Source organism: Anser cygnoides, chromosome 3 (genome assembly GCF_040182565.1).
Source record: "Anser cygnoides isolate HZ-2024a breed goose chromosome 3, Taihu_goose_T2T_genome, whole genome shotgun sequence".
Taxonomy (NCBI): domain Eukaryota; kingdom Metazoa; phylum Chordata; class Aves; order Anseriformes; family Anatidae; genus Anser; species Anser cygnoides.
This window is the reverse complement of record NC_089875.1, coordinates 34,573,606-34,714,124: the sequence shown is the minus strand read 5'-3', so window position 1 is coordinate 34,714,124 and position 140,519 is coordinate 34,573,606. Positions and strand designations below refer to the sequence as shown.

The 140,519-nt window shown below is 45.2% G+C and overlaps 5 protein-coding genes and 2 long non-coding RNA genes across 25 annotated transcripts in view; 3 read left to right on the top strand and 4 right to left on the bottom strand.

Annotated features, from left to right (window-relative positions):
- RASGRP3 (RAS guanyl releasing protein 3) overlaps nucleotides 1-46,769 on the top strand; it is a 48,548-nt gene extending 1,779 nt beyond the window's left edge. The window contains exons 2-16 of one of the 3 annotated variants that reach the window (XM_013170948.3): nucleotides 15,922-16,115; nucleotides 17,620-17,722; nucleotides 18,297-18,359; nucleotides 19,213-19,344; nucleotides 20,653-20,800; nucleotides 23,093-23,266; nucleotides 23,678-23,794; nucleotides 24,099-24,374; nucleotides 30,418-30,495; nucleotides 33,950-34,066; nucleotides 36,908-37,023; nucleotides 39,078-39,225; nucleotides 42,675-42,711; nucleotides 44,286-44,411; nucleotides 45,186-45,559. In XM_013170948.3, the coding sequence (XP_013026402.2) occupies nucleotides 16,046-16,115; nucleotides 17,620-17,722; nucleotides 18,297-18,359; nucleotides 19,213-19,344; nucleotides 20,653-20,800; nucleotides 23,093-23,266; nucleotides 23,678-23,794; nucleotides 24,099-24,374; nucleotides 30,418-30,495; nucleotides 33,950-34,066; nucleotides 36,908-37,023; nucleotides 39,078-39,225; nucleotides 42,675-42,711; nucleotides 44,286-44,411; nucleotides 45,186-45,559 (2,079 nt within the window). In that variant the 5' untranslated portion in view covers nucleotides 15,922-16,045. Of the gene's footprint in view, nucleotides 1-15,921; nucleotides 16,116-17,619; nucleotides 17,723-17,847; nucleotides 18,360-19,212; nucleotides 19,345-20,652; nucleotides 20,801-23,092; nucleotides 23,267-23,677; nucleotides 23,795-24,098; nucleotides 24,375-30,417; nucleotides 30,496-33,949; nucleotides 34,067-36,907; nucleotides 37,024-39,077; nucleotides 39,226-42,674; nucleotides 42,712-44,285; nucleotides 44,412-45,185; nucleotides 45,560-46,024 lie in introns of those variants that run through there. The other 2 variants (XM_013170958.3, XM_013170953.3) reach the window with 2 other exon arrangements.
- Nucleotides 46,770-54,961: 8,192 nt separating this feature from the next.
- Nucleotides 54,962-71,203, bottom strand: FAM98A (family with sequence similarity 98 member A). 2 transcript variants are annotated; one of them, XM_066993880.1, is made up of 9 exons: nucleotides 70,919-71,203; nucleotides 70,673-70,752; nucleotides 68,244-68,392; nucleotides 66,561-66,695; nucleotides 63,965-64,149; nucleotides 62,548-62,628; nucleotides 61,069-61,185; nucleotides 58,305-58,472; nucleotides 54,962-56,836 (listed from the first exon to the last, which is right to left on the bottom strand). In XM_066993880.1, the coding sequence occupies exons 1-9, from the start codon at nucleotides 70,964-70,966 to the stop codon at nucleotides 56,087-56,089; spliced, it is 1,713 nt and encodes a 570-aa protein (XP_066849981.1). In that variant the 5' UTR covers nucleotides 70,967-71,203; the 3' UTR covers nucleotides 54,962-56,086. The 2 variants fall into 2 exon arrangements, with proteins under 2 accessions (XP_066849981.1, XP_066849982.1); XM_066993881.1 differs by lacking the exon at nucleotides 68,244-68,392 and having other exon boundaries at nucleotides 70,919-70,958.
- Nucleotides 71,204-71,658: 455 nt separating this feature from the next.
- LOC136790377 (uncharacterized) lies at nucleotides 71,659-76,566 on the top strand. Its single transcript, XR_010830225.1, has 3 exons — nucleotides 71,659-72,131; nucleotides 72,709-72,903; nucleotides 75,082-76,566. It is a non-coding gene; the product is annotated as an uncharacterized lncRNA (long non-coding RNA).
- A 2,465-nt stretch (nucleotides 76,567-79,031) lies between these two features.
- ZNF318 (zinc finger protein 318) lies at nucleotides 79,032-105,130 on the bottom strand. Of its 3 annotated transcripts, none has more exons than XR_010830211.1 (11): nucleotides 104,648-105,130; nucleotides 99,598-99,743; nucleotides 94,201-94,831; nucleotides 91,649-93,073; nucleotides 90,037-90,136; nucleotides 88,992-89,278; nucleotides 85,751-85,954; nucleotides 85,176-85,275; nucleotides 83,936-84,054; nucleotides 79,395-83,497; nucleotides 79,032-79,278 (listed from the first exon to the last, which is right to left on the bottom strand). XR_010830211.1 is itself a non-coding variant. In XM_066993858.1 (10 exons), exons 1-10 carry the CDS (start codon nucleotides 105,038-105,040, stop codon nucleotides 80,069-80,071), a joined length of 6,834 nt encoding a protein of 2,277 aa, XP_066849959.1. In that variant the 5' UTR covers nucleotides 105,041-105,130; the 3' UTR covers nucleotides 79,032-80,068. The 3 variants fall into 3 exon arrangements, 1 of the variants encoding a protein (XP_066849959.1); XR_010830212.1 differs by having other exon boundaries at nucleotides 79,032-79,275; XM_066993858.1 differs by having other exon boundaries at nucleotides 79,032-83,497.
- On the top strand, nucleotides 104,897-132,788 carry ABCC10 (ATP binding cassette subfamily C member 10). 13 transcript variants are annotated; one of them, XM_066993859.1, is made up of 22 exons: nucleotides 104,897-105,034; nucleotides 111,837-112,013; nucleotides 112,979-114,347; nucleotides 115,305-115,532; nucleotides 115,810-115,966; nucleotides 116,440-116,579; nucleotides 117,029-117,108; nucleotides 117,256-117,427; nucleotides 118,444-118,542; nucleotides 118,759-118,948; nucleotides 119,311-119,388; nucleotides 119,774-119,965; nucleotides 120,405-120,540; nucleotides 120,906-121,101; nucleotides 121,251-121,594; nucleotides 121,766-121,935; nucleotides 122,226-122,386; nucleotides 122,793-123,046; nucleotides 123,366-123,511; nucleotides 123,884-123,981; nucleotides 124,176-124,288; nucleotides 125,893-126,391. In XM_066993859.1, exons 2-22 carry the CDS (start codon nucleotides 111,853-111,855, stop codon nucleotides 126,026-126,028), a joined length of 4,620 nt encoding a protein of 1,539 aa, XP_066849960.1. In that variant the 5' UTR covers nucleotides 104,897-105,034; nucleotides 111,837-111,852; the 3' UTR covers nucleotides 126,029-126,391. The 13 variants fall into 13 exon arrangements, 9 of the variants coding, with proteins under 9 accessions (XP_066849960.1, XP_047936058.2, XP_047936059.2 ...); XM_048080101.2 differs by lacking the exon at nucleotides 104,897-105,034 and adding an exon at nucleotides 105,493-105,706; XM_048080102.2 differs by lacking the exon at nucleotides 104,897-105,034 and adding an exon at nucleotides 110,089-110,314.
- LOC106029730 (uncharacterized) lies at nucleotides 107,952-111,070 on the bottom strand. The gene is made up of 3 exons (XR_007169493.2): nucleotides 110,856-111,070; nucleotides 108,263-108,320; nucleotides 107,952-108,086 (listed from the first exon to the last, which is right to left on the bottom strand). It is a non-coding gene; the product is annotated as an uncharacterized lncRNA (long non-coding RNA).
- Nucleotides 127,289-137,472, bottom strand: DLK2 (delta like non-canonical Notch ligand 2). Of its 2 annotated transcripts, none has more exons than XM_066993870.1 (6): nucleotides 137,260-137,472; nucleotides 132,748-132,849; nucleotides 131,895-131,958; nucleotides 130,636-130,766; nucleotides 129,847-129,991; nucleotides 127,289-129,513 (listed from the first exon to the last, which is right to left on the bottom strand). In XM_066993870.1, exons 1-6 carry the CDS (start codon nucleotides 137,330-137,332, stop codon nucleotides 128,733-128,735), a joined length of 1,296 nt encoding a protein of 431 aa, XP_066849971.1. In that variant the 5' UTR covers nucleotides 137,333-137,472; the 3' UTR covers nucleotides 127,289-128,732. The 2 variants fall into 2 exon arrangements, with proteins under 2 accessions (XP_066849971.1, XP_013026453.2); XM_013170999.3 differs by lacking the exon at nucleotides 137,260-137,472 and adding an exon at nucleotides 132,934-132,961.
- Between the last annotated feature and the right edge of the window lie 3,047 nt (nucleotides 137,473-140,519).

Sequence of the window (140,519 nt, the reverse complement as noted above, 5' to 3'; positions counted from 1 at the left end):
AGATGTTGTATTTTATGTCTGTGATGGACATTCTCTGTTGAGCAAGCTACCTAGTCAGATTAAAAGGTCTGTTGAAGGACCATGCTTTGAACCTAAATTAAACCCCAAATCTACCAGAAAATGGCTAACAGCTCATACTGATCCTGCTTTCCTTCTTTCCTAGCTCTGGCACAACCACTGTGCCAGGGCTGGTACCAAAGCCTGATGTAAAGCCGTATGGTCCTGCATCAGCTGGATTACTAACCTGTTGTGTATGTACCTCGTGCAACTGATTTTGTTCTCAGGCATCCCTGGGAGGTGACAGTAGTATAAAGGGGAACTAGAGATGATCGGATAGTAAAAATTACATAACTGTAGTGCCGAACTCGCCTTCAGGTAATATATGTATTGAAACATGCTGTCAAAGCTGTCACTGACTTGTCTCATAGAAATGTGGTGAGGAAATCTCAGTTTTGTGCCTCTATACTGTTGGGTTTTAAGGTCAGTCACAATAAAGGAGAAAAACTCATTGCTTGGATCTGCAAACTTTAAGATAAACAACGCAGTTGTATTTACAGCCTCCAGCTGTCATTACTGTATCTTATTTTGAATAAAATTCAAGGCTACTGACTAGACTTTTAAATCCTCTGTACACAAAGAAAACATGAGTGACATTACAAGATTCTCAAGGCCGGGGTTGTTTAAATCCTTATCATCAGCCCACTTTGTTAGGGATAGTTGCTGTTAAACACAGACAGGGTACTTTGAGAAATGAGAATATCGTAGTCTTCAAGCTTTCCTCCCTTTATGGCTTTTCTGATGATTCCAACTGCAACCTCCATTGTTGGAGTACCAGTCTTAGGATGCCATTGGGGCACACATTGATTTTACACTTGAGCAGAAGACACAACCTCTGTACCATCACTCTTTTGTAATTTAATATCCTGATCTCATGAAAACACATGTGCTCAGCTTTTTGAATATAACACCTTCCTGCCCCTCTGATTACGTTTGTGTAAGTCAAGGCAGTTCTGCATAGGCATAATGAAATACATTATATGAATTTCTGGATGCTTTGCTCTGGGACATGCTTGGCCTTTGCACCTCTCATTGATATAGATATATATCCAGAAAGTCCAATACCTGACAGAAATCATTCATCCTGGAATTTCTTACATACACAGAGATTCAGTAACATTGCTGTCCCTCTGCAGATGTTCATATCACTGAGAACCTCGTAAGGTTCCTGTTAAATTCTTTTCCTGTACTCCAAGGAAATAATTAGGGCAGTCTTACAGTTCTCTGAATGGGCATATTTCTGCTCTACAAGAAAACATCTATCTGAAGAGTAACCACAGTTTTGCCAGCTCCTTTCTGTAGTTGAAAATGCCATTATACACAGGAGCCACTCCCAGGATGTTCTGAATAAAGAGAGGAAACTACTTATAAAAATACTGAAGGGGTACTTGTGTGGTTTTCTTTTTTGCTCAGCTGTCTGGGCTTGGCTACATAACATTTGTATAGGTACTCTAAACATCTTCCACAGAATGTTTTCTGTTAACATATTTGTGTTATAATCACTTTTCATCGCTAAGTTTGATAGACATGTTTTCATGTTGGCTCCCTGTTTTAATCCAAGAATGACAATGTCTAATACCCAAGTGTTTGAATAAAAAAGCTGATGCAAATTCTCAGGTCTTCGGATTTTTGCTAATCAGTGCTCTTCTCTGTGGGTTTTCCATTCAGTGTGAATAGTCAGTGTAGTAGTGCTTCTTCATTGTTACATTTGCTTGTTGGTGTAACGTGTCTAAAAGCCACCTGGTTATCAGATTAGAGGCACTGGGGCAGGGGATAATGTTTCTCTTATATTGAAGGTAAAAGAATGTCAGCTACAAGCAATGACAATATCAACAGACTGACTTGGCGAGTCCAGTTCAGCTACAAAGACCAGTCCCCAAAAACACAGGTATTTGCAGAGCTGAACTCATGACGGTTCCCATCAGAAAGTTCAGCCTACACTTAAATGTGTGGGGGTCAGGATCAAAGAGTGGGTGTGTGGAAATACCCACACGACTGATGTTTACAGCTCAGCAGAAAATACAATCTCCCCTGAGAATTACTCTGGTTGTTTTGGTGGCCATCTGCCGTCTCACTTCTCTGAGTAGCCGCTCCCCTTGATGCTGTATCCTCTGACCACATTCAAATGGGTGAAATGGTTTGACTCTCTCTACACTGTACTCTCGCACCTGTGATTTATGCATATTCTCTTTACTAACGATCTGGAATTTCTCAGACTAGGGGAGAAGGCTTCAACACCTGAAGAGTAACACCAGACACAATAAACTTTGCAAAATTAGTGGCACTTGAGCTATTCTTGTTCAGATACTTGGTATATTTAGTTCCTGTAAACAGAAAATAACCATATCATCTTAAATTAACAGATTTAATATGAGTGATTCAGTAGTATGTCTGCTTTAGTCTACCACGTAAGTCATACCAAGCTTAGTATACCGGTAGCTGATACATACTGATATGACCTGTTATGTAAAATATCTCTGAATTCCCATATGCAACTCCTTCTGCTACTCTTAAAACTGCTTCTTCTTTCAACCCTTACTATGGAAACAGACGTTTCACGCAGAATAGTGGTGGGCTTGTGCAAGAGGATCTGGAGTGTGGGAAATGTGTGCAGTAAAAGGATCTGCTCGGTGAATAAGAATTTTCCATATACTTTTGAAGTACATTTTTCTCACCATGCCTAAAGAAGGCTGATGGTTTTTAATGTAGAAATCAGTCTTAGAGGCAATTATTTAAGTAAATGACAGATGATATGGTCGATCAGATTGAATGTAATTTATAGTGGGGGTTTTGCATGCTTACTAAACATATTGGTGAAGCTGTCTTTAATAAATGGCCCCAGGTTGCATATTTCCTTTGTCATGATGCTATATTATTCTTTATATTTTTTAAAAAGACATAACATTTCTACAGCATAAAGTCTGGTCTCACCAAGTCAAATGTCCTTAATCTGACATCCGTCATCTTTTCCAACCTTGATGATTCTATGAAATATTGTTATCATAGATGGGCTTCTGTTCATAACCCACCATTCGCTTAGGTCCACCCAATCCATAATCTTGTTGCTGGTTCATAAAACATGCATCAGGGAGTTCTGTTTGCTTTGCAGCAACCCAGTGTTTGAACCCAGAGCTCACTTGGAAATTTCTGGTTTTGCTAGTGGGAAGGAGAAAAAAAAGTGTATGCGTATAAAGTTATGATGTAATTGTATGCCAGTGGGGTAAATTACATCAGAAAATCTTTGCTGGACTAGGGCTTGAGTCAATTTACCATCTGGCTATATACTGATTTTTGTTGTCCAAATCAGAATAGCCATGACATTCCAACTTTATCATACTGTTCATGAAATAGCTTCCTAAAAAGACTAATAATAATCTCCTCTGTTAAAGACGTCTTGCCTACTGTAGCTTGCTTACTCATGCTCTGCTTTACCAAACTCATGAACACATACTTCCTAGAACAGCTGCCACCCTTCCTAAAACTCTTGGTTTCCAGGCCCTGCCCTAATGACTGTCTGTATATTTTTATCTTAAGTAGGCATTGGGGCAGGAAGTAGAATTTACTTTTTTTTTTTTCTCTTCTAAAGTGAGTACTCTTCTCCTTAAATTATACAGTCATGCTCTTACTTGCTTTTACTCTGCAGCCCAAAGAAACTTCATTATTTCATTTAATATGGAATTTTGTTGATTTTCTGGGGCTGGGAAACATACTCTGTAATCTCAGCCAAGACAGTGGTGGATCTTCAGTTCTTTTAACTAAATGAAATTATTGATCCTGTATTTCTCACAGCTTTAAGGAGTGTTCAGAAGCCTTGGATAAAGAGCCTGGGCTTCACTGCTGCACCTTTTAGTAAGGGAGTGACAAGCTAGGTATGACCAAAGGGTGCTTAATACAGGCAAGGCAGAGGAGTGTTTGGTGTACAGATTCCAAAAGGATTTAGGACTGACCTAAGTGGGGAGCTGCTTGGTGTTGATGACTCTGATATGCTTCTGGAAGCCCATTGTTGAGCATTTGGGATCTTTAACAATGAAAATTCAGAAATAGGCTAGAAGCTTGATGTGCTTCTCACATCAGGCAGTCACCTTCTGGGGTGAGGAGGTGTGAAGGGAGAGACCAGGCTAAGAATTGCAGCCCTGGAGTCAGGCCCTGGAAGTGAGAGGGAGACAGGATTTGGGCACTTAATCCTTTTTTTTAGATATAGTTCTCAGCTCAGGGTTTTGAACCAAAATAAGAGAGAAGGTTTTCAGATTAACATCTAGTAAGGAAAGGCTCTTTTGCAGTTTGCTTGATGTCTATGTTTCAAAATCTGCTCCTTTTGGAATGTCTTCTCTGAAGTCTGTTGTAGTAGGCTGTGTAGTGGGAATAGTTGTGTAACTGCAAGCCTGTGTTAAATATTTCTTTGTACAATAAATAGTTAACTACCAAGATATTCTTAGAAAACTAAAGATCAAGGTTACTTATTTAATGTATTACTTATTAAAACAGGATCTGTAAGACGCTTTTCCTCTTTTTTTTTTGAAACAGACTCAGGGAGTTCTTTTACACTGCTCCTTCCCCTTTTACTAATTTTCTTGCTGTTCTGTGTACTTTTATACATAGCTCCTTCTTCAGATGAGCTTTTATTTGTGTTTCAGATCTTTTGATGAGAAATTTCTGTGTTGCCACTATTTTATTTTTTTTAAAGAAGTCATTTAACTTGTTGGCTGCAAACTGTCTTATTGTTAGGAAGGTACGTGGTTATTAATAAAACTCCCTCTGTTCCAAAAGCTTGGATATAGCCATTAACCGTGGTGACGCTGTTCTCATATCCTGTGCCCCGTAGACTTCTTGTGTTATCATAAACGGTTTGAGAAGTTTGCTCCTTGTCTTCATAGGATCTAGGATCGTGCTAAGCAATGTGTGTTTCTTAGTCAACAGCTTAGTAAGGAGACAAGGTTTAGTCAGCCAACTGACGGTCGCTTTGTTACCTCTGAAAATAAGTTCAAAGTCTGATCAGACACACTAGAAAATGCAAATAGTCTCTCCTCTGCTTTTCTCTTTGGGAGGCTTACTATTTTGAAAACCTGTGAACTGATTTAAGAAACACTGTATGTCTGTGTTTAAAATATTCTCTCTGCATCACTAAGAAGTCAGAAGCCTGCCATTGTTTACACTTCTTCTCAGGGGAAACTCATTGAAAATACCGAGATGTAAGGAACTGCTCGAGTATTTCTGCTCATGGAACTTGGCAAAGAAAGATGCTGGATTTCTCCTGACCTCCAGGCTGTGTTTTTATTCTACCAGCTTTTTGCATGCCTGCTTGCCTGTGAGCTCTGAGTCATCGGCAACTTCTGCAGATGCAAAACCACAGCACTGTGCAAGGCAAGCATCCCTGATTCATGTGAGTGTGCAGTAGTTGGCAATTTTCACGAGTTCCTAGGATGGAGCAGCAACTCCTTCTGCTGTCATGTGTGTCTGTTGCTGTCTTCTAGTGTACCGTTTTAATTTGCATTCTCTCTTTAAAAAGCAATTGCTCTCAATTGAATGGGGTGCTGCCACCAGGGAGTAAGAAGGGTTACTGATCATTAGCAACTGGTCCAGTCTTCTCGCCTTGTCTGGGACCTATTAGCACATCTGTGGAGAGATAGCAGTTACATGTGAACTGTTTTCTACATTCATCAAAGGGAAAACAAAAGATCATTCCAGTAGAAATACACCATAACAGCCAAATGAGGGAAAGTGGCCAAAGTCCTCTCCTGCCCCTCTGTCCTTTTAACTCTGTCTTGCTCCATCCCAGACATCCAGCTTCCCATTACCTAAGTCTCTGAAAGCCTCTTCCTGCCTTTATTGTTTTGCCTGTTTGCCAGTTGCCTTCTATTTACTACACTGATAAGTACTTCCCAGGCCATAAACATGTGGTCGAGATATTTCTGAAGTTACCCCATGTTTTGATTGATCTCACACTGGCATGGGTACAGATTGTGAATTCATGGGGAGAGATGTAAGGTATGGGATAATGGGGCTGAAGAGGAAAACAAACATGCGCTTAACCATCCCTCTTCACAAGGCATTGCCCTTGCTTTTTGTAAAGTAACCGGTTGTTCTTCAGCTGGGGAAATGCCAGAAACCAGAAAGCGTGAGAAATTAGATACAGTCCTTCATGCTGGAAATGATGGCAGATAGGTGGTAGGTGGTGAAGTCTCTCTTTGTTGGTATCTGTGACTATGGGTATCTTTTCCTGATACAACATAGCTGCAGAGGTGGAGGAGGGAAGGGGCGATATGTTTTAACATCTCGCTTTCTGGGACACTTAGCAATAATGTCCACGTTTTGCATGACCAGCACAATTCTGAGGAGTTTTAAGTGCTTGAGAAACTCCATACATGGCTGTAATTCTTGTGGCATCATAATAATGCATGGGCATTATATGTATATATACAGTCTGCAATGCAGCTGTCAGTGTGGGCCTAGGATGTAGTATGGCTAGGATGTATAGTCTGCAACAGGAAATAACGGGAAGTTACAGAATTATATGAAGGGATAAAGCTTCTTCCAAGGGAAAATCGATTTGGAAGCCATGGGTTTATCAAACAAAAGCTTTGATAAGAAAATTACTGGCATATATTAGAAGTTAGAGGCTCTTATAATTCCCTTTGCCTTAAAATTGATTGAAAACTAGTGTGAAACTGGGAGTAGTGTTTACTCTTAAAACTATCGTAAGTCTTGAGGGATTTAACAGCTTCACAAAAGACACTGCTCCAGGACTATACTACTATACAAGAATTTTGGCTTAGTTAAAAATAAGAGAAAAATTAGCTTGTGAAGGAAAAAGGATATCTCCACACTGAGCATATCAGAAGACCTAGGCAAACAGGGCCTAGGATTTCTTAGTAATCCAACTAATAAATGTCTGATTTTTCTAGCTTGGCTTTAAGAGAATAAAGCTAGCAATAGTAAATGATAATAAAATATTAAAATACTTCGCTACAGATATACAGAAATGAATATACTGACTCTGTGTCTTTCAGAACAGAAGAGTTGATTATTTCCCCATGTGTGCTTTAAAATAGCTTTAAAAAATGTTTTCTCTTGGGAAAAGCGAAACCAGTCTCATTAAAAGCATAAAGCAGTATAACCAGTCAAGAGTATATCCTGATAAGGTGTTGTGTTTTTTTTTCCCCCGGCTTGACTAGGTTAACAAACCAGATTCATTGTGTGAAAGACTGTAAAGAGCTATAAGGAAGTTTGTGAATAATAAAGGTAATTGCCAAGAGTTTCTCTTAAGGCTTACAAGCAGTAGCATAACTCACAAGAACTATTGATAGTGTATTGATTCATTTTCTGAAAAAAATGAATTAGGATAAAGGAGTATATGAACTTTTATTGCTGTTAGCTGTTCTCTCTTGATGGGTTGTCCTGTGGTGGTGAAGAACTCTAACATGTCTGAAGGGCAAATATTCTCAGAAGGACTGCTTCCTCTGATGTCATATATGTTGATCTAATGTATAATATTTGTAATTTTATTTTTGCTTTACTGGGAACAACAAAACACTTTTTTATGACAAATCTACTGAGAAGTGTGACTAGAAGTTTCCCTCTTTGTGAAGATGAACTAAAGTCCTCCTTTGGATCTTTCTTTGAACTTGATGCATTCCTGGGTAATTGTATTACCTTGACCTATGTAAAGTGGAAGTAAATACTATAATAATACATTAGATAATTCAGGGATGTAAGTTCAGATTTTACTGCCATTATTAGCTGGATTTACAGTTACACAGACAGATGCCAACACAATAAATTGAGGAAGCAAGTATAGAAATGGATGGGAAAAAAGCTGAAGTATGGTAGGTAACTAGAATTGATTATACTAGATATCATTGCATAACACTAAAGTTACAATTGAGAATTAAAGCTTTGTTTTTCAGAAATCCATTTATCAAGTTATCTATTATTTTGTGTCTTATATATGAGGAAACCTGTTTTTGTTTGTTTGTTTTTTAATTGCCTCAGAAATCTTGGTTATATTTCACAGTAAGAGGTAGGAATGCTGAACAAAACACTGTTTAAGCAGCTCAAGCCTTAATCAAATGACTTTCTGATTACTTAAAGTATTTGGTCGTGTGACTGTCCATTAGCATTCCTCATGATTTCTGTAAGCTTCTCTTTTGTGTTAGGTCAGCATATATAGTACCCCATAATCTAATTTATGAACTTCCACAAGGCATTACGTGAACTAATAGTTTGATAGTGCATATGAGCAGAGCTATATATCCCCTTGGTCTCTTAGCTACGGTCCTGTTCATTTAACTCTTGTTCCTATAGAAGAGTGGATGTCTAGGCATCTAAATTGTTTACAACACCCATCTGTGTTAATTGGGTGATATGTAATGACTTGAATTAATTAGCCCAGTGGACTCTTCTCTCAAAGTTGAACACAGTGAAATACATTTGGCAGTTTGTAACTTTGGTACTTTCCTATTAGGGCCACAAACACTCATCCCTTAGAGACTGTACTGGATGTCAATGGCAAGGCTTGACAGCAGAGGGGCTGCAGGTGAGGCCTCTGTGGGAGGAGGCCAGGGGATGCCCTGTGCCAGACACAGGTGCTCCAGCTGACTTTGCGAGGAACCCACCACAGGCCACCACTGAGCCCATCAGCCAAGCTGGCAGTGCCTCTGTGAAAATGTCTGAGCAAGGGCTGAAAACGTTGAGGGGGAAATAACATGGAGAGTATGAGGGATGAAGGGTGCAGGAAAAACAGAGGGAAGAGCAGAGGGAATAACAGGGTCAGAGGACTAGGAGCTGCTCTGTAGCAGAGCAGGTACTTCCCAAAAGGACTGTGGCCCATGGCTAAGCCAGTGATGGAACAGGTACTCCTCTGAAGGGACTGCAGCCCATAGAGGACCCATGCTGGAGCACAGGACAGTAATGAGAAGGAAGGAGCAGCAGAAAGAAACTGCTCTGTTTCCTCCTGACCCTGACCTCCCACAATGCTCATTGCCTCACTAAAAGGACTGTGTGTAATCTGCAGCAATAAAAAGGGAAACGGAGAGGTATCTGGAATGAAGCTGAGTCTGAGAGAGTAGGAGGAAGGGATTTTTAATGTGTGTCTTCTGTTTCCTAATACCCACGTCAGTAATTAAATATTTGTGCTAATTGGGAATAAATTAAGTTAAATTCTCCAAATTGAGTCTGTTTGCCTGTGACAGTAACTGGTGAGTGATTTCCCTTTCTTTATTTCAATCCATGAGTTTTCTCACTCCTTTTCCTCCTATTTCACCCCATAACGCATAGCAGGGGATGAGGGGTGGGTGAATGGCTGTGTGGGTGCTTGGCTGCTAGCGAGGGACAACCCACCTTGGAGGTTATACTGGTCTGGGGTAGATGAATGAAACTGAGTAGGTGATACTTTATCCCATTGAGCGTCTAGAGGTGTTGGGCCACTATCCCCTGTGCAGTGTCTGTTGTTAATACGAGGTTGGCTTTAACCACTCATCAGAAGCATATACTTAGCCATCCCCCTGTCCACTCCCCAACGGAGGCATGGACATCCCACTCTATTTAGTGCCTTTTGAAGTTCCACTTTGATCCAGATGAAGGGTGAATTAAAGTAAAAGGGTGTAGACAGTTAACAAGGATCTGCCAGTTTACTGGATAACTGCTGCCTGAAGGTATGTAGCAAAGGTGAGTGAATACTGGTGAGTCACTCTGGAAGTGCCCAAGACTCATATTTAAATTGTATTCCTCCCCTGCCCCCAGCCAAGCCTCATATCCTGCATGCATGGAGCAGTGCAACAATCTTCCCCTTGTTCTGTGTTCCCATGCCAAATGACAGAGCATCATTGGTAGGCCAGATGTGCCATCCTGCTGCCAGCTGCATATGATGCTTGAGGTCATGAACTGAGACAGAAGCAGTGGCATTAGGCTGCCTGACAGTCCACTGTCACTGCTCTTTCCTGCCTAGCACATCTTCAGCATGTGTCAGCTGGAGAAACTTGACCAAGTAAATTACTTGCTCAGAGTTTTCTAGCGATGGAGTTGTGTGTACTATAATAAATAAACCGGTACAGATAACCTACAAGAAAATATTAACTGCTTGTGGGGTGGGTAAACTTCAGGAACCATGCATTAGGCAACCTAGGACCCTTATTGAGCCCAAACAGATGTCTGGATTGCACCTGTGTACACAAAGCTGCAGCCATCAAGTGTCCCATCTGGGATTCTTATTATGGTAATTACACTAATATGTGTGGAGACTAAGTGCAAGAAAGCACCTCATGGTGAGATCCTCTTCTGCATCTGTGGGATAGCAGATGAAGTCTGTCCTGAAGAGCTTGTTATGGACATGAACAATACAGGATAAAGCAGAAAAGTATAATAAGGGAGCTCGCCCGTAAACGTTCTCATGAGACTCAATTTTTTTTCTCAGCTTCTTTTTCTGTGTACTGCTACTGATTCAATTTCCCTGTTCAGCTGCTCACATTTAGCAGTTCTTGTCCAGCAGCCACATGGTAGAAACCATTTAATGCAAGCATTCACTGATGGGTTGTGTAGGCTTGGAGAAGGGGGAGAAGAGGAGAATTCTGGTGTACTTACACCCTCAAGAATGTCCTAATCTTGTAAAGAGTATGAGTCTCCTGCATGCAGGTCTCTGGGAAGTTTATGGATGAACTGAGACCCATAGAGGTGCCTTGGTGTCAAAGTTGAACTGTTCACATGTGGCTGTATTTATTGTCCCTAAGTAGAAGAAAAATAACCCGCTTTTAATTAACGGGGGAAAATGCTACATCTACATTTACTTTGTCTTGGCTAAAAAGCTATTTTAATTCCACTTAGCTAAATAAATATTACCTTGTATGTCAAACATAAGCCTATTTAAACCCAACTTACTGGTTTTGCTCACACCTGCAACCAATACAACTTATGTGAAACCCATGTGAAAGTGCCCACACAGGGATTTGTGCTGGCTTGACGTTTTAATATGAAGTTAAACCCCTGTAGCTTCTAGGTGTGGACCTCCCCTTAGTAGCCTCTGGCAGTAAAAGTGATGTCTTCTGGTTATACAATAACAGTAGCCACCAGTTAAAACTTGACTGCATGTTGCCCACTGTGTTCTCACCATTTGATGCTTTTACATGAGACCACATGTTTGCTGGCAGTGTACCCTATTTCTTTTAAAAGATAATGCATTACATCTGACTGCGTCTGTCTCAAGAGCTCACAACCTGCACACTCATTTTAAATACATCTCTCAGGAGACAGCCCACAAGGCCATCTTAAGACTTCCAAAATGTTGAACACAAAATGCAATTACACTGCATGAGAGTGCTAAGGAAAGATATCTGTTCAAAATAACTATCTGTGTGTATGTTAAACATTTTTAATTCTTTCTATGTGTGGTGATTTCAGCCCGATGGGCAGTGAAACTCCACCACAATTTCTCTCTTACTCCCCCTCCTCAAAAGAACAGGAGAAAACATGATGAAAAAAGGCTCATGGGTTGAGATAAAGACAGGGCGATCACTCAGCAGTTACTGTCACGGGTAAAACAGACTCAGCATAGGGAAGACTAATGTAATTTATTGTCTGCTAATAACAGACTAGAGCAGTGAGAACTAAAAGCAAACTAAAACCACCTCTTCCCTTTCCACTGACCCTTTTCTACATCCTCCTCCTGAGCAGCACAGGAGAACAGGGGATGGGGCTGTGGTCAGTCCCTGAAGCTTCATCTCCACCTCTCCTTCACGGTCACTCTCTGCCCCTGCTCCACGTGAGGTCCCTCCCACGGGATGCCGTCCTGCCCGAACTGAGCCTGCGGGGGCTGCCCACAGGCAGCAGCTCTTCAAGCACTGCTCCCACACGGCTCCGTACCACGGGCTCCATCCATCCCCCAGGAGCAAACTGCTCCAGCACGGGTCCCCCACGGGCGGCAGCTCCCCCCAGACCCCTGCTCCTGCGTGGGCTCCTCTCCACGGGCTGCAGCTCCGGCCCGGGGCCTGCTCCTGCGGGGGCTCTCCATGGGCCGCAGCCTCCTCCAGGCCACAGCCACCTGCTCCACCGGGGGCTCCTCCACGGGCTGCAGCGTGGAGATCTGCTCCGTGTGGGACCCATGGGCTGCAGGGGGACAGCCTGCTCCACCAGGGGCCTCTCCACAGGCCGCAGGGGAACTGCTGCTGCCTGCCTGGAGCACCTCCTGCCCTCCTGCTGCACTGACCTGGGGGCTGCAGGGCTGGTTCTCTTATATTTATTACTCCTCTCTGCCAGCTGCTCTTGCACAACACTTTTCCCTTTCTTCAACCTGCTCTCTCAGAGGTCCAACCAGCATCGCTCCCTGCCTCAGCTCTGGCCAGCGGCAGGTCCATCTGGAGCTGGCTCTGATCCGACATGAGGCAGCTGCTGTGCTCTGATCACAGAGGCCACCCCCACAGCCCTGACACTACAAGACCTTTTGGTGTAAACCAAATACAACACGTAGAAAAGCTCTGCTATGATTTTCTTGTCTGTTTTTGTTGTTGTTGTTTTGTTTTGTTTCCCCACTTCTCTTGCATTGAACTATCGACTATCAGAATATAATTTATTTAATTTAAGTAGGTGAAACTTATAGTTGTGTTTTACTCATCCATCTCTAGATCTGGTGGGGTGGCTGGATACTGTTATGGCACGATACAGACGAGACTTTTCTCGTTCCAATAGAACAACAGTGCTTAATCACACAAATAATGATGTAGTTAGTGGTTGTAGTTGTTGGAGGCTACAATCAAGAGATGTGATATAACATTTTGGCTCAGCTGTGGATATGTGGCTTAGCCCCAGTCAGCCAGTTCTTCCTCCAGTGGAAATGTTACATCCTTCTTTTAGAAGCATAAAACCCATTAGTGGTCAGATAGGCTGTTTGCGAGGGGTGGTACTGTAGCATTAGGATCTAGGTATCTACTGGTTAAGTAGCTGTCATAATTAAATAAAAAACAACACTGCAATTTTACATGGAGCATTACTTGTTGATTACTATTTGGCTGCTTTAACACTGTTTCCAACAGAAGATAGGAATGATACTATCCTATGCTACATATTATCAGAGATGGTAATACTAACAAAAATGAAAAAAACAAACAAACAAAAAAACAGATCAAATCTCTTCCCTTCCTACATTTCATGCTCATAAGTTTTCAAGGGATAGGCAGAAATTGCAATAGCTTTTCTCAATCCTTTTTCTAAAGAGCTGACTAATAATGTATTTTGAAATAGCAAATATTAAAATTTGTTTTATTTTTTCTTCTCTTGGAAAAAGCTGTCAGATGCTGTTGGGAAAGAGACAGGCAGCTGGCTTGGTGAAAAATCAAGCCATTAACTTAAGCACTTAGAGAAGGATGCTGGTATGGTCAAAAAGGACAGACATGCCCAAAGTGGGATTCTAGCAAGATTTAGGTGCCGAAGTACTAAGTTATGATTTTGAAAAGTACTACTTACCTGCTGGCCAACCCTCAAAGCATGTGAAAGAAGCAAATGTTCTACTTTCTTTTTTTTTCACCGTTAGTACCTGAACAGTCCTGGGAACAAAAACTGAACCTAGGTAACTATGTGTGGCCTGACCAGCAGATTAGAGAGACACTTAACAACCTGTCTTCTCTCCCTGGCCCACATCAGACAACTCTGTTTCTTCTGTGATAGCACAGCTCTAGCAGGAAGGGTTGAGGCTGCTTGGCTTAGCCCCCATGCTAGCTGTTAGGACAACTGCTACAATGACAAGCCTCAAAGCCAAGGATCACTCTGAGCTCACATTCCCATTTTTCTTAGGTGACTGCACTGACCTCTGTACGGCTGTGTGAAAGGAGTAGTTTTCCTCCAGTTAGATGCAAATAGGAGTTCTGCTTGACTCCTGGAAAAACAGAGGTGTGTTTCTTCACACCTGTGTGGGAGTTTGCCACCACTGAACTTCAACAGAAGAAAGTGCTTTCTTTCAGCTTGGAGGTAGATTTTGAAGGTAGATTTTGAAGGTCTTCTCAGCAAAATCCCACTTCATGCTTAGAGCAGCCTGAGCTCTGCAGGCCTCTGAAGCTGTGTCTGTGGAGGATTAACCAATGTGGGACACTTGTCCCCATTGTGCTGGGATGCTATAACCTGTGCTGCTAGAGGGTCCCTGACCAGCCAGTGGTCTCCTAAGTAGATCTTAGGTCCAGGTGGGAGTTAGTATAGGCCAGCAATGAGCAGTCTGCTTGTGCCAACTCTCTGGGAGGCTGAGAGACTTCACTGGAGTAGATATGGGACAACCTCTGCTAGTTGGCCTTGGCACCTGGGAGCTGGTCTGGTCATGATCAGTTCAGAAGTACGGACCTAGCCTGAGGAGGAAAAAAAAAAAAAAAGGCATTTTCCTTTCTTTCTGAGAAATTGAATCTTTGGAAGGCTTTGTTGTCCCTGCCTTTGGCACCATAAGTGCAAGTTGACCAGCTGAGATGGCACCAGTAGGGCTAGCAAAGCTGCCACTGCCCAGTGGCATCTGGGAGAGGGGCAGGGTGGGTTGGTAAAGAGGTTGAAGGATGCCAGTTGTAACAGGAATGTGTTTGCAGTTACGAGGTCAGTGGTATGGCATGTTTGCAAAACTTGGTATTTATGGGAGAATTAAAGTGGATATATATGGTGCTTCAGTATTTTGCCTGACCAACATTAAAAAGTTATGTTATTTGCAACAAATTCCCACACAAAAGAAACTTCTGGAAATCCTGTATTGTCTTGCTTCAAGAACTGATTCAGTTCTACTCTTGGATTTTTTTTATTTTTTTTATGGAAAAGTTGCTGCATGTACTTTATTACTGTTGGTATTTTTCAAACACTTGTTAGGGGTCAGGAGGCAGTTGGGCTTAGCGACAAGTAGACATCAACTACTGTTTTCTTCAGTTCATAGAACCATAGAATGGTTCTGGTTGGAAGGGACCTTAAAGGTACCTAACTCCAAACCCCCCTGCCGTAGGCAGGGATGCCACCCACTAGATCAGGTTGGCCAAGGCCCCATCCAGCCTGGCCTTGAAAACCTCCAGGGATGGGGCACCCACAACTTCTCTGGGCAACCTGTTCCAGTGCTTCACTACCCTTACAGTGAAGAATTTCCTCCTAATGTCTAGCCTAAATCTATCCTCTTTTAGTTTAAGACCATTCCCCCTTGTCCTATCAGTTCTTTAAATACAACTTGAAAATTCTGAATTCTAACCTGGAAATTTATGAAATCTAGTAAGAGAGTACTTTGTGCATCATTCAGGTAAATGGATATCTGCTAATTAAATACCTAGTAGATGTATGGTACAGTTTAGGAGTTTCTGTATGCATTCAGCCTTTTCTGTGTGTTCAGCTACTGTAGAAAGATTTATTCTTAAAAGCTGTAGTAATCAATCTTCAGGTCCTTTGAAAAATTGCCTCTGAGTTTAGTGCTTGCTATGAACTTCATTAAATGTTTCATGTGGTCTGTGCCAATTAAGAACATTAGCATAAAAAGATATCTACCATGAACCAGTAACCTTAGGAAAAACAAATTGTTATGCTTTGAACATGAAAGCAGGGTTATTAACAAGAAGTGACTTATCAAGTGTACATAAAATGACCTGAACAAAGTGTGCGTCATCGTACGTGCATGCCCTCGTTTACCATCTGGTTTCTGTTTTATGACCCCTGCCATGGATTTATTTTGTGCTAGTGGACAAACAATTGAACAATTGGAAAACACTTAAAAACACAGGCTGGAACGTAAGGAAAGCTTACCGCAGTCTTTCATGTGGTCTGTGTTGTGTGCAGAAAAAAACACTTTACAGAGAAGATGAGCTGAACTGTAAACATTGCATCCTGATAATTCTTTCATATAGTCATATAGTTTTGATTTCTTTTACTTTCTTTCTCCAGATTTTCCTCGAAGAAAGAAAGCTAAGAATGCAACCAACAATAAAGTGAAAAAGCTGTGCAGCTGAAGAAGCATTCTTCCCCTTGGTGAAAATGTCTTTTATTTTTTGACAACGATTAAAGAACAATGGGGTCAAACACACTTGGGAAGGCTGCAACATTGGATGAACTTTTGAACGCTTGTATTGAAATGTTTGGTAGGAGTTTTCAATGTTTTGCTTTGTTGTTGTTCTTGAAATTCATCTAATAGCATAACCCCTGCAGTTCTCTGATTTAGCCAGTCTTTCCCTTGGCAAACAACATTTCTGTTCTGTAAAATTTTCCATGTTTCATTTTGTCCCGGAATCATACAGACCAGAATATGCATATGCGTATTTAAGCATATGCATACTGTGTTGCATTTTCTTAATACAGATAAAGAACAGCATTGGGTATAGTGGTTTTAAAAGCGCTGACCTTGATCAGCACAAGCATTTAGTTGAATTGTTCAAGGAGTTATTTCTGGCATTGTCTTGAGTGGTTACACAGCTGCTTTTCTGACCAGTTGTTATTCTGAAAGGTTTTCCAAATCATCATGCAATAACTGGAAATAATATGACTTAAGTCTCATGTAATCTTTCTACTCTTATTAAAATGTGATATACCAGGTCTGAGGGAAAGAAGTGATGAAATGGACTTTGATCCACAGCACCATTAATCATGACATATGTCACCCTGCAGCCAGATGAGTTCATGGATGTGCTTAAATGATTTGAAATGGGGCCTTAATTCACAAAGCTACATTTCAAGTCTCTTGAAACACAGGACAGCTTTTGATTTGAATGAGGTATTTTTTTTCCTTTATGGAGAGAAACAAGCATATGAAGGTGAGAAAGATTAAATAATTAAGGGCCAGATCTTGCTACTGAATGTAGTGCATCCCTGTATACCCACTTTTGTAGACCACCATCATGCCTATTGCCCTAGATAACTAACGAGAAGTAGCAGAGCCCATATACTTCATGTCTGTTGGAAGTCAAGCCTCTCTCCCTTGTATACACACTCTCTTGACAACTGTAAATCCGTGTGTGGTTCCCATCTCATACACACATATTGACTATTGGCTATCGAAAGAAACAGAAAATAGTTTAAGATTGTGGGTGATGGTCAGCCAGCCTGCCAGGAAGTAACTTCCTGTAGTCTCAGTGGCTGTGTTGCAGAGATGCAAGGGTCTGGTATGGCAGCTGGAGGTAGGATCCTGCACCTCCAGACCTGAGGTGTTGCTTTGAAATTGAATTCCTTGAGGCAGATCCCCTTTTTAAACAGTCCAATATTTAATTGGACTGTTTAAAGCTGCAATAAAACAAATACTGTAAGTTGTTTTGGATAAGCCATCTCCCTGCCCTTTCAGACTAGCTTTGGATTTGTTCTTTGGATTACTGTCAGTCTTCTTGTATGACATTTCATTTAGTGCTGTCCATGCTCCATTTTTCTAGCTATGGTCTGTTATCGTCTCAGATTTTCTTTTCCTTTTAAATACCCAGCACTACAACTTAGCAATATTTATGCCTAAAGGAGCATTTGTATGTTTTGCTTTTGTTTCCTACCTATTTGGTAGATAATCACCTAACATTTTCACTTTTTATACCTTCTGTCTCCACTTGAAGAATACCAGCTCCTCTCTGTTCATGAGTAGTTAATTCACTTGTTGCTCTTTTGCAGATGACAAAGGAAATCAGTGCTCCAGCCATTTGCCAAGAACCTTTCTTCTAATGCACCGCTGGTACCTGCCTTCCACAGAGCTCGCTGGCAAGCTTCTGTCCACATATCCTTTCAGGAAGTCTTGCAAGTCAGCATTACAATGTTGAAAGCAGATTGCTTCTGTGAACGCATATAAAAAATGTCAGTTAATTACTGACAGAGCTGGTTTTTGTTTGTTGTTTTTTTTTTTTTCACACTAGGATGTGGAAATCTGGGAGCTTTCTTCTGCTATTGGTTGTAGACTTTTTCCATAAGTACAAGTTTGCTGAGGCATGCTTTTTTTGAATAAATGGAAAAATGTTGCCAAGATAACTTTTCAAATATATGCTGGCAGGCTGGCAGTGGACTAGTATGAACTACAGTGGTCGCTAAGTGCCCACATGTCTTCAAAACTGTTCAGCAGAGTACTCAGAATAGTGTAATAGAGGCATTTTTGCTAGGGCAAAAACCAAAATAGCAGCCAATAAATGTTCTCTGTCCTAAGATGTTGTGAAAATGAATGAAATATCAGGGTATGCTGTAGTTACCTCTAGAAGTTTAATACCGTTCTTATTCAGCTAGTGTAGAGTCACAGACTGCTATAGATAAAAACAACACTACTGAATCAAGGCACACAAAGGTTTCTTTAACTAGTCTACATATAGAGATGCCAGTGGGGAGAACTGCAATGAATTCAGATTAAAAATCTGCTATTTCATGAGGTAGGCATGCCTCTGTTTTTATGCTGCTGCAGATACTGTTATTGTAATTTGTTTTTCTAAAGTTTAAAACTAAACCATGGAAATATGCTTTTTCTTTCTTTTTCTTTTCTCTTTCTCTTTTCTTTTTCTTTTTGAAGAAAAAAGAATGTTCTTTCTTCCTTCCTCTGGACTAAATTATATCACTGCCAAGGAAGGGGAGAAGAGTACTGAAAGCAGGACTGATGAAGCCTTTTTCCCTGCTCTCTTAAACAGCAGAGGAGTGATCTTGTTTGCATGGTTATCATGGTAGAGCTGCCCCTTAAATTCACATTTTAATTTCCCTGGAAAATCTTTTTCTGAGCACAGTGTCTCCCTCTAGATAAGGGATAATTGCAAGTGTCATCTGGGTGCCCTGGCAGTGTGAATCGGGGCACATGTGGGTGCCTTTTGTGTGTGTCACCCCATGCATCACTTTAATCTGGCATTTCAACAGAATGCTGCTGTGTTGTGCTCTGGTGAGTTAGCTGAAGGAAATTAGATGATAAAGTGCCTTTTGCGTGATGCCACCGATCCTTTCATTGGTTGAATATTTTGGAGTTATTTGAGCCTATTGATTCAGCTACTGAGAGAGCTGGAGGTGAAAACTTTTTTACCAGTTTTGTGACTTTTTATTTTTAAAGTCTGGAATCTTTGTCTTCAGTGTCAGAGAGAAATACAGCATCAACAGACTGGGGTAGTCAACCCTCTCTGCCCTAAAGCCAGTGGGTCTCAAATATTCTTAAGTTCTATTGATTAAAATGTGAGTATACCAGCACAGCCACTGAATATTACACCTAAATCCCTCAGTGTCTAAACCACTTTCTGTTGATTTCAGATACTGGATTTTGGAATTTCCTGCAGAATTTAACTTGGATCTTGGACTGATTCGCTTGACTGAAGAGTTTCGAGAGTTAGCCAGCCAACTCGGCTATGAGGATCACATCCATCTCATTGATATCTCCAGCATGTAAGGATGTCATGAGCTTCACCACTTTTCTCTCTAGTCTTTGTAACAGCAGAATTCCTGTTTTGTGCAAAACACAAAAATATTAAGGGCCATCCAGCTCTTGAGAGAGTAAATAATCATTTACAAAACCCCTCTCATCTTCTAAATTTGAAGCAATTAAAAATTGAAATTCTAGTTGTAGTGTCACAGTAAAGAGAAGACTTATTTATACATAAGTATTTAATATAAATGATAAAGAAATCATTTTCCTGACTGTTGAAAAAGCTAATGCTAATTAAATTACTTTTTTTCTTGTAACTTTTCATATAGAATTACAAGCAATGCAGAGACTGGCACATCACGTAAATTTTGTATTTTCCTATGGAAGCATTTTTATTCTTGCATCTGAAACCTTTTTAATTTCGCCAATGCCTTTCTGTGTTCTTTTTTCTATGATTTAACTGGATAAACTTTAGCATCAACGTGTGATTTTTTTGCATCAAAGTGATTACACTACTATTTCCATGACTTCCCAAAAGTTACCTTTTAAACATAGCCAGGCAGGTTTCCATATCTCATGTGATATTGTAGATTTTCTTCTAAATCGTGACATATTCAGAATGTTGTGTGTTTTTTTTTCTTTATTAAAAAAAATGTCATAGTAATCTGGAAGGACAACTAATTTCAGTGAGGGTTGCAAGATTTTCTGCAAGAACAATGCCAGTGAAATCACATAAATGCAGGCTCCTAAATCTTGATTTTAAAATTTTAAGTTAGCAACCACTTTCCACTCTGTGAAGTGCCTTTACTGTATTTGGGTAGGAATTATTCCATTGCTCACAGGTAAATTATTAACCTTTTGATGCACAAACTCCATACTGTTTTGGTAGCTGTTTGACTGACGGTGTTTCTGCTGTTCTATTGTTTCATGGACTTGTGGTCTTACACAGTAAAAATTAATCTTTGATGTTATTCGAGTCTTCTTTTTCTTAATCAGAGTTTTGTGTTACTTATTTTTATTCTGGTCCCAAGGCACTTTTGAATTACAGCTTCCTTTATCATAGAGACTAATACGTTGTCCTTTTGTTTCTATAGAAGCCTTCTATCATTTATCATTTGCAGTAGCACCTCTGAGTGCTACTGAGTGCCCTGAGTTCCTTACCCCCTAATTGCACACCTGAACGTATCTTACTCTGAGTGTTTGTTATGTGCTGGATGTCACAGCTCAGAAAAGTCATGATCTGTCTCTTGAAAATTTTATGCAAACTGTAGGCTACACTCACTTGTACCCAAAAAGCAATGAGAATTGTGCCTATTTTTCCGTTGCAGTCCTTCCTATGACTGGATGAGAAGAGTTACACAGAGGAAGAAGATTTCCAAGAAAGGCAAAGCCTGCCTGCTGTTTGATCATCTGGAGCCCATTGAGCTGGCTGAACATCTCACTTTTCTGGAGCATAAATCTTTTCGGAGAATTTCTGTAAGAAGCCCACAACTTTGTCACTTGCAATTAGGAGCATGTCCTTAAAGAGAGTGTTCATATGGTTTAACACAACTTTTTTACATTTCAGTGTCGTTAATCTTTATAATCCTTCATATGATGTACATAGCCATGGCTGCAGCAGCACTTCCTTAATCTTTTTCATGACTGATGATTTTAGTGACAGAATTCAATTTTGTGGAGAAATTCTGGGTGAAAATTGCTGCTAAAAGCTACTGCAGCCATGTGTCACAGTAGTTGATTAAGCTAATGTTATTGCTCAGAATATTCAGGTGTGCTTTTGTTTTTTTCCTCTGCAGAAAACAGTTAATTCCTTTTCAGGAAACAGCAGAATCTTTGCACTTCATAATTTTTGAAGCGACTGAAATATGTATATAACACTTCTCTAGACTCCCTTCACTCCCAGCTGCTTCAGAAACTGTCCTTTCATTTTTCAGCTTAGCATCAGAGGATAATTCAAGTTGGAAAGATCTCAGGAGGACTCTAACGCAATCCCATACCCAAAGCAGGGTCAGCTCTGAGTTCGGTCCACGTTCCTCAGGGCCTTACTGTGTTGGGTCTTGAAAGACTGCACAAATTCCCTTTCCTCCTGCTCTTAGGGCTCGGGTGATACCCTGTCTTCCCACACTATTTCCTCATCAATGTATTTCCACGCCTGCTGTTGCATCAGCCTGATGCTCCTGACATTCAAAGACTGCCTGATCACACACCTGATGAGGTGTGTTTGTTACAGAATAGAGCCTGGAATTACTAAATGTGTGTATTACCTCAATATAAATAATGTAGGCATCGTTCAGATACATTTAAGATATCTGTGCATGCCTCTACCTTGGGCTCTTTTCTGTGGTCTTTCATTTTCTAGATGATCTCTGTCTTGCATGGCTTGATAAAAATGGTTGTTTGCAACTAGAACAAATCTAGAAGACCTCTATGGTTCCAGTTTTGGAGAAGATAGATATTGGTACTGAGGAAAATTCGGATACAATTGCTGCTTTTCCAGACAGGATTGTACATAAGCAAGAGGCAAAAATGGATAAAGATGAAAGTAGTGTCTAAGGCAAAACAAATGAGTAACCTAAATGCCAACAGAAATGCTGATTTCTGCTTGAAAATGTCTATCTGAAAAGGGCACATGATGCTACTGTAACTGGTGGCAAATGGAAGCTGTAAGCTCTCAAGATAAGTTGTCTTCTGCAAAAATATGAGATTTTTTTAAAGTGTTTTCATGAAAGAAATCAAGATTCAAAACTAAGAAAAATATGTTTTTTGTTTATTTGTTAGTTTCAATAGAGGAAGGAAAAAGAGATCAGGGAGGAGTTAAGACCAGTCTAAATAGAATGTCTCTTTTGACATCCTTTAATAATGTTCAAAGGTTTATTACTCGAGGCTTCAAATCATAGGAAAACATCCTATAGTGATCTGTGAAAAGCTAACCTCAAAGGTAAAGGGACAAGAACAAAAGGATTGGATTTCTAAATACATTTAAGATATATTTTAATTCCAGTGGGAATTCCAGAAAGATGACTCAGACCTGCAATACATTTTGTTTTTTTTCTTGTTGATTTTTTTTTAATTGCGAGTTAATTTTTCTGCTTGAATTTTGCTAGCTCAGATATTTCTCTGCAACCAGTTAGAGTCAACTAATCTTATACTACCCTGTAATGTGAAGAATTAGTTTGAAGTTGTGTTGCCTATTTGCTTGAGACAGGTAACAAAAATGTTGTAAAAATGGTGCATTTCCAGGAAATAAAGTAAGGGCAGACATCAGAATACAGAGTTTGAAAAACAAGCCCAGGATCTTTGACCCAGTTTGCAGAGCAACTGAGAGCTGCTGCAGAGAAACAACTAGCATTTATGTGGAGGTGTCAATGAGTCCAGGTGATCTGGAATCTGCTTAGAAATGTAACAGTGCCACTTATTTTTGCAGGGTAGACTAAAGTGTTTTCCAAAAGTTATGTAATTGTAGACGATGATTAGTTTGAATCTTCTCTTCGGGCTTACCTATTAAAAAAATTAACAAATGGACAGGGGTGGGAAGAGAGAAAAGAGAGTGGTAACTATAATAGAATAGGTAGAGCAGAAGTTATACATTAAGTAATAAAAATAAGACCAAAAAATACTTTTAAGAAAGTGTAGCAGGGTCTACTGATCCTGAGTCTCAGTTTCTTTCTAAATAAGTGGAGCTTTAAAGGGAAAAAAAATAAATATTAGAGTTTGATTTTGATTCTTAAGTTGTCCATCATTTTACTGAAAATGCCTTTCTTCTGTTAGTTCACAGACTACCAAAGCTATGTGATCCACGGCTGCTTGGAGAACAATCCTACTTTGGAGAGGTCTATCGCTTTATTTAATGGTATATCCAAATGGGTCCAGCTCATGGTTCTCAGCAAGCCAACACCACAGCAAAGGGCAGAAGTAATCACAAAGTTTATCAATGTTGCACAGGTGAGTCTTGTATATTAGTCTTCTTTCTCCAATATAAAGCAATAATAAAAATAGAGATTGCAGAAAGCTGAACTATGCTCTTTGTGCTGTTTCCCCAGTGAATCGCCTGTTCAACATAATTGCTAGGTTTTTATTCAGGCGTGGTATGACTGCATATTTAAATTAGCAGACTAAACTATAAAATGTATTTTTTCTTTGTTGTTTTCTAGTTGTCAGCTGTCACTATTGTGAGTTTCTTGTGGAGCCAATCCAATTAAATAAACGCTGAACCATTCCCTTACATCCCTTTCTTTAGTCATTTCTGATTTATCCATGGTAGGATGTCTCCTTTAGCTTGTCTTGTGTGATACGGGATAGCTGCCACATGTATTTCTATTATTTTTAATTTTTCATGATCAATCTCTCCTGCAGAAGCTCCTTCATCTCCAGAACTTCAACACACTGATGGCAGTTGTGGGAGGTCTCAGCCACAGCTCTATTTCTCGCCTGAAGGAGACTCATTCTCATCTGTCTTCAGAAGTCACAAAGGTATGGTGGACTCCAGAATACAAAACATATTGAGCAGAACATCCCCTCTTGGAGGTCTGATGGGTTCTGCAATCCAGGTCTCACCAGCACAATATTTGGATCATGGCAGGGCATCCTAAAAGGCACTTTGGTTGGGTTTCTCTTGGTGGAGAAGGATCAGCTCACAGAGATCTCTGCTTGATTGCCTGTGCTGGGGAAGAAATTAACACTGTCGACACCCTGCCATGAGTTATGCTCATTTAAAACAGATTAAGGAAATGCTATGAATGCTTTCACAGGGACTTGCTTCTCTGGCTGTTTGTAGGACTGGAACGAAATGACAGAGCTGGTCTCTTCCAATGGAAACTACTGCAACTACCGCAAGGCTTTTGCTGACTGTGTTGGCTTCAAAATTCCTATTTTAGGAGTTCATTTGAAAGACTTGATTGCTGTCCATGTCATTTTTCCTGACTGGATAGATGAAAATAAAGTAAACATTGTGAAAATGCAGCAGCTTTCCATCACCTTGAGCGAACTGGTTTCCCTGCAAACTGCCTCTCATCACTTAGAGCCTAATATGGATTTAATTAACCTGCTAACAGTAAGTATTGTGCAAGTTCCAATTCACTTCCATTACACAAGTTCCAATTGACTTCTGTTATTCAAATGTTGAATGTCAGTACAAGGAAGGTACATGTTGTTATCTCATTTTTGTTTTAAAAAAGGACAACACAAAATGGAAAGTAATTCACATGAGATGTGAATAAAGTTGGAGAGAGTTTCATTGATGCAGTATGTGATGGCTGTGTGTAGAAACAGAAGAGGATTGCATCAATTTTTTTTTTAAGAATGACAGAAAGAGAGGTGTATGTGTATGAGAGGTAAAACCTAAGTTCTGGCTACTTAGAAATTAGGTTTATATTTCCTATGCAAAGATCAGGTGATGTGTTTGCATGCTCACATAAGGAAAATTCTAACTTGGAAGTAATTCTGTTCTGTCTCACCTGTGCTTTGTATGTGGTACAGTGGTCTTCCTATCCAATAAATAAACATGTTCTTGCATGATGTTGAACTGCTCCTGCAAAACAAAACAAACAAAAAAAATAAAACCCACAAAAGCAGCAACAAAAACGCACAAGTGATAAGGCTAAAACAGATTGATTTTAAGTCCCCTTTTTGATATGTAGATGAGTGACATTTGATAATAAATGCTATACTTCATTTCAAAATATACTGAAGCATGCAGCCTGAACATACAGACCAAATCCTGCTTCTGTTGAAACTTACTCCACTTAGCACTAATCTTAACTGTAGAAGCATTTGACCCAGCACCGTGGTTTGTTCAGTTTAGGGGCAAAAAAAAATAGCATTTTGGAATTAAAGACAGAACTGGAGAAACTTGAAGACAATAAATGTTTGTTATAAAACAGTTCGTGTTGCACACAGATAAAAGCAAGCCACCTACTTGTCTGAGAGCAGTCTGAAACATGTCGCGTTAGGTAAAGGACTCTCTTGATATGTGATCATTTTATGCTGCTTCTGTTCTTGTTATTTCAATTTGTCTTTCAGATCCCAAATCCAGACTGAAAGAGAAGCTGTTTGCTGTCATTAAGTCAGTAGAATCCTTTTCTAAGTAAACTTAAGAAGCAAGCAACTAGGACAGGTGTATGAACTGGGGCAGATTTGTGAACTTTTCCAGTGATTCTATTTACTTTGTTGGCTAGCATGAATTTCTTAAGACCGCGTTTATCGCCAGATTTCTTTTGTATGGAAGCTGAACATGCTCTGCTTACATTTTCATTAGCTGCTCTTCTTTCTTTTGGGTGATGGCTTGCATTCCAAAAAGAGCAGAAAGCATCAGATTTTTCTAATACTTTGTAGGTTCATATCCATCATTGCGTCAGCCTGAGTTCTTGTATTTTACCTGTTTTCCCATTTTTAAATATTTTTCTTGTTTTGTTTTCAGCAAAATGATAGAGATTTTATTTATACTCACATAATATTTTATTCAGTAGATTTCATTTACCAGGAGAAGTAATTGAGTACAAGATGAGTACTTCTTCACTTATGATGCTCTTATATATTTGTTCTTCATATAGCTCTGCTGGCTTTGGTAACAATTGAGCCAATCTGACTGTAAATAATCAAAGCCGAATGCCACAGTATTAATTCCAGACCTAATCAAGGGTTAAAATTAACTTGTGACACTTTATATCTTTTATGATTCCATGGTGGTATCTGTTCAGCAGCGATGGAGACAGGAATAGGTCCTAAAACCTTTCCAGGGAAATTCTGTCTACTTGTTTAATCATGTGGGAGTTTTGACTTAAGACAGCAACTCCTGGAAGGATAAAAACGAATTTCTACAAGAGACCTCTTGGCCCTGAACTTTGGTAGATCTCATAATATTATAAATATTCTCACTTTTTTTCCAGCATCTAAGTTTTGTCCTCATTTATACCATACAAATACATTTCAGTGCATTTTTTTTATAGTGGTCTCTTGCACGTTAATAATGAACTTTTACAGAAGAAGAAATGTTTCTGTCAATATTTTTGTTAATAACAAAGTTTTAAATTATAGGCTGGGGTCAGAAGAAGAGGAGAAGAAATGCTAGGGTCGCAGCCCAAAGCTGACAAGAACTGCAGGCTAAAAATACTTGACCTTGCTATGTGCAAATGGTCTTTTAGCAGATTTAGCCTCCCTTGCTGCCAAAGTCATCCCCAGTTTTCAGAGCATGAAGAAAAAAATATTAAATTTATTGCTATATCATCCCACTCTAATATAAACCCTGTAAAAATTGTCTCATCTTTATGTTACTTAGAGGCTCTCCCTTCCAAAACTAGTAAATGTGTATAAATGTGTGCAGTGCTCTGCGTCATTTGTGCGTCAATCAGCTGGCTCAACTATTTGTTCACTTCTTCTGTTTTCCCATTAAGCCGCTTCTATCCCTGCAAGCTTTTAGTAGGTGTTTTGTTCTGATAAGCAATGTGTAAATCTCTCGTGGAGCCTGCCTTGCTGTGCTGCATTTTACGCTGCACTTGGCAAGCGCCAACAGCCTGGCCTGTGATGGCTTGACAAGTACATTGCTGGGTGCTGGTTTCCTAGTCCAATAACTTGCACAATAAGATAAAATGGGCATTTCATGGACTAAGTGGGCAGGTGGGAATTTGCTCTGATCTTTCTTTTCCACAGTGAGGGAGCCTTGTCTGTTCCAGGCGAGCTGATCCCTTTGAAGTGTTTTGGAAATGGTGTTCGAGGATGCTGTGTTAAGAGATATGAGGCTATGCTGGCTTAAAAGCTGGGGCATAGGGCTGGGTAGTAAAGCTCAAGCCACTTGGTCAAGGGTTTTACAGGCATTTCCCAGGTGCTATTGTGCACGTTGACCAAAAGGGTGAATGGGGGAAAAGAGGACTTAAATCTCTCTGACTTCAGGAGTAGCTGCTGCAAGGTCAGCATTTTGGAAGGTTGGAGCTCTCTCTTATTTTAGATGTCTACATGCAAACTTAGAAGTCTGCTCCCTCCTTTTCCCCCTCTCTTCTTAAAGTCAGCATAAAACATCAGCTTCTAGATCAAAGGATTTTAACTTTGATCACACACCTGAAGGAAGCCAATATTTTGCATGGAAGGTAAGATGCCACAAATAAGGCAAAATTTTGTTGTATGGAGGGCAGTGAGACAAACGCCCACTTTACTGGCACAGGAGGCTGCAGAGACTGAGAAAGAGCTTTAGTGATGTGAGTCCTCACTTGGTCGTGTAAACGAGACCAAGTTACATGGGCAAGAGGCCTGAATATGGCATGGCTCAGCTGCCAGGGAGCCAGAGCATGTTACATGAAGACAGACTAGCGCCTTTGTGCATGCCTGCTCTTAGCCCATGCTCTTCTTCCTCTTGTCCTGAGTTATCACCCACACTTATTCCATCCCCACTGACTGCACCTGGCCCTGGCCCATATCCTGGTATCTGAAATCTGGGGCCAAGAAACAGAAGTGATAAAAGCAGAAATAAGCACAGGCTCAGCAGTGTACCCAAGAGAAATAATGGCTCTAGTGACGTTTTCACAATTAGAAAACTTACGTTTGGACACAAAGCTTAGGGGATTTTCTTACCTGCTGTGTGGTATTTCCACTTTTTAAAATTTCACAATGTGAATAAAAGCCTGTGGGTAAATATTTCATCACTTTCCGTGGATTGGGAGTGGATCTCAATCTCTTAACTAGTCTACAGTGCATTTATACTGAGTTACAACTTATTTGGTGCCACCATTTTTTTCCCTGCTATTTTTAGGTCTCCACAGATATTTAACTAACCTGTTCTGAGACTGTATGCAAATGGCTGGAAAGTCCCATTTGTTTGTACAGTCTAGTGAAGAGAATGAGAAATATCTAAACAATCAAATTGAAAGTCACCCTGCCTAATTTTTCTTCAGTAAGTTCCACTTACAAAAATAAGCCATGCCTTTCTGATCCCCCTGCACCCTCCTCACCCCACACCCCAAATTGCTGAGGAAAAGAGGGCAGCAATGAAAGTCGGATTAGAATGGAAACCACCACCTGCTGCAAAGATTGTCCTAGGAAAACTCTTAGTACACTTCATCTGTCAGCACAAAACTGTAGCTGAAAGATAAAAGGACAACTTATTTAACTACCCCGTAGGCACTATGCCTGAATATTTTGTGCTAGTATTTGACACTTTGCTAGTATTTTGAAACTACGCAATACTTGATGCTTACGTGTTGTGCTTAATTAAGTGACAACTGCTGCTTATTACAAGGTGAGATAATTCAGGCAAGGGACATTAAAACTCGTTCAGTAGATGTAAATGTATTTCTATCCCCAGACGCTCCCAGCCTGATGATAAAACTGTGCTCTTTGGTAGCAGGGTGCAAGGCCTTCTATCAACTTGTTCTGCTGTCAGTCCCCATCTGATCTGACAGTGTCATTTGCTCCAAGTGAGTTGTGATTACTTACACTGCTAAGTAGCCTAAGAACACAGCCACTGAACAAATAATACCTGTACAGTGTTTGTTGCTTGATCTGCATTATGTTTAGGACAGGTCCCCATGTTCCCCTGTGACAACAGTGTGCGGAGTGGCTGGATGGATCTGCTGAGGGCCGGCTTTCACTGCTGTCCATGACCAAATTACAAAGCACAAAATTTGGTATAGTGTTATTGCTAGAAAGAATGAGTAATGCAAAATCCAGACATCCCTAAACTGATGTGTTCACTCCTGAATGCAAACCTATCTTGGGAAAAAGACACAGCCCTGTCTTGCTCATTGCACAAAATTTTGCCCAAGAGAAGGCGGTTCCTGGGACTGGTCCTGTTCCTCACTAACTCAATAATTCAGGTTTCCTAAAAATAACCTTCTGTTATAGTCATTTAGTCAGTAGTAATTCTATCTGTCTTCTGTAAAATATCCTTTTAACTCAATCTAAGCTTAACTGGAGATTTGCAAGGTGGTTGGTAACTTCAGATCATGCCAATTACTCCAAAGCCAGTTAATGCAGGGAGATGATCACAGGAAACATGTGATGCTCGCTTCCTCTCACTGCATAACGGTGATTACATTTTTTACACCACAGACTACCTTTTTTTACACCACAGTGGTGATTACCTTTCTCCTTCATCACTTCAGCAGGGGGGAATTCACTGCAGACCTGCATCTGCACAAGACCACAGCTGCCGAAGCAAAAGCAAACACAATCATTTTACTTCCACTGTATGCCCCTTCTCTTCTCTCAGCAAATCCTCCAGGGAAAAAAGATGAGTACATGGAAGAAAGATCTTTAGTTTATCTAAAAAAAAAAAAAAAAAGAAACTGAAAATGGCTGGCTGCTGCTCAGGGCTCCCCAGGGAGGCTCCTGCTGCATGGGTTGCTCTCTGTAAAGGGTCGCGGTAGTCCCGTATGTCTTCATGAGTCAGATTTCAGCACAACATCATCTGTAGTACCTCCAGCCTTGCCCTTTTACAACCTGTTCCCTGCAGTTTTTATATTCACCAAAGTACTTCTCTGTGATCTATCGCGCCCATTGAACTGCTCAAAGAAAGCTCCTTGTGTGAGCATGATCCTTGGTGCCAGTTCTCTTTTGGGAAGGCCAACGCGCAGGCCCTCTCACCCGGCATCTTGTGCTGCAGGCCATGACAGCCCTGGAGTACGTGGAGAGAGCCAGTCTCATTTCAGCAGTGCCCAGTGCCAGGACGAGGGGCAGTGGGCACAAACTGGAGCACAGGAGGATCTCTGTGAGCACCAGGCAGCCCTTCTGTGCTGTGTGGGTGACAGAGCCCTGGCACCGGCTGCCCAGAGAGGCTGTGGGGTCCCCATCCCTGGAGACCTTCAAAAGCCACCTGGTAATGGTCCTGGGCAGCCTGCTCTGGGTGTCCCTGCTTGAGCAGAGCTTGGACCAGGTACCTCCAGAGGGCCCTGCCGACCTCCACCATCCAGTGATTCTGTGCTCAGCAGCACGGCTGTGCCAGCTCTGTGAAGCTGCAAGCAGCTCCTCCGTGTATCCTAAGTTCCAAACAGCAAAACTTTTGTTCAGCATCGGTGGGAGGTATCTGTCTGCTAACAGCCCTATTGTATCCAAACCAGTCTAATAAATATTGCTTTTTTTCCCCTCCCTTTTTTTTTTTTTATACATAGCTGTCCTTGGACCTCTATCACACAGAGGATGACATCTACAAGCTCTCATTGGTGCTGGAACCAAGGAACTCCAAATCTGTAGGTCATCTTATACTATGTTTTGTTGTATTACTTATTTTGTCTGCATGCAATTGCCTGTATTTTTGAATGTCCATTAGTACATTTCATTATTCACCTTCATTTAAAGCCTTTTATTGTGTACGCTTGTACAGTAAAAACAGTCACTACAGGTTTTAATACACATTAAAAGTGAATAGTGAAACATGCCAGACTTCATTACTAATTATTTTGCCATAAAGTCTCTGGAAAACATAGTTCTGCTTTATGTGAAAACATCCTTTGTAAGCTTATATCAATTATTTATTGTGTGACCATTACTTCATTTTCTGGATGCTGGTGCAGTTACATAAAACAACACTGAGTCCAAAGATGTGTCTTAGGTAAGCCATAGCACTAGCTGCAATGTTTTAAAAACTGTTTGCTTATGCGGAATTGACAGTATCTTGGGCTCTCAAGCAATGCCTGAACACCTTAGGATAGGTACCTTCTTATCTTTTAGTATGTGCGACTAAAGATAATGCTTCATTGATAATATTTTATATTATGCTTTGCAAGTCTGAGGTAAATCTCTTAATTAGTAGTTGAATTTGTCATTTAAAGTATTACTGTCTCGCCTGTTGTCAATCTTCGGGTCTTACGCTGCCCTGTGAGCATTTATTTTGGTGCACTAACACCCTTATTACATTCAGCACATGATCCTCTCAGGTCGAGCCCTCCCAGTCTGACACCAGCAGAAACTGACAGTGACTGGAAATGCTTAGGAGCATGTGAGAGCAGCATCCAGCAATGGGAGGTCTTTCTCTTCAGTGTTTTTTACTTTTTTGAAGTTTTTGCAGAAGCAAGCAAGGAAGCAAAACCCCTTAGATTTCAAGTATAAGGCTTCTGTGGCTTTAAGGGTGGTTCATCACTCTTGAGCAGCTTGAGGACTATCTGTGTGCTCTCAGCAGAGGATGAAGAGCAACACTGAACAGTTCCATAGTCAGCATTAATTCAATCCGAACACCTGGAATTTCATTACTGAGTCTCCAGTCCTTGTTGGATACAATTTGGCCACAACTGTTCCCATTTATCACAGCCATTCTGGCTCCCTCACTGCTTTCCATCACTGCCAGCAAGGTTGCACAGTTACAGCTCCATGCTGTGGAAGGACTAATGAGCCACTACCTTCAGTGAAGAAAATTACCATGTTGCTGCCTTGGTCTTAAGCCTCAGCTTAAAGAAGGACAAAAGCAATAGGAACAGTGCTGTGGATTTTAACAGTTCCCAGCAGTTGGTGGAGACTTATGTGATCAATGAATAACCAGGGACATTCGGCTGCTACAGCACCATAATGGGTAAAAAGCTATGGCTGAATCTACAGAAGCCGGACTATTTGAAGCGTATGTCTCTGTACTTCAGGTCCCAATGCACACAAAATATTTTGAAGGGGAAAGAAGCTGTAGACCTTTTGTGTGTGGCAAAATTTGTCAAAGGAATCAGGACACTGTAGTTGTATCATTAAAAGCACTCCACAATTTATTGCTGTGTGGGTACAGTCCCCACGCTGGTTGCTGCAGTCATTTTCCAGGCGGACTGTATGCTATCCATTAGCATGAGCAAGACTTTTGTTGTGCTAAAACTGGAAAGAGACACTTCAGTCAGTGTGGCGGCCTAAAGAAATTAATTACTGGGGACTGACTGCCGGCTGTAGTGTGGCATCTCCCTCTGTCACACAGCCCTGCTGTTTCCTGTGTTATTTTCTTGTTGGGGTTTTTAACTACTACAGCTGTTTGCTAGCAGGCAGCTCTGCCCAGCAAAGTTATGCCACTGAGGACGCACTAACATAGGTTTTTTGCTTCTGAATGAGATTTATTTCATTGCTGAAATATTGGCATTGGCACCGTAAATAAATAAATAATGAGAAATACTGAATGAAAGCCCAAATTAAATAGCTCAGAAGAAAGAGGAAGGCAGGAACGCTCCAGTGGATTTGATCTCTTTCTGCCACTGTACACACGGAGCAGCAGTACTTAATGGCTCTCCGTGAGGATGTGGTGGTCTAGCACCACTCTCACACTTTGCTGCTGATGCTTTTAGTCCCATTAGTCTAGGCATTTTTTAAGAGAAGGAACACATCAAATTTCTTCTCTGACCATATTGGCAAGAATGTCACAATATTGGCATGTTAAGTATTACCATGTAACACGCTGTCTTTAAAAAACTGCTGCGTTTCCATGCATTTTTAGAGCAAAAACACTTACCAGCAAGTTGATCCATCACTGTGTGGTGTCATTCATTTTAGGATTAAAAAGTTCTGTAAGTGCTACTGGGATATAGAGCTGGATGTTCAGGTTCACCATTTTGTTGTTGTTGCTGGAATTGAACTCTGTGGATATAGGGATTTTCTTCTTCCTAAGCTTACCTGAGCAGATGTGTATAGTGAGTCAAGAGACATTGAAGAGCTAATAAAAGCTGTTGTGACCACTGAAAAGGGAAAAGCCAAATGAGTAAAGCAAACCACTAACACATCCTTCTTTTTTTTCCTACCAAACACAGTAGAGTATGACCTTGTGACCATTTTTCATCTCAGTGTGAAAGTCTACAATATCCTTATTATACCCAATAATAGCTATAACATTTTTAGATAGCTTAATTACCTCTGTCTCAAATCACACCAATTAACAGAGGACATGTGGGACCCAGATTTATGGCTCGTCAGCTAACACAGGCAGACTGCAGGCCACCTCCTGCTCTGATCCAGACCAAGCTGACATTTTCCTGCCTGATGCTGCTTCCTTGGCCAGATACCCAGCAGCAGATGTAGGACAATGCCAGGCTGCCCTGCAGCATTTTTTGTGCTGCCTGGCGATTTTTGAAGCCTTACCTGAAACTGAGTTCAGGTTTGTCCTCTGTCTTCATCTTGCTGCGTGCCAGAGCTGTTCCCAAAGCACCGTGGCCGCGTGGAGTGAGTCAGACTGCGTGCTCTGTGTATCAGCTGAGCTGGCAGCTACCCTCTCATCAGGACAAAGATGTTTTTGAAGTAAAATAGCCTGGCTGGTCTTATCATGGCCAGGTGAATCAAGCCATGCCTCCTGGCCTGTTGTAAATTCACTCAAGTCCCCGCGTGGAAACATTTAGCTCTTGTTCCACTGCAGTGCAGTGCCTTGGCTGTAAATCAGTGGTGTTTCTGTGCACCAAGCACTCAGAGATCAGCATTGACATGCAGTCCTTCACACAACTCCTGTGCACCCTCCCTTTGTCCAGGTCACCTCATGCTGGCGAGCTCCTTGGGGGCTCTGTCAGGATGGAGAAAAGCAGATTTCTGTGCTATTTCTGATTCCCATTGTGTCCAGAGACCCTCCTTCCTGCCTGCTTCCTCTGAGTCTTGTTGCTGTTGAAGCTGGTTCCAGCACTGCATATGGTGCTGCTTGTAACAGGAAACTGGATTTCGTAATTCAGATTCAAACATCTTTATGTTTGGCTTGTCTCCCAGCAGCCTACCTCCCCGACGACCCCAAGCAAGCCAGTGGTGCCTCTGGACTGGGCATCTGGAGTGGTACCCAAGCCCGACCCGACAGTCATTAACAAGCACATAAGAAAGTTAGTGGACGTAAGTATCTGGAAGAATTTATTGGCCAAAGGGAACAACAGCTTTGATACTGTCATCATTGCAATTAATTTCATTTGAGGTTTTCAAGTAATTGTTGCAGTTGAGATGAATTTCAGATATCTGATAACAGATTTGAACTTTTGCTGATATCTTTAGAAATATTTCTATTTTAGTCCTGGAATCAGAGGCGGCATAAGTAAGCAGGTTTCCAGATGCAAACAAGCAAGCTTTCAGGAACATCCAAACCTGGCTGCTGTGCAATGGGTTCAATTAGCAAACATAAATTGAAAGGGCAAAGCTGAGTTGTTGCAGCTCTAGCCATTCAGTTAACGTCTGATGACAGACAGCTGGAAGTAAAAACACTCAGAAACAAGGACTCACACATTGCTAGGTCCAGAGAAGGTCTCCAGAAACCCTGCCCTATACCAAGCATTGCACTGTGCTGATCTGCTGGCAAAAGACAAGTTTTTTGGTGTCTGTATGTTAGTGCCTGGTGGCCAAGCTGTCCAAAGGGCACAGATCAAATCTACTGCTCAGACCAGTATACCAGAAAGAGACTTTATATTTATTTATTTATAACAGAAACCGATTATCCAACATGCCAAGGTTAAAATGACGTCCTTGTTCTCTAAGGAGCCACCTGGGAGACAGCAAATGCTGACTGGCAAATTCACTGTTGGCCGGTGCTTTCCCAAGGGTGAAGACTCCTTGGAAGCCCTCCTCTGGTGGAGGTGCTGTGTCTGCTCTGTGGGTAGCTCCTGGCTGGGAAAACACCTGCCTGTTTTGCTGCCTTGTTTGGAGCCTCCTCATGAGGCTCACAGTGTGCTCAATGACTTCAGTGAGTGCTTAGGGAGTACGTTATTACACCTCACTGACTCCCACTGGATTTTGGAGATCAAATTTTTAAGTGGAGCTGAATTGGAATGACCTGGATTTTTTTCCCTTTATTTACTTCTACACCAGTGCAGTCTCTCTGCCTTTTTCTGGTTTTCAACTTGCTGTCATTTGTCCAGAGCATATTATGCATGGTAAAGATAGTACTGTCTTGTTATCACTTTGAAAATCTGGGCATGAGGTCATGGAGAATTACAGCTGGGATCTTGCAGCTTCAGTTTAGAAGCTGACATGTTAGGTGATGCAAACAAAACCAGGCACCATGAGGGCCCTTTGGAGTGACTGAGCCCTGTTGTGTGGCTGTCTGAGGGACTTTTAGTGAGGAACCAGGAAAATGTTATAGATAATGAAACAAGATATCCTTTTGCTTTTTACAAATTAATAACTAACTCCGGGAGGAAGTATTAAATTCTGATCTTGTCTGCATTACAGGTCATTAATTGGGGTTGTGTAGTTAAGGTAACGAAGTCTTCAGTCTCTCACTCAGACTACAGATACATTTTGCAATTTCGTCTTTGTATGTGTTTTTTGTTGTTTGTTTTTTTTTTTTTTTTGCTTGCTTGCTTTTCCTCCTAATGTGGGATGCCAGAAGTGCATGTGCTATTTCAGTATTGCTTTTGTCAGTGCCATATGTTGATAAATTCACCCCACATCCCAAACTGTCTTTGATATAGCTTGTTTAAATCACAAGTCTGTTGGAACTCCTTAATCTTTCCAGAATGTGGTGGGCAAAGGAAATGCATGCCTCCATTCCACAATTTTGGCCTGGTTCAGGACACGTGAGCTTGAGCCTCACAGAATTAAAACATAGTTTGGGGCTGTTAGAGATACGGCTCACCAAAAGGCCCACCACACCATCTGTACAACTCTTTGTTTTGCCAGTCTTTGTCATTTACCAGCTGCTTTGAGTTGGGCCTTAATGCATTGTTTTTAATACTAAAAGTGCTGGATACTGCTTGGTTGTGCAAGTTGATTCCTTCTCAACATATTTTTGAGGTCTGCCAGTCATCAGTTACAGGTCATTCCATGGTTGCTTTGAAATTGGCTTCTTCAAATTCTCATTAAAATAAGGACTCTAGAAGCACCTTTCAGAGGTCTCAGTATACCAAGTTCTTGTCTTTGTCAACCAAATATTAACCTAATGATAGAGTTTGTGTTTCAAAATATCTTTTACATGCTCATGTTGATTTTGACACATCTTTCCCAACAGATTGATAAAACATGTAGCTTTAATGCCCCTTATGGATCTCCACAATTAGCATAAAATGGAATATACTAACTCCTTAGTAGCTAAGGAGAGCTTTCATCACTTTGTGCAACCTTTTAAATTTGATCCCATGTCTCTTTTTACTTAGCGGTACACTGGGTTGGGTTGATGGGAGGGAGTGTTTGTTATATACAAAGTGCTTGTGATCTGGTTGCCAAAGTATCAGTAAGCAAATTGGATTGAAACAGCACTGTGGCAGAACAGCGGTGACCAGTTAAAAGCTAAGTGAAGCCAAAAATATCCAAACCACTCATGGGAAAGCTGCTGTTGGGCTGGTTTTATTTAATTTCTTCTTTTTTTTTTTCTTTTTTTTTTATTAAAAAATATACTTAGTGAGACAAAGGGAATATGTCACACAGGGCAAAATTTTAGTGACATTTCAAAAAAAAAAGAAATAAAGCCAAGAATAACTATGTCTGAAGAGGTGTGGAGGAGCTTGAGAAGCTTCACTAGCTAAATACTGAGGTCAAGTTTTCTTAAGAAATTAGCCATTTTCCCCTACAATCAAATAAATATGGATATTGAAGTGCCAAGTAGTATTTATAGGAATAAAACAATGGAGTAGAGCATGTGATTAGTAATCTTGAAAGTTCATTTAAATGCAATTAAAAGACTGAAGAGCTGGTACAGATTCAGGACAGACTGGATGTTATGACAAATATTTCCTTTTGTTTTTCCAGTCTGTCTTTAGGAATTATGATCATGATCACGATGGCTATATTTCTCAGGAAGACTTTGAAAGTATAGCTGCCAACTTCCCCTTTTTGGACTCTTTCTGTGTGCTGGACAAAGACCAGTAAGTTTGGGGGTTTCTTGTTATTTTTGTTTGTTTAGTTGGTTGGTTGTTTTATTTAGTTTTGTTTTGTTTCCTTAATTGAAAAACTCATTAAAACAAAATGTTGAAGACACAATGTCTCCCAGTTCTCCAAGCCTCTTGTGTTTGGCTTCTCACTCAAGGAACTGAAGATCATTGATGGCTGAATTCTATTTTCATTTAACTTCTTACACTGCATTGCCACCCAGGTAGCAGTCTGGCTTTTCCTGTTACCTTAAAAATCATCTGTTTAATAGCTTAAAGAACTTTGTTCCTTCCAGAACTGAGCTGAAACCCTTAGAGTACTGTCAAACTACTCTGGAGATCCTTACCCAGACCAGCTATCAGACTGATAAAAAAGTTTTGTGTGGGACAAGAGAAATGAGCATAAGTAGCTGAAAGATGCTAATAAATATTCTGGGAGGTACTGGTGGTCAGCTAGGGGCATAAGCATTGGGACTGTGTGAGTAGAAAGTGGAGGTATAAATTCTGTAGTGGTGGTTTATTGTGATAAGAGGTTTACATGGTCAGTTAGGCCCTCTGTACGCATGCAGTCTTCCTGTGGATTCAGATGTTGGTGAATCCAGCAAACCATTTGAGCACGAGAATTGTGCTCCTGCTGGTTAAGAATTGAGTGGTCTCAAATTCCATTTCAATGAAGCCATCTCCATCTCTACCAGGGAAAAATACACAAATAGTATTTTGCAATGATTTGACTTCCCAGTTGCACCATGTAGGTTTTCAGATGAAAATACACAAAAAATGCAGTTCAGCTGAGCACAGCACTAACTGTATGGTTGTCTTGGCTTGTAGCTGGCGTTTGTTTTGTAGATGGCTCTTCTCTGTCTTTCAAGATGAAGTGGTAGATTTCACACCCCGCAAAAATTATCACCAAATGTTACTGTTCAGTAACTGCAGAATGTTCCCAATCCCTACTCCTGGTTTGCCTTCGGCTTTCTGAGACTTGGTGAAAACACTGTGCTTTAAAGATCTGTCTGGTTTAGAGCTGTTTGCAGCAAGTGCTTTGCTGTTCATCAGTTCAAACAGACACAGCCCCCATCTGCCAAGGGAAAGACGGGGTATAGTCACTTGGGATGTAAGGATATGCTCTAAAGGACATCAAGCAGCAGGAGTCCATTCATTTCTAATTCCCCAGACTGTCCAGCTCGTAGCTCCCTTGCAGCGAACCCCAGGGGTATGTCTGGCATCAAAGCCTCCAGCTGAGGCTTTCAGCTTACCTGAATTAGCAATCCTCACAGCTTGGGAAACTGTTAAAAGCTCTGTTTAAGTAATTTGTGAAGTTTTTTGTTTTGCTTAGCTGGGTGCAGTAAAACCTTGGACTACTTGGGGACGTGCTTCTCTTTGTCTTTCCCTGTGTCTTTGATGACCTAGTCAGACCCAATGTTTACCATGTAGGTCCTTTCTAGGTACATCCCCGATTCTCATCCCGGCCATGCACTGTTTGGTAGGGCTGGTGGCTAACACCAGCCTTAAGCTCTCCTCCAGACCTCGATGTGTAGGAGATCGCAGCCAGCAGAGCATGGCTGTTTCTCTAACATCCCTTTCGAGAGCTTTTCAAACCCAAGTCCAGGAGAGAAGGTGTTTGACCAGGCCTTTAGCTTGCTGTACCATTCTTCACTGGGACATGGTGCATGGTTCATGGGGAGTGGTGGTGGGTGCCGAGAGCAGGCCCTGGCTCCTTTCCAAGCCACCTGTCTCCATGGCTGGCTGGGCCAGCAGTGGCCATGGGCCTAAGGAGTCTCCTTCACAGGATGGCCTGGTCTGGGCCACCAAATGCTCTGATACCATGAACAGGTGAGAAACCAAGGCCCGTGCTATGAGTTCAGTGTCTGCTGTTTAATGAAGAGTAAGAACCACAAAGACGCTAAGGAAAGGCTTGTTTCTTCTGCCAAGACGATCGTAGCTCTTTCAAAGAACGCACTTTGTGTGCTGCATGCTTTTTGCAGTGAGAAAATCCTGACGTGTTTGGTGCCATGAGCAGTGACAGATCTACTCTATTGTTTTTTTCCTAACAGAGATGGTCTTATAAGCAAAGAAGAAATGATGGCTTACTTTCTGAGAGCTAAATCGCAGTTCCAGTGTAAAATGGGACCAGGGTTTATTCACAACTTCCAGGAGATGACCTATCTTAAACCAACTTTCTGCGAGCACTGTGCAGGATTTGTAAGTATGTTTTTAGTAACAGCATACCTCACACGAAATTTCGTGTTCTTTAACATAGATGGGGTCAAACTGGTTCCATGTGCTGTTAAAGTTTCTTCAGCTTGGCCAAATTTCCTCATTGCACTTCGAAGCACAAAGCATTTCCTCATGTAGCTGTGGTACCCAGTTTTGTTTTGGTGGTTCCTGAATACAGGCATTTGTAAGAATTACTGTTACAGGGAAAAAAAAGTAAAATTATGTTAGCTAAAGGACATTACAGACTGTATGAATGGCCTTACTTGGTTTATCTTAAGTTCTTTAATTTGGCTTGATTTCCCATGTAAACAAGCTCAAGGGAAAATGGGTGTCTGGAACAGAGGATGTAGATGAAGCAAAAGCCGTTCTTTCTCAGGAAATTGCACATGGCAACATAGCTCTGCTCATAATTCTCTGAACAGCCATAACAGCCTTATTCCTTTCTCTATTGAATTAATAGATCTTCTAAATCAGTCAAGAAATCAGAAGTGCTTCCAACAGTTCTGTAACATGAGAAAGTTTGGCATTTAATTATTTTTTAAGTTTCTTTTTCTCTCAGTCATAACTTACAAGAAGACGTTTATTAGAGTGCTCTACACAAAGCTGGCAAACAATTGTGTTTGTGAACCTTTGTGTTGCTTGCAAACCTCTTCCATCTTTTCCCACTTCAAACCAAGTAAGGAAAATTAATTATTATGATTTAGATGTCACTTTAACGTACACACCTTGCTGAAGTCAAATGCCCACACGTGGCCAGCCACAGGAGTATGCAGGGCTAGGAGTTTCCATCAGGGCAGAGGATCCTGCTCTCTGCCTGCACGTGGCCCATGCTCAAGGTGTAAAGCCAGAGCGTTGTCCCTGCTGTCCCATGCTGACCTGCTGCCGGTATCAACGGCAAAATCTTCAGCTTCTACTCTGTGACCTTTCCCACCAAGTAATATTTCTTCATGACTGAAGGCAACAACTACAGCACCACCGAGCACAAAGACGTGCCCGCTCTCAGGCTGGGGCTGCCGTTCCTGCTCCTGTCCCTTTTCCCACTGATCGAGGCCAGGGGAAGAAGGAATTCCACCTATTTCCGCTGGAACTGCAGAAACCCGAGAGGTGACAGAGTTAATGCTGATTCAGGAGCCTGGTGGCGGGCTCTCCAGCCGAGAGATCCAGCAGACCATCGGGGCGCTGGAGGTGACCAGTCTTAGCCTATTGTTTCGGGCTGCCTGCAGCCTCAGGAAGATGTCATTGCGTTCGTGACACTTGGTTCATGCTTGGAAAGCTTCCATGGCCAAGTGGGGCTCAGGAATGTCCTGCAATGTGTTCTCCACCAGATATTTTTCTCCTGTATCAGTTTACTGGCTGGTCATTGTTGTATTTTTCACGTCTCCCCGAATACATCCAGTTCAGGAATAAAAATGAGTAAGGGGTTGTACGGGAAATGGAAATAAGGTCATTTTTCCTGTCAGCTCACTGAATTCATTGGCATTGTCCTGTGGATGAGTTGGGCGGATAGGACAGGAACCAATGACAAAATCTGCTGCGTGCTTGCTGTGCATTTCAGCGCCATCCATCCGCAGGTGGAAACTTACTTTTGCACTGATGCAGTGATTCACCGTCAAAAAAATGTGCACTGACTGTGCAGTAGGATGAATGGGCATGACAGTGCAATGTCCGCTGTACCCAGTAAAATATCTATTATTAAAACTATATGACCTTTAAAGGTCAAGCTAAAATCTAATGCCGTTCACAGTGTGAAATTGATACCACCGCTGCCGGTCTCAGTTCCGACCCACAGCTTGAGTTGCGCCATGTGTCGGGGTGGCTGACCACCCATCCCTTCCAGCTTTGTCATCCGAATTTGCAGAGATCCTCTTACCCTGGGGCTGGCTCGAGCCAGCTTTGCTGCAAAGCCATATCAGATGGATGCAAAGCTTTAGGTCAGGATCACGACATGGCGCTGCAAGGAAGCTGTGCCAACTGTGTGTGGCCATGAGAGCAGTGCCAAAACCAAGTAAGATGAAGGCTCGGAGCGAGGGAGGTGAAAAGGCTCTCCAGTAGGAACAGAACAGAGCTCTAATAAAAGAAATAAGTCGTCCCCCTTCAGGTGATTCTGGTGTCTCTGTGCTGCTCTCCCAGGAGGGACAAGGGGGCTCCACCACCACCAGGAGACCACAGCACCCACAATCGCTGTGCACATCCACAGCATTTGCAGGAGGAGGGCAAGCAGCAGGCTTTCTAGGGGCTTTGTTTCCACTGCTGTCCCTTCTGTTATTTTATTCACCTTTCTTCCTCCTTGCCTAATCTGGTCTTCTCTCTTTCCAAGCCCCTGTTTTTCCTCACAAATTCTTTCTTGCAGCATATGATTGTTATGTTTGCAGCATATATAGGATTTTTTTTCCCCCCATCATCTTCCTAGTTTGTCTTATTTTACTCTTTCCTTTGTCCTCCGAATGTTCTGCAGCTCTTCCTTTTGGATATCTCTTTACTCAGCACATTTACCCCCTGCACACTGTGCATCCCCTCTTAAAAGCACAGCGAGGCAGCACGTGCAGTTTTGACTGCCTTGATATGCTCACCCTCCCTGCTAATGTTTTGAATGAGTTCAGGAGAAATAAACACTGCAGTCCTTGACCTTTTTTCCTTTAACACTGGGCTAGACTCCTCTCTCTGCCTCTTGGAGTGAAAAATGTTTGTTTTCATAATGCCATGGTTGTAGTTATCTCTCTTTTTTAAGTGTAGAGATAACAATTTACTAGGGATTTTTTTTCTACTTCCAAGCAATCCTGCTCACATCACGGGCAAAGCTTCCCAAAAGTGGGACCGTACATGCTGCCTCCTGGAGGGCCAGCATTTGCTTGTTTTGTACTTTAACGAGGACAGCCTCTGGGAGGAGGCAAAGAGGGAATTTATCGGCTTCTCTGCCTGTTTCAGGCTTCAACCATCTCGCAATGGAAAAAGTCAGGTGAATGAATCACCTTGCTATGGCTGGGTGTGCTGGGGACCAGTTCAGGAGCCAAGAACCTCGTGTTTGGCCCCAGTGGTGTTTTCACCTGCTATTCCTGAATGGCACAGGCCATTTGTGTGTCTGAAGAATGGACGTACAATGGAAGTTACCCCCGAGATGGCACAAAGTGAGCTAGAAGCAGAACACACTCTGCCGGTTTCAATAAGCTTGACAGCAATTCCCAACACGTTCCTGGAAGCACACCTCAGCTGTGTCTCCCCTTCTCTGGTAATCCCACTGTAGGCAGTAGAAATAAGGGGGGAGCCACACAAGCCTTATCACAACTAGAGGGGGAGGTCTGCCTGACAGGAAGGGTGTTAAGAGCAGTTGTATCCTGTTTGTGCTTTTGTAGCCATTGGTACTTCCTCATTGTGACCTTGTTTTCCTTCCGGCTTTCTTTTCTGATTCCTTGACGTTCTTTTGTCTTTCTTTGCAGCTCTGGGGTATAATCAAACAAGGCTACAAATGCAAAGGTAAATAAATATTTTGCATGGATTTTTCATGGCATGGGTGCTGGGTTTTAACAGAAGTCAACCATATTTTTTACTAGAACGGCAGCTGTTCATCCCAATTTTGCTTAAGGACTTGGTGCCAGCTATGACTGGTGGCTGCTGCTACCCCACAAAGCCTCACTGCAGCAGGGGACGTGGCTGTTCTGGGAGCTGAAGGTCCAAAGCAGCCACTGGCTCCACGAGGTGTCACTTTGTACCAGCAAAAAAATTGCATCTCAGAAGACCAAGTGTCCTCCTGCCAGCAGGGAGACATCCTGAAATATAACTCCTGAGACCTGGGGTCAGGAGAAGGTCTGCTGGCATTAGTGTCTGTATCGTGTACATCTGTGTGCCAGTACTGAAGGCTAGCTGGCCTTGCAATGCAGCAGTGGCTGAGCTAGAAATAGACAAGTATTTAATTCCTGAACTGCCCAGCAGATCTCATTGCAAGGACTTCTGCAGCAGTTCAGCATAAAAAAATCCTAGAGCTCTTACAGCACTCTCAGTTGCTTTCACTAATGTTTAATTGCTTACGCAGTACTTGCACCATGTCGAGCAGGTCAGACCAAGAATGACATTGTGCTGGTCCCCATCGGCTCTAAAGTCCTGGACCAATTTATTTCACAAGCAGAAGAAGCTGAAGGGCTTTTCACAGCTGTAGTTGCACCTCAGTTATTTACAGAGGAATGTTCACATTGGAGCTTCACAGTCATATTTATATGCAATCTCTTTTTCCCTCGGTCTTACCCTGGCACCCAGCAGACTGCTGAAGAATTGGCAGGATTGTTTTTTAGGATACCCCCTATTTTTTAGGATACCCTTATTCCCATCTTCCTCTCCCACCCACGAACATCTCTTCCTCTGAGGGGGTGAGGAAAATGCCCATGACTAAGCCACTGCACGCAGCTCAGCTGTTCCTGACCACCGTCATCTGAGCAGCTACAGCAGGGCCAGTTGTGGTCTGCACTTTTCCTGGTAGGCTGAGGGAAGGAAGGTAGAGTTTTGTCACAGCAGCCCTGTAAACTCGAGATCCGAAAGCTGAGCTCTGTCCTGCATCATTGCTTGCAACCGTGGCCCAGTGGGGAGAGAACAAAAGTGGCTCTGTAGCATCAAAATCACAGGCACTGGAGCGTGAGAGTAAGAGAGCCGAGCTTCTCGCTCAGATCTCCACGTGGTCAAGGAGTGCCTGCCCTCTGGGTACCAGCTGCTGCACCCGTTTGGGTGATTTCTGCCTCTGGGCACAGAACTGCCACCTTCTAGCTGGCACCTCTGGTGCTGCACTAGCAAGGGGGGTAGGATTCATCTGTTCAGCTCTGCTCCTGACCCCAGCGCCGTGGCTCAGGAGATGAAGCTGGGCAGTGTGGTGAAGGTTGTTTTGTTTTTATTTCGAACTCCCATCACAGCAAATGATCCATTTTTGTAACTCCCTTCACACCCTCTGTCAAAGTATCTGTTTGGTCAAGGTCCCTCCTCTCAGCTGCCTGCTAACAGCCCTGAGGGATCACCAGGTAGCCGTGACTTTGCCTTCGGTGACTTGACAATTCCCTCCCTTACAGACTGCGGTGCCAACTGCCATAAGCAATGCCGAGACCTGCTTGTGCTTGCCTGCAGAAAATTTTCCAGAGGAACCTCAGTGGGCAGCAACCACGGCTCCCTGCCTAGCAGCCCCTCTCTGCCGCCAGGTGAGAGCACTCTTTTGTTTCTATTTTAAACCATTGCTGGCATCCTCTTTAATAGCTAGTGTCCTTACTGCCTCTTCTAATTTTTCCTTTGTACCAACACACAGAGCAGCCTGTGTACTTTCCGATGCACTGGCTTGTGTTCAATGCTCTAATTACAAGGGCTCTTTCTGCAGGGAGCTGTGGTGGCCTTAGTCTCCCGCCTGAACCTCCCTGTCCTGCTATGCCAGCTGAAAATATAAAAAATAAAATGAGAATTAGGGAAATTGCACTTTTCCTTGTAGGACACTTAGCGGCAGGGACTGAGACACACAGAGGCACAATTCTGGCTCTGCCTTGCACCCCCTCAAGCATGCAGATGGAGGGAAGAGAAAATTGTGCACACAAGGCCAGAATCAGCTTCTGAGCAGCATATGGATATTGCTAATTACACCACTGCTTCATATAGGGGGCTATCTGGAAGAAGGAGCAGCCTCCTTCAGAGCTTTCCTCGGCAAAGTGATGCTGCTGCCTTCTCCTCCATGCACCCTAATGCTGCCTACACAAAGCACCCCTGCAAGCCATCATGCAGTTATATACAGTGGCATATCAAGACCTAGTCCTGAAATAGATTTAACTACTAAAAGACTTGCACAAATCTCCCAGAATAGCCAACTTTTTTTTTTTCTGAACCTTTAAATCCCTTCCTTCTCTCCCCTTGACCCAGGCTTAAGTTATTTTTTGCAAAGATCTTGAAGAGGAATATTTAAAATAAATAATTTCACTTTTTTCTTTCAGTCCAGGATGAGGTATTTGAATTTCCCAGCGTTGCTACAGAACACCAGGACCTCGATAGCAGAGCTATCACCCTTGTCACTGGCTCCTCGCGGAAAATTTCAGTGCGGCTGCAGCGGGCAACCACCAGCCAAGCAACGCAGACAGAACCGCTGTGGCATGAGCCGGGCTGGAGCGATTCAGGATCCCATACTTTCCCCAAAATGAAGTCCAAGTTCCACGGCAAAGCTGGGAAGAACAAAGGGTTCGCAAAATGGGAGAACGAAAAGCCCAGCATGCAGGCCAATGTAGATATAGACACTGAGGCTCCCCAGCACATCCTGGATCACAACGGAATAGAAACGCTCCCCGAAAGACAGGAATCTGAGGTGAGTTGAAGCAGCCACCAGGACAAATTACAATCTGCTAGTCTGCAGTCTCATAAGGCTACTTCATGAATTTTAAAACACTTTTTTCACTCACGTTTCCTGTTACTTCTTAAATGAGAGTCACTTTCAGAAAAACGTCAAATCATCCCTAGATAATTTTCTACACCGCAGCGTGTATTTACTGTAACTCTGTAAACACGGGTTTGGTTCTCGGTGGCAGTAAGCGCTTTTAGGAGCTGGATGTTTTTCTTTTTGAGAATCATTAAAATACCTGGTTAAATTCTGTTGTACCTTTACACCACATGGCTCCGTGTTAGATTCACAAGAACAAGTCCTTCGATAAACATGCGAGTCCAGGCTAGGGCATGGCTTCTGTTGCTCTTACCCATAAAGTTTACAATCCCAACAATCCCAAGGCCTCATGCTTTTATTGACTGCTTTTGGTAAAATGTGCCTATTTTCTTTTGGTTACAGGACAGCTGATTGCTCACCCTGAAACACAGAAAAACGTATGACAACTGTAGTACAGCGAGTTGACAGACTGTCACAGACCACATTTGGCCATGGGAAGTTTTCCTGTACCTCATACTTTTAAATTCAGCCGTAGCGTTTTCCAAGCTGATAGGTGTTACAGAGCACTATTTATTTTCTTGCATGATTAAGCCATTTGGATGAACATTACACGGACACAGCAGAACAGATCTCTGCGCTCAGTGTTTTTTTCTCTTGTATGACTTTGTGGAAACTTCCTCTACATGCCAGCGAGGATGTATTTGGCCTCCTTTGAATATACTGCATCATTTCAGTATGTCTGCCAGCAACAACAATGGTGAGGACAGAAGCCAACCATCCACGTTCGTTTGATAACACTCCTTTTTCAGAGGCTTGTAATGATTTTTAATGAAAGAAGTAGGTGTGTATGTTGATTACATCCCAAACAAAAATCTTTCCAAAAAGTCCTCTACACTGAAATCCTTTGCACACCTGGTGGTTTGAATCTGGGGCACGTTTACCTTGCTAAAGCGAGCGCAGTGATGTTCAGCACGGTGATAGCAGTTCCCAGACCGAGGATCCTTCGAGCACACAGCCCGTGGCTGGGAGCAAAGGAGTTCCAAGACACTATGCAGATGTCTGGTGATACTGCAAGGGAGAGGAGTCCTCTCTGCCAGCACTGATTATGGTAGAATTAGTATGTAATAAACATCTTAGTTTAAGTGTGTGTCTGTATGTGTATGTAATGTTTCATGTTTTTCTCAGGGTAGCAATCCATACATGTTGAGTAAAATATGACACGAAGCGTACTGATGAGTAACTTTCAAATTAAGTTCGTTAGTGTAGGATCTAACACCTCAATCTGCAATGACTGGAGAAGCAGACTCGAAGTGGGATGTCTCAGAAACATTAACTTACTTAAGGCGCACAACCCTCACCTGGAATAAGAGAGAAAAGCAAAACCCAGGGCAAAGCTCAAACCTGAACAACATGGTCCACACGGGTAAACACATTGTCGTCATCTCCTTCCCCCTCCACCTCCCCAGAGAAATAGTGGCTGTGGGGGAGCACACACGCTGAATTAAAGCAACCCTAAATAAAAGATTTCTTACAAAATTCAAGTCATTGCACCCTTCACCAGGTGAAGCCCTGAAGATCAAAGAGCACTTCCATAGACTTCCCTAACCAAAACTGACCAACTCCTCTGTGGAAATCTGACTGTAAACTGTGCTGTGACTACACGAGGCCTGCTCAGAGTTGCAGGTTTCCTTTGTTTTCCAACCCTAATGGTAATGATGGTAAAAATCCAAGAACAGAAAGAAAAGGTACTCTTAAAAGAAAAGAATTAAGAAATAAGCACTGCAGTGAGCACTGATTTCTGAGCTAGGATGAGAGCCAGAAGCATCCTTCACTCACACTGCTGCGGGCAAAGAGCAGACACGAGCAGAAATAGAGAAATACAGCCTGTATTTCCTGTGGGGGCCAGGTGACGGGCCGCCACACGCTGACTGCACAGCTACCGTTACAGCGCACGGCTCGCACACAATGAAAATGATGTGGTAGAGAATTTGAATAGAAAAATTTGGTTACGATCCAGGCTGTTGATGGATCTGTTGAGATAAGCCTTTTAACGCTTTATAAATGAGGTGTTTGTGTGTAACTTCATTCTTAACATCATGTAAGAGTTTTAAGCAGCGCTGGGTCTGTGCAGCTCAGGCTATTTCTCACAGGCTTTTGAAAATCAGTTGCAGCTCTTGCTCTGAAAGTTGCCTGCTCTCCTGTTTCTGTCAGGGCCACAGACCATGCCTATCTGCATTTCTTTGTCGAAGAAGAATGTTTCTAGCACAAAACCCTTACCTATTCCCCAGGATATTTACAGATTTTTGTCTGAGTTATTTAAAAGGCTAGGTGCTCTGTTCTTTTCTTTGAACATATGTTGTCTCTTCCCCATACACCATCATCAAGAGAGAGAATCGCATTTAAGAGAAAAGTGATGTCTTCTACAGAAGCAGCTCCTGCTTTCTGAGGGACCTTTTCTGCTAGCAAGTAGACTGCTTTAGCTTCAACCCACTGCGGAAATCTCATCAGTGCATCTCCTGAAAGCCTGGCAGCTTTGGGCAGCTACGTGCTTACCTCAGCAGTAGCTAGAATTAAGTTGAAGATCAAGCATAGACTGTGTGCACACCCAGCTGATCCTTCAAAGCAAAGTATCACCACGTCCAAGAAGGACCCATACTAGGGGAGAGTTTCAAGGAGCTGCTCCTGCTGGAAACCCTTTGCTTTAGGCAACCTAGGAAGGGGAATGATGAGAGCATTGCAGGCAGTAAATGTTCACTGCCACTGGAAAATCTGAGGAAAGATACTGGGTCGAAATGCAGCCACCCACCAAAAAGGAACAGGCTCATCACAGACAATGTAATAACTCAATTTAAAAAAAAATGCATTAGCAGGTTGTTTGCAGCAGAACACTGATCTTTCTTTGACAGCAAGTGACTGAGAGTGGAGAGAGGTGGCAGGGCAGGAGCAATCACTTTAAGAAGTCAGTGTAAGATGAGCTCCTTACTTTGGAGAACGCCTGAATAAATAAAATAAAAAATCCTTTTCTCTCCTTACTTCATAGTTGATGCCTTTTTCTGAACGGGGACAAGACTTTTCCTCAGCTCACAAAAACAAGCTCAGATCCCCAGTCTGAGTAAAGCAACAAAGAATTTCTTGTTTGGCTCTTCTGACTTCACAAAAGGCAAAACCTTCACAGATCCCAACTGAGCTATACACCTCTGCTGTCCTCAGTGAAATCCTGCCTCCTTGTAGAGCAATTCCAGGAGAGTGTTCAGGAAAAGGTGCAAGAGGGTCATGTGTATTGGATTAATGAAGTAGCTACAGGGAGAAACAATCCCAGATGATGCCGGGTACTTCTACCACATCCGTTCTTCCTTCCTCTGGATCTTTAGGAATCTGAGTGTGAAAAAAGGGGCATTTTTGTGCTTTGAAGGAGCAGAAAGAAGAAAGATTATGCCAAACTTTATTTACATGCCAAGTCTTATTTACAGCCTTATCTGTGAATGCCAAAGAATAGAAGCAATGACAGTAGGTGAAAAACGCAAATGCTTGGGTAGACCCTGTATGAGATGGTAGGGCTGTTCAAGCCAAACCCACCCGCTTTCTGTGCTTCTGCAAATCCTACACAAAGCCTTGCGTTACAAGTAAGCAAGCTGCAGCTTTGCCACCAGATTTACCAAGCAGCTCTGAGCACTATGCAAATAGCCAAGTGGACACCCGTCTGAGCGAGCTGTAAACCAAAGGAGCTGTATTTCAGCGCTCTCCCCGAGTCTAGATCTTGCCCTCTCCTGCCCCCAAGTCTTACCCAGCCTTTGGACTTTAAAAGAATAATCCCAGCTCTATAAAGAAACATTTTCCTAGACAGGGTGTCTTCTGAAATGAGATTTCCTCAGCCAGGGTAAGTCAGAATTTTTTGGGGGGGGGAACAGGGAAGGAGGAACAGGGTGGGAAAGCAGGGAAACAGTACCATGCTTTCTGATCAGAGCCAGTCCAAAGCATGAATTTTCCCTGAGTGGGAAACGTGGGCCTTTCTCCTCTCAGTACAGAAGATAAAAAGCTAGGCTGCAGAGCAAGGTTAGGGGCAGCTGCTGCCTAAAATTTTATATTTTTCTGAACTGGAGTGAGCTGGCTGCAGCCAGCCCCGTGGTCTGTTGCTCAGGGATTCCTCTGTGGAAGCCAAAGTGAAAGCAGATCCTGACATAGCCCCCAAGGCTTTCCCCCAGGGCACTTGGACAGCTCTGCTTGAGGCAGCCTGAGCACCCAGACATGGATCCCTGCAGCTTGGGACCCAAGTTCCCGAAGTTTTGAGCCTCTCTGTAGGAAATAGCTTCATGTGAAGGATCCTGGACACAGGGAAGAAAAACACCACAGTAAACAAAGAACAGACAGATGGGGACTAAGCGTGGGAAGAGGCATGCTAAGAGAGCTCTCCCTCTCTACGTGACACCAGGACTGGAAGGGACCCCAACAGAGACCCAGCAGAAAGGGAAGGAAGGAAGGAAGATCTGAACGCAGACTTCAAGGAGACAAGGAGGAGAAACAAGGGCTTGTTGTTCTGTGATCATCACAGACAAAAAAAAAAATTAACCAAGGTTTGCTTCACTCAGCATCAGCCTAACTGATGGGCATCCGTACAGCACGAAAAACAGCTCCAAGTACTTCTCGAGAGAGTCTTGATAGAGTTGGCCCACACGGGGACACTGGAGGAATAGATGTAACTTTGGAACAAGTTTTTGAGTTATCAGCACACTGAACTAGATTCTCAAAAAAAGCAGTGCAGCCAACATGTCTCTCTCAGGCTAAGTTCATTGGAAAATCCGTGCTGAACTCCAAATTGCTGTTTACAGCTGCTGACAATCCAGTCCTAAGAGACTGGAAAACCATCAGCAAAAGGCTACTGCTGGGGCACTATGAAATTTAGCCAAAGAGTCTGCTTTTTCCATGAGTTAAGCCAATGCCGGAAAGTTTAAAGAGTCCTTATCACCTTCATCTCTGCTTCATGTGTGAAAACGAGTTATGACCTTCCACCTGCCCACAGCACAGGCAGACTCTCTCTTTCTTTGGTTTTACAATAGTGTTTTCCTACTTTTTGTACTTGTTTTTCTCTCCTCTGTTGTGGGAAAGACCCACGTGGACAAGAGGGGAAATTACTGGACAATAAAGGGGAAACAATGACACTGACAGCACTCGGAGCTGTAAAAATCATAGAGTAAACATGGGAGAAAAGATATTTTTTCCCCTTCTAACCTTGTTTGTTTAGTCATTAGATGTTCTACTTATGTTCAGCCAAGGGAAGAAAGCAATGTTTACAGCTGGTTATAGCGCCTGCTTTTTCAGTTTGCGTCCCTTTCAAAAAACAACCTGAAACAAACAAATTCATAGAATCATAGAATATCCTGAGTTGGAAGGGACCCATAAGGATCATCGAGTCCAACTCCTGGCACTGCACAGGTCTGCCCAAAAGTTCAGACCATGTGACTAAGTGCACAGTCCAATTGTTTCTTAAATTCAGACAGGCTTGGTGCAGTGACTGCTTCACTGGGGAGCCTGTTCCAGTGTGCAACCACCCTCTCGGTGAAGAACCTCTTCCTGATGTCCAGCCTAAACTTCCCCTGCCTCAGCTTCACACCGTTCCCGCGGGTCCTGTCACTGGTGATAATGGAGAATAGGTCACCTGCCTCTCCACTGCCCCTCGCGAGGAAGTTGTAGACCGCGATGAGGTCCCCCCTCAGCCTCCTCTTCTCCAGGCTGAACAGGCCCAGTGACCTCAGCCACTCCTCATGTCTTCCCCTCTTGGCCCTTCACCATCTTTGTCACCCTCCTCTGGACACTCTCCAACAGTTTAATGTCCTTTTTGTATTGTGGTGCCCAGAACTGCACACAGTACTCGAGGTGAGGCCGCACCAGTGCAGAGTAGAGCGGGACAATCACTTCCCTCGGCCGACTAGCGATGCCGTGCTTGATGCACCCCAGGACACGGTTGGCCCTCCTGGCTGCCAGGGCACACTGCTGGCTCATATTCAACTTGCTGTCAACGACAACCCCCAGATCCCTCGCTGCGGGGCTGCTCTCCAGCGTTTTGTTGCCCAGTTCGTATGTATAGCCAGGGTTGCCCCATCCCAGGTGCAGGACCCGGCACTTGCTTTTGTTAAACTTCATGTGGTTGGTGATCGCCCAGCTCTCCAATCTGTCCAGATCTCTCTGCAAGGCCTTTCCACCCTCATCCGAGTCCACAACTCCTCCAAGTCTGGTGTCGTCGGCAAATTTGCTCAAAACACCTTCTAGTCCTACATCCAAACCATTTATAAAAACATTGAAGAGGACTGGCCCTAAAATGAAGCCTTGAGGGACCCCACTAGTGACCATCCGCCAGCCAGATGTGGCCCCATTTACCACAACCCTTTGAGCCCTGCCTGTCAGCCAATTGCTCACCCATCGCATGATGTTTTTGTTAAGTTGTATGCTGGACATTTTGTCCAGTAGGATCCTATGGGAAACCGTGTCAAAAGCTTCGCTGAAGTCCAAAAAGATCACATCAGCTGGTTTCCCTTGATCGACTAGTTTGTTGATCTTATCATAAAAGGAAATCAAATTTGTTAGGCAGGATCCACCCCTCATGAACCCCTGTTGGCTGGGTATTTTGAGAGCCTACACAGGAGAAACACTTCCTATTCATGTCACATTCTGCTCTCTGCAACACTGATGTGATTCTGACATAAGGGTACACTAGGAGGCTAACAAAGCAAGAGTGGTTTCTTATTAGGCCAGAGGTTGGTTGATACAGAGCCTGTATCTGGGGCACTCAGATACAAACAGAATTTTCAAGGAGACACAGCTGAAGCCCTCACCATATTAGAACAGGTTACCTGCGTGCTCTGGCTGAGAAATCCAACCTGTGGATAGAGGAGCCCCTCTTGGGGCCACCACCTGTAATGGCACACCACTGTGAAGCTGCACACTTCAGGGGTTTGACTAGAAACATGAGCTAAGGACTATCAGCCAACACCAATCCTAAAGATAAACCAGCCAGGGAACAGCTACAAGCAAAAAGGCTTCCTAGGGCGAGTGAATGATGCATGGTGAAAGTTCAGCTTGATGCCCTGTTCCCTTGCTGCATTACTGGTTTGCACACAGTAAGGAATATTCATCTATTTCTTAGAACCCGACTGTGACTGCAGTGCAGACAGAGCACAGTATTTTAAGTCACGTACCAACATGCCTGATGTGAGAAGCAAACGTGTGTTCAAGACTATGAGAAACAGGATGCATTTTCCTACAAAGCGACAACACTTAGGATAACTCTCTCAAGAGACAGAATGGAAAAGCAATGCAAATGAAGCTATAGGAGACAAAAGTTGCTGGAGAGAAAGACGCAAAGGGAAAAGCAGAACAAAATGCCCAAAGCTTGTAGAAGAGAGAGTGGGAAGAACAAGCAGGGTTTAAATGAAGAGCACTGTTTCATTGTATAAATGCCTGCTTACTTAGTTGCCTTCTTGATCTCCTGGAGTTCTGCTTTCCATCACACTGTAAAATGAAATCCAGCACATACATTCAATCCACCACAAGCCTAATAATCTCAACAACCCATCTCTGCTCTCCCAGTTTCCAGTTACGAGATTCCTTTCGGCCCAGCAGGAATCTTGTTTGCAAAACAGTATCAAAGTATCAGGGCATCATACAGACAATAACAAAGCAGTGGCTGTTTGCTTTTATTAATAAAGGCTGCTCTCTACACATATACAAAGCTTGTTTTCTCTGAAAAACAAAAGAAGTCACAGCACACTAGGAGGAAACAGAGTAAGGAAAACAACAACAGCTGGCAGAAGCAGTGTTTTCTTTCCTCTAAAGCCTCCTGTTTTGAATTTTTTTCTCCTTCAGAAAGTCCCCCCTCAAACAGCAATAAAAAAAGGGGTCAGCATACCCTAAATACTGGAAGAGGGAGGAGAAGCTGCATATTTTGAGGAGAAAAAGCTACTAAAACAGGGGAAATCTCTGTTCTCCCCCAACCCCACCATTAGCATTTTACTATGCCACCTCAGCATGCAAAGTAGAGAATATCCACTGCAGCAAAAGACAAAGCCTCGCAGAGAAACTGGCAGCTCTAGCACAGAAAAGTCTCTGAAGGTGCTGTTGCAACTCAACCAGCGCCTCTCTAAACAGCCTCCTAAGTTCTCTCATTAGGGATGGGTTTGCAGCACTCAAAATGCACTGACAGAAAACACCAGCCTCTTTACCATGAGGAGCAGCGTGAGGAAAAGCAGAAGCTGTCAGCTTGACACTATTACATTCCCAGACAGAGGCTCTTTACCTCTGCCTATCCACCTCTATCAGTCTAGGACCATCCCAGTTGAAAGAATCTAAATTTTAAAAAAGCCACTAAAACCCGCTGACCCAAGCGGGCAAGGTATTGCCCTCTCACACGGTAGATACCTTTTCTGGAGCACCCCGATACAAGAATCCACCAATACCTTTGTGATGCAGTAACATCCATCTTTAGATGGATGCTTTGTGATTTGAACTGTATTATGCTGAGATAGCTCTATCTGGGTGACCCCCAAAGACCCAGATTCAACATGGAAAACTTTTTCCTTGACAGGCTTGTCAAAATCTGTTTGAAGCATTTAAAAAAAAACACACCATAACAGAGATTTCATGGAAAGGCACTTCACTTCTAGCTTGTGAATCACTAGCAGCACCTAGTGGCCCGAACAAATTAAGCAGGAGATTTTCAGATTGATCCCATAATGAAATACAGGGAGATAGAGTCTAAACAATGTTTTACCAGCTTATTTACATGATTAGTTTGAATTACAACAAAACTAGCGTTACATAGATTCTCTCAAATGTAATGTTATTTCTGTAATCCTTGGATTACTTCTACCTGCATCAACCTGAATTCAGCCCCTAGGGTACTTTACGCAGCCCAGCCACTCTGCTATCAGCACAGTCCCTGCTACAGCTGTGAAAGCAAGAACCTAAATTTCCCACAAGCTGGGACAGCATCAGGAGAGTCCCCAAAATATATCATGTTCACATGACATGAAGGAGCATAACCAGGAGACTGATGCTGAGGCAGCTTAAGAGTAACTTTGTATAAAGACCCCAGAGAGGGACTATGCTGCTACACCAAATCAGAGGGGAGGAACAGAACAAACTGAAAGCAACAAAACCCATTCCTCCCATCTGCTCCAGTTCTGACAGCTTTTAAGGAGGCAGAATGCACAGTACTTCTGGACAATCAGAACATATAAAAGAGATTAAAACAAAATAGATGAAGAAGCCAGAAAACCCTAGAGTTTCCAGCTACTGCAGCAACTGCTTTATTTATTACCAAGAAGGAAAAGAAACTAAAGCAAAAGGGAACATACAGATACTTTTATTGCTCACCTTTTATACAACAGCACACCTTCAGCCATTTTCTTTCACAGCTTGACAATGTTTATGTACACAAAAAAACCCAGCAAGAAGCATTATGTGGCTTTCAGTAAAGAAAAAAAAAAAAGTTAGAACATCAAACTCAGCCAGGCTTTGTTTTCTGCAGCAATAATAAAAGGGCTTCCTCCAGGCAGGAACTAATCTTCCCAGGCCGTAGTGCATTTCTTTAAAAAGACAACCCCCAAAACAAATTGCCCTAGATTTGCTGAGCCAGTGGTATTAACTTGCAAAAAAAATAAATTTCAGTTTGTCATTTTTTTTAGCTGATTTCAAGTAAAAATTAGGTTTGGAGGAGGAGCAACTTGTTTTGGATGGATGCAGGTCAGTTTGAATTGCTACACCTAACTACAGGCCTACACACACTATCAGTTCACAATTTAGCTTAGTTTTAAATGATCTTTGCAGATTTTGGCGGCGGTCAGTCTTCAGAGTTGAGCAGGTGGGAAAAAACTTTGCTTAGTGGAAGGTAAGGCTACTAAACGTGGCATCTACAGTAAAGCTCATATAATAGACAACAAACCTGGTTGTTAAGATTGAATCTGCTGTGTGGGCTCTCATATTTTAGTCAAAGTTACACACACACACACAAGAGGCCAGCAAGCCAAGAGCAATAGTCTGGTTTTAGATCATGTAACTGAACAATGATTGGAGGGTGGGGGAGATGCAGATCTATTGTGTATTGCAATGTACATTTTTGACCAGACAAGTCTTGATATTTCTCTAGCCAAAGTGGAAGGCAAACATAGCAGGTAGCTGCTCAAGACAGATGTGTTTTGAGCAGAAGACATCAGTCCAACATCTAAAAAGCACAGCTATTAATTCATATTTAGGTGAAGTGCAGTGAGTAGTTATGATGCATTTAATTCATACAGGTTGGGGCGGGAAGGGAAGTCTACAGAAAACTGTACTTTGCTCAGTACAAAACATCCCACCCAACAAGATTCTGCCTGACGCATACAAATCTGTACTAATTCTAGAAGAGATTAAGCCAGGCCACAAAACCAGGTTTCTATTATTTGAGCTCTGCTGAAGCAAAAGTTTTTAGCAGCCTCAACTCGTAAAGTGTCTTCCTTGTCCAAAACCAGATTGGTTATATTGATAGCCTCCATGCTGGAAGTGCTGCTCAAATTGCCCGCCTTGATTAAAATTCTGTCCTCCTCTGCCTCCCCAGCCTCCTCCTTGACCTCCGCGGCCACCACGCCCACCGCGGCCACCTCTCCCTCCTCCACGCCCACCCCCTCGGTCACTGTGGGACCCACCATCCTGGTATCTGTTGTCTTGCTGGTAACCACCACCCCCTTGGTAGCCACTTCCTGTGTATGAAGATGACTGGTAGCCACCATAGCCTCCTCCTTGGTAGCCACCACCACCACCACCGTGGTAGCCACCTGTTTGAAAACCTGCATCTCTGTAGTTGTTCTCCCTGTAGCCGCCATCCTGATAGCCACCACTTCCACCATCTGTCCAGCCTCCTTGGAGCTTGTTTCCTCTTCCACCTCCTCTGCCGCCATGATCGTAACCACCACGTCCTCCTCGCCCACCTCGATCATGACTTCCTTGTTCATGACCTCCTCGTCCTCCATACGATGAGTCATAGCCTCCTCTTCCTCCTCGGTCGTGACCCCCATGGTCATAGCCTCCTCGCCCGCCATATGAGGATTCGTAGCCACCTCTTCCTCCTCTGCCTCCACTTTGCTGTGGACCAGCCTCTGGTCTTTTCTGCCAGGGTGGCATCTCAGGAGGTGGTGGTTCAATTTCATTGGGCCTTCCTCCTCTGTCAGGTACTCTGCCCATAAGCACCTGCAAAGGGAAAGAGAGAACTTTAGGAGTTGTTACACCTCACAGAAGAGTCACAGGAATTATCCGGTACTCCAAGCACTACTAACAAGACAAGCCTAGAGACCTGGGTCCCTTGTTCAAGCAGCAGGCTCACAAATAAAGGCAGCATCCACACAATCTTTCACTAAACCATTTAGTGCTGCAGACTGCTCACCTCAGACTGAGTTGCACCATACTCATGGCTTTCTCTTCACTGGTGTTCTGATTTGCTGTATAAACCATCAGCTATGATGATAGCTTTGGAAAACCACATGCAAAGATTTTTTATTTCTCAGTAAGGACACAGACAAACTTTCCGAACTTCACACACCAACCAACAAATTTCAGACAGCACCAGAGGTAAGCAAGACTCTAGAAGTCTTCAGCTGTCCAATGATGCTGTGACATTAAGGATACAGCAAGACTACAGATGGGACAGGACATTTGTATCATTTTAAAATGTGAAACAATGCAACAGAAAAAAGCTTCGATGGAAGCAGGTTATTTTGTTAATTTCTGTTAATGTCTTGGAAGACATTTAATACTGGTAACGACTAGCAGTTAACAGAGTATGGATCAGCAGCTGGGCAGTACTGCATTCCTAATAAAATGTATATACAGTCTGATGATACTGTATATATCACACATGTCTTCGTGCCCACTCACTTTCTTTTACATTCTTCACTCAAAGTACGCTAAAAAGGTGCAAAAATTTTTTGGGAGGTCAAATCAGCACAGCACTATTCCATACTAGTGGAATTAGAACATTATCTGAACTACAACTGGTACCCCAAAACAGAGAAAAGTGTGTATATACAACTACAAATTTTAAAGTACCAGATATACTTCTGTACATAGTTACTGAGCTTCAAGTTCAGTACATTTGCCCTTGTGAGCCCATTACTCCCGTGAAAACTTAATTCTTGAAACAAGGGAAATCATTTAAATTATATTCCTTCTGTGTCATTACTAAAACTACACACTTGACTAGAATCTCTTATTTGCATACAGAGAAATCTAACATGGAATACATTCGCTTTAAGATCTTAACAGATTCTATTTACATAGGACAAAGTTACTATAGAGGTGTTAGCTTAAATATCATGAATTTTAAATATCATGACAGAATTAAGTAGCAGCAGTGCAATATCATCAGTAATTCTAATAAGATAGAGCAGGCCAACTTCCACTGTCCAAGATGGTTTTTTTTTGTTTGTTTGTTTTTTTAACTACCCCTAAGAAGGGGGCACTCTGAACCTGAGCAGATAAAACTGAAGTTCCCTAGATTGTATATCAGTACATTATGGAGTACATAAATGCCACGTTTCTTATCCCTTATATCTAACTTCCACTTACAATCCTAAAAAAAGTAAGATTTATTACCACATTCAAATCACTTGAATATTCATTAATAGGAGAAGTGATGTTAGCCACTCATCACCAAGAGTACCTTATTAATGGCACATGCAGTCTTCTCTCGGATGGACCCACTGCTTGTTCTCATAATCTTTGACAGATCCTGTCGAGCTGCCAAGAGATTTGCAACGGAAATAGTGCACTTAGTAGATAAGAGGGCACGTTTTGGCTGGTAGACTTTAGCCAGTTTTTCTGTCTGACTCTGTTGAGGAAAAAAACAAAACCCAGTCAGCTAAAGTAATAGGCAAAATAGGAAAGGAATGGGACACTTCACCAAAAAAAAAAAAATCGACACTGAAGAACGAGATGCCACTGCAAATAGAACAAAAATGAATATAAAAACAGGAAGAATCGCTTAACTAAAAATCACCACAACAAATCCCGCATTTGTCAAATTAATTTCTGAAGTAACGCGTGAAACACTATTCTGACTGAACTGACAAGACACCGATTTTCTGACTATTTTAACATTAAGAAAATATGTGCAGACTTATTTCTCAGGCAAACGCAGAACAAGAGTGTGCCATATAGTTATAATGAAGTACCGCTAATGTGGTACCAAAAGTGAAGCACATTCGGAACCTGTCCCAAGCCCTCCTCCTGTGTCTGCACAAATTCCTGCCCCGCATCCATTCCAGTTACAATTGCATCACCAAATCACCAACCCTGCACCAGCAGGAACAGGCTGCATTAACTCTTTCACAGTCAGGTCAGGTTCCATCAAGAGGTATTGTCAGAACCAAAGCTCTCAGGAACTTGTTCCAAACCAGTCCTTTGTCTTGTGTAGTGTAGACCCCAAGCTAGAAATCAGATCTTAGGGTTCAACTTTGCCTTGTAAGCAATCTCTCTTCCTCTAATACTTTTTTGGCATTAACTGTACTTGCTGTTTCAAACACCTTAAAACCATGATAGCAATTATCCAATTGACGGATGTAACAAAATAGTGCATGAGTTAATACACGAGTTACATCTGCCTTCAGTTAGAATACAACGTAGGATGCAGTTAAGATAAAACAGATTGCAATCTGCACAGAGACAAAATGGCTGCAGGGACAGCCGGACCACAGATGACAGCAGTGGGAATGGGCAAGATTGGTTTTCCAACAAATCTCTTGACAGAGCAAGAATTTAAGAGCAAGTTTTAAAATCCTAAAATCTTTTTTTCCATCTAAAGACAGAAAACTAGAACTGAGAAGAGTTTAGAGTATGTATTTCCAAGTGACTCCAGGATTAAGTTTTTAGAACCAAGAGCTTGTACTTCTACATTACAAGCTGAAGCAGGTTTATTCAAAAGGAAATTATTCAAAAGGAAAACATGCACTTCATTACCTGGCATTGGCTAAAGTCAGAAGAAGAAACAGTATCCACCAGTAATGTTTTTGTTTTCTAGCAAGTTTCACTGAGCTCTTGTGATATTATTCTTTTAATTCAAAATTTTAAATTTTGCCTAAATAAAAAGCCCTAATAACAGACTACAAAAATTTTACTGATGTTTTCCACCATCTGGAAAAATAACTATTTAGTTAATATTGCCGTATTCTGATACTTTATTAATTTTAAAATATTTAAAATGACCACCATGTATTAAAGCATTGCTAGAAATTACTATTAAAACAAACTGTACTGCGTGTTTGGAACACTATAGCCACATCGCCCAATTTCATAGTGTTGTGGTTGTAACAACTTTAGATTTGAATTTCAATGAATATAAACACATGCACTTTGTGGTTTCTCTGAAAGGCTTTCATATAGCTAGTCAAGCTCAAAGACATCTTAGAATTCTCCTAGGGGAAGAAAAAACAAAATCATGGATTTGGATACTAAAGCTGTAACAACCAAGAGGAACCTGTTTTTTAGCCTGGTCCATATTTTTGCCTCAGTCACTATTAAAATATTCAAACAACTGGATAACTCCCTGATCTACTAAGAAAAAAAAGAAAAAAAACAACACCAAAGAATGCTAGGTTTAAGAGAAAGACATCAGCAGAAGTCCTGTTTAGGTGATGAATAAAAGGGGAGAGGCCACATATTATGATTAAAACGCAGTTGCTTTTCGAATGAAAAACACGCGGCACGTCATGTGCCACAATTTATGGCTAACAACTCCTCAGTCTCAAACACTGCTAGCAGCATCATAATTAACTTCATGTTTGCCGATTTGGTTTAAGCCCTAGAAAATAAACTTTGCATACAATTTAAATACTGTCATACTTGCTGTATGCAGTAATGCAGATTTATTGTCATAAATGCTCATTCCTTTTTTGCTATAAACCACAGGAAACGAGGAAAACATTTTTAAATATTTTTTTAAAACATTTTTAAAAGCAGAATTTCCTCACATGCATCTGTCAAGTTGTGCTTGCAGACACACTTTGAGCTAAGGAAATCTGATCACTATGGACAGCACAAAATTAAGGAGTGGTCAACAGGAAGCTGCTTTTCTACCATCACACAGATACAGCACTCACAGATTCACATTGAGGTACTCTCAATGCAAATGGTTGGATCAGTAATCTCCTACTCTTTTTTCTAATGGCCTATTAATTACCTGTTCTGGCTTTGGTGTACATTATACACGGTATATCTTCTCATTTCACATGGTGCTTTTAACAACAAATTAAAGAAAATTTTGTAGTCATCTTACATTGTCATAAACTTCTTCAGAAACTCAAAACAAAAGCAGACAACTTCTTTGGTTATTTCTTACTCAGAGAGGGCAAAACAATGAAGCAGTTTTCCAGGGATAATTATTATAAGGGATTACCATAGACCAGGACTTCACAGCAAGTTATTTGTACCTTAGCTCTATCTGACCAGCCAAAGGACTGCACAGTAACATCCAAACGTTTGACTAACAGTTTTCTTCGGACTTCATATTCGTTGACTATGGCTTGATTAATTGCTTCAATTTTTTCCTGAAATGAAAATTTGCAAATATAACTTATGCGTTATAGATAGAATATTTCCATTTAAGACAATTAACTATGTGTATGGAAGAGAATCAGACGTGTGGACACTAACCAGGGCTTAAGCCTGCAGTCATCTACTTTGACAAATGAGCCCACAGCAAGCTATGTCTGCTGACAATACTTTCCCCAAAGGCTTTGTTATCTCCACTTTCAGCCTTATACCTTTTCTAACAGGCACAGCTGTCTGTTGCTTATAAGGGACTTAAAAGCTGCACGCACTGTTAAGACATGTCTCAATACCCACCAGGACATATAAGCAAAAGCGAGAAAACACTAAATACAACAGGTTGAAGGAGATACAAGCATATAACTTAAATCCTAGGGACCAGGGTGTCCTTGCCTTCTTAAAAAGAAGCAAGCTTAAGTACAAAGATAGAGCACTAAAAGTAAGTAAAGAACTGTAAGAGGATCTTGATTAAAGTACAGCCTGCATACAGACAAGACAACAGAGTGCCCTACGGATAAAAGCCCTCACCAGAAGCACACAGAGGACTAGTCAGGGCAACAGATTAGATATGCAGCATTAAAGAAAATATTTATGTACCGACTGAAGCCTGGCTGGAGGGGGGTGGTGGGGACCCAATTTCAGCCCAGACAACACAAACATTCAAGGAAACAGACTGTTGGGAATAGAAAACCTTCAACCTTAAGCAAGAGGCTTGAGAGACTCCCAGAGTTTTGCAGTAGCAAACAGCTTTGTGCTGGTTCAGCAGCAGTATCTAACCAAAGCAACACCCTTCTATAACAGCAGGTGACAAAGCCAAGTCCCAGCTGGAGATGATCATGTCTGCCACCTGGGTGTACAGCCCCTCTCAGCTTCTACCTGCACACCCGGCTTCTCGGAGAAGAGGCTATGAAGGAAGATGACTACTCTAGCAGCATAGAGAGAGGAAAAAATGATGGGAGGACCCACAGGTTAACTGGAAAAAAGCTATGGGAAAGGATGTTAGACGTCTCAGCAAAGCTACATCACTCAGCACTGGAAAGGGACAGGAGAAGAAGGCTTAAGCTACTGCAGAAGCACACAGGTCAGCAGAGCCCCACCACTGTAAATAATAATTTTCTCCTTTACGTTGAGAAACTTTTGTGTGCATCTGATCATGCAGATTCACGAACTCAAGAAAGACCTTCAGCAATCGCTGAACATTTGCTGTATTAACATACGTTTTAAAACACTGCAAGAAATTGTCACCTCATCTTTGGAAAGGGATGAGAAAAAAACATTTTGCAACATCGCACACAGAATCAAGATTCACACTTTATATTCCTGGACAAGGGAAACAGGCACTAACACCTGCAACTACTTACCCAGTGAGCTGGTCCCAGCTGTTTCTTCAACAGAGGTTTTCCAACATGATTAGGTGGAACCTTTGCTAGGGTTTCTTTCAGCTGTTAGGAGACACACAAAAATATAAGTATTCCCTAAAAAAATTAGCTTTTCAAGACTCAACTTGCAGGAGAGGACTCTTGAATGGTCATAGGCACAACACAGCAGCTTCCAACATTAAGTTGGTTTCTTTGGGACAGAGAACCGACCACACTTCTTTTGGAAAGCAACTATATTTTAGTACTTCTGGTAGTTACAATATAATTATCTAAAAATTAAGAGAAAGGTCTATAGAGAGATCTACAATTAACATAGAAAGTTTCCATGACCTAAAGCTCCCCTTGAATACAGAGAGGGTATTCTATACATCACCTTTTTAATTCAGAAAAAAAACCTTATGTCATAAAGGTTGTATTAAGACTACATGAAACAACAAGACCTAAAGAAGGACCCCTCTTTACAATCAAAAGAAGAAAGTCTTCCACACCAGAACTTTAAATTTCATTTGCATTTTATAAGTTAAAACAAACTGCTTCCATTCCACACCTTGGCCTTCTGCTGGAAAACCATCATCCCCTTCTTTAACAGGTCAAACCAAACTGATTTTTTTTTCAAAGCAATGAAGCACTGGTTTCAGTTGCTTAGATTTGGTTAAATATAACACAACTAAAAGGTTAATCAAAAAACTTGTCTACGGTTATTTTCAGGAGCTACATAAACTCATCCATTCTTTAAAATTCACAAAGATTCTTTGGTGCTGCTCTCCTCTCCCCTCCAAAAAACTTATACATAATGTAGCTTAAAAACCTCCACTTCCAACCTTTGGTCTGTGCACTGGATAGTCTATTCCACTTTGGTTTTTGCTTTGTTAAAGTCACTCAAAGAAAGGAAAACTTTAAAAAAAAATTGGCAACCTGGAAAACACATACACGTAAAGAAACAAAAACAAATGGAACCACAAAACCTGATAAAGCCTCAGGGAAAGTGTTTGACTTTAGTTATAATACCTTTTCATCTAAATATTTTTAAAACAATAGGTTCCTGTAAAAGTTTCTTCTTAGTTATACATCTTGAAATACTTTCCTCCTTAGTGTTCTTTCTGATGCCTAAGCTCAGCATTTTCCATGTCTGCAACAAGTGATGACATTAACACCTAGAGAAGAGTAAGAAGTACCTCACTCTTTAAGGCAATGATAGCAGCAGTCCTGACCTCGTGCCTTGGCGTGGAAAAAGCCTTTAAATTCATTTTCAGAATTCTGACTCTTGGCATACCCAGTAAACCATCACAATTTAAACACTGGAATATCATAAGAGGCAAATCTCTTCCTGGTCGCAGAACTACTTTCCATTAAAATAGTAACATCTTAAGTATTCTAGTTTTGTTCCTTTGGATCTTACTTTTTTTTCAATTCCACTGAAGAACTGGAACATCGTTATGTTGGCTGGAGGCTTGGACATGCCTAAAGCAATACATATGCCTTTTAGCTCCTGAAAGACTTCACTGCCACCTCCTTCCTGTGCTTTTTTAGGAGGGGCGTTCACACACAGCATTCGGGCAGCTTCCAGTTCTGAGATGAGGTATGCTGGGGTGAGAAAAATTAGATTTCAGCATCAAGTATATTTGAGATAAATATTTTAGAACCAATGAGAATTCAAGCGCTTACGACCAACAAATGTGCAAATGGAGCAGTTTAGAAAGAGTTAGGGCTATAATTTTGGTATCCGCAGAACACTCATATTTTGAGCAATCGATGAGCCCAATGCTAGAAACACAACAAACAGGGAAAAGGTTTAGTGCAACCAATTAAAGCCTGGAAAAAACCCTTGCAATTCTGACAGGTATTATCACAGAGTTCAACAGAGCACAGCTCTTTTCCTTCAGGCTTTGCCCAGCAAAGACAGGAGACTAGGAACATGAAAATAAGCAGGATGAGGGACTGGGGCATGCACTTTAAGCTACACAAACAAGTACTCCTTGAGGTTTTGGGAAATGAAGCCAGGACATGACTAAATAGAAATGAAATGTTATATGAATCTCTTCTACTTCTGCAGTCAAGATGCACAGGGGAAAAACAACCTCACTTTTTAAAGTACTATTGAGTATTCAGGTTTACAGGACAGTAGTAATTGTAATTGATAGGTAGTAATTGATGAAACTGAAGCTAAAACACCTGCAAGGCTCCTTAACATTACAACTGTGAGAGTCCCCCATCACATTAAAAATCCTTTATCAAACAAACAAAAAAAATTGAAAGCCACAGAATTTCTGAACATGGTCTGCATCTACAACTACAGCATTATGATGTAGGTTATGGTGATAAAAATTTAGCCCACAGCCTTTAGTTGCAGTTTTCACAAATTGAAGGTTTGAATTAAAAGTATTGTTAAATGTGTTTATTTTTATCTTGAATCATACTGGGTGACCTTAACAGCAATTTACATAATTAGTTCTTAGAATAAAAATTGAAAAATAAGAAACTATAGTGATAAAAAAAGACTCGTGAGCATGTAAACCAATAATTATACAATAGCAACTTATTACCTACAAAATTGGAATTTCTTTTTGCAGATGCCAGCACTTCGTATCGTATTCTAGCGATGTTGTTCACCAATACAACCCTACCTACTTATGTTTATTCGTTGCTTTTGGTAAGAATATTGCTAAATCTTCCATTTAATATTTGCTTAAAGATGGTAACTTTTTTCTTTAAAAAAATGATTAAGGCTCACATACAAAAAGATACCTAATAAGGTAGCCTGATATAGGTAATAAAAGCTATGCAGAATTTTTAGATATTACTATCACATTACATACAGAGTTTGGCATCAATTTCAAGTCCATATTTGACAAACAAAATACTGCTTCCAGATGGAACACCAGAGTCCAGCTCCTGAACACAGCTTTGTATTACCAAAACGTACATCACCACAGTCCTCTGGGATAAACCATGTCACAGACAAACCATGACTATTGAATGGCTTGGCCCACAGAGAATAGGCTGAATGGCAGATGTGCTTGAACTACAAAACATTTTAAATACTATAATTGCCTCACTTTCTGATATTTTCAAACATACTTTCAAATCAAGTTCAGATCAAGCCTTACTACTAATTTTTTTCCAGTATTGGAACCTACTCTGTAATTCATTTCTTATATCTCAGCTGAAGGCAGAATATTTCTGTTCTGAAAAGTTAAAGAATCAGCAGCAACTGAGGGAACAACAAAAAAAATATGTTGAATTTAAGATCAGATTAAAATTAGCACTAAAATTCTTAATTCTGACTTGCAATTTTTTTTATTATTTTAAATGTGAATCAACATCACACACTTTTTCCAAATTTAAGTACTGTTTGTTTTGCACCTATACTTCCCAAGCAGGAATAAACCTGCTGGATGGAAAAGTAAATGGAAGACATTAGCCTTGCTACTGTTCATTACTTTTGAAGCAGCAGAAAGCAACATTGAAGCTACTTACTAACGGAGATGATCAAAAGAACTGCAGCTGGAATAAAACATTCTCTTTTTCACAAAAGTTCCAATTATTTTTGGAGTGTAGGAAAATGCAAGTCTTATTGTGCATTGCAAGTCCTGGTGGGGGCTCCTAAATGCTGATGCATTCAATGTTAGCGGTCATTTTTATGATCCTTCTGAACAAAGTTCAGTGACTAAAACCTGGTAGAAATCTTCAAATGATTCCCTCTTAAGATTTCCTTTTGAGAATTAATAGGACAGGCTTTTTGTCACTAAATGTGAGAAAGGTTAACGTTCAGAATATTTTCCATCATGCACTGGCTGCAGAGTGACTGGTAAGTTTATGAGACCCAAAAGTGTAATTTTTTGACACCATATATTACAGGGAAAAATAATTTGTGATTTTAGGTAGCTGTTTTTATACACTGTGGGGGAAATAGCTCCCAACAGTATCTCACTAAGCATAAGAATACAATTCTTAGCACAAAACCAAAATTGCCTACCAGCACCCTTTTTACTTACTAAGCAGCAAGAGACAGTTCTTTTGATTAAGAAGGCGCTTTGTCACATCTCCTGATGTTAATGATGCATATGGACAGTTCATTTCAGCCAGCAATCCACTCACTTCGAGCTGAAATTCTTCTGCTTCGTTTGGACCTTAGAAGAAAAAGAATGATTTGTTTACAGCTAGTAACTCTCCCACTGACTGTGATTATATGATTAAAGCAAATTTACTCTTATAAAAAATAAATAATGTTTTCCTCCAGTTGCTATTTAACATGGAAATCCTGCTTTTAATGGAAGCCAAATGCATTCTTTGGGTTTCTCAAAGACACAGCACAACTTATTTGTATGCACAATGTCCCTCATTATTGTTAAATTACTTTTCACTGAAAGCTGTTTGCAGCTACAACAGACAGCCACAGGTAAATTCTATAGTGAAGAGCGGCATTAAATGCAACACAAATTTTACAGGGGTATTTTAAGTATTAACTAACTGTTCCTGCCACAAACATGCTAGATAATCCTGCTAAGATCATGAATAACACAGTTTATGAGTACTTATATTTTTACTTCCTGTCCATGTTGACTCTTGTTTGTCAATTGATCTTGTTTAATTTCACTGAAAATAATTAAGTCATTTAAGCCAGAGCTTAGTCTCTGACACAAATATCAATCTAAGTGCTACCAGTGAAGCTAATCTAACATTGTTAAGTCAAGTTATGCAAAAATGGATATAAAGTAACAGTCTCCTTTTGAAAAGGGAGTGTAACCCAAAACTGTCTGTTATTTATAAACTCAAGTCACATAAAATAAAGGAAGGACTTGATGATGCTACAGATAAAAATGTTTCTACCCGTGTATTCAGAGAATTTGAAATATTCGAAATATTGCCACATTGTATTATTTTTTATAAACAAAACATATAGTAAGACTCATACTACTATAGGAGGCAAGAAGCTATGTTGTTCGAGATAGGGAGTCAGATACACTCAGAAGAAAGGAACCACATGTCAAAAATAGCAAGAAAAAGGAAAACAAGGTATGTTGAGGTAAAAGGCAGCAATCTTTCGGCACTGAGTAGATTGAAAATTAAACACATTTGGAGTTGATACACGAAATATTTAGAAGTACTGATTATCACACTAATTTAACAACTTAATCTGCAGAATGTCACAATTTTTTGGAAAATTAGCATTTGCTTTCTCCACCAAAAAACAGACTGACATTTTCAGGCTCTTTTCTGCAGAGTATTTCATAAAGAGAGAAAAATACATGATTAGGACAGAGTTACGGTAACCAACAATAAAAAAGAAAATATGGTCACGGTAGTTGTGAGGATGTTTCCTTGGTCAGTATTTCTTATATCAAAATTATAAACAAAAGGCTTGAACAGAAGTCTTCTCACGATCTAATAAAAAACCTAACGTTTCCTCAGATCCATCCACGAACTTTAAGAAACATCTGTGGTTGAACAATTTAACAAAACACTAGTATCAGAAGACTGATCCTCACTATTATTTCAACCACTACTGGCTGTTCATTAGGTAAGTTTGAAGACCGAGGTGGAAAATAACCAGCAATCTGACAGTGTGCAGACAGTACTCACTGGTACAACAGATTTAGCAATTATCAGCCCAATTCTTTATGGCATGCAAGAACACACACGAAGTGCACGTTTGTGCTAGAGTTATGGCTACTTACTGTTAGTTGCCTGCACATTTTCCTCTAGTTTACAGAACAGCCGTAACTCAGATACCAACCAAGCACAGAGTTTGGTGAACTCAGGGGAACTGGCTCCACGAGAGACTGCCTGAGCCAGCGCTCCGTCATCTAACAATGGACCTTTGTAACTGACAAGTAAAACAAAAGCACAGTTCATTAAAGGTTGCTGTGACTGATGTCCTGCTGCACATTTATTTTATGCTGTATGCATATGGAGAGCTACGCCCTCATCGCATATGAAATGCTGAACATGTAAACTGGTAAGATATTCCTGTACTGAGCTGTAAACGTCTGAGTAAGCCAAGCGTATCCATGCACAATAGCTTAATGCCACAGAGACTGGGACGCAAAAAAAACACCATCAAACTTTCATCCTGGAGAAGGTTACCACATACAGCTGCAACTTCTTTGCCTTTAGCTCTCGAAGATGTTACAATATACCTATACACGGCAACTGCAGTTCCAAAGTACTGTTTGCAAACACAATTTTACAGCACATTGAATAATTACTGCTAGAATGGTGCATCTTTTGTATCGTTTCCTACCAAATGTTAAAGGGCTGCCATACAAAACAAACTGTGATATAAATATTGTCAAAGCGATGCTAAACAATATCCTCTTTGGAAAAGCTGCTCTCTTAAATGGGGCACAGAAAAGCAAGTAGCAGCTAGTTCTTTGCATGAGGAAAATAAAGCAGAACCAGGCCTAGTGTAAGAAAGCGTGATTCTGCAGAGCTGGTTTCAGAAGATGCAGTTTTCAGGACATCTGTGAGTGATGCCCTGCTGGGGGGAGAGAGGAGACTAGGGAGAAGGTAGCCTAATTAGCCAGGCAGAAGCACAAAGCCAGAGCTTACCAAGGCGTAAGCAGAAAATGCACAACATTTTTGATGTACTGCACCCAAAACAGGAAGACATCCAAGAGTCAGAATAATCAACAGAAATCACTCTTTTGAGCTTCCAGAGTAAAGTCATCAGTAAAGACACAGAAACCCAGTAAGTTCAGTCAACTCTTGGCAAATCTCAGAAGAAAACCATCTCTCAAACAGTACATTAAAGTGTAAACTTTCACACTTTGTTCTTGTGCTTATCATCACACACAAAGGGTTTGTCTTCCGTGTAACAACTTATTACCTCAGCCAAACGAAATGAAGAAGCCACACTCAAAAATAACTTTTGCCCCACAGATCAGCAGGATTAATGGCACAGAGTGCATTTACTAGCAATTGACCGGAAGCTGAGATCTGATATACTACATCTCTAGCACCTTACCACAGCGGGGCAGACAATTCCAACATGCTAATTGGAGCAAGTTTAAGTCCTGCCCCACATGTGTATGGGAACATATATGACTCAATAGAAATATCAAGTTATATATCCAAGTAGAACTGAAGCAGCGACAGGCCTTTTGCTGTGGCAGGATCTGCATTTAAGTCATTTGTCACATTTCTAGGATTCTTCGTTGATAGGTGAGACATCGTAACTGAATTATCTCTGGTTACTACGATTTCAGGCACACAGCTCTTCGGCCTGTAATCCAACTTGCAGACTCATGACTGCGAGCAGCCTTTTCTTTCCATTTGTGCCCACACCCCCGGCTGCCTGTGCTCTACAGCTATGCTCCTCTGTCGGGAGCGTTACGTTGCCAAGTCTGTTTGCTTTTTCACTAGTTCAACAAAGTGACTTAAACAGAAGAGGCTGCCATTTAAGCACCTCAAGCACAAGTCAGAAAAAGAGCAAAGAACTCTTCCATGTGCAATGTTATTGAAAATAAAAAAAGTGATATGTTACAAATGTCTTCAGAGTTTGGTTACAGTGAATAGGTTGAGCTGTGAAGGATAACAGAGTTACCATCAAAGCTTGAGGCCTTCAGCACTCCAGTTGTTACAGACCCAAGGGAACTGACAGAAGACATTGAGCTGCACACAGTTTTTCAGTTTGATACTAATTCAATTTGTTACTAAAAGTCCCATGACTTTTGCCCTCCAAGTTTTCCATTTCAATCCGAGTTGCCAATCCTTGCTGATATCACCGATTTTTTATCCCGTTTTCATTGTTCACTTTATGAGAGCCAAAGATCAGCGGTAACACAGATTAGGAGCAGAACTGACAACTCCTTCAAGCCCTTAACATCCTTTCAAACACGTGGCAGAAAAAAAACAAGCGGCTGGATATGGTAGGTGCATCATGGCAGGGACCTTTTCCCCTTTCAGCCCCAGCAACGCCTGCCAAAACAGGCGCCTGCTTGTCAAGCTTCGGGGCGACCCCCGCCAGCTTACCCTGGAAATAAAAACCTTTGCGTGTCGAGCCACCGCACCCCGACAGCGCGCTGCACGGCCACGTACGGCCGCCCCCAAGCCCGGACGGACGGACACACACCCCCACACCCCCACACCCCGTCCGGGCGCTTACCCCAGGTCCTCCAGCGACTCCAGCACGTCGCTCTCCAGCAGCTCGAACTCCATCCTGCGGCGGGGAGCGGAGGCGGGGACCTGCGGGACACGGCGGGACTCGCTCAGCGCCGCCGTTACCGTTACCCGTGACCGTTACAGCCGTTAACCCGCCGCCCCCCCGTCCCCTCAGGGCCCCAACGGCCGCGCCGCGCGAGGAGCCCCCGGCACGCGCCCCCCCCGCCCCCGGCACACGCCCGCTGCTCACGCGCTGCTGCTGCTGCTGCTGCTGCGCCGCCGACTGCCGGGTTGGCATGTCAGGGGGAGGGGAGGGGGGGGGAGAGGGAGGGAGCAGGTCCCCCGGCTGCCCCGCCGCGGCGCCTGAACGGCCCTGGTTGTTTTCCTGAGGGGTTCTCCGACTCAGCGCCGAGCCAGGCTGTGCTGGTACAGGGAGTGGAAGGGTGGCAGCGAGAGGCTGGCGGTTCTGCGGGGTGGGAGCGCGGGACGAGGGGAGGAGGCGGTGTTTCTGTTAAGGCACTGCGCGGGGCAGACCCAGGGAAGGCCCCCTCCCCGCAGCGGAACCCACGCTGGAATGCGCCAGGGCGAGCCGCGCAACACGGGGCGAGGGAGACGGCGGGGCGCGGGGGCCAAAACGCCTCCGTGAGCGCACGCGCCCTCGCCTGCGAGGACCCCGCAGGGGCGCGCCACGGGGACTACAACTCCCAGCATCCCCTTCGCGGCTGCAGTAGGCAGCTTCCGGCTGCTGAGGGGGGCGGCCTGCCGGGCGGCGGGGGGGGGGGGGGGGGGCTGAGGGGGCCCCACAGCAGCCGAGGGGTGTCGCGGTTGTGGCGTGTAAAAAATATAAAATAAAATAAAATATAAAAAAATAAAGTTAAAAAAAAAACTAAAATAAAATATTAGAAAATAAAATTATTAAAAAATAAAATATTAAAAAATAAATTGTTAAAAAATACAATTGTTAAAAAATTAAATTGTTAAAAAAATAAAATAAGAATAAAAAATATAGAAATTGCTGCTCCTGTGGGTGTCGTTTCTCTCCAGGTGGGTTTGTGGGACCGCTGGGTGAAGGCACAACCCTGCTGGGGGCTGGTAATGGGCATTTTGGGGGTGCTGCAGCGGGGCTGGCCACGGGGGGTCTGCCTCATGCCCCACCACCGGTGAAATGCCCCAAGGTTATGCTCCAGAAGCGTGGTTTTAATTTTGGGGTCTGGGAGTGGGAAGGGCTGGTGCACACAACAGCCCCGCAGAAAGCACGCCGGTACTAAAAAGGAAGCGTGCGGTGGAGAGGCCGGGCTGTGTCAGGGAAAGCCAAAAGCACCAGTGCCAAAAATAATCCCAGTCCCTCAGCGGCAGTGAGTTCATGCTCCGGTAGAGGAACCCTGGGTACTTGTGCTTCGTGAAATTGCCCTCGTTCTGCATAAAGGAAAGCTGCAAATAAGGAAGGATCGTATAGCTTCAAGGTATGAAGACAAGTAGTATCTTGAAGGGCTAGAAAGAGGTAATTTTTCACTAATAGATGGATCAATCACTGCTTCTGCAGCTCAAGGCAGGTCAATCTACTATTTAAGGGAAAAAATACCTCCAAAAAAAACCCAAAAATTTAATGTAAACGGAGTAATATGGGTATCCCTGTTTGTCTGTTTGCTTCTAGTTGGACAGTTGTTGGTAAAGAAGAGCAATAGGCTATTTCAACTTAAGCAAACAATCCCCCCCTCACACAGACTAGGGTTCATAGCAAGCTGCTTTATCATTGCTGGGCTAAACTTGTAAGAATTTCCTGCTTTTACTTTAGTCTACAAGATGAATACGTTCATCTTGTATTTACTCAAAGCATCTCAGATGCTCTGTCTCGGAGCTTGGGCTAGATGAGTAGTCTGAGCTGAGGGCTTGGGGGATGTTTATTTTCCTTCCAAACGTTGGTTGGTAACACTTTCTTGGTGCAATGGTTGTGCTCAGCCTCCTTGCACAGCTAGATGTGGGTAAAATGATTAATCTAACTTGAGGGATTCATATTGTATGTCTGTATTTTCCACTAAGGACCTTCATCCCCATCAGCCAGAGAGGTGAAGAGGATGACGGTGGTGTTGATGTTTCCATTTTCACAAGCAGTGTTTTCTCATCCTTGCTACTGGCAGGACCCAGTGAGATGGAGCAGCAGGTAGCCTCACCTCTGCCAGGCTACCAGATTGAGCAACTCCATCCAACACTTCTCTCCTACTGCTAAAGAACCAGGTTAAAATGCAGCCATTGCATGGCAGTTAATTTCTTGACTTCAGTATGTTCCTGAATACCTTATGAGCAAAAATATATGCTTATTTTCTAGAGCAGCTGGATCTCTTCTACTCTGCAGCTTTGGTCACTAAAGAAATAGATAAAAGTACTGTCAGGCTCTTCTAGACAGGGCGTTTGAATCTATCCTCAGACTACTCCTCCATTAGACAGAGGATTTCAGTGCTATGGTAATTAGTTTACTAAAGAGCTTCTGCAGCAGCAATTTAAGGAAGGACACTGTTGCTAGGAATCACATTAACATTGCATGGATCTCCTGTGGGGAATACAAGCATTTCTGAAGTGCTCTCTTTCCCTGAGCAGCAGCAGCAAGCTAGTTTGCGTTTTCTTATCATATGTATAAAGCAGGACGATCCCATCTGCATACTGTAAAACATTTTATCACACATTATTTTCTAGAATAATCAACTACTATGATAAACCTATGCAAAAAGGCAGACTAGACTGTCCGTTTTCTTTCTTCTTTTCAGCTTCCTAGCTGCTGTTGGGACATTTTTGGTGGTGAAACAGGGCAGTATTTTCCCTTAGGTGAAGTAATTGTGCAAAGAGTTAACAAGAGACTTCTTGCGATCACATGAGAAAAAAGTTTGCAATAATAGTTTAATATGGTTGCCGAGTTGCAAAATAACAGCAAGAATCCAGGTTAATCCTGAGGCAGGAGTTTTAAAAGGCACTTTGAGCAGCACTTCCAAGAGATAAAGAAGCTGTTATTGTAGGGCCATGAAGGCCCTATGAATCAAGAAGCTTCAGAAACTAGCTCCCTCTCTTGCTATTAGATCTTGAAGTAGCTTGCACTTTTTAATCCTCTTTAGAGAATAGTTTTTAAACAAACAGCACTCAGGGTCCAGAATTATTTCATAAATGTTTAATATTTGTTTTTAATATAATACTGTTTAATCAAGAGAAAAGAAGCATCCACACATACAGTCTTCTTGGATGCCAGCAAAAGAACTCACATTACAAATACACCCATGAAAAACATGTTTAACCATTAAGAATATAGAAAATCCTCACTGAATAACCATTTTAATAACAATGAAAAGAATTACCAAAGTGAAGAGAAAGAGATACCATTCCAGGCATGCAAATGTGCACCCACCTTTTCAGAAGAGTATTCCAGAAGTCCAGCAGCTCCAGGTAACACGTTCATAGCTCCTGTGGAAATTAACCAAAAGCCAGGAAAGGGAATGGGCTTGTTACAGCAAACTCAGTGCTCATCCTCAAATCCCACCTGCTGACCATCTGTTGAGTTTGACTGTTATAATTCCAAGTCTGAGGACCTTTTGATTCCTTCCCCTCTGCATTAAAAGTTTTCAACACCAAAAGCACTTGATACAGACTGAAAGAAGTCTAGCAAGCTTAAAACAGCATGAAAATAGCTGTAATTGGACATACAGCGAATGCAGGGAGTACATGAAGATTTTAAGAACTAGGATAACTAGAAGTTGGATATTTGATGCTTTGGTATAGGATGCTAACCTTATAAAGCAGACAGTTTCATCTTACAATCTTACATTTTTCTTGGGTTCTGAAACACAGATTTAAGCCTCAGAGGAATAATACAAGTCAGCATCTTGGATGATCTCTCTCTGTAGACCCTGTAGCCAGCTTGAAGCAGGCTGCCCACACCTGTGTCTTTTACCAAATGCCAGATACGATCAAATGTTAATTATGAAGTACTGCAGCAAATTATGTATGAAATTATTTTTTTTTCCACCAGTCAAATTGAATCCATTCTACTGAATGCATGAAATACAAGTATGAGTTTTTTTTGTAATCCTATCTTGGATGGTATGGCTAAAGACACAATTAAGATGTACTGGTTTTGAACCTCTCTCGTACACTTGCTAAAGTAATATAATCTGTGAAACTAATTGCCAGAGGACATGAACTGTAAAAAGTGCCTGAAAATTGCTATACTAAATGGGTTTAATTGCATTAAGCCTTCAGTTCTTGTGAGAAAAAGCAGTGACTGATACGCCTTTGCTAATGGACTTTGTTCTCTTGTTCTGCTAACCTAGCATTTCTAGATACTATCTTTCAGGTACATAGCTACTGAGTCCTTCTCTCATCTAATTATCTATCATTTTCCTTTTATTTCTGTTTTTTCATGTCTGACAGGAGACAAACATGGCCTAATTCAAGTACTGATGTGAGGATCATCCCTACCATTTTTTTGTCGGATTGCTGTTACTAGCCTTTTCATAGTCTTCACAGCTACCTCTAATCCTGAAGTGTTATTTTGCTTCAACAATCATGTTTAAGTTCTACATTCATCAGCCAAACTGAACAGGGTTATATCCCAACTAATTGGTACTATTTCAACTTATATTCTGTCTAAAGCTCTCCCACAAAGAAGCTTCTTAAAAAAAAAAAAACAACGAAGTGTTTTATTAAGACTTGAAAACATTACCTTACATATGCGTTTTGCTCTCTGTAAACTGAGGATTCTCCAGTCAGCCTATTGGTAAAAGGGAACACTGCATCTCATGAAGCAGCTTATTCGCTGCAACTACTCAACCATTCACCACCACCTTCCCTTGCAATTTTGATGGCTCTGCTCTCTGCATCTCCAGCTGCTGTAGGAGCATTCTGGGAATAATTACAGCAGCTTGACTAGCTTTACCAGAGCAGCTTGACTATCTTTACCAGAACTGACAACTTACAGCAATCAGTCTTCTCACTGCAAGCAACAGGACAGCCCAAGAAGAGGTGCAGGTGGATCACAAAACAAAACCAAGACATTAACACTAAACATGGAGCCTCGATTTTCTGCTCTGTGACAGAAAGTAACCGTCTAGAGCTGCTTTATTTTGCTCAAGTCGGTCGCAGCCAAGAATACAACCATACTAGCTAAAAACAGTTAACAGAAGAGGTGGCCTAGGAACCATGACCTGCATCTCTTTCTCGTCATGCTGGATACCAGCAGAGGAGTTGAGTAAAACCCTTCGCTGCTCTCTACTCCCACAGCAGTGGCATGTAGGCTGCTTTAATTTACTCTGTGCAGGGGGGAAAAAGAGGACTAAATTCTATTCCAGAGGATGATTTTGCTCCCCTTGCCCTTCTGTAACATTGCAAGAGAGTAATAAACCAACATAATATTACATGAAGTGCCACAGGAAAACCTATCTCACGTGCTATCTCCTGCCCTTCCTCAGGGAAAAAGAAGTCTGTGTTCTGCAACACATTAAGCAGACATTCTTGCTGCTGTAGTTCCAGTCTCAGGGGAAATGAGTTATCAACTCTAAACCTGTCACTGCACTGAAGAAATATAATCTTAGCATGCTTTGGAACACACGGGTTTGGTGGACGGTTGTAGTTTGGTTTTGTAGCTGCTTTTTTAAAAGAGACCTGCTATCATTACTTACTACACTTGCTACTTTTGAAAAAAACATTTGGGGTTTACCAGCCTAAAAAAAATACGAAGAAAGTGGGCAAAGACAAATTATCTAAGGGCAAAAATTAAGATCTTCACGCAGCTTCCCTTAGCTAAGAATTAGGCATTTATTTCCACTCTTGGCAAGAATTAAGGAGTGGCAGAGACCTTATATCTTAATCTGCTACTTGTAATTTCTACCAGTAAAACACATACATTTGGAAAAAAAATAGTAACAGAATGCTGGTTGATACATTTCCTCCCTGCTCACATGGCCATTATAAAGTGTAAAGCAAACACACAACCCTCCCAAAAGCCTATCTGCTGCTTAGTTAAATCTCTACCACAATAATAATAAAAAAAAAAAACACCATACTGTATTTTGTCTAAACCATGACTTCCACTTTTAAAGTTTTCTGCAATTTTTAAGTACTTGAAGGCTGCTTCTCCTTTCCAAACAGAGCCACAGGTGTTCAAAGAAACCTGAATATTTAAAAACACCAGGATTTACAATAAATACTGACAAAATGCCAGCAGCTTTTCCATGGCTCTTCTTCCACCTCCTGTTAATAAAGCTCTGCTCTGCAACAGACTTCACCCAGGAGAAAGGCCTTCCTGCCAGCCTCCAACATGGCAAACTGAAGGTTGCAGTATCAAATGAATGCCTGGAGTTAATTCATAATCCTTTGAATTTACTAGGTATTTCTGCCTGGTTTGAAGTAGTGTAAAGAAAGAAATATTCAAATAGGCTTACTTACTCCTTATCAACAGCTCTCTAAAAATCAGGAGAAAGGCAGATTTCAGAGAACTAGGTCAGGAAGGAAGGAAGGAGAGGTAATGCCATATTGTACCATTCAAACACACAAGTAAATCCCCCTCCATTAACTCACCCCTCCTCCTGAGGATCTGGAGTCAAGAATCCAAGGCCAGCCTAGAACTTAAGGCTTCCCAGTCAGTGCACTATGCTACAGCTCTGCCAGCACAGGGGATCAGTACAGTAGATAAATCATTTACTGCATGCCTCTGGAAACCATAGCAAAAAAAGAAAGAAAAAAAAAAAAGGAAAAAAAGAATACATAAATAAAAATATACATGCCATTTCACAAAATTGCAAAACAACCTCTGTCCACCAATCTGCCTGCACATCACATCATAGTCTACACCATCCATTTTGTTTCTGCCCATTCCAGCAGTTCCAGGAGTACCTTTTACTCCTACCTCAAGAGACCACAAGAATCTTTTTTCCAGGGTGGAATAGAGCACCCTGCTCCACTCAGGCACAGAAGAACAATTGACAAAAGGGCGTGAAAAAAAAAGTGCTATTTAACTTGTACCACATGAAGGTTCAGCTTCTGGAAAGCTGAAGACAAATACAGGGTAACAACTTTTAGTTTGTCATTTGCAAAGCTCTTGCTTTCCTTTGGTGCTAGCTGCTGCTCTTCATTCGTGGCCAGCTGGGCTCTGCACTGACCACCACCACTAGTTGTAGAAGCAACTGTAGGAGAGCAGATCAAAAGGACATTGGATGGATGTTGGTGTCCTTTCCACCCAAATAAAGTTAATCAAGAGTACATCCCACACAGGTAACACAGCATTCAATGAGGATGTCTGAAGAAGGTGATTGTCCGAGTGAGTTTCTGTCTACCGTTGCATACACTGAGACCTTTGTGAAAATGAATCTGAGCAATGAAACTATCCAGGTGGTCTGTATTCCAAATCAGCACCATCTAAATGCAGAACTGTGGAAAAAAGCAGCCTTCTCTCAGCATCTCCCTTCCCTGCACTGCTATCCTTCAACACAAGGCAGGCAAGAAACACAGGCTCCCTCTTCCACTTTAGATTTACAAGGCACCAAGCACTTCACTGAAAAAATTAGAAAGAACACAAGGGTAAAAAATAAAAATAAAAAAATTAGCTGTCAACTGTGAACAAATAAGCTTAGATATATAATCAGAAAGACATTTATAGAAGAAAACCAAGAAACAGCTACAAAGGAGTTCATTTAAAAATAAAAATAGGATTTAAACAACCTACTCATTACCCAACTTCCACTTTAAAAAGCATCAAAAGTATGTCAAACCCTGTTTTCTTTGGTTTTGACAGCAAATGGTTATTTGAAGAAAGTAGGGCAATGATACTAACAAATACTTCTTATATTCAGTTTATTTTTATATGCAGTAACTGCTTAAAATCACAAAAAGAGGTCAAAGAGCCTCTCTCAAAACCCTCTTCCCTTCTTAATTACCTTTTTTTGGTGACTTGACCACTTACACCAGATTTACAAATTCAGCTTACATTCTTAGATTTCTAGTATGAAAAGCACCATAACAACTCTGAAAAACATTTTGTACCATCTTTACACACAGTCACGGAAACAGAAGAGAAAAGATCCTTTGTCCCCCTCTGGAGGTCTGCATGCTGGTAGCAATTACAGAAACATGAACTCTGCTTGTTTTCCCTCCTCCCCCCAATTTTACACAAGGCTCAGGACTTCAGACAAACTTCCACTGATGATGTTGACAGAAGTTCTTCCATTGACTTCAGCTGGGAATAAATCAGCCTTTTACTGAGCAGGCTAAGTGCTGAATATCTTCATTGTCTACAGTTTCTCAATTTTATCAGCTACTACAGGAGGTAGAAACTACTTGAAATAAAACTCTTTCCTAGAGTTAAAAAAAGAAAATCAAGAAGAAAGTCTTGTTCACCACCATATGTTTATTTTTTAAACAATTTACAAATAAAAATGTTATATTTATCCAAGCAAACACATTTAATACTTTAGTCTTTAACAAGCTATACAAATGAGAACCATCACTCTAGAGCTTTTGATAGCACTAGGACCATTCAGGGTAGGCATGCATGTGTCTCTATCACATGAAGCGAGTCCAATTCCTGACACCAGGGTTCTGATCTTCTGCTTCTTCAGAGCTGGTCAGCTGCTGCTAAATGATTTAACACAAATAGTTACTGGATCACAATACAATGAAAGAAAGCCCATTTCAAATCATGTAAGTGACCTCAATATGTCTGGTCCAGGTGTCAGGCCACAGAGCCTTACCGATTAGTCTTCTTCTCCAAAAGCCAGTCGGACAGATTTTCTCCCCTTGCTTACTGATGTGGCATCCAAACACGTGCTTATACAATACAATGAAACAGCTTAAGTACAGATGTAATATAACAGTAATTACAAATCACAAGGACAGATAAACAAACAAACAAAAAAATCAACTTGAATCACATTTCTTGCATTTCAAACAAAGAAAGTAAACAAAACCATGCATTACAGTTTAAAGAAATTTTCAGTTTTAGCTCTTCTGCAAGTCTCCATTTCCTCAAGTTCTAAATTGCTGCTCTTGAGCTTGTCCCAGAGGCTGGGCTACTCGCAATGACAGAAAAAGGGTGAGCTGGAAATCATCGAAGAATGATCAAAGAATAAAAGCCCCCAAAATAAACAACAAAGACGCACGCATTATAAACGAGATATTCCATTTTAATAGCAGAGTGTAGAAAAGAAATTGGCAAAAAATTCACATGAAAAACATTTTACACAATTAATTATGTACAGAATAAAGTATGTGTCTGGTTTCTGGTGACTGAAGTTTCACTTTAGTCAAGTCCTACCACAAGATGCAAAATGCACCCAAAACCCTCAACTGGAACAAAACAAACAAAAAAACCATATACATAATCCCAGCTCTGGCTCCACAAATATTGGGGCTGGCTGGGTTCACTTCAACCCACTGGGCTTTCTGCTACGCTTTCAGCGATTCCTGAATTTGTTGTAGCTTCCAAACTACTGTCAGCAGTTTCTGTTTGCTCAGTCTTCTTGGTCTGGATAGTGCAGACTCCTTTGCCTCCCGAGCCACCATTCTTTCCGTGTGTTTCTTTGAGCCCAGGAAGGAAAGTTTCCACACACCCAGATGCCTGACTTTCTGTGCTGCCTCCATCACAGCTCAGTGATGGCATTTCAGCAGCACCACCTTTGCTCTCCTCCGCTTGTAGAAGGATCTCAGACACAGGAGAAATGCCCTGCATTTCTAGAACTGGCATGCCCACTTCTGTACTGTCGCTGTTTGAGGACTGCAATCCGCGCTGCGACACAGCTGTTTGAGAAACTTGGGTGCAAAGTTTATCTTCCCGAGTACCTGAAGTCAATGCAGCAACATCAGTAATTTCTGTTTCATCCACTGGTTTTCCAATGTCCGCCTTGCTAACTTTGCTGGACTCCAGCCTAATGGATGCAACAGCTTCTAGTTTTGAGACTTCTTCCATATTCTTATGTAAAAGTCCTGCTGAAAGGATACTGAGGTGTTCACACTTTCCCTTAGTATTTGCCAAATTGGTATCAGTGCTTTTGACCTCGAGCTCTGCCTTCTCAGACAGAGTCTCATTGCGTTTCACATTTTCTGATCTCAAGGAATCTTTCTTGTGATCCACACTAACATTTGGAGAGAGACTTTCAGATTGCTCAGTTTTAAATCCTGAATGAGCAGTATTCAGACGGAAGTCACTGTTGGCTGCTGAGGTTCTTATAACCTCACACTTTTTTTCTAGGGAGTGGACAGCTTCTTCTGAAAGATGCCCCACACACACATCTGCTGATAAAGCAACTGCTGACTCTTGGACAAGATCAGAGCAAGTCCTAGAAAATCCTGCAGTCCCTACTTCTTTTGCATCTCTCTTAGCAAAAATATCATCTAAGATTACATCAGATCCAGTGTGTCCTAATGATTTTTTTTCAACTTCAACTACTAATTCTACACTGGATCTAAGTTCAACAATGTTTGCTGAGCAGGCGTTGACTAACCATGCAACCCCTTGCCTTTGGGTTTGGTTATGTAATACTGCACGGCCTGAAGGTTCGGGTCTTATCTTTTCTTGTGCTTCTGATGTGCTATTTCTAGTTTCTGTGTCGGTGAGACATGTCTCTGGCTGTATCTCTGTGAATTCTGAAGCACAAATTTTATCAGAACCACTTTTCATTTTTATATTTGGAGTACTGGATAGTTCCCAACCACTTTCAGAACAAGAACTGGTTGTCATGACCTGTTCTTCTCCATTACTGGTTCTGGAAGTGTCACATTCACCAGGACTTCTTGTCAATTCCAAAATCTTATTTTGGGTTTCTGAAATCCGAGGAGTTTCACCACGGACTCCTGGCTGAGGTACTTCCAAAGCTACACTGTTCAGTTTTGCATCTTTTAAGGGGGTATCAGTAGAATTCTGCTCTGTCATTACTGCTACTAAAACATTTTCTTTTGAAGTGTTTTGAGAACCACAGAGCAACTGTGGACTATCAGTTTTTGAAGCAGTTCTACTGCTATCACTTAATTTTTCCTCTACCAAATGGGAATTTCCCAAAGTTTGAATTTCATTCCGTGTTTCAGGTAATAAAGTCTTTGGGTGTTCTAAGCTAAGCTCAGGCTTTACTGCATTTACTTCTTTCATCTCTTCATATTTCTCTAGAGTGCCAGGAACATTTGTCTTAGTAACTGCAGTTTTATTTGTGTCATCCTGTCCAACTTTTCCTTGGACTTCCGTTTTCTGCAGATCACAGAATTCCTGCCTGCCTGCTTGCTCTCTGCTTGCTACATCCACAAGTCCCATTTCTGCAGGCATCTGGACACCAGAAGCAGTTTTTGTTTCTGGCAATTCTGTGACTGACCTTTCCGACAGCTCAGGCTGAAGTGTCTTCTTGTTCATTTCAGCCGGATTCTCACCAAGAACCCAACTGCCCGCTACTTGAGTGTTACACTGCCAAGAATCCTCCTCTTTCGATTTAGTCTGAACGTCTGCTGAAAGAGTCTGGAATTTTTGACCTCGGTCCTTCTGAATGCCATTTTCAATGTCAGTGCTCATTTCAGAATGAGGTACTGAAGTTTGCTGAGTAACCGTTTTCTCCGTTTCTGAGCCCCTCTTAGCTGAGAGGACCTGGCTAACTTCAGTAGCCACATTCTGATCCTCTTTAAAGGAGGATGAGCTATTACTTGCTCTAGGGTTTGCAGGCAAATCTGCCGGTTTTGCAAGGTTAGAGTTTTCTCCATTTGGAAGCGCAGAACTTGCAAGCTTGCTGTCAGCTGAACCCTTTCCACCACTACTGTAGAAAATATCATAGAGATCTTTAGCATTGGCTGTGGCCAGGCAAGAGTTTCGTTTCTCTACCTTTTTCGCCTGTTCACTAAAAGCAGTTGAAGGTGGTGGTGGCGGAGGGGGCCTCACGAGCATTGCCAGCATTGTCTGCTCACTTTCAGACACACCTGGAGCTACTTCATCTGCAGGGATGACAGCTGCCTGCTGGACTGCGGGTGGAAGGGGTGGGTGAGGTGGTATATCAGAAGTCTGAGAAGATTCATTTTTCTCTGCTGCTTTCAAATCCTCCTCCGACCCCTTTAAAATTACCTCCTCTCCTCCAAAAGCTTTTGAGATGATATCGGGAGGCAGCACAAGATCTGTATTGGTTTCTTTTACCACAGGCAGTGGCTTGGTGGTAGCTCCAGAGGATTTTATGGATAAAAAGGTGTTCAAAGGTGGTGGTTTACTAACTGTTGCAGTAGTAGATTTCCTGAAAATCATGGTGGGGACTGGAAGATTGGGTAGAATTTTTGCTTGGGTTGATGTGGAAACAACTGGTGTCCATGGGCTAGTGTGTGGGATAACAGTTTTCCCAGACAGCTTGATTTCTATGGGCTTGGCATGGAGTTTCCCAGACTGACATTTATTCTCCTCTTTGATTCCTTCCACACCCTCCTCCTTCGGAATAGCTACTCCTAGGCCTTTATCCTCCCCCCTCTCAGTCTTTTTCCAGCTGAATTTCCCAAAGGACATCTGACTTGATTCCTTTTTAGGTTCCTCTTTCTTTTCTTCTTTTTTCTCCTCCTTCTCTTCCTTCTTCAGCTTAAGCTTGATACCCATTTTTCGCCCAGAAGAATCTATTTTGCCTTGAGTTTCATTTGCCCCTTCTCCAAGCTCCGGGATGTTCTTTGTTTCCTCTTTCTTTATTATTTTTGGTTTCTTCTCATCCTTCTCTTCTTTCTGTTTCTCGACCAGTTTCCGCTTCAGCTCACTCTGCCGCCTGCGCTCTGTTTCCAGAACTACAGCCAATCCAGCCTGACGGTCTAGATTTCTCCTCTCTTCATAGAGTGGGTTTTCATCTATGTATTTCTGTGGAAATAAATGGCACAATTTTAGCAACTGGTTCCAGGAGAAAATAAATCAATTCAGCTCTGTTACAGTTTTGCCTTGTTACATAAGTGCCATCTCAACACTGAGAGAGCAGAGAATTTCTTCCTACCAAAAAAACGAGATGCTACAAACTCCACATTCTGTAGTTCAATGCGAACTGAGTGGTGGCTTGCAGCAGAGCTGTCACTCTACTTAAGAGTGAAAATCAACACTGGGACTTGAACGCAATTTAACCTCATGTGGATGAAAGATTAGTCTCTATGTAGTGGGAAGTTCCGCTCAGTTTGTTCAGTACAATATAGTGAAGGTAACCAAATACATACACATCAAGTCAAATGTAATTCTTCAGGAAAAGAAGACAGAGCAAATAGAAGCTAACAAAAGGAATGACACACTCCTGGTACATCAGTTACGAACCTTGTATTTCTCATTGTGGGGATGACTTTTCACATGCTGCTCTGCTGAGATTTGATCTCCAAAAAATTCATGACAGAGCTGGCAATAATATCCAGTGATGGGAATCAGAAACTCAGAGCCTGGAAAGGCCGAAGAAAACAATCAGAGAAACAAAATTTCAAAGATGCCAAGTTCTTAACAGAGCCAAATAAACATATCAAAGAATAACAGCAAAACCTCCAGCAATGTTCCTGTTCACACTTTTGAAGCAGATAATGGTGCTCTCCCTACACTTACAGTATGGTAAACACCACTACCAGGAACAATCACGTAAAGTGAAGAAGCTTGATTAGTATGATTCAAAAAATTATTTTAGTGCTCTTCATATAGCTATCCTCTATAGCTATAGCTCTTCATAGCTCTTCAAAGCTACCCTCTATCCAAATAAGTTAATACTTCCTACAGTATTTATCTATTTACCATCTTTGTGGTGTAGTCTGCTCAAATTCTAAACACCTGGCTTATAAAAAGAACACAAGCATTTCCACTGAAGTTCAGCAAGACTGCACCCCTGGGCCTACAGAACCTGCTGCAGTTATCTAACACACTGCAGATCCTCTCTCGGGCAGACACTACTAAAACTAGGTAACATAAACAAACTGAGATTGATCACCAGCAGGCCTATTTAATCATTCATTGACTGAATGTAAATCATTGATTTGCATTGAGTCAGATTTTAAATCCTATATGAATTTACAAATGACTTACAGCCCCTTCCATATTGCTTTTTCACATTCTCTGTACTCACACTGCACCAAACACTCATCAGTAATTCTTCAGAGACACCTTTACACAAAATGTACTGAATCGAAGAGTCTGTTACAAGACTGTGTGGAGTATTCCACAAGATCTGCTCAAACACAGCAAGCCTTTGTGGTCATATTCTGAACCAGATTCTAATGTTAGCAAAAATCACTTCAGAACTACACTGGAAAAAAGTCACCCAGTATTCAAAATAAAGACTAAATCCTAAAGAGAAAAGAAGGAACCTCTTCTATGTTTTCCTATACTCTTGCTCCATGACTTTTTTCACAAGAAAATCAAATGATCTGCCATTGACCTAAGAATACAGTATCTATATGTGCTCCTGTAACTAGGTAAAGTTTTGAAATAACGTTTTGAAATTCCTTTCTCTGAGTCACTGGAACCTGCTGGAGGGCTAAGGGAGAAGAAACCCAAGTTTTTTAAAAAAATAACATACCTTTGGCAGGAACAGTTATCTTATCGATGCGTTTTATGGAGTCTTGTTTGGTCTCACTCTGGGTCTTCGAAGCCCAAGGTCTGTTGTAAGGATCCAGGGTCTATTTGCACAGTGACAGAGGTATACAGGCTCATATATTACACTAGCACGGCAACTACACTTGTCTTTTTCCTTTTTAACATCCTTTCAGAACACCGAATATTAAAATCAACGTGCAATTATTTATAGGAACTATGTTTTCCTCTTTCCCCTCCCATTCTGCAATTTATTATGAGAAAATAACCTGTGAAAAGGGTAAAATGTAAATGATATCAAAGGACAGGCAAACACGAAACACAAATATCAAACACTAGGTCCCATGTGAACTGAACATAAGCCCCGTTTACATTAGTCAGAACACACCGGTAACTGTACAAACTGCTCGAGTCCAACATTAGGGTAAAAGAATTTAATAAGCAGCTTCTTGGGTTCGTTAATTCAGATTCTCTTGTAAAACGTAGCTCTGTGATGTATGTTTTAGTGTTAATATTTATAGCGATATGAAATGCACTTAGTGAAGGAAGCCTGCCACATACCTGTCTGTGTTTCTTATTATGCATGTGTGTGAAAAAGTCAAACATGGTTCCGCAGATGGTATTGCAGTCTTTGCACCAGTGGTTCCCTGCATCATAATATTCATAAATATTGGCCAACTGGAAAGGATGTTTGGAGGACTGTGTAGAGGATTCTGCTGGCTTCGGGCTTCTACCTCTGGACTTTTCATTAGCTGGTTTTGATTCCTAGATTGAACAAAAGGAAACACTTCTCTAAGACAAGGCAGGACAGACAGAACGCTCTGGAACTCAGAACCTGCCTCCAGCAGAAGCCACACGCACAAAAAAAAAAGTATATATCACCTGCTTTTCAGCGCCCAGGCTAATTCCATTGTTTCAGAGAGCTGGTATTGCCGACTAAGACGCTGCGAGGCCACAGTGAAGAGCTTCCAGTAAGGCTCCCAGATGTAATGGCTGGATGGTTGTAGGCAATCGAGGAACCAAATGAACAAATCCCCTATGGCATGCACCCTTCCCACTTCATGACTTTCACATAAAAATTTCAATAGTTCCAATACACCATACTAGCCAAACAGTGCCCAGAACACCTAAAGGCACTTAGAAATTCCCCTATAAACGCTCAGAAGTTACTGTAAAAGTAGCTTGGATGAAAGCAGAATGAAAAAGGAAGTAAGAGTTAGTTGACTAGAAGCATTTAACGCCATCAGCTTTATCAGACTATTTGAGAGTGCCTGAATTCTCCAGAAAACCCATTGCTTAACCATAATAAAAAGATGGTGTTTTGTTAATTACCTATGCATATATGGTGAAGCATCTTGTGATTTAAGCGTGTGATACTTACACTTGCATTGATTTGTACAGAAAGACGCCATACAGCGATACACAGACGTTTCAGGACTCTAGCCAAAATCAATACATTTTGCTCAGAATCTTGATGTATGCTAACATTGCAGAATAGCAAAACAAATAATCCCCGTACAGTAACATTGCAGAGTAGCAAAACAAATAATCCCCGTACAATAACACTGCAGAATAGCAAAATAAATAATCCCTGATATAGGCAATGAATGAGCCCTGTTAATTTATATTATAATATCACTGGAAAGTAATCGGTGTATTTTGAGTTTTGACTGACATTCTCAATGGCTGAAAGCTCATCATGTTATTATTTCTAATCTGCATAGCAGTCTGGAAAGAACAGCATTTTTCCAGAACTTAGCAGGCCCAAATTAGTTGTATAATTTCCAAGTTATTCAGTATCGGTGTCAAACAAATTTACTTAAGCAGATTTATAATCGTTAAATAACATCTGCCTTACTAGATTCTCTCCTTTTAATAATATTTCATGAAACATACACTGTAAATCAAACAATGAAGACACATCCATGCCACTATGTGCCCCATAGGTATACACGTGCCAGTACAATCTAGCTGTTGGTAGCAGAGTAGGAAGTGACCCAGTGAATATTTGCAAATATTCTGTCTGCAGGAACTTAGCAAAGCTTACATTTTCTTAAACAATGAGAAGATCAACTTATGATCTGCAGGAAATGCATGGAAGGATGTTCATGATGTCTGAAAAGTGTTTTCTTTTATGTTATTTACGTACATACATCCACCCAGTATACCCTATAAAATACTACCTCAAGCAGAACTTTAAAAACAATGCTTCTCAAATGGATGAGTGACAGCCAACTCTAACCCGTTTGTGCTTCCACATTCAGCAAAAAAATAAGCAGCTTCCAGATCACAGAATATCACCTCCACATCAACAGAAACTTGAGATAAAACTCAGATGTAGTTTGGTACAACTAGGCTAGCTTTACCTTTGCACTTTGTAACTGCAATAGACAAACACAAGCTGGGCAGCAAGGGACCAAAAGGTAGCTTGCAAAGATGCAGAAAGGCATAAATGTTTTTGCCCTTAGGTTGGCCAAGTAAACTGACCACAGTGTCCAAAGGCCCACACCTTCTTTTTTTTCCACTAAAATATAAGTTAACAATCAGAATGACAAGGTGAATCTTAGAGACTCAGGGCAGTGTCCTATGTGCCTGCAGATATCTGAAAATATTATGTGTTCTTGATCAGAACTGAGAATTCTCCATGTTAAAATAAGGAACTACGAAGAAGGATCAGGTCATTATGGGTTCAGACAACACAAACAATGTAAGTTAAAATAATGTAGGATACATTCACACATGCCATATCTCAAGAAAAGAAAACAATGTAACTTAACGCAATGTAGGATTTAACAGACATTCTTGTCTACTTTAGTTTTACCATGTGACGTCTGATGCAAATAATTTGTAAAGGTAAGTGGATACTGGACACTGGTGATGTTTCAAGAAACAAACAAACAAACAAAAAAAAACACAAAAGAAGCCTTAAAATAAAAGGCATCTAATGAGTTCCCTGAACCAGACCATGATGAAGCATAAGGAAAAGTTTCCAGGGTTCACAGATCTGAGTTGCCTTGTAGGAGTCACCTCTTACCCTACTAACACTTTCACCTCCACAAAAAATACACAGTAAGGTCAGGCCTACGCAAAAAGCATCTGTCATCTCCCATCATCCATACCAGTTACATAATTAAGTATATATAGAAAAGCGACATCATTAATCTCCTGAACGCACACATAACCTTTCAGATGCTACTAACATCATACCCTACTTTCAGAGTAAAAACTTTCTGGAACATGTTAAGTTTTTTCTTGTCTGTTAACCTCTCAGAGACCACGTCAGAGAGACCATAATGATACATACTGACATTTCGTAAGAAAAACTTATAGCACGTATGTAATAATCATGTTAAGACGACAATCATATTTAAGTCTTGCCCTGATTTGTTAATATCATCACCTGGTGAGAAGACTAACATGCTCCAAACTTGCAGAGCGCTCAGACAAATATTCCTTCCTGGCAGGCCATGCCAGAAATGTTGTAGAGAACGAATCTGTCCTCCTGGTATGGAGTTGAGACCTAACAGCTGCGAACACTTACGCTACTGTTCAATCCAACCAACACCTCAGCAAAACCAAGAGCAAAAACAGTATGTGGTACCGAACTGCACAAACTCTTGAGAGAAATTATAAAGAGTGATACATTTACTCTCACCTGCATACACAATCAAAATCAGAATATGAGATGTGGTAACAAATGACATCAAATGAACCTTCTATTAAATGTTTGGGAGCAGCTGTTTCACCACTGCCCTCTTCTCTTAGTGGGAAAATCATTAGCATACAAGCCAGAAGATTTTACCTTATTGGAGGAAGATGCCTTCTCCACACCTTTTGCATTTTCTGACTTGCTGTTCTTTTCTGAGGAATCTTTGGTTTCCACAGATGGTTTCCGGGGTTTTTCAAATATGTTAATCCCCAGGATCTGTGCTACTTTGTCAAGCTCAGACTGCTTCTTCTCAGCTGCATCAGATTCTTTATGGAGCTCTGAAATCTCCTTCATAATATTCTCTTGCAGTCTGTTCACCTCAACCAACAAGGGGTCTTTGTGTCCATCTTTCTCACGACGTTTCTTCCTCAACATCTCTCCTAAACCAGTCAAGGAAGTAGAATAGTTGGCAATGTAACAAGAAAATTGTCTCAAGATCTGTATGACTATTCCAGCAACAAGTAAAATACCAACGCAAAATACTACAGTTAAATGTTGACCTTTGTGAAGGTGGAACTGACTCTTAGGTACAGCATCACTAAATCGGCAAAATCCAGCTCTATAAGGGTTGTCTTTATATACACCCCTAACAGAGGCACCATAATCCTCAAGAGAGAGGATCAATTTAATTACTATTTCGCTGCTTGACCAAAGAAGCAAACATGTTTTCGAAGTTAATCGTACATTATAACCTGAAAAGATCATTTTCCAGAGGTGAAAATTATTATTTACTTGGATCAAATGTTTTAAAATAATATAAGCTCACTCTGTACAGAGAGGACTTTTCCTTCTCCAAATAAGATTCATAAAAAATTGAAAGACATGCTCACATGTCTTCAGTTGCTACTTCTCACTTCTTCTAAAAAAGCGCTAAAACGCACAAACTGCAAGTCTTTTAACCTATCAAGCTGCTGAAGAAGATGCAAGAGCAACTGCATGCTTCAGTGTAACAGTCAAATTTTGACATCATTAATTTTAATACATTAATTAGGTCATTGCTTTCTCAAGAATTCTGCACTGCCAAGAGTATGAAAATATTAGTTACAAATTATAGCCTATATATTTTGGTCTTCGCTTCTCCTAGCAGGAAGAAAAAAAATGCTGGTAGAAAAACAAATGGAGGGTAGACTTGCTGTACCTTGCTGTTTACGAAGCCTGTCCAATTCAGTCTTGAGATAATAGAGCTTCTTTTGCCGTGCTTCTCGTTCATTCTTCAGTTTTTCTCTCTCTTCTATCACCTAAACAGATTGCAAGAGGACTGGATTTTCTTCTCTTCCCAACACAAGTTAATCACTCTTGCAAAAATGACAGCAAGACCTCAGTGTGCCAGTCACAGAACACTGCTCACTGTTCTCAGAATGTTCCCGTGTTTGTAATACAACAAATAGTTCTCTTGATTTGCATCTGTAGGTAACTTTATCTATGCCCATGCTTCAACCGTGTATGAAGGTGTTTTTTCTTGCCCTGATTCAGACAGACCAACTTAATAGCACTGTTGCTGCCACTAGCAAGAACCACCGTAGAAACTGTAGTTCTGAGTTTTGTAATTCAGCCACTGGTAAGACAGAAAACATTTCTCATTCTAATGTGTTAGCAGGCTATGCCACCTCTTTTCTAAATGTGGTAATTTGGCTAGCGTATTTCTCCAATGCTCTTTTGTTTTTCCAACGGCACTCAGACTCAGCTGATTACCTTCTTACAGGGCTCAGCAAGACCAGTGTTAAACCGCTATTCAAAACTCACGCAGCATCTCTACAGCTCGTATATTCCATCACTGACAAAAGACTTCACAGCCCTTCACCTTGCCTTCTGCTTTGACTCTGTTCAATTTTAGCTATCTCTCAGGCTTCTGCCTCAACCTGATCTTAACTGTACCACCAAATGTATTTTGCAGGCATAAGTGTCTGAAATTAAACACCTGGATGAGGTTTGTTTCTTGCTCAGTAAGGTAAAGACTAGTAGGAGGAGCTCACACACCCAATTTTCACCTGTTTGCATCCATTCTTACCAAAGGAAACCAGGCAGTATGCTAAAATAAAACCTGAAAAGTTCCTTCAGTTTCCTTCCCAACATCATTTTTCAAGAGACAAATCCCAATTTTGTTTACCTTCACAATGCTCCCTAAGCTTACAACTGACTCCTCCCATGAACAAGCTAGAAACGATCCAAGGCCTTGTCTTCACTAGAGGATCACTACTATTATAGCAATGTAAATGTTGGCAGGATCCTTAGATCGTGCCTGCAGTAATCACTGTATATACCAGGGGAAGATGTTCCACCAACACAGTTAGGCCACTTCTTGAATAGCACAAGATGATGATGACGACAATTATTTTTAATCAGCAAACCATCGTTCTGTCATTTGGGGTCTTTTGCCAGCATAGGAGCATGCAAGCTTTTATACTCCAAGCCACCCCAGTAAAAAACTGGACTAAACCCAAGCCAAAGAACTCTGTTATCACAGACAGAGCCCTAGAAGTTGTACCAAGACACACAGGCGAGCTACCAGTGTGTATCAGAGCTGTAACCTATAGGTGTGCTACTATGGGGATTTTGCATTTATTTTTAAAATAGTTACAGAGTAAACAGACAAATGCCTGGAAATCTTTAGCAAAAGCAAATATAGTTTAACTGCCTTTAAACTGGAACGACTCAGGAGGAAAAAAAAAAGTGCAGCTAAAGAGGAAACGCTTTTACCCCAGTAAGCAAGCAGCCTGACGTATTTTAATATATTAGAATAGATGACATACCTTCTGCTTCTGAGCTGCCCGATTTTTTTCATCTGACATCTTTTCGGTAGTACTTTTCAGATTGTGTGAAGACAGACGAAGGGGCACTTTGGAATGAGCAGGAGTGGTAGGGACATGAACAAGCACAGAACCATCTCTTTTCAAATCAGGGACATTCTTTCCCATAGAGACCGTCTCAATCACCCGGAGGTTGGGACGCGTGGGGTTTGCTGACATGGCCATAGTAAGAAGCCCGTGAGCCTCTGGCAGCGTAGGATTAGGCTGCTGGGTAGGGGGGTACATGGGCCAGCCTGGGGCTGCATAAGCCATATAATGCCCGTATGCATCATACCCCGGAGGAGCCATTGTGGGAGGTGGATAGTTTTGGGGCATCTGAGTGGCAGTGAACTGGGAATAGTTGGGAATTTGGTATTGGGAAACAGAAGTAGGTGTAGGTGGCAAATTAGCGGGAGCTGGTGGAACTGAGGGAATGAGAGAAACAGGAGGAAGAGGCTGTTCTGGTGCGCATGGAGGTATGTCCTGTCCCACTGGCTTGTTCTTAGCATACTCTGATTTCTGAAGAGAGGATGCATCTTTAGACTGCTGGAAAGAGATGGCAGGTGACGCTGAGCGCTGCTGGCCTGACTCTGGAGACCGAGTGTCGCTTCTGCTGCGACGCAAGTCCCAGTGGTCCAGTCTGCGAAGATCTGCAGAGCGGCGATCAGGAGAACGAGATGCCAACTTTTTGCCATGAAGGCGTTCCTGAGTGCGGACAGCCAGTTTTCCAATTTCAGCAACGCCAATATCAAGTCCAATGGTTTTGAGTAAGTCGTGGATCTTTGCGTACTCAGCATTAGGCTCTTCTAAAGGATCCAGCTTGACAGCTGGAGCAGGAGTAGGAGGTGGGCTCACTTTCTGGCTTATTATCTCATTGCCACAACTCACTGGGGGCTTCTGAACAGGGAGAGATTCAGTTTTGATGTCTTCATCCTCATCACCATAAAGAAATTTCTCTTCATCTTCAATGTCAGGAAAACTACGCCTCCTCTTCTCCTGAGCACTGACAGAATCAGCCATCATGCCCAAAATTCGGGAGAAACCACTGCCATCCTGACTGGCCCTCTCATGAGGCAGCAAGAAGTCTGTGTGGCGATCAGCAGGTTCTGATTTGGATTCTATTTTCTCCTTGTGACTTAAGAAGCTTCCAAACTTCTCTTCAAATGTGAAAGCATCTTTGGGAGCTCCAGAAAGTGGGCTCCACTCATATAAACCGTCACGCAATTCCTTGTTTGCAGACTCCACAACAGAGTCTTTGTTAAACCGTTTGAGAAAGTTCTCCACTTCAGAGGCAAAAGGAGCTGTGCTGTTGCTCTGGGGCAAAGACGAATGACTAGAAAGAAGAGGAAGATCCTTGCTGGGAGCAGGGCTGCTAGAAAAGCCCTCAGGCTGAAAGACAGAGAAGTTATTATTTACTACAGCACCCTCTGAGGGGACTATTCACCTTGCAGAACAAAGGAATGTGACAATTTCTCCTCAAGTTCACTGTTGAAGAGAAGGGTTAGAAAAGACAATACACAGTTGAATGAAAATAGAGAAGATCACAAAAAAAATTGTCTAGTGGTTCTGGAATGTCATGTCCAGCAATGAAAGCTTATCTCAGAGAACACACAAAATTACAACTACATTTTATTAACTTTTTGGCAAGCTTCAGAACCAAAACTTCTAAGTTGAAATGCCATGACATAAATTCAGCTATGCTTTGAGTTTCGTCACAAATAGTATATTACACCTTCAGACAGGTGAGAGTAATTGTACTGGGGTTGTTCCTAACCACTTCTTCAGATATGTGTAATTAATACCAAATTAAATAGGATTTCCATTAACAGGTATAGAATGGGATCCTCAGTATTGGAGGACCTCCTGATATAAATATGCCACCATCAAACCAAAATAGATCAGTATAACAAGCAGATCAAAAGTGATGTGCTAAAACATGAGAAAAGAAAATGGTTAATTTATCACAGCGGTCCCACCTGCATGCCTTTCCATTGCTCTAATTTTGAGATTCAATAGGTATAGCTCGGGTACAAATTAAATAGGGTTAATATCAGCTTACAGTCTAAAGAGAAAAAATAACGAAACTCAAAGGTAAACACCTTTGCCAGAGATACTGAGGATTCATCAGGCGGTTCTCTAGGTTTATAAACAAACAGAAAGAGGCACTGTGACAGGCAGAGAGCTTCGATCAATGTCCTGACTGTCTGTGTACAAAACAACTCAGCTTTTCTATAAAGCTGGCCCAGATTTTGGCATGCTGGGCTGCATTTCAACAAGGACATTTCATTCTGCCTTAGATTTTATAGATATATGATCCCTGATTAACTGCCTTCACCATTTAAAGTTTCCAATGCAATTCTAAATCATACAGGCCTGCAAAAAGATGCCTGTCCTCTCAAAGACAAGTAAACATAAAGATTTGACTCTTCTGTTTTGGAAATAAAACTAATATTCTGTATCAGGAAGTGACTGTTTTGGAAAGTAGAAGTGTAGAGACAGACAGACAATGATCAAACCTGAATAGGAGACTCTACTTCCATCTCCACTCGTTTCTTCAAGATGGATTTTTTGGGCATGGATGGTATTTCCTCAGGCCTGTATGTATAACGAGGCTCAGAAGTCTGTAGTGCGTTAGTCAAGCCTGGGATCACATAACCACTGCCTGAAACATCATGATTCAAGTTTCTGCTACGTTCTTCTTCTTCTCTTTTCCTCCTGGCACGGTCAAGCTCTCGGAATTCTTCATTCAGGTACGACGGGCTTGGGCTTCTACTGCGGCTGCGGCTTCGTCTGCGATAGTTTCGTGTTCCCGATGAGAAACCCTGATGCTCTCCACTCACACCATGCATCTTCTCATCTTTTTCGTACCGCGGACGCTTTATTTCTCGTCCCCTCTCTTCTGGCCTTGATGGATAGGAGGATTTCCTGAGCTTGTCACCATCTCTGTCAGACCCACGAGGTAGCTCTTCTCGACGACCGTAATGCGGACTATAATCTGAACGATGGAGAAAAACATCGCGGTTGCGGTAGTCTTCATCATGTCTCATGAAGGGACTTGAAGGTTGGTCTTCATGCGACGGGTATCTCTCAAGGCCTCGAGAGCATGACAGACCCCTAGTGAATATAGGGCCATCAGCCATGTCATCCCTGTATAAGAGAAGCATAGAACAAACATAAGGGCTTGAGTCAGAATCAACTATGTCTTATTCTTACTCAAGAGCAAGAAATTTCCAAATAAGTTTCAGAATAGCATCTCCATCGCTAAACAGAAGCAACATTTTATGTACTTAAGGGGCACGGGTGAGGGAGGGTTGATGTTTTTAATGGTAATATACTTCCTTCATATGAAGTCACCTGCAAATACAGTGACACGAACAATTCAACTCACACTGCAGAAAGAGAGCCTTGAAAAACTGATAGGATGGATTTATTTCTGTGAAGGAGAAATACTACACATTTAAAAAAAAAACATTGCTATCATATTTCAGACCACAATCCCTTTCCTCACCTCTCGCAGCAAGATGCCATGGTCACATTTCATATGAATTATTCAAGGTGTAATTCAGTTTCACACTGGCACATGCAACCAGATTCTCTTTTTATCTTCAGCTGTGGAAAAGGACCACAAATTCTGGCAACATTTTCTGTTGCAACAGATCTGTAGGCAGGACTGTCACAATCACATGGACTGCTTTACCCCAAAACAAGCACAGTTTTTTATAAGATATCTATGAATGAGGGGTAGTAAATGTACTAGTATCATACCTTTGTTCCAGCCCATGCATTGTACACGGTAGATTTGCAACTAGCACAACACTGGAATAGCTAGCTATATCTCTTGGTGTATCTTCTGTTGGACCTATTCCTACAGACACTTCCAACTAGGATTACTGTTTTAATCAAGCCCTTTTCCCTCAGCCCCTAAAAACTTCGCTAGTGCTGTCATTTAGATCAGGCAGAATCAAAACGCACTTGTTACCAACTGCTGGTTTTATTCTCAGATACTTCAAAAATCTATCAAGATCCTCCAAGTGAATGTGCTTGTTAAGTGAAATCAGTGAGACAAAAACCCTAGAAAAATGTCTGTGTGAGCAAGACATCAACTTGAGATAAACTATGTATGATTGCCTGAATCCCCAAAAATCATCTGCTTCTACTAAGAAAAGTCCCTTGATAGATCTGAGAAGAGACCAATAAAATCATGCCAGATGACATCTTAAAAAAATAAATAAAAATCTGCCGATAAATTATAGCCCCAGTTTTTAAAGTCACCAGACTAAGAAATAACTGACATGACCAGATAAGGTCCTTTTCTTCAGTATAGTCATAGTTTACATATGCATATTTAAGAACAAAATTAACACAAAACTACGCTTCACCTCTTACCTACATCACTGCAAAGTATTTCATATGTTGTTAGCTGCTTTACTGGTCTAACACACATCTTAGCAAATATGGCGTACACCGGTATCTGTGGTATTAGATGGAACCTCTTTCATGTCCAACAAACTCTGTATCTCCACCCTTTCCAGAAACACCAAAACATCTACAAAGGAGCTGTAATTAAGTTTTATACATAAATGTTGCTGTTCACAGCCTTAATAAAAGTATTTATCTGGTTCTAATAGCAAATATCTGTCTTCAGTGTCACCATCACTTTACGTGAGAGCCTGCTATACCTATACAGGCTGCATGAACACAGCTGGTCAAGTCACAGATGTATTTCACCATACACCTTCAGCTGATTTTTGTGAAAATAGTTTGCATGCATGCTTGCCAAACACTCTGACTGCAGCAACAAGGCAGAAGGAATATTAAATCATACTTTGGAAAGAAAGGAACAGCAAACCTACTGCACTTCTAACTAGAAGGATGTTCCAAACACAGTCTGAATAGTAAAGACAGATTTAAAACCTAAAGATTAAATACAGGTGTGAGAAAAAGGATTACTTGCCTTACAGAAACTGTGCCTCTTTGAAATATGTTTTCAGTAAATACAGTCCAACAGAGATATGTCCCTCTTATCTGGCTTGGGTGCTTTTTAGTCAGCATCGTCCACTAAGTGTATTGCGACTGTAGGAGAAATACAAGGTGGTACCACTCTGACCATCTCAATTCCTTCCCCACCACAGAATCTATGAATTACTGGAATGTGTAGAATCAGGGAAGGAAAACAGACCACACACTATGTAGAGATGATGCCTTAAAGAAGCAAAATCGGTGTAAGGTAAGCTTGCTTTCTGGCATATTTATGTATTTATTTGTATACAAAGAAAGAGAAATAAACAGTGGTGTTCTGCTGTCAGCCACCAACAGGACTCCACCTTAAAAGTCTTTGAATAGGAAGTCAGACGAGCTGTTCATACTCAAGCCAGCTGTCACTCTTGATATTAAGCCAAAATCTGCTATTTCAGAGCACAGCTTAACGCTGACTTAGTCTCAGCAGTGATAAGGTCTAATCTTTAGCATTAACCCCAGATGAAAGAATTGGTGGGATGCTCTGTATAGCTTATGCCAGCTCAGATAGCAGTAGAATATCTTAAAAACACTGACAGAGACGGAAGACGAGGGGAGATAAGATAAATTCTTCACTTTGATAAAGTGAGATTCTTGGAGACAAAAAGAAAGGTTAATCTGTTGAAGCAGAAGACAGAAACTGCTCAAGCGACCTCAAAGTCACAGACCAGCTTCATTCAACAAGCTTACTTAAGACACATGCAGGAGGCCAGCTGCCTTAAAAACCTGGGGCAAATTCTTACAGATGTTTCAGGATGGACATGCACATGGACACACGCCTTGGGAAATTTACCCTGATGTCTAACCTTTGGAATTTTACTTCCTTTCTATGCTAATGAATCTTTCTACCATCCCAACATCCTGCAAATTACAGAGAATAATTTGTAAAAGTGATTGCTTCAAGTCTCTAAGTAGTTACCAAAACCAGCTGAGAATAACTAAATTCAGATTTATTTGTTCCAATTACTTCAAAATCCAAAGATTCTTCAAAAAACACTCTTTTAAAAATGAGAAGGAGAATGTACCATGTGTCCAGTAAGAATGTGACATGCCCAGTATTAAACTGAATGATTAACAGTAAGGGCCACTTTAAAGCCCCATGACAGATATAAAGTAAGTGTCCCAGCAACAGGGCAGCATCTCAGAAGGAAAAAATACATGATAAACAATATCCTTAACAACTAAACCAACTACAAACTGTGTTTTAAAACAACCAAAACGGTAAACAGTGAAGAAATCTGCAAGTTAGAACCAGTACCTACAGGTTTTAGGAAAAGCTAAGGGATGACACTTTAAGCTTCTGGACATTAGGTGCCACTCAGACAAGTGCTGGTAACACAAACAGATTGGACAAAGAAAAAAATCAAAAAGAAACAAAAAGTACACTTAACCACATGGAGTTCTTGCATACTTGAAGGTATATGGAAAGTCACTTAAAAACTGAGGTCTACATTGCCTCACTATCCCTTATTCTCATCCCAATTCATTTGTCATTCAGTCTTCTCTGGGATCTGTTCCAACTTTTTTTTGGCCTTTTTTACCTGTTACCATTTTTGTCCAGTCACAGAGATAAAGTAAAAGTTCTTCACCTATCAAAGAGGTAAAGATCCTCGCAGCAGTCATTTTCACTCTAATGTTAAAATAAACTCTGCTGTATGTGCTGTTACTTCTAGCCGTGAAGCATAACCACAAAACAGGTTATATACAAAACCTCACTGAAGAAAAAGAAGCAACGGGACAACCCCACTACCACCACCGTGTTCTTAATCTGCCAGAGCAGTACAGTGACAGTTCTTCTACATACCTTTTCCTGCTCGTTCCAACCACTGTACTCTCCCCAGGCATATGCACTCATCTTGTTCAGAAGACTGCAGGCTGCACAGGGGACTTACCAGTTGAACACTGACCTCAGAAGAATCGAGGTAAAGGCGTAAAAGTGACAGTACTGAAAACTAAACTCTCTTTTGGTTTTCCGCACCTGCTGAAACTTACCCTTACATTTCAGAAAGACAGGAAATTCACTTATTTTGCTCACTTCCCTCTTTTTCTTTATTTTTTGAACAGTTGGGGATATTTGCATCAAAAATGGACGTTAGAGACTTTTTTGTTCTGGATGCTTATACCCAACTGGAAATTACAATTTGGCTGCTCTGAAGCACAGACTACCCCTATCTTTAACTTTGCAATTCAAGATAAAGAAAACTATTTCATTTGCACAAAGTCTTCTCATTTTACTTCTGCAGCCAGATTATACCTGTTCTTCCACTGAAGGCAAATCAAGGGACCCTAAAAATTCTAATTTATTTTACTACTTATGAGATTGCCTGACTTCATTCACTTCCCCTCTGCAGAGTTTTTGAAGCCAAAATAATAAATTTCTTCAAGCTACACTAGGGCTCTCTTTTGGACTATTCTCAAAAATCAGGAAAGTACGTTATTCCCCCCCAAATAAATGAGGAAGTTGAAGCTTTGTGCTATCTGTAAACAACCTTCCTTTAAGCCAAACTAGGTAGGTTCGTAAGAAACAGGAGGCGGCTGAAGCTGTGAAATGTCAAATGAAGCAGTTCCTTCCTGGAAGATACTCCGAGCACTTTTAGTTTATACAGCTTCAAGAAGCAGTTGACAAAAATCAGAGCAGAAATATCTGTCTAGAGTTACTAGGAATGCAGGCAGTGACTTCTGTTTGGGAATTCCCTGTACCACAACTTGCTGGAGGCTTGGGAAGTACCGCAAGGAAGCTTCATTACGTGTTTACCCTATTACCCATGTTCCCCACGCATCCACTGTCAGTCCCTACTACATCCTGGGCTAATTAGGCATTTGGTCTCACCCAGTACAGCCATCCCCACGCTCTTACTGTTTCATACACTTGAATCCCCACCTGCGGAGGACCATACCTGTCACTCAGGTTATCAATTGGTGAGCCCAGTCTATCAGGCAGCCTCCTTCGCTCTGGTGTGCCAATGCAATACCGGTCATTACCAACAGTAATCCGCAAACTCTGTTCCAGTGAAGACTCAGAGCGGAGACTCGGTGAACGTCTCTGTAAATTGAAGAAAGAGTGCAAGCCCATCAATCAGGGAATTGTAATTTCAGCTACAGTAAGGCAAGTGACTCTGCTTTGCTTACCACGTGAGACTTGGGGTGCGTGGATCAACCAAAAAAAAAAACTAGAATATTTTTTCCAAATATCTCAATTGCCTATCATTACTAAAGAAAGGGGAGGATACTGAGTGCATTTAATTTCTCATTCCAGCTGCCAGCAACAAGCTTTATATTTACATTATCTAAAAGGGAAAATTTCAACTCAAAAATACCTTTAATAAGCTACCATTTTGGAAGGTGGAAAAACAGAGGAGTTAAAGAAGTCCCAGATTTGCTGCTGTGCTCCATTCTTTGTTAGAGCAGAAGCAGCTAAACAAACATTGCATAAAAACAGTGCCAGGAATTTCTTAATAAAAGCGTCTGGATTTCTGTCCCTTTCCAGCTCTAATAACAACATGAAGCAAGGTATAAAACAAGAGTAAACAAAGATTTTCCTAGCAGTGATGTTTTCAACAGTTTTCCTCGTCTCATGCTGCTTTCAGCTGATAAGCACAACCTAATACTAAAAATGTCAGTGACGGTAGAAACAGCTTCTACAACAGAATCCCCATTTTCATCACTGTTGGTAGAGCTAAACCAGAGTTAAGCTGTCCTGGAAAAAACTACAGCAGAGAACGCCTGAGCTAACTGTCTCTGCGCAGATCTTCATTTGGAGACATACCCAATACAGAAAACGGCATCACTGTTAGGTTATGCTTAATTAGGTATGCTTCGCCTCCTTTTAGAATTTGTCACTGAATTCCAGGAATGATCAAATTAAGCGGAGTTCCAGAAGAAGAAGGTGAGATTGGCTGAAGACAGAGAGGCTTGATTATTATTGTTTTTTAAACCAACATGATTTATATTCTGCTTAACAGGAAACAATGAACCAGCCTCAGTTCTGCCAAACCAGTCATGCGCTGCATATTGCTTTCAGAGCAGTAGCAAGCTGCAGGTGCACTACGTTGCCCGCACCCAGGCTGTCCACCCTGGGAAGAGGCAGCAGATTCAGTTCAATGCTCCAAGAGACCGAAAGAACAGCACATAACCTCCAACAAGAAAGCAGAATTCCCTCACAAATTTGCCTAACACAACTGACTCGGTACAAATCTGCACTAGAATTCATTGTGTGCATATCCCTGTTCCAAGGTGACGTCAAACTGATTTCTATATCTCTCTGTTAATCTGAATCCCATCATTTATCAGAACACGCTCTAATGACTTTTTAAAAGCAATCATTTTGTATTGCATAGTATTATCCTGGAGCAGTCGGGCTGAGATACAACACATACAAGGTGCACGCATCTCATACGAATGCTGAAGGCCAACACTGAACGCTGAAGGTTTAAGTTGAAGGCTCAAATGTGCCCAGTTTAACACTGAATTTGGAGGGCTGCCTGGAGAAGCGATTGCCTTGAAAGGCAACTGCTTGCCGTCAAGACTGTCAGCAAGTTGTGCACATACATTACAACCACCTCCGGGAACTGGAGACGGAAAAGTGATGATTAAACCTTAGAAGAAAATTCATGGCAAGAAAAGAAAATTGTTTACATTTAGATAGTTCGGGATATATATGACCACCATACAGATCACCCAGAGACAGCACTTAAGGTGATACATATTTGAACTTTGCATTTTTTTGTCTGAGTTTGAGAAATTCAAGTTTTAACAGCATTTGCATTTGGAGTGCCACTACTAGTCAATCCTACCCATGCTCTGTTCTGTGTTTTCTTCCCTTCCTATTCTGGCTCCCAAACAGCAGTTACCATTACTGTATAAACTCACAGGTTGCATACCAGCTCTTCATTTCTTCTTTCTCTGCCAACCCAAAACATCCCAGTCCTCCAATTTCAGCTAACTTTCTTACAAGAAAGTAAAGGAACTGACAAGAACTATAAAAAGAACGAGCACGCAGATCAGCAGTGACAAATACAAGCAGCATGAACGTTGATCAGCCTTGCAACAGCCAAACTCCCTCACCACGCAGCTCTGACCATTCTTTTCACCATTACACTTTGCAATACTTGCACCAAACTTTTTCTGACACTCCATGCTTTTCTAAATAACATGAAGTTTCCCCAGCTACTAAGAAACTTACACCATCCATAATCCTGATGTGCAATATACAGTCAACATCCCAGTTATACGTGAGAACAATAATACCTGGGGATTCCCCAGATACCCAGGGGAATGCACGCACTCCATCTCAACAATACAATGCCCAGAATCAAGAAAAGGGAGTAAGAATCTCAAAGGCTACTCCTTCCATATTCCAATTCATATGCAGGGACAGTAACTCAGAGCTTGTACTCAAAATTTTTCCACTTTTCAACCCTAACCCCTTATCCCATCAGTGTCTGCATTCCACGTCTTACATCTTCTGCTCTTATGCATACACTCCCCTCGTCCAAGTCCTCCTTCCTTACTGCAGCTTAAATCCTTCTTTCTGTCTTCTATCTCAATTCATCCCCTCTCAGTGACAGATCCAAGATGCCACCTATTAAAATGTTTGTGTAACTCCCCACTTTTCCTCACTTTATATCCTCAAACTTCTGGAGAGAGTGTTTTAAGTGGGATAGGTCTGAAAACTTTATTAAAACTTTACCAGATCATGTTGATCCCACGTATCTGCTGTTTACTTTGTTTTGATCACACTGAGTTCCACTGTTTGGAAAACAACTGCATAATCCCAGCTTTTACCTTTCTCTAATTAATGCTAATTTTGTAAAGAGTAGTTCTAAAAAATAAAATGAACTTGTACATGTACCTTATGCTTTATAACAGCATTTTAAAATAAGTACTAGTGATGGTTGAGCACCTTTTGGTGGACAAAACCTTCAATCGAAAAAATATACACAATATACAGTCTGAGAATTGCCTGCATTGGGCTTCAGTGTATGCCAGAGAATGCAAAATTCACGCTAAAGAGCTATATTAAATCATCCCACATTAACTCATCTTGTGCAAGCTGCTTCAGAGAGAAGGGTTTTCCCTTAATACAGTAACATTCTTGTAAACAATCAAAAAATCTATTTGGCTCAGCAGCTCAGCGCTAGCTAACTTACCAGAGCATAATTTCAAAGATTAGTAATTTTTCTATCCTTTTTCCCTGAAATTAGAATTGGTAGAAAAACACCAAGAATTTCTAACAATTTGCTGTGAAGACTACTGCAACTTGAGCCAGATGCGTGCAAAATAACACTGGAAGAATAGCGTTTGTCAAGAATAATGTTTGTGTAAAGTTGGGTTTTGCTCATTTGTTTGCTTGTTTTCTAAAGAAAGAGTGGGAGGCTGCAGATCAAAAAACCCTGGTTCAAATTTTTCCAAGTCTAAACCACCAACACATTTGGCATTAAAAGCTTTGTTACAGCCCGCAGAGGTTCACAACCTACCACGGATATAGTGAAATGACAGACTGGCTGCTGATGAAACCAATTTGAGAAAGTTCTGCTGTTGTATCCCAGTTTGTCATCCCTTCAATTGTGACCATGCCACTGTTCATCAAGCTACAATGTAAACTGACATGAACCATATTAAAAATCCATTATATTAAAAAATTAATTATTTTCAACCGGGATCTTCTTAGCAATGCAATTTGCAAGGGTACTCCTCTCCCCCCCCTTCGCAATTTATAGGACTGGGATAACAGCGAACAGCAGCCTAAAAACAAAAGGCCAGGGGCAAAGCTTCTCAGCCCGGCTTAACTGTCAAATACAACATTATCTCCCATTCCATCAGGATAGATTACCTTCAAGTAACAAACAGCGCCCACCAATAACTGAATTTTAACTCCACTACAATCACCTGGGATCTCTTCTATGGCTACAACTCCAAGAACCTGTACCACCACCAAAAAAGGGCAATCCCATTCTCTTTTGGGGTCCTACCATGCAACGAATCACAGCAGGCCACAAATTTTTGTTGAATTAACTTTCAGCCAAATCAGTCCCTCAAATCAGCTCACCTCGCAACTTCACAATTACAAGTGTGAGTGCAAGGGAATGGGCTGACTATACTGCGGAGCGAGAGGAGAAACTGAGCGTACCGTTCCTTTTACCCGTACACATGCTGGATTAAGTGACCGTGGAACCACCGCCTAAAATATCACGGTACAACAATCTCTTCTTTCAGTGCAATAGAAACACACAGTGAAACTACTACTTACCACCGGTAACAGTGACTGGAAAGACGATCGCTGCACCAAAGAATGACAACAAAAAGCCTAAGTAACTGAATGCTGTTTGCTTAAAAAAAAAAAAGTACAAAAAGTACGGCTGTGCACTTTTGTTTAGTAAAAAGGTGTTGGCACCCAAGGTGGTATGACCTGAGATGCAAACCCCCAGTTTCACATGTCCAAATCAGATTTTTGTCAGACTGAGTAAGAAGCCCTGAACACCTTGTGCACAGTTGCAACTACAAAGCAGCACCTACCAAAGAATAACTCTCGAGATAAAGATCTGTAACAGAGCCTCCTTCGTACGCTCAGAGGAGCAGGAAGAGCTCCGAGAAAATGCTCATTCAACATCTTGTTAAAAAGTTACCCTCCTGTAAATTAAACTGTGTTTATACAACACACAACGGTGCCGGGCGGAGGAAAGAGGCTGGCTGCATCCTTCCCCTTGGCAAACGATAGCATCTTCTCTCAGGCTTATCTAAAATGGCCCTGGCTGTTCCAGAGAAATAAAAATATAACGGGAAGAGCGCGCTGCCTCGAAGGGAAGCAACCGGGCTCTCTGAGAAGCGGGGGGTCCCGCACGGGGAGGGAGAGGCCCCGGTGCCGGGCGCGGCCTCCCCGCGGCCTGACAGCCGGCCCGCACCGGGCAGCGGCCCCGGGGGCCCGGCGGGGCTCACGGCGCTACTCACCCGGCCGCTGCCGTCTCCGTGCTCGCTCCCCCGGCGGCCCCCCCGGCCGCCCCCGGGGCCCCCCGCTCCTCCCGGCGGCGACGGCAACCTCCGGCTGCGGTGCGGCGAAGGGGAGCGGCGGGAGGCGCCGCGGTGGCCCGACGGCGAGCGGTGGCGGCGAGGCGGCGGCGGCGGCGGCGGCGGCGGGGGACGGGGCGAAGCGCAGCGCGGCGGAGAAGCGGCGGCGGAGGCGGCGGCGGGAGGCGGAGGCGGCGGGGGAGGCCGGCCGCGGCCCGGCCCCGGCCCCGATGTGCCGGAGCGGGAGGCGCGGGGCCCCGCCGAGCCGCTCTCCTTCAGCCGGTGCGAGGAAGACGAGGACGACGGCCCGGAGCGGCCGCTGCCGGAGCGGTACATGATGGCGGCGGCGCGGGGGTCCCAGCGGCCTGCGCGGGCGCCCCGGCTCCCCTGACCCGTCCCCCCCCCCCCCCCTCCGCCGCCGCCAACCCCCCCCCGCCCCGCGGCGGGGGCACCCGCCCCCCCCCCGCGCGCGCGTGCGCGCCGCCGGCTGCCCCGGGCGCGCTCCCGAGCCCGGCAGCCCCGAGTGGCGGGGGCGGGGGGGGGGCGGGGTGAGCCCCGGGAGGGGCGGGGGGGAGGGAGGGGGGAGGCGGGGACGGCCGCACAAAATGGCGGGCGCCGGGCGGCGGTCACGTGGGCGGGGCGGGCTGTGGCATGGCGGGCGGCTGGTGAGGGGCGCTGCGCCCTCCCCGGGGGATGCGCTCGGGCGGCTGCCGCGTCCTGTTTGCCGCCGCTCCGGGGCGATGCCTCCTTCCCCCGAGGCCGCCGGTCCCAGGGGCCGGGGAGCGGCTGGTGGAGGAGGGGAGGGGGCTGTGGGGAGCCTTGGTAGCGCCTGGCACTAGGCAAGAGGCAAAGGGGGTTGGTGCTTCCTCCCTGCTGTGGGGCTGTTTGTCCGCTTTGGGGCTGCTGAGCCTTCACTTCGGTACATTTCTGAAGGACTGGGAAGGAATTGGCTTGTGCCTCCTCACCTGGGCACCTGCTATTGTCCGTGGTCAGTGCGGGCATGTAAGTGTGGCTGTTTTGATGCTTGCTTGTAAGTGAAGCATGAAGTGTTCCTCCTGTTTCTTGCTACTGTGAGGAGGAAGAGTATTTTTGAATAACTGGGATGGGCTTGCAGCTAGACAACAGGCTGTACTGATCAGGTGTAGTAAAATACAATTTCCTCTTTGAATGTAGAGAAATGAAGGTTCCATAAAAAAATCCACTTCCCAAATTCATGAGCCTTTATATCTTGGTTAGGAACTAGAAGAAGCTTCATCTGTTAAACTTTTTTTTCCTTAATATATAAATGTCACTTTCCTCACTGGTGGTGAGGCATTGGAGCAGGTTGCCCAGGGAATCTCTGGATGCCCCCATCCCTGAAGGTGTTCAAAACCAGGTTAGGTGAGGCCATGAGTAACCTGACCTAGTGGGTGGCAACCCTGCCTATGGCAAGGGGGTTGAAACTAGCTGATCTTTAAGGTCCTTCCAACCCAAGCTGTTCTATGGTGTCATGAGCCCCTGTATTTGAAGACCTAGTCACTTTTGGTAGACTTGGGGGAGGGGGTTATCCTTGTTTTTTTGGGAATGTATTTGCTAGAACATAACACACTATTTGAAGCATGCTACTTAAAGCAGCAGTAAGAAACATCAGGTTTATGGGTGGGGGTCTGTCTGGTAATATAACAAGGTATTTCTGCTGGAAGTGGTTAGGTACAACTGCATGCTAAAAGTAACTGCCCCACCTTGACATTTTCTGAGTGAGTGCACCACTACACAGGCTCAGGAAATATGCTCAGCTATTCCAGTCATCAAAATAGGCAGAAGATATATAAAGACTATCTTATTTTCCGTTACCATTGTCTACTCTTCCCCCTTCTCTCCTGTGGTTGTTAATGTTCATCAGTGACCTTAATTGAATTACAAGTATCCTGGGATATAAATTTCATGTTTGAAGTGCACAGTGTTCTGCAGATCTGTTTCTGGTGTATGGAAAATGTAACGATAGTGGAGGCGATTAATACTGAACCTTTTCCAGCTAAGTACCCCAGGCAGCAGAGATGGTAACAGTTGGATAGGCACAGGGTTGTGCTTTATGAGAACTACAAAACTGATGTGTCTCTGGGGGTTTCTCCTCTAGTTTTATATCATAAATGGCACCCAAACAGTTTCTTACTATAAGGAATATATATTAGCACAGGTGTATTCAGATTTTTTATTAAAAGAAATGGCATATTTTTTGTGCCTCAGTGTCTATGTCAGGTACTCAGTTTCAATGACTGAAATAAGTAAAAACAGCCTTAAAAAGGGGGAAAATTGATTCATTTGGCTTTGGATGCCTTTTCTGTTATGTTGCTTTCCTTAATCCATTAGTGAGTAACACTGGTGGTTGAGGGACAGTTGGACCAGATGATCTTAGAGGTCTTTTCCAACCTTTATGATTCTATGAAAAAATGTTAAACCAATTTGATTTCAAAACAGTCAAAGGTAAAAAGCTGTAAAACCAGGAAAACCACTAAGTTGTTTTTTCTTTTTCATGTTGGGTTCTATATAAAGTTAGGCATATAGTATCTAATGTCTTTGCAAAGTTCTAGAACATCTAAATATTAACTTTCTTTTGGCCTTGTATCCAAAGGAGGTGTAAAGGAGGTGTCCTGGTGGCTTATGGTGAGAGATTTAAGTGGTGCTTGGAAAGTGAAGGAATCCAGATGCCACTAACAGATCAGAAAGTTCACTAAAACTTCACTATGTGTCAGCAAGTAAACTGGAGGAGGGAAGAATGGAAAAAAGAAGCAAAGAGCGTATGTGCTATAGTGTGCTTTTTTTTTAAATAAGGTCAGAAGATAAAAATTCCATTTGTTGGCAAAACATACTTGACTGACTACTGTTCATTAGCATTTTGTAGCACCCTCTTATCTTACTGAACATCACTTTACAACTATTAGACTCATTCTGTACTTGCTATAGTGTCCTTTTTCAGTCATGCCTTACTGAATCAAGTTTTTAACGAACTGAGCACTCACAGTAGAATTCAGTTAAATTAATACTAAGATTAGCACTAAAATTTGTGCCCAATGGCATAGAGGAAACTGAGGGTTCTCATCTCTTTGCAATAAAAAGTGCTATAGTCTGATCCAGGATTTGAAAAAATGAGTCAAGGTCCTCACCTGCTTCGTAGAGTTTTGTAATACTCATGCAACTGATGGTCCAGACTCTCATCGGACAAAGGAGGTGCCAGTCAGTCTGCTCTGCTACCAGTTCATCTCCCAAACTGCTCTTTGGAATTCCAAAACTCATCAGAGGAGGTCAGAGGAACTTGCAATTAGCTGCTGCTTGGAGCTGCTTAGCTAATTGGATGCTGAGGGCAAAGTTGGGGTAATAAGGTGCCTCTGAATTCTTGTTTGGCCTCAAGGAAGAAAGTCACAGGAGCAAAAGGCATTGAGAAATAGAAGAACAGAATAAGAAAAGTTAGCAGTAGCTCTATATGAACAAGTAAACAGTAATCAGATCTAATGTTAATTCAGGTTAATTTGAGGTTAAAAAAATAGTATAGAGAAAAACATGTCAATTACAATCTTTTACCTTCGTACATCTAAGTCAAGAATATATCCAGTGGTGTGAGGCAGCCATGCAGCACTACCTGTAATGTTAAAATGCTGGGTTACTAGTAAGAAGACAGGCAATTCCTGTGTTTTTGTGATAAAATGAGTAATCTTGTGAGAAAGTGCAGTGTAAGATTCTCCTCTCTATTTTGAACTTTGCTTTTTCTTTTTTTTTCCCCCCATGGAAAGCAGTGTGAAAAATGTATGTTGTCTTCAGGTCCAGGCAAAGCAGCCCATTCATGAAAAATTTTGGGCTGAGCCAAGTAATCAAGCCATTCTTGGTCATGATGTCATGGAATTTGAGGATGGTTCAACTGATAGGAGAGCCCTGGCTGCAGGCACAGAAAATGCATCCAAATAGACAATTGCTTTCAGAGATTTTACATCTATAATTACAAGGTTGATATTTCTGAATTTAAGGCTTGTCTAGACTGGCTTCTGTTTCAATTCAATATTTACTTTTAGCTGGGAAGTGGAACGGGCATGGAGCCTACACTCCTTCTCTGACTCCCCAGTCCTGGGAGGGGTATTAAGTAATCTGTTACAAAATAAATTCATAAGAGAAGTGGGGGACAATCTCCCTTTTGCCAGATTGCTTTTCCTCACTGTAGATATTTCAGTCTAGACTGTTGAAAAACTCTAGCCAATAGACGATGAGTAAAACCTGACCTGTGTTGGACTGTGGGGGTGGATTAAATCAAACCTGGTGTGTTTTTTGTTTTTCCATTTGAATGCTCTGATTCTTTGATAAATATCAGGTGCATGATTATTTATAGTATGCAAGGTACTTTGTAACTAATACACCCACAAGCCTGTATTTCATATGACACATCTTAAATCAGTCAAATACGTAGCAGTAAATGTCACAGGCAGCAATATTCGGGAAGAGAGGAAATAGCCGACAGGAAGCATGAAAATAAGGAATGTTTTAAATGCTGGCCTTGCTCATATTTAGGCAGAACAGGCACCAGTGATTTCAGATCAGTTAGGGTGGATTAATATTCTCAGTGGCACATGAAAGCTGTCCATCTTTCAGTCCATGTAGGGAAATTCATGGTTTTGAAGATTAAAAGAGAGGTTAGGAGAGATGAGCAAGCAGAAGCAGCACACAAAATGAGAATGCCAGAATACAATGTGGTTGAAATGAAGAACTCTTGAGAGTGATTAATTCAAGGGAGAGGGGATGTTCTTTGTCCTGATATCTGAGAACTTCTTTGGTTTCTTACAGAATCAGGGGGAGGCTTTTTTTTTTCCCCATTTGGAATGAAATAAAATACTGGAACGACGAAATCTGAAAGCTTCACTTCTGTGCAGCTCATGCTCCATCCTCATATCTGAACTGTCTTAAGAAATTGCTGTCTTAAGAACTTGCTCCTTTCATTTTTTGAAGGGAAACTTCCTTGAGTGTAAAGAACATAATACTTACTATCAAGGCCTCTACAGGAAAGTTTATTCTAGAAACCTTTGAATAGCCTGTGGGAGAAGGACCAGATGATCTAAATGCTCCTAGTATACAGATCAGTAGCTTACTTGAACACAAAAAGGCAGCTTTACAACTCTGACACACAAGTGAAGATTACTTTCAGGACTCTGAGAAATCAGAATCCTCAAAGACAACAATTAAACAAGGATACATATATATAGATTTAGGAAAACAGCACGAAGGTTGACCTGCACAGAAATTCTGACCCCTCTTCAGGTTCATATATTGTAAGGCAATAAGGACTCTCAGTAACTAATAACACAGTGAATGTTTCCTTCTTGTTCCTCTTTATAGTACAGTCTTCACACCAATTAGGTTTCTGTGCAGGACTCTGAGAACAGGAGTAGTATGTCTTCAGTCTCCACCTGAAAGCTGACTTTCTGATATGATGGTCCCCAGTCCTGAAAATCTGTGGAGAAGATGGAGAACTGACAAAGCTTGACCAAAAGAAAAAGACCTTTTCTCACATGGCAAGAACGAAATCAGAGAAGAGCAGCCTGGTGTGGAAGGAGTCTCTGAACTTGTGTGGGATTCTTGTAGGGATGGCAGGTGCCCTGACAGGTCTTCCCATACTTTCTCCTGCTTCATAAGCTCACAGCAAAAGCCTTTTGGTGGTGCCAGCTGCTTACTACTATGCCTTTCTATCCTGCTTCTTTGAAGGAAACCATGATTAGAGGGTACTGTGGCCTCCAAGCATTTGCTCTTGCCTCTGACCAGATTGTTGTGTCTTCCTAGACAGGAATGTCACTGACACTTTGCTTTTTTGGCACCCTGCTGATAACACTTCCAGGCTCTGAGAATGCTTTATTGTCCCTCTGAAGAGCTGTGTGTTGAAAGTAAAATTTTGCTACCTGTGATGAATTACTCACAGGGATACACTAATTTTCCCTGGCAAGAGAGATTACTGAGGGAGGGTTTGGGAAAAATGAATTACCCAGAGCACCTGCCATAAAATCACCAGTAGCAGCTACAATTGCCAGGATGTGTGCCGAGTTTACTGCATACACTTATTGTATAACAATTTGGAGGGGTTAGGGCTGGATGTTTTCTGATGTTATTGCCTCAGACGGGAAGCTGAGCATTTACTCACCTGATAATGCAACATACTCTTGCGATGAAGGCTGAGTCTCATATTCTGTGATGCCACTTGCATGTGTTATGTTCCAGACATAGTCACTGAGCACAAGATGGGTAAAACCAAGTAGATTTTTTTTTTTTTTTTCCAGCTTGCGTTGTTCAGATGACTGTATTAGGTTAACATAATGATCTCTTCTGACTTTATCTGGCTATTACTACGTTAGGAGAGCTCCGCAACTTCGGCTATACTGAACTATGGTTGGCAGAGCGCTCTTGTAGCGGTACCGTGGGCCACAAGCGACGAATGCTATGCCCTTAAAAGCAGTTATTTATTTATTTATTTATTAATTACTCATTTATGAGCCCAGCTACCGCTGCCAGGCCGCCGCCAGGGGGGGCGCGGGGCGGCCTGGGCCTGGCCGGGCCGTGTCGTGTCGGGGGGCAGAGGTTGGAGCCGGAGCGGGCCGCAGGGCCGGGGCCTCGCCAGGGCTCCCGGCCCCGGGGGCGGCGGGGCGCGGGCATGGAGGGCTCGGCCGGGCCGGGGCGGGCGGTGCGGGCGGGCCGGGGGTGCTGCAGGGCCGCCAGTGCCGCTGCTGGCCCGGCCCGGCGTGAGTCCCTGTGAAGACGTGGAGGGGTGTGAGCGATAGGGGCTTGTGTGCGCAGCTCGCTGTGTTTTGCTGAGGGGCGCGGGCGGGTGGGTGCTTCCCGAGGTGATTTCAGAGGGCGAGCTGGCCGTGAAACCCTCGGCCTGGGAGCGAGCTGGAAGTCTCAGATCGCCAGAGCAGCGGGGTGACCTGAGGAGAGCGCGTAACTTGAGCTGGGGCTCGATCAGTGCGCAGAGGAGATGATAAGACAGCAGGCGTGCGATAGCCCAGCCTGGCCTGCGCGCCCCAGGAACTTGTTTCTAGTCCTAGGTTCATTTCGTGTCACAGTCCGCCCCGGCTGGGGCTGTGCTTGGCCCGTGCCTCACGCTCCTTTCACTTTCCTACCCTAGGAGCTCCCAGTAAGAGATGGAGAACATCCTGACAGGCTTGTGTGGCACCGGCCCGGAAGATCCGCTCCCGCTGTGGGTCCGTGGCAGCGTTGGGCATTGCTTTAATCAGCTGACGTTAAATGCGATTCCTCATGCGATCCTTGCAGCGGTCAGTGCCTGCTTCCTTGGCACTCCCAGGTATGACAACTAACTCGTCTAGCTCTTGATTATTGTGCAGGGCTGGAGGCGGGGTGGAAAGGCTGGAAATTAGCTCTCTCTGTAATGTACTGAGTATGTCCTTAGAGAACAACATGATATTGCAATGCTATTACATTTGTCAGCATCTGTCCTAATTCAGAGTACTGTGTCCAGCTCTGGTCCCTCCACTGCAGAAAGGAATCCAGAGAAAATAGAGAGGATACTGAGGAAAAAAAAAAAAGAAAAACAGAAAATAAGCGAAAAGAATTTCAGTGAATGGGGATTGGGAAAACTGGGGGTCTTGCAGGAGAGTATGTAAATCCAAGGTGGCATGGAAGATATACATGAGGTAATAAGTGGTTCAGAGAAACAAAAAAGTTTTCCTGTTTACTCTCTTGAATTTGTAAACATGACAATGTTGAAAGGCCGCAAATGATAATGAAGCAAGTGATAATGAAATCTCTTGTTGGGCAATAGATAATGGACTTTACTTAAACAGCATCACTGAAACCAGGAGTGAGAAAAAAAATCTTTCTGGAGAAAATATCACAAAGATGAGAGAAATCAAGGATTAGAAATGTGACAAAGAATTTGATCATCAAAATGTTAAATATACTTTTCTGTTAATCTTCAAGGGCTGGAGTCTGATTTGACCACAACATATCACAGTTGCAAACAAATTTATGTAGATAAAGGCTATTCACGGTATCTGAATCTCTGGTGTTGATTTTTTACTGGACTTTATTGACCTGCTCTAGTTTAGCAACACCTACGGTCTGAAAAGATTACAAATCTAGGGAGGGGAATACAAAGGTTACAAATTGGGAAGTGAATACAAAGAAATTAATTAAGAATGAACAGATAGAGGGGAAGAGGGGGGAAAGAAAATAGAGTGTTGACTCTCCTTGTCATGAGATGTGATGGAATACCAACTGTGAAGTTTTTTCTGCTCTTTCTCCCTCTAGATCTGGCTCTGGGGTGCCTCGCCGGCCAGGCTGGAGATGCAGAATTGCTGCTTCTTTTACACTCACTGGCCTGTTCCTCGCTGATATAATCCCAGCCACAATTTCTCAGCAGGAGCTGGGCCCTGTCTACCTGGAAGTGCTGGCCAGTGGCATCGCCGCACTGACGTGGCTCACTCACGGCGTCGCTCTGCTCATGCTCTGCAGGTCCATTCATGGCTCTACCAGGGGCCCTGCAGCCCTGGCTCTCCTCACTCTCTTACCCCTACCTTCTCTCATCATCACGCTGGTCTGGTACTGCCAAAGGGGGACAGCTTGGTCCCCTGCCCACCCTGCTGTCTCCTCCAGGTTCACCATTCTCTGTCTGCAGCTGGCATCTCTGCTAGTGTATGTGATTAGCTACCTCTTACCCACCACGGAAAGGCACGAATTCCTCTCCATCAATAGCTCCTGGCAGCAAGACCAGCTCATCTCAGAGCCAGGCACCTCCCTGTCGGGTCAGCAGCGAGTGGCAGAAGATGGGGAGAGCTGGCTCTCATGCTTCTTTTATGCTTGGATGAACCCTCTTATGGAACGTGGCTATCAGTGGAAGCTGAACCAGCCGCAGGATGTCTATCTACTTCCTCGCCAGCTCCAGGCTGCCAGGGTTTGTGATCGGTTCTATGCCTGCTGGCAGAAGAAGGCAGCTCTGCACCAAGTAGAGGAGGAGACAGTGTCTCTTACTAGCCCAATCATTGCTGCAGGCGACGGGAGTAGCGATGTCCGGGACAGCTTGCACCGTGCCCAGGAGCCTGTGAGACTCTTCTCAGTGCTTCATGCGGTCTTTGGGCTTCGTTTCTACTTGCTGGGACTTCTCAAGCTGGCCGGCAGCCTGCTCAGTTTCTCGGGCCCTCTGCTCCTGAACCTGCTGGTGAACTTCATGGAGTCGCGGCAGGAGCCCCTGAGCCATGGGGTGCTCTATGCGCTGGGGCTCTTTGCTGGCTCCTTCGTGGGTGCTCTCCTGCGCAACCAGTTCAGCTACGAGGTGAACAAGATGACGCTGATGGTCCGGGCTGCCGTCATCTCTGCCATCTACCGCAAGGCCCTGCGTGTTGGCAGCACCAGACTTTCCCGCTTCACCGTGGGTGAAATCGTCAACTTCATGAGCACGGACGCCAGTAGGTTGGTCAACTTCTGCCTCAGCTTCCATGAGGTGTGGAGCCTGCCCTTCCAGTTTGCCATTACTCTTTACCTGCTCTACCAGCAAGTAGGCGTAGCCTTTCTGGGAGGCCTGGCCTTGGCACTGCTGCTTGTGCCCATCAACAAGGTCATAGCCAACCGCATCATGATGAGCAACAAGGAGATGCTGCAGCACAAGGACGCACGGGTCAAGGTGAGGGGCAGCTGCTAGCTCTCTGAATTTGTTATGGTATTCTCTGCCCATTTGTCTCTGGAACATTGGCTTTTTGGCCCCTTGTGGTGAATCCCAAGTGGGTGAACAACTGTTGGGAAAAGTGCTAGAGGGGGCGCACGTGTAAGTGGTTCAAAAGTATTTCAGGGTGAGGCATGTTCACCACCTGCAAGATAGCAAACCTCTAATGTTTGTCTTGCCCCCTGGGCAAATAAAAGTTCCCTTGCAGGTTCCTTTTCCATGTGTAACAGTTAACGTGGGTCTCCTGATTGCTTCCTTTAGAGATGCTTCTGTTCTGTTACTCGAGTAATGCTATCAGTGGTGAGGTGTCTTGCAGCCTGGACAAACGCAACAATCATGGATGTAGTGGTTTTATTTCGCTCCAGCTTTGCACCCTCAGTCAGCTCTTCCACAGCTGTTTGGAGCTTTTGAAATATTTATCTTCCTAACAGAAGGTGCATCTAGTTGTACGGGATGTGCTGGACCTTCTCCAGCTATTGCAAGACTGGTTTGCTAAGTGAACTCTTTCTGGTTTTCTTTCATGTCAGGCACAAGCACATCTCAGCTGGCTCTGCACATGCTGACCTGAGAGCAGGAGCGAGAGGGGAGCATACTACAGGGATGCCTGAGCTGCTGGATGTGAGCCAGCTTGGCTCAGGACACAGGCTAGCTGTGAAGTTGTGTCGTGTTTTGCCTTTTCCTGAACCTCTCACAGCATAGGTAGCTGAGCAAGCTGCTGTGGAACGAGAAGGGGCAAAGTTCTCAGGAGCTGCCACTTGAGTTTATGCATCTGTTAGCAATAAATGGCTCCTAGTATCTCTAGCCTGGCCCTTAGCAGGAGGCAGCTGCAAACCTGGGCCCAGCCCAGATGCCTCGCTGGCATTTGGTGTGTTGGGCAGCCACTGGTTACTAGATGTGATTTTTCCCCTTTGCCTGCAGCTAATGACCGAGTTCCTAAGAGGCATTCGTGTGATCAAGTTTTATGCGTGGGAGAAGCACTTCAGCACCAGGATAAATGCCTGCCGGGCTAAAGAGCTGCAGAAGTTGCGAGCCATCAAGTACTTGGATGCCGTGTGCGTGTACCTGTGGGCAGCGCTGCCTGTTGTTGTCTCCATTGTCATCTTCATCACCTATGTTCTGTTGGGTCACCAGCTCACTGCCACAAAGGTGAGTGAAGGAGGAAATCCCAAGTGACAGCACTGCTCACTGGGGGTAGCAGGGAGAGCTCTAAGTCAGATACCTCAGAGCTCTAACTAGGAGACGAGGTAGAGTAACTAGGAGAGCCTAGTTAGAGCCCTGAGGCATCTCCTCTGTGCAATGAACACATCCTGTATCTATCTCCCTGCAGCTCTTCAGGCTCTCATTGGTGAAGCTGTTTGAAGAGCACGAGATGCCAGGGAAGTACAGCCTCCGATTTATGTTTCTTCCCTTACTTGTGCTGCAGGTCTTCACAGCGTTGGCCCTTGTAGGGATGCTCATTCTCCCCCTCAACAGCTTCCCATGGGTGTTGAATGGGACCTTGGAAGCCAAAGTTTCCCTGGATCGAATCCAGCGTTTCCTTGAACTTGAGGACCAGGACCTGGAAGCTTATTACGCCCTAGGTAATGGGGGAGGATGCTGCTGGGCTTGGGACTCTGGGCAGGAGATGTTTGCAGCAGAGAGCATTCCTCTTTACCAAATGTAGGCCATTGCTTGTCCCTAAAGAGCCCCATCATTAGCGTGCCTCTAGAACGAGCTGCTCCCTCCCCTGTGCAAAGGTTTGCCAATGATGCCTTCAACAACCTCAGCTTGGCCTGACAGAAAGGTTTGGGTGTGTGCCCTCTCCTAAACCATCGCTGCTCCCTTTCTCTCCTTCCCTGCCGTTTACCAGCTCCCTTTCACCTTCAACAATAAGAAAACCAGGTTATCCTTACAGTGTCTCCCTGAGAGTGTCTCATTCTGGGGTTGGTCCAGAGCATCCTGGCTGTGCCCTCTCCCTGCCTCTTCCATTTGGGAACAAAACTGATAGTATTTGTTATGTCAGGTCCCTGTCATTCTCTGTCCTTCTCGTTGTAGTGTTGTTTTTCCCTTGCAGGTAGCCCTTCAGGTACAGCTTCTGCCATAGAGATGCGAGGTGCAGATTTTTCATGGGCACCAGTCAAAGAAGACAGCACCAGCCAGCCCTTATCCACAGGCACTCTGCAATTGCACATCGAGAACCTCTCAGTGAGAAAGGTGAGCAGGAATGCAAGAGGAAAAATGGCACTAGAGGAGCCGGGGTGACGTGTTTTCTTGGTCTTATGAGCCGTATATCAAGATCTTTTCTTCGTCCAGAGGCACAGGACACATACCACATCTCTCAGAGCTGAAATAGGCTGGGGGAGTTCAGGCGCGGCTCACAGATGGCAAAGAACTCCCTCTACTTTCCACAGCTGCTGCAGGCGAGGATTAAGCTGGGCACACATCTGGGCTCCAGAGTAACTTGGTTGTTAACTCTCCTTGCAGACTTGTGTCCTGCCATATCAGGGATCCGGTTTATGCCGCAGCTGTGCTGAGCTCTGCAGCTGTACTTGTGAGACAGTCCTAGCTTAGGACAGCTCTCAGCTTTCTTACAGGCTCAAGAAACCTGGCAAAACCGGCGTGCATTAGCTCACCAGGTTGCTCCTTTTCATTTCCCTTTACAGGGGATGCTCTTGGGAGTTGTTGGCAAGGTCGGCTCTGGCAAGAGTTCTTTGCTTGCAGCCATCACTGGAGAGCTCATTAAGTAAGTAACCCAAAGACTTCTCCCTGCCTTCTCCCTCCATGCCACAGCAGGCAAGGACCATCCAGAGCTGCCCGTATTCACAGGTCGTTTTGATCTGCTGATAGTTCACCTGTGCTGCCTTTCCATCCACCTCTGGTGTGCTTGCAGACAAGGTGGACAAGTGTACGTTTGTGACCTGGAGCAAGGATTTGGTCTGGCCACACAGGAGCCTTGGATCCAGTTTGCCACTGTCCGCGAGAACATCCTGTTTGGGCGGGACTATGATGCCAGGCTGTATGAGGAGGTGGTGGAGGCCTGTGCCCTCTCTGAGGACCTGAACGTGAGTGCCTGAACTCTAAACCTTCCTGGGCCGCCTCGGCCAGCTTTTGCATCCAGCCTGAGCCTCACGGGGAGGAGTTCTCATTCTTGCAGGCTTGAGCCTGCTTTTGCAGTGTCCCAGTCACAGGGGCTGGAGCTAGGTGATCGTTAAGGTCCCTTCCAAACCAAGCCATTCTATGATTCTGTGATTCCCAATCCCAGACCATGCCTAGCCCCACTTTTCGTTAAGGCGTGAAGTCGCTTTGGTAGCACTTTGGATGGTTTCCTCTGCGCTGAGTTCTTCATCCTGGGGAAAGATGTTCTTTGCAACTGGCTGTTGACTGCCGGGTTTTTCAGGCAAAACCTATCAGCAGCTGATGCTCTTTTGTATCAGAGGGCGACTCCCTGGGATCTGGAGGGGCTGAGTCTGTGGTCCTCCCATCAGGAATGCACGTATGCTAGGTTTGAAGCTTGTGGCTACGTTAGCCAGTGAACTTTCTGTTACACCTGACAGGAAACTTGCCTCTTCCTCTGGGTTTATAAACTGGAGCCCAGTTTTCTGAAGTGCCAAGCACTAGAAGTTCCTGCTGACTTCAGCAGAAGTTGTGAATGCTATATAAGATAAAGTATTTATTTGAGAAGTTGTAGACATTGCCCATGGAAGTTGTTTCCAACTATTGAAACTCAACTGTTCTTACTGTTTGGATGGGCCCTGGCATTATTTTGTTGAAGGCACAGCTACTGCTCTCCCAGAAAAATCCTAGGCACAGTTTTAGGGTTGTCTCGGACCAGAAGTTGCTCAATGGGTGGTTCAGATGTGGCCACCTGCTGGAGTCTAAGAGACTCTGTTGACACAGAGGTTGCCAAGCTTGCCAGTTGTCTGCAGAACCAGGGTGTGTACTGTTGCATTGCTTCATTTCTGGTAAGAGGTCACCCTAAGGAGTTACTGCCGGCGTCAGGAGAGGGATCCCAGTGTTCTGATCCTGAGTCCCCAGTAGCTTCCTGCCCCTTTTAAATGGATTTTCTTGAATGTTTCAGATTTTACCAGCAGGTGACCAGACAGAGGTGGGCGAAAATGGCGTGACACTCAGTGGGGGACAGAAGGCTCGGATAGCCCTTGCCAGAGCTGTTTACCAGGTAAATAGCAAAGCAGCTGTGCTGCGCCCCGTGCCAAGTCAGATGCAGAGAAGTTGGAAGCACGCAGCTGTGCAGTGCGCTCTGGCAGCACGTCTTAAACCACATCGGGCTGGCCTAAAGGTGCTGGCAGTGTGCCATGCTGAGGCACTTGCACTCTTCAGCACTGCCTGCTCAGGCAGGGCCAGGGGCTGTATCCCTGTCTTTTGTCTCTCTCAGGAGAAAGAGCTTTACCTCCTTGATGATCCCCTGGCTGCTGTTGATGCAGATGTCGCCAATCATCTTATGCGGAAATGCATTCTTGGAGTTCTCCAACACAAAACCAGGATCCTTTGCACCCACAGGACTGAGTTTTTGGAGAAGGCTGATGCCTTGTTGTTGATGGACAATGGCAGGATAGTCAAGACAGGTACAGTGGCTGTCTTTGCAGGCATCCATTTGTGCCTGTGGGCTAGTTTTGAATGGCTTGAGCAAAGATGGCCATGAAGGAATAGGAGTAACTAGTGGGAAACCCAAAGAGGGGTAAAGAGCTTGAGGACACTGCATGTGGGCAAAGAAGGCAGTGTGGAAAGGAGCGTGCAGATGCACAGATACAGAGATGGGGAGCTGATAAGGCAGAAAGCCATGGCAGGATATAAGGAGCAGAGCCCTCAAGGATGCAGCTGCTGTGAGAGGAAATATGGGATGTCGTGTTAGAGCAAAACTGGGCCATTTTGTAGCTGGAGTCTGTTCCTCTCAGTCTCTGAAGCATTTGCATGTCTCTCTCTGCAGGCACACCAGCTGATATCCTGCCACTTGTGGAAGCTATCCCCAAATTCAAAGATGTGGACAAGAGGCAGAAGGACAAAGGTCTGTACCTGGCAAGCTTGGGGGTGGCTGGGGCAGTACAGCTCAGCTGAGCACCCAGGCAGAACCCATACCTGAGGGCTTAAGCAGAGCTCCCAGCACCCTGCTGTGCTGTGGCAGTGCTGATCTGTGGGTAGTCTGTTCACAGGGGGAGAGGAGGCCTAGGTATGATCAGGTGTTGGTCTGGAGCAGTGTTTGAATCTTCTTTTTCCTTTGTGGTCCGGATCTGGATGAAAGTCTGCCAGAATTGGTGCACCTACCTTGAAAGGGGAGAGAGGATGGAAGAAAAGTCTTCCTTATAGCCTAGATTTGTTCCATGTGCAGCAAGGAGCAGCTCCAGGAGGTACTTACATTGCACTGACCTTTGCTTTTGCTTCTATCCCCACAGCCCCTGATGAGCAAAGCCAAGAAGAGGACATAGAGACAGAGGCAGAAGAATCATCCCAGGACAATCATCTTCTCCACAAGGAGGAGGAGAAGAAAGAAGGGGCAGTGGCTTTTCAGGTCTACAAGGCGTATTGGTTGGCAGTGGGCAGCTGCTTGGCATTATCCATCCTCTTCTCACTGCTCCTGATGCAAGGTGAGGCAATGACCCAGGAGTGCATCTCTCTTTAGATGTTCCTCTCCTCTTGTTTCCTGGCTATGTGGAGTCCAGGGAAGGAAAGAGACTGGGGATTTAATTGCTCTCTCTGCACCAGGAAGAGCGCTTTTCTCTTCCACAAACTAAAGTAGCATGGTGGGGACAGGAGGGGGGAATACGTGGGAACTGGCTCTTGCCTCTCATTTGCTGCTGCAGTTGTATGTGTGCTCCTTTAGCAGTGCCCTGTCACTGCTGCAGCTCGTGGCAGTTCCCTTGCTCGTGCTTTACTAGGAACAGTGCAGAGTGAACACAAGGGAAGACTAAACTGGGCAGTGAGACAAAAACAAAAGCTGCCCACCTACTTCCCTTCCAGGTTTCCTGCTTTGTATTTGCTGACTTGAAGGCTGAATCCCTCTTTATAGTCTATCTCTCTCTGTAGCATCCAGAAATGTCTCAGATTGGTGGCTCTCACATTGGATCTCCAGCATATCCAAGACAGCAAATACCTCTGTGATGGTCTGCTCAGCGTCCCTGCCATCTGCAGAGCTGCTTCTCTTCTCCGCTGTTGGGCTCGTGTAAGTGAACACTGGGCAGGCAATGCCAAAACCAAAAACACTCCCATTTTGCCCTTGTGCTTTTGAATATCCTTCTGGAGACCACCCCACTGCAGGTGATCCATATAGCTGCTTTGAGAAAGACAGAATTGAAATCTCTGGCCAGAGGGGGAACTGATAAAGTGCCTGTAGGGCTTGTAACCTGAGGCTGACAGAAGACCCCTGGCTGTATAGTAATCAGAGCATTTGTCTCAGCATAGCAGAGGAGGAGTATCAGGCTGGAGTATCCCGATTTCCCCTTGAGTCTGTTTTTGGGTCCTGGTGCCCTGAGTGTACTGCCATAGGGACCTTGGCAGATTGATAATCTTCCTCCTTCCCCGTTCTAGCTCCCCTGTTCAAGCTCTGGACACAGCCCCAGTCCCTTCCAACAGTTCAGCAGATGTGAATTTCTACCTGATGGTTTACGGGAGCATTGCAGGAGCCAACTCCCTCTTCACCATTTTTCGGGCCTTCCTCTTTGCTTATGGCACCATCCGTGCTGCCATTGTCATCCACAACCGACTGCTCCAGAGGGTTATAAAGGTAATGGTCAAAAAGTCCAGGACAGGCTGGGGTTCCTGCAAGTCGTTCTGCCCTGCTATTCTTCTCATAGTTGGGAGTAAAAGTGTGAGAGATGGCTTTCTGCTGGCATTAGCTGATGAGCTCTTGCTTTCTCGTTCCCTTGCTGCCAGGCCACGGTCACCTTCTTTGACACCACGCCAACAGGCCGCATCCTGAACCGCTTCTCCTCAGACCTGTACTGCGTGGATGACACCTTGCCATTTATCCTCAACATCTTCCTGGCCAACATGTACGGGCTCCTGGGCATGCTGGTGATAATCACCTATGGCCTGCCTTGGATTGGCCTGGTCTTACTCCCCCTGGCTGCCCTCTACTTCTCTATCCAGCGCTATTATCGGCGCACGTCGCGGGAGCTCAAGCGCCTTTACAGTCTCACCCTGTCTCCCATTTACACTCACTTCTCAGAGACCCTCTCGGGACTGAGCAGCATCAGAGCCATGCGGGCAGCAGAGAGGTGAGTGGAAGGGAACAGCACCCAGGGGGCCAAAACTTTGGCTTTGTAGACCAGCGCCATCCTGACGTGGGGCTGCTTACAGGGTGGTGGGAATGCCCCTGCTCTGGGGCAGTAGGGATGGGGGTTGAGTGGTGCACAGTCTGCTGTGAACCTCTGTTGTGCTCCTGCCAGGTTTGAGTTGGAGAATCAGCTGCACCTGGAGCAGAACCAGCGCTGCCTCTTTGCCAGCAACACAGCAATGCAGTGGCTGGACATCCGCCTGCAGATGATCGGGGTCGCTGTGGTTACTGCTATTGCAGGAATTGCCATCATCCAGCACCAGAAGGATCTGGGAAATCCAGGTAGGCTGCCAGGAACTGTTCTGTCCCCACCCTGGGGCTGTAGCCCAGGGGTTCCTCTTCTCCCAGTCCAGAGCTGCGCATCTCCCTTTATCAGAGTAGGATCCAGAGCTCCCACTCCCTGCCACTCTGCTTTTTTGCCTTCAGCTCCTGTTCCTCCTTCTGCATGTCCCCCTTCTAGAGTTGGATCCCAGACTCCAGAGCGCTGACTTCTCCCGTTTCTTTGTCCTGCCACCAAGGTCCCAGCTCTTTCCCTGACGTTAACGCTCTTGTTTATGTTTTTGTCCTATCAGGACTTGTGGGCCTGGCGCTCTCGTATGCGCTGTCTGTCACAAACCTTCTCTCAGGCCTCATTTCCAGCTTCACTACGACAGAAACCATGATGGTGAGTGTGGAGCGGACAGAGGAATACACTACAGACATCCCTGTGGAGCCCCAGGATAAAGTGGTCCAGGTAAAAGCTTAAATGTGTTCTCAGGGACTGGCCCTGTGCCCTGCACTTGCCTCCAGGTGGAGATGAGAAGGTTCCAGCGTGCAGGGAGGGCCCTCACCTACAGAATCCGTTTTGATCATTTATCCTTTACCAGTGCATCCCAAGGGGGGGGCGAACCTCAGGCAGGAGTTGTTGCAGGCTAGAATGACAGGAAGGATAGAAGAGCAGAAATGGGTGGTAGGGCTACGCTGTGAGGGAAAAACAGGCGTAGAAGGGGGCTGGAAACAGAACTGGTCTGCACCTTGAGTCTCTTCGAAAGCCAAGCAACAGTCCGAAGGGGTGGATGGGGCTTGGTCTGCGTGAAGGTGAGGCTGAAGGTGACAGTGGGTCACAGTCACGCTCTGTCTCACTCTGGTGCCCCCCTTAGGTAGCTGCTGACTGGCCAAGCAGGGGGCTTGTGGAGTTCCAGCACGTGGTCCTGGCCTACCGAGCAGGCCTGCCCAATGCACTCGACGGAGTGAGCTTCACCGTGTACCCCGGAGAGAAGGTGGGGATTGTGGGTCGCACAGGATCTGGAAAATCCACTCTTTTCTTGGCACTTTTCCGTATGCTGGAGCTGAAAGCAGGCCGGATTCTCCTGGATGGTGTTGACAGCCGGCTGGTGGGCTTGGAGGAGCTGAGGTATGGGGGTCTGAGCAGAGCAGGGGGCAGCCCAGGGGGGTCAGGAAGCTGAGAACTGTCAGTGGTCGGATGCCAAAGGGAAGAACGAGGAGGAAAGGGTTTACTGCCCATGCACCCTCTTGTCATGGCAGCTTCTTATGAGTTGCTCTGTTGTCACTGTAGAGCTGTGCTAAGGAAACCAGGAGGAGTGTGTGATCCATGCCCTGTATCTGTGTCTCTAAACTATGCGGAGAGACACTGCCCCAGGAAAAAAAAGTAAATAGGACTTCGGTTTTCTGCAGAACCCACCCCATGAGCTCTCGGCTCTCCTTTCTTGCAGATCTAGGCTGGCCATCATCCCCCAGGATCCATTTTTGTTCAGTGGTTCAATCCGGGAGAACCTGGACCCTCAGGGAAAAAGGACGGACGCTGAGCTTCACGAGGTGCTAGAGCAGTGCCATCTGCGGGACGCAGTTACCCAGATGGGTGAGTCTGAACGCAGCGTGACGAGGTTGGTGAGCCCTGCTCCTGGGAGAGGGGAGAGGGCCTCAGCTTGGGCAGGGAGCTGAGGAAAAGAGGCCAGGCGTGCAGCAGGGAATTGGTTGGGTGAGGCCATCCTGCTGGTGAGGCCAGGCCTCAGTGAACGCCTGAGGGAGATGCCGGTCCCCTTGTTCTAGCAGAGCAGTGCGTCTCCGTGCCAGCTGTCGTTTGCCTCTGAGCAGAGGAGCTCCAGTTCCCGAGGCTTGGGCCTGAGCAGGATTGGGATTTTGAGTGCCACTGGGAAAGCCCCGGACTGGGGGAGCCGTGTGGGGGCTACGCACAGCCTGGTGGGGTGGCCGCTGAGCTTGCCTCCTGCAGGTGGATTGGACAGCGAGCTGGGAGAGAGAGGAAAGAGTCTGTCAGTGGGACAGAGGCAGCTGGTGTGTCTGGCAAGAGCCCTCCTGACGCAGGCCAAGGTGAGTGCCTGCTGCCACCCAAGCGAGGGGTGGAGGAGCTGCTGACAGCCCTGCTGGCCTGACAGGACGGAGCTCCAGAGGTGGGGTGTGGAGGGGACGGGTGGCCTGTGCTACCTTCTCAGGCCGTCCCCGGGCGGGGATTGGGGTCTCCCAGAGGGTGCGTGGGAGCTCCCTTCGCTCTCTGTCCCTGGCAGGTGTTGTGCATTGATGAGGCCACCGCCAGCGTGGATCAGAGGACGGACCAGCTGCTGCAGCAAACCATCCGCCAGCGCTTCGCTGACAAAACCGTTCTGACGATTGCTCACAGGTAGGGAGGAAGCAGCAGCACTCGGCGCATAACTTTATCCTGCCACCGTGTCATTCCCTCACAGGGAGCAGTGGTTACGCCTGCCATGCCTGGACCTTGAGCTGTGATGGGGCTTTTCAAGTGTGAAAGGACGGAACTTGCCTGCGTGCCCGTTCCGCTTTATTAGCCCCTGGGTGCTGGGAACAACTGGGTGTTAAAACGTTGTACCTAGAAACTGGGGGACGGCAAAGGGCAGAACACCACCGCAGCATGTGGCAGGGGGCTCCCCTGGGCGCTGCCTACCGGGGGCAGGGAGCGCACGAGGCCGTGTGGTTCTGCCTGACGGGGCAAGGCGCGGTGGAGAAGTGTCCTACAGGAGGGAGCAGTTGGACCCACGGGTGGAGCGGGTGTCTCTGGCTCAGTAGAGGGCACTGCAGGACAGCCAGCGGCGAAGGGCTGCAGCCAGCTTCTGGCCAGAGGAGGCAGAACACGGTAATTTCGCTTTCCGAATCCCTGAGCTTTGGTCCCCGCCTGCACCCGATGCTGGCCGGCTAGGCGTCGCCCAGGCAGGAGAGGGCAGCAGTGCTTGCTCCACAGAGGAGAGATTTAATGTAGGAGTAGGGGCAGAAGATGGTTACAGGCAGGACAAAACGCAAATACCGTGGATACTGAGAAGGGGTGGGTCAGTATTAGGCAGTGGTCTCTGCCCAGAGTATTCTCGCAGATGCCAAGCGGAGAAGAATTTGGAGGAGGGATGTGCAATTGTGTGTAGGGTGTTATAAAGGGAACTGCTTCCCAGCACAAAGGTTAGCACAGAAATAAAAGTCGAACAAGCAGGTGGCGGGGGCTTGTGCCCTGCTGCACAGGAGTGGGAGAGGTGGGTGACGGGCAGGGCGAGCTGGGCTTTGCGAGTGAAGCGTGTGGGTCTCGTTAAATGAGCTAGGTGGGAGGGAGGCAGGAGGGTGTGGTGGGAACGTGGCTCCCCTGCTAGGGAGGTTACGCAGAACTGGAGTAGAAATGTAAGCACACCGTGGGCTGCGGTGTGTGTTTGGGGTGAGGGCAGGCCTTCTTTGATGGAGGAGCAATTATTGAGGAGCAGCAGCAGAGGAAGGAGTGACAGGAGGCAAAGCAGCAAGACTGGGCTGAAGATGGCCCCAGCCTTTCTACCACTGGGACGGAGATGGGAGAGCAGTAAGGAGGGAGAGGTGGTGATGGGGTTTGTACCCGTGGTTCTTCCACACTATTCAGCTTTGAGTGAACCATTCGTTGGATGGGTGAAATTTAGGGCTGGAAGTGACAAGTACTTGTCCTTTGCCCCTCCAGGTCACTTCCAGTGCTGCAGCCTGGTACTTTTTTGGGAATGAAACAGAGTCCTGAACCACCTGGTGCTTTAATCTGCCCAAATCCTGTGTCCTGGCCTCCTGTCTTGTGATTTTGTAGGGTTGTAGTTCCTTACTAAACAGTGCGCGACCTTGCAAAGACATTACTGCTGCCCCGTCCATCCTCCCCGGGGCCAGCAACAAGGAGATCCCGGTCTCGGGCCACCCCTTGCCAGCAGGCAAGGCAGCGTGTGGGGTTTCTCCTCAGGTTCCCTAACGTGTGTCCTGGCCTCGGCTGTTCTGCAGGCTCAACACCGTCTTGGACTCGGACCGCGTGCTGGTGATGCAGGCCGGGAGAGCGGCAGAGCTGGACTCGCCCAGCAGCCTGAGCCAGAAGGAGGGCTCCTTGTTCCAGCGCCTCCTGCGCAGCGGGCAGCAGTGACCTCCCCGCCGGGCTGGGCCCAGGCAGCCCCTCTGGCTCTGTGGCTGGCTTTCCTCCAGCCTCAGCCAGCAGCTCTGTCCCCGCAGGGCCGGGAGCTGCTGAGGTGAGAGAAGGGGTTGTTCCTGCCTGCAGACAGCAACTGTGTGTCCTCGGGGACGGGAGCAGGGCACGGCGGCCCTTCCTTTGGTAGGAAAGATGGGAACGGGTGCTGAGGGCCATGCAAGCCTGGCTGGTGGGGCACTGTTCCTCTCCAAGGCTTCCCTTTGAGATTTCAGAGGGCTTTTCTGTTCGCTGAAGAATCAGTGACTCCTAGTCTGAGTCTCACATGTGCTGTTCAAAATAAAGTGGAAACATCCTCGTGGAGCTCTGTTATTTGGGTCCGTCCCCTGTGCCCCCCAGACACAGATATCCTTTGAGAGCTATGGGAGTGGTGCCCTCTTTGCACAAGAACAACCCTGCCTGCTCCCTTGCACTGTCACGGGACACTGAGTGCTCCAAGTACCCCACAAGGCTGCACCCAGGAACCTTGCTTCCCTTTCTCCCAGCTTACAGAGGAGAAAACCTTCCCCCTGAAGGGCCAGGATGTGATTATGCTGAAGGCCTCTAAGATTAGTTTATTGCAAGACCATCTTTCCTAGGGGAACTCGCAGTGACTCTTCCCCTGCTCCCAGCTGCACAAACACATGGCTTCCTTCAGTTTTAGGATCGATTTGCTCTTCCCATTAATGTTCTTGGACTCATTTTTGCGTTTTCCCCTTCTCCCCAGCACTCTGAGGCAGCACCTAGCATGTACACACTTTTGCTGTGCCGTCCTGAGGCAGGTCCCCTCTCCTTCCTCTAAGGCTGCCCGCAGGAGCCACCCCCACCCCCTGCAGCCCAGGTCCCCCCTTTGCCCAGTGACCCTGATAACCCCGGTAACCTTGGCTTCCCAAGCCAAGCAGCCTCCGATTTTTGGAGGCATCGAGGTCAAAGAGACCCTGGGAAGGTCCCTGGAGCTCACCCAGCAGCACAGTGCCAGGGCGGCGAAGCCAAGGGCTTCCAGGCAGTGAAAATTTTGTGGTGGCTGGGGCCAGAGCATGGGGCAGAACAACCCCTGTGCCACAACCTGTGTTCGTACTTCTGAAGGCAGCGATGGGGGTACTCAGAACGGGGCAGAGGAGGAAGCTGAGCGATCTGATCTGATCGGATATGCTGAGGGCGGGAGATTGATGCCCAGAGGTTCCTTCAACCTAAATTACTTTACGATTCCCCGATACGCTGTTTCTGGGCTTGTATTTGTTTTATTTGATAAAGGTACATCATCCATCCATGTATTAAAAAAATAATCTTTCTGATGAAGCCCCAGTCCCTTCTCCCAGGCCTCCCTCCTGGCTGAGCGTTCACTCCTCTGTCCACTCTCTTTGCACATCGCCTCGAGCTCAGCTCTGCAGCCCTGCAGGCCAGTAGCAGGGTTTATTTTGTTTTGTTTTGCTTTGCTTTGTTTGTAAGGGATCCACTGCTTAACCCCTGGTTCCCATGAGGCGGCAGCGCAGAAAATCCTGGCAGGGAGGCGCTGATCGCTGCGCACCAAACCAGAAAAGGCAGAGCAGACCTGGTACCCGGACTAAGTGCCACGGCAATCTGCTGCCTCTCAGCTGTGCTTTAGCAACGGTGGGGAAGGCAGCGCTCTGCCTGCTTCCTACAGTCGTCCCGGGCGCGTCACAGCCACGGCCGGGAGCGTGGCCTGCTTTGTATCAAGAAGCACTGCAGTGGCTGGTTTGAGGTTAGCGCTGGCAGCCTGCCTTGGCGTGGCTGGCAGGGGAAACGAGGGTCTGGATCTTGTGTTGCTCCTAACCCAGCCACAGCCCATCTCCAGCCTCGTCCATCTCCAGTTTCACCTGCAGGGGCGTGTGAGAAGGAGCAGCCCAGGCCCTGAGGACCCCGGAGGGGAGCAGGCTGTGCTCCTCCCCGTCAGCAAACAGCGAAGCAGAAGTGCGCGCTGGGGAAGCTTTGTGGTTTGCGTCCAGGCCAGAAAGGACGGCTCGGTAAGTGGGGGGAAAAGACCCCACGGATCATCAGGAGGAAGGTACGGAACACGTTTGTAACGCCAAGGCTGACAGCAAGAGGAAGGGGCATCCATCACACGGCAGGAAAAGAGCAGGAGGAGACCCCAGGTGATCTCCAGAGTCTCTTCGAACTGGCTCACAGAACCACAAGGCCGCGGAGCGAGAGCGTTTGCTCGCTCCTCAGGGACACGGCACCTGAAACGACAGCCTCCAGAAACCGCCGGGAGACCCTGTCCCATCCCGGGGCAGAAAGCCCTGAGCAGACGCAACCATCCCAAAGGCCCCAGAAGAAACACCCCAACACCAGCAGGAACAGGGCAAAGCCACTGCCAGTAGTCACAGGGAGGAGTTGCAAAGGGCCTGCCAGAAGACGTCTGTGAGACGGCCGTGTCCTCCTCCTCCGAGCGCTCACGTCGGAGCGGTACCGGCGCTGCTCCCTCGTGGGGCTGGCCCCACGTGGCCCTGCCTCGATTCCCGCGGGCGCTGGCTGTGCCGGCCGGGCGGAGATGGCTCGGACACGTCGCGCCGTGCCCAGCACCGTGGGGTTTCGTCGATGCGCTCGCTGCCCCGGTTTGCACCAGAAGAGCTGCCCGGGGCGCAGTCCGAGGGGGTCTGCCAGCACGACGACCTGCCGGGGCCTGGCTCAGAGTCCTCGCAGCTCACAGCTCCGTCGTCTTCCTGGGCTCGATCAGGACGGTGTTCAGCATGCCCACCTGGCACTCCTGGTCTTGGAGCTTCCTGGCAGCCTGCGAAGGGCTTTGGCACCAGTTCGACCTCTGACGGCCCCTCTGCCAGTTCCTCAGGATGAGCAGGACGGTGATGAGGACCAGCACCGCCGTCAGCACCCCGAACACCAGCACCGTCACCAGCTGGGCTTCGCTCAGCCCGGAGTCCCTCTGGGTCACCACCTCCTTCACAGAGATTTTCAACAACCCGCCCCCCGGCACTTTCTCGCTGTGGTTGGCCACGCGCCGCCCCGTGACCGCAGTCCTGACGGGCTCCGGCTGCGTCACCCCGGGGGGCGTCTCGCTGGTGGTGCTCCGCATCGCCCCGCCGCTCTCCTGGTTCGCAGGGTGGTAGGGGGCAGCCCAGGTGGGCTCGGGGACGGAGATCTCGCAGGTTTTGCCGGTGAAACGGTCAGGACACAAGCAGTCATAGTCGTTGATGCGGTCGTAGCACTTTGCCCCGTTCTTGCAGGGCTGGCTGGCGCAGTCGTTGATGTTGATGGTGCAGAAACGCCCCTCGAAGCCCACCTGGCACTGGCAGGAGAAGCGGTTGATGCCGTCGTGGCAGGTGGCACCGTTGGCACAGGGGCGCATCAGGCAGTCGTCCACGTCGTGCTCGCAGAGAGCCCCCACGAAGCCGGCGAGGCACCGGCAGGTGAAGTTGCTGGCAAAGCCGTTTTCGTCTTGACACTGCCCCCCGTTCTTGCACGGAGACCTGTGTGGGGAGAGCAAGGACAGGTCACGGCCCTGGCAAGAGAGCTGTTCCCCCTGCCCTCAGGAGGGAAATGCTGATGCTGCTGCTGCTGATGGAGCCAGCACGGTGCTGGCCATTCCCAAAGAGAGGACAGGGGATGGGAGTTTGCTCAAACCACAGCCCCAGCGGGACCACAGTGTGCCAAGCTAAGCCAAAGCTAACGATGGTTTTGGCTTAACTCCATTAGCACATGGAAATCCACGGATAATGAGCCAAGCTGGGCTGCTGCTCGGCAGTGCGTGACCCACAGCTAATGCTGTCTGTAATCTCGCCGCCCCGGCTGCTGTGTCTCACCCTGCCTTCTCGCACGGCCCTGCCTTCATCTCACAGTCCTTCCCGTGGAAGCCCTCTGGACACAGGCAGGAGTAGTCCCCGTCTCGGTCGTAGACGCACTGAGCCCCGTTCTGGCACGGGGACTGGTGTTCGCAGATGTGTATGTCTGAGGGGAAAGGAAAAGGTGGAATGAGCGAGAAATGGGGTCAGCGCGGCCAAGTTCAGCTCCCACACCCTGTCAGGCCCAGCGGGATGGGGACTGGCCGCAGTTTCTCCCTCCTCCCTTCCAACAGGCACCGGCAGCAACAGAAGTGCAGCCTGCAAAGCACCCAGCTTGGGGTGCAGAGAAAGCAAGAAGACTCCTCGTCGCCCTGCAAACTGTGCCATGGGTGTCAGCTGGCTGGCGGGCACAGACCCGCAGCAGTGGCACAGAGGCCATGGGGCCGGATGAAGGGACTTGTCCACAGCAGGAAGCCCGGGGGAAGCTGGAGGTGCTGCCCAAGCCCAGCCGTGGCGTGGGAAAGGCAGGGAGTTCATCCGCTGCGTTTCCGGAGGCTGGCCCGCGTCATGCAGCTCTCACCGTGCTGACAGGGACAGCCAGGGGACGTCGGGACATCCCATCTCCTGGGCAGCCCAGGCCAGCATCGTCTGGGTGGCTGCCAGCTGTGCCGTCCCTCCCGTCCGTGCAGGGTGTGCTGGGCTTCAACCACAGCCCTTCAGCCAACGCGCAGCACAGGGGATGAGCTCGGGTGAAGCCCCTCTGTCCCCTGCGGTGCCACCTACCAGTGTCGCATCCAGCCCGGGACTCACCTTTGTCGCAGAACTTGCCGGCCCAGCCGCTGTGACAGATGCACTGCCAGGGCTGGTGGCAGGTCCCGTGCAGGCACCCCGGCATGCGCACGCACTCCTCGCAGTACTCGCCCTCCCAGCCTGGATCGCACCTGGGGGACAGGGCAGGGCAGCGTCACGACACGCAGGCTATCGGCACCTCGTCTTCACGGAGACGCAGGATGGCAGGGCAGGGGGCAGCAGCACAGCTCAGCAGCCCGGCTCGGGGTGCCAGCATCCTGCTGCTCTCCTCCAGGCAGCTGCTCTGCTACGAAACCCCTGTGCATCCCCCTTCACACGGCCAAAGGGGTAGAGAAAAGACCCGTCCGCAACACCAAAACCCGTAGGGAATGGGACAAGAGGTCCCCAAGAACCCCATGCTTCGCTGCATCCCTTTGCATTATAATTTCCATCATTTTTCATCTGAAGTGGGCAGTAACCCAGGTGCAAGACACGTGGCTGGTGTGTGGAATACACTGACCAACGGGCTTATGGGGGCAGCGTGATGGGACAACCAAGCCCTGCAGGACACAACAAGCCCTCTGGCCCCAGATGGGCAGTGAGGTGGCCGTGGCTGTCAGCAAAGCAAAGCTGTGGTGCCCCAGTGGCTTTCCCTCACCCTGCCAGCTCCAAGGGGGAAAGCAAGCAGTGAGATAAGAAAAAGAGGGCATCTCTTTGGAAGCAGCGCTGAGTGGAGGTGGTACCAGACACTAAAAAAGCTATAAGCAGAACAGCACAAAGTTAAACCTAAGGAAAACAATGCAGTCTCTACAGTAAGCAAAGGGATTAATTTTCATGGCTGGGCTCGTTTTAGTGAGATGCGTGGTGACTGCAGCTTCAGCAGGCCAGCCTGAGGCTGCTTGTTCCCCACTGAGACTGGCTACTGGCGCTATGGGTTGTTTTGAAGAGATCGGGAACATGGTAACAAAATAAAATATTAATCAGAGGATTTTTGACAGGAATGGAGGTGGTACCCTGCACCTGATAGAGTCTGGGCAAATGCACTCCCACTTGGAGAACCGTGAGCTGAGAGAGGGCTGCAAGCATCCCTGCCCTCGGGTACCATAGGCTGCAGTGAGCAGGAGGCTCGAGCTCCTCTGCTTTCCTAGAAAGAGAGTGGTCAGCTGAAAAACCACAAGGGCAGAAGCTTCCCTGAGCAGCGGGGTGATCTCAGTGGGGCATTACCAAGGTGGAGGCATCGAGGGAGGGGGAGCAGCCGGGGCGGGGGCCCAGGGACGTACCTGCACTTCCCATCCTGGTCGCAGCAGCCGTGGGCCAGGTTGCAGCGCTCGCTGCAGTCATCACCTGCAAGGCAGGGGACAGGGGACAGAGGTTAAGTTCTGCTAGTGCCGGTATCCAGTTCTGCTTATTTATTTAAAGGCTGCTGTAAAGAAGCTGTAACTGAGCCGTGGCCTGGCCGTGCCGTGTCTCACCTGCTACCCAGCACCGGCCTGCTCCCTCCTGCCCCGTGTCCGCTTTCATCTCCACCTTCCCCTCTCCCCTGTCACCTGCTCAGAGGTTTCTGCAGGAGCCCAGGTTCAGGAGATGGCCGCCCTCCCCTGACCGAGCCTCTCCGTACACGAGGCAAGAGCCTCTCAAACCAAGCCAGCAGCGTCCAGGGACGGCTCAGCCCAGGCCTGGGCATCGCCGTCCCTCCCGCCTGCGGCCACCACCTCCCTCCTGGCAGATGGCTTTGGGAACTCAGCACTTATCCAGAGCTGGGGGAGGACAGAATAATCTTCAGGAGGGGATTTTGCCTCACGGGATCCAGGATGAAGCCACTCGGGTTCGGGATCTTCTCTCCCCCTCACCCTGCCTCTCCAAACGGGCCCATCAGTGCCCGTGAGAGGTGGAGCGGCGGAGCCTCACCGCCAGCCTGCTCAGCCACTGCCACCCCCACGGGCAGAGAGCGGGGGCCCTGCAGTGGCCACCAGTCACCCCCCAGGAGCTGGATGACCGAGCAGCATTTTCTGGTCTTCCAGGTCATTTTCTGGTCTCCCAGGTCTAGTTTGCATGGTGAACTGAGGCGACTTCAGCCATGCCAAGGACAGGTTTGGAAAGACGGACAGAAGAGAGACGGACCCAGAGACTCACCTTGGGCGAGCTGGTGATGCGCCAAGAGGATCCAAAGCAAGGACATGAGCTGGAGACAGAAGCTCCTGAGCATGGTCAGCGTGGCCCCACCGAGATGAACACCTACAGAGGTCAGAAGAGCAAGCTCAGGGAAGTCCCCTGGCTCACGCCGCAGCCTCGCTTCACGCATCCCTTCCTCTCCACTACCTGGGAGTTTTGAGCTGAAACATCCAGTTTTGTATGGACTTGTCACCGCACTCCTCTCTGTCCTTCCAGGCTCCTTCCTCTAAGGCAACGGTGGAGCGCTAAGAACCAAAAAGCCTTTTAACATGCGTGTGTGGGAGAACAGAAGGCATATACCCAGCGCTGAGCGCACAGCCGCTGAGGCTGCTGCACCGCTCTTCTCAGGGGAGCAGAAGCCTCCAGCACCCCCGCGCAGCTGCGGGGACCTTCACCTCCCCTCTCTGGATCAGGGGGACGTGGGCATCTTGTTAGGCAAGGTCCCTGCTCTGCACCCATCCTCCCATGCGCGTTCAAAGGGATAGATGGGCCGAGTCTTTCTACGGAGCCTGGGCTGCTTTTCAAAGACTTGCTGCCTGCTTGCTGGGCTGCAGCGAGAAAAACCCGATAAGCCGACGGCTAAGACGCGAAGCTCCTTCTGTCTCAATTAGACGCAGGGGGCCCCGGGTAAATCTAGTCGACGAGAGGGCAGCAAATAGCACCGGGGCTGGAGCCCCGAGCAGCGGAGGCGAGCACGCACCCTCGCTGGGCGCAGTCCTTTCCCTCGGCCATCCTGCAGAGAGCCCCGTGAGCACAGCGCTCCCGCACCCGTTTATTTCCCGGCCGCCTCCTGCCCTCCAAGTAGCGTTAAATACTTTCCAAAAACGCTTCACTCCCTCCCAGCCTTCTGGGGTTGTTAAGGGCAGGAAATTCTAGGGTGATATCATAAGGATATTACTATAATGAGATGGGAGGGGTTAAAGCGTTCTGCGAGGAGCGCGGTGCAGGTACAGAGCAGGCTCCATCCAGCTGCGTGGGTGTGATGGGCAGGGGCCATGCCACTCTCAGCCTTACTCCGAAGCGAGGGGAGGTTGTGTCGGGTCGATTGCTACACGAGAGACTACTCGGATTCGGAGAGATGTCCCCCCCCATGCCCGCGCATACACATCCATCGCAGGAAGAGGTGTCGGGGTCCCCGCTAGCGGCTTGACCCGCCTGGACCAGACAAAACAGCCCGCCGAACCTGAAGCAGCGATGTTGCTCAAAGCATCTCGCCGGCAGACAAACCACCACCCACAAAGGACGCGGCATTTTCAGGGGGGCTGGGGGATTTAATCGTCACTGCCCCAGCCAAATCCCAGCAGGGATCGCCGCATCCCCCCTCCGCACGCTCCCCTTGCCCCAGGACCGTCCTTCGCTCCCTGCCCCAAAATGCCGGGCAGCGGCGAACAGCTGCTGCATTTCAGGGGAGGGCGAAGGAACGCCTAGGAAACTTATAAAATAATTTAGGGCTGATGGCCGAGCAGTTGGGAGCCCATTCCCTCAGGGCCGGTGGGAGCTCAGCCTCGGCCACACGTCATCGCTAAGGTCCCTTCCCCGCGGCTCCCCATCGCCGCACCCCGGCCTCCGGGCGATGCTGCCCCACGGGCAGGGTGCTGGGGGCACCCTGGGGGGCAGCCGGGAGCCCCACGGGGGTGTGAGCGGGCCCGGCCTCGGGGCGCAGGGATGCTCCCCATTCCTCCCTTACGGCTGGGGGCTGCGGGCTATTAGTGTCCCCCCCCCGGGGGCTATTGCAGACACCCCTCGGGGGTCACCAGGGACCTCCGTGTGGCTGTGGGGGGCACAGGGACAACGCCAGGACGGGGGCTCTTCGTTCCGCTCTCCCAAACCGCGGCTACCGGGGGCACGGGAGGATGCACCGGGGGATGCCGCACCGCCACGGCTCTCCCCTCCTGCCCCCCCCCAGCAGCTTCGGGACCCCCCAGACCCCCCCGCACCCTCCGGGCGGGGGGTGCCCGCTCCCCCCGCTCCCCCCGCAGCCGCCTAGGGGGGCACATTTTTGGGGTAGAGGGGAGGGGGGGGTGGGGGGGGAGCTCTCACCGCCCGGGCCCCGCCGTTCCCGGGGCGGTACCGGGGGGTCGAGGCGCTGCCGGTGCCCCCCTCCCCGGGCTGCTCACCTCGGCTCGGCGGCGGCTATCGCGGGGCGCGGCGGCGGCGGCGGGGGGCGGCCATGCCCGGCTCGGCGGCGGCGGCGGCGGCGGCGGCGGCGGCGGCGGCGGGGCTGGGGAGGCGCGGGGCTGCGGAGGGAGCTGCCGCGTGTGCCGCTCCGCCCGCCGCCGCCGCCGCCGCCGTGCGCCCCGGCCGCCTGCCAGCGGCTGCGTGTGCCTGCACATCCCCGCTCCCTCCCCGGGACAGCCCGCCTCCCGCAGCCCCAAACCGCAGGCGGCCCCCCCACACCCCCCCGCCCCGGCCCGCTCACCCCTGCCCTGCTGCTGCCGCCGCCGGGGGCGGCCACACGCGGGACGCCCACCACACGCACCCCACACACCCCACACGCACCCCACGAACCCCACACACCCCACACACCCCACACGCACCCCACACACCCCACACGCACCCCACGAACCCCCCACGCCTCACAAACCCCACACACCCCACACGCGGGACGCCCACCACACGCACCCCACACACCCCACACACCCCACACACCCCACACACCCCACACACCCCACACACCCCACACGCACCCCACTCACCCCACACACCCCACACGCACCCCACACACCCCACTCGCCCCACACGCACACCCCACACACACCCCACACGCGCCCCACGAACCCCCCACGCCTCACAAACCCCCCACGCGCAGCCCCACGGACGCACGGAGGGGTCGCCCCACAGGCCAGGCCTCGGCGCCCAGCCCCTCAGAGGGAGCCGATGACCCAGGAGGAGCGAAGATGTCCCCCCCCGAGGCCTTCCCCGCCTGCCCCAAGGCCCTTGGGTGCAGCTCCGTTTCCAGGGCGCGGGGCAGCTCGGGGCAGCCACCCCAACAAACAAGAGCCGTCCCCCCTTCTGCTGCCGCTCGCAAGCCGTGGTCACCAATGCCCCAACGCTAAGACAAACCCAGGCAGAGGGCCGCCAAAGCTTTGGGAAGGACAGCTGCCCGCGCCCCTCCTCACCTTGCGTGGCCTTTCTGCCACTCGATAAGACCGCATTACTCTGCCACCTTCGGAGGTCCTAGCCGTCCTTTTAACCGGATTCCAGCCAGCCCTTTTCCACCCCACTCCAGCCCCCACAGTTTGCCATTCCCACCAGGAAGCAAGACCGACCCCACGCTCCTGGCACTCACGGGGATGCTGCCAAATCCCACCTCCTCACCACATCGGACAAAGTCCACCGCATCCCTGCTCCCCCCTTGTCACCTCCTCCAGTCCCCCTGACCCTTTGAGCCCCAGCAAAGCCCAGCTCGTCACTGGCTCTGGCTGCAGACCCCTGCTTGCTCCATCTTCAGCAGGTCTGGACAACGCCGCCCTACGGAGCACCAACATGGGTGCCTCTTGCCCCGACGGCCTCCTCCCTGCCTCTCTCCTGTCAGCCAGGAGCTCTGTTCCTTGCTTCCTGGTCCTTCCTGCCTCCTCCTGCCTTGCTCACCCCACATAACAGCTCCAGGGACCGGAGAGGTTGAATGAGTATGAGGAAAACCTCTGGACACCGTGTGCACGCTTGAGGGAGCACGTTTGCAGAGAGTGTTGATACCCGCGAGCGTCCGTGTCCGCACGAGGAGCGGTGTGGCAGAGGTGGGATCGGGCCGCCGAGAGCTGTGACAAGAAATGAGAGCAGCCAAGGCTGGGGAGGGCAAATGGAGTGCTGGAGACCTGAGTGCTGGGGCAGGGGAGAGAAACCACGGTGGGGCTTCGGAGGAGGTGAAGTGGGTGCATTTGAGGAAACGGGGTTTGGGGGTTGTTCCTGTCGGTGTGAGTATCACGGACAGGGAGGGATGGGCATAGAAAAGGTGGGTGCAGAGGAGGGGGAAGGGACCAGAAGGGCACGCCAAGCACCATGGACCCTAGGCATGCTCCTTCCTCAGCACTGAAGGACTCCTGTCCCATCCCTAAGCAAACTCACGAGTCCAAGCCTTGCTCTGGCAGCCCCTGGGCTGCCCAAGATGACTCGAGCTAAGCGGCTCTGTTTGCAGACCCAAGATACGGGGGCTGAGAAGGGGATTCCTGCTCTTGGCTTAGACCCGGCTCTGCTACGCTCTGATCCCTGCCATGCCATCCCTAGGGGCGTCTCACATGGAACAGCTGCTGGGTCAGAATTAGGAAGGATTTTTTCCTAGCCATAAGAGTCCCTCCAGTGATTTTCCCTCCGGTGAAGGAAACCCCACAAAGCAGGGACCCGGAGTGGGACTGGGAATGCCCCATCACCACGGTGCCTCTGTGCCTCTCCCCTCGGCACGTGCCAGCCGCAGCCTCCCTCCCGTGATGTCCTCCCGAGGCAGCACCACCGCTCCCAGCGAGACGGAAGAATTACCTGTCAGCGCCAGCTGGAAGCGCTTGCCTTTCCTCCAGCGTTTGCAACCTGTGCCTTGGAGGCAGCTGGACATCAGGGGCGAGGATGCTGGGCTGCGGGAGCAGGTGATGTTGCCTCTTCTCCTCCACCGAGGAGCCTTCCCCGGAGCAGGGAGAGAAAGAAACTCTTCCCTGTGCAGACGCCTACGGAAACTCACCCCTTCCTGCCCACTCCAGTCCCTCGAGGGAGGCAGAGTAGCAGCAAAACCAGCTGGAGAACGGCCGCGGACACCTCCGAGCTGCCAGCTCACATCATCATCCTCTCCCACAGCTCGGGGTCACCCTCTCCGCCGTACGCCCGCCCGCCGCACGGCACCAGCCCGGGGTCTCCGGGTTAAAACAAATGTTCTCCCCCATACCACCCCCCTTGCTTTTCCCATCCCACCCCAGCCCACAACAAACATCAGCAGCTCGCTGGCCCCGCAGCCATGTAACCCAACCCCGGCCATTGTTCCCCCTTCCCCAAGGTCTATATTTGACTCTGCGGCAGCACCGTGGCTGCGGGGATGTGTGTGTGTGTGTGTGTGTGTGCATGTGCGTGCTCACCGCACGCGCACGCTCCGATATTTGTTCAGAGCCTCATTCCCCAGATGCCCGGGATTGCTTAGAAATAGCTTCCATGGGCAGTAGGTGTTTGTGCCTGCAGCGGGGACGCGGAGGGGGCGGGCGAGAGAGGGGCAGGGAGAGGGTGAAGGTCGAGGGTGGAGAAGCTCCCGGCTCATCCCTGGCAATTTTTGGCCGTTTCAGTGATCTGTCATCCGGCAGCAGATCCGGGGAGTGATGGAGAAGAGGCCTACCCGTGGTCTTGGTGAAGCCATCCTGTCCCACCCTGCCCAGGTTTTCCCTCTTTGGCTCCAAAAGCCCTTCAGACCTTCCTAGGTCTTCTGGCCGAGACCATCAGAGGCGGCACCGGGAAGGGAAGTATCCGATTCCCTCGGCCCTGGTGGCTCTGCAAGGGGTGCCTGGGCCCATGGGAACTGCCCTGGGATTCACCCTCCTCTGTTTCAGCGCTGCAGTGAGGGTAACCACCCCGGGACGTATTTTGTGTTTCCCCAAAGCCTCCAGGAATGTCGCCCAAGCCCAGTGTCACATTCCCCGTGACCCTGAAGTCCCTGGGAACACTGCTGAGGCTCAGCATGTCTTTATTTTTTTTTTTATTTGCATCCTTTGTGGCCTGCCAGGACACTTGGCAGAATCAGAAATCAGTACAATCAAAATGAATGACGGGAAGGACCCCCTTTATCCTAAACACTGATCATCCGAGGAACTCATTGCCACCAGACAGAAAGAAAAAGCAGTCAGTAGACTTTCAAAAATGACAGGGCATTTCTAGAGACAATGAAACTAAAGAGTAATGAGCCCTGAAGAGCTATAAACCCTCCCGCTAGGCTATGGGGTAGGGAGCAGCTTTCCACCAGGGCAGCTCCTTCAGCAATTTTGCAGAGATTGCACCTTCCCCTGAACCAGGAGGACTTGGCCTTGGGAGAAGAAGGATGCTGGGGACATGAGGAGGCACCCAGCCGACATTTCCCATCACCACAGCCAAGGGGCTTGGACTTGCTCCGGTGGTGCTATTGTCTCCAGAGAGGCGATTCCCAGTGCTCAGAGCCAAGCGCCAGCCTCCCCCCGAGCCTCTCGCTGCTTCTTCTCAGCTCTGAGCCACCTGCGGGGAGTCCTTCACCATCAGGGCTGCTCCCGGAGAGGGATCTGTGTCCCGCACGGGTGCAGTTGCTCCGTTTAGGGCTAGCTATGATCTGGCTGTCTCCAGTAAGCCAGATCTCCACATCCAGGACAGCGTGTGCCGACTGTCGTGGACCTGAGCTCGGTACCTGCCGGCCTCCAAACCTGCTGTCAGGGGTTGGAAAGGTAAGCTCAAGCCACGTGTTATTGTGAGATACGGATTTCTTGAGTACAACCTGTGTACTTCTATCCAAGACAGGACAGAGCCACAAGGAAAGAGAAAAAAAAATTGACTAATTAACTTCAAACAGACTTGAAGGGGAAGGGAAGGAGATAGGTATATGGCTGGAGAAAAGCCCTCACCGCTCACAAAACTGAGTCATCCCCCTTCAAAAAACCCCCATGACTTTGTTGTTGTGCAGGATCTTGTTTTGCCCTGTGATTTTTGGCTTCCCTCTGCGCGTGTGTGTGACAGTCACTTGCACGAGAGCGCTCGGCCCTCGGGACTCGCGCCCCTTCTCCCACCCGACCTCCCGCTGCCAGGGGAGGTCGGGGAGGACCGGGGCAGGGAGGAGAGGCTGGCAGAGGACATCTGCCAGGCCTTCCCCTGGCTGGCACGCACCACTGGGTGCCTCGAAGCCCACCTCCAGCCGTGCCCTTCTCCCTTCCTCTTTCCAGCTGGCAGCTCTAGCAGTAAAACCTCCCTAATCTCACCGGGAGCACGCACGCGAACGTTTGATGGGAGCCTATTGAAGCAAATGTTTTGAGCTTCCTCAGTGCTCGTCTCGGAGCTTGCTCCTGGGTATTTACAGAGGTTGGCGCATCTCCGTCTTTGCAGCGAAACCTGGCAGGAGAGTCTGAAGCAGTGAATTTCAAGGTCATTGCACGAAGCTCCGGGCCCGCGCTTAAAAAGGCTTGAACCCTGGGTGCAAGGGAGGGGAGTCCATAATTACCAGCCCCGGGGGATGTGGACGATGGTTGGAGGGGGAGGCTAATTGCAGACTGACTGTCTCCTTGGCCTTCAACGTCTCTCTCGTGGAGCAGGGAAGCGGTGTGCTCAGCCAAGCACCAAGCGTGTCCTAGGGAAAGGTAATTCCTCCCCGGCCTGCCTGGACCCGTCCCCATAAACAAGGAGAGCTGCGCGGGGAAGGCAGCGCTGCACATTTCACAAAGAGAGGTCTCTCTGAGCTGCAGAAGCGAGCCAGGCGTGCAGAAAGCCTCCTTGAGAGACAGCACGCAGCCACGTGCCTCCTCCCGAAACAGCCCGCGAGTCCCCGACCTGCCCTCAGAGGCCGGCGAGGGCTGGGGGATCGGCGCCTTCCCCCCGGCTTGTGCACCCCACTTTGTGCCACCCCTGGCACCCTGTCATGTCTGTGCCCTTCGTGTGCGGGCGAGGGATCTGCCCCACGCCCCGGCGAAGCCCCGGCTCTGGGCCGCAGCCCTCCGCCGCCTCCACGCGCAGGCTCCGCTGAGACATCCCCCCCCTTCCCCTCCGCATACTTTTAACTCTGTTCATTTCAAACGCTTTATTAGCATGACAAG

Coding starts and splice junctions, on each gene's coding strand:
- FAM98A (XM_066993880.1), bottom strand. CDS start 70,966: ATGCCAACCCGGCAGTCGGCGGCGCAGCAGCAGCAGCAGCAGCAGCGC. Junction 61,186..62,547: donor AGCTGGGACCAGCTCACTGG/GTAAGTAGTTGC, acceptor TTTTCATTTCAG/GAAAAAATTGAAGCAATTAA. Junction 56,837..58,304: donor CTGCATGTGCCATTAATAAG/GTACTCTTGGTG, acceptor TTCCCTTTGCAG/GTGCTTATGGGCAGAGTACC.
- ZNF318 (XM_066993858.1), bottom strand. CDS start 105,040: ATGTACCGCTCCGGCAGCGGCCGCTCCGGGCCGTCGTCCTCGTCTTCC. Junction 93,074..94,200: donor AAGTAGAGTCTCCTATTCAG/GTTTGATCATTG, acceptor TCTGTCTTTCAG/CCTGAGGGCTTTTCTAGCAG. Junction 85,955..88,991: donor AGGCATCTTCCTCCAATAAG/GTAAAATCTTCT, acceptor TGTTCAATCTAG/GAATCAAAACCAGCTAATGA.
- ABCC10 (XM_066993859.1), top strand. CDS start 111,853: ATGGAGAACATCCTGACAGGCTTGTGTGGCACCGGCCCGGAAGATCCG. Junction 121,102..121,250: donor TGCTCCAGAGGGTTATAAAG/GTAATGGTCAAA, acceptor CCTTGCTGCCAG/GCCACGGTCACCTTCTTTGA. Junction 122,387..122,792: donor CCCAGGATAAAGTGGTCCAG/GTAAAAGCTTAA, acceptor TGCCCCCCTTAG/GTAGCTGCTGACTGGCCAAG.
- DLK2 (XM_066993870.1), bottom strand. CDS start 137,332: ATGTCCAGCTGCCTCCAAGGCACAGGTTGCAAACGCTGGAGGAAAGGC. Junction 130,767..131,894: donor GACCAGGATGGGAAGTGCAG/GTACGTCCCTGG, acceptor CCTGTCCCCCAG/GTGCGATCCAGGCTGGGAGG. Junction 129,514..129,846: donor GGGCCGTGCGAGAAGGCAGG/GTGAGACACAGC, acceptor CTCCCCACACAG/GTCTCCGTGCAAGAACGGGG.